A 144,179-nucleotide genomic window follows, 5' to 3' on the forward strand; every position below is an offset into this window, starting at 1 on the left:
AAGCAATTCAACTTCTTCTTGTAATGTCATGACTTTTCTTAGGAGCACTGCCAGCATCCCTGGTGGCACTTTGTATGGGTCCCATGATGTTACTAAAGGTTTAAGATATTGCACAAAACATGATTTAAGAAATGCACAAGGACCATGAAAGACCAGTTTTTATTGTGATATGCTCTTTACTAGCAAGATTAAGTTGCTCAGGTGGAGTTGATTACATCACATGGCATTTTAAGCAGAGATCTGCAACACTTGAGCTCGCCACAATAGCAATAGCAGGTGGCTAGGAAATTATTACAGTATGAACTACAGTTAATTTCATACAGTTATGATTTAATACTGAATCTTTAAATTGTTTACATTTCTTTTGACTGCAAATGGCACCATGTATGGTCTGTGTTTGTGTAAGTTTTGATAAATTTTAACTTTTATTATAGATATGTGTATACTTTGTGGTAGTAAATGATAAAATAGGCTAATATCTACCTATATTTTAGCCACTCATGATGTACCTAACTTTTTCTTTTTTTTTTTTCAGACGGAGTCTCACTCTGTCGCCCAGGCTGGAGTGCAGTGGCGCAATCTCGGCTCACTGCAAGCTCCGCCTCCCGGGTTCACACCATTCTCCTGCCTCAGCCTCTCTGAGTAGCTGGGACTACAGGCGCCCGCCACCACACCCGGCTAATTGTTTCGTATTTTTAGTAGAGATGGGGTTTCACCGTGGTCTCGATCTCCTGACCTCGTGATCTGCCCCCCTCGGCCTCCCAAAGTGCTGGGATTACAAGCGTGAGCCACTGCACCCAGCCGAACTTTTTCTTAATTTTTTTTTTATTAATTTTTTTTGCACACATAAACAATAAACATTTTCTAAAAATACATACAAACAAAAAGATGCGTATCAAACATATTAGGGAGGTTGCACATGGGAAGTCGGGGAATAAAAATGGGGGGTGGGAGTTAAAATAAATGAGAGAGGGACTTTATATGGATCAGTGATAATAACTCAATCCTCTATTTGACAAAGAAGAGGGAGAAGGAAGAGGAAGAAAAAGAAAGTGGGATAAAGGATCAGAAAGGGAGGAAAATAGAAAAAATTAGAGTATGACTCCAGGGTAGACCGGTTTTGTTGTCACTGAGTTGGTTGGTTGGTTTGTCTGCTGTATTTTTCATGCTTCGCCAAGTTGGCCAGACTGGTCTCGAACTCCTAGCCCGAAGTGATCAACCCGCCTCGCCCCCCAGAGTGCCGGGACCACAGGCGTGAGCCACCACGTCCAGCCCCCACATTGCCCCTGCCTCCGTGGTAGACCTCCCAGACGGGGCGGCCAGGCAGAGACGCTCCTCACTTTTTCCCAGACGATAGGTGGCCGGGCAGAGGCGCTCCTCACTTCCCAGACGATGGGTGGCCGGGCAGAGGCGCTCCTCACTTCCCAGACGATGGGTGGCTGGGCAGAGGCGCTCCTCACTTCTTCCCGGACGGGGTGGCCGGGCAGAGGCGCTCCTCACTTCTTCCCGGAAGGGGTGGCCGGGCAGAGGCGCTCCTCACTTCCCAGACGATGGGTGGCCGGGCAGAGGCACTCCTCACTTCCCAGACGATGGGTGGCCGGGCAGAGGCGCTCCTCACTTCTTCCCGGACGGGGTGGCCGGGCAGACGCGCTCCTCACTTCTTCCCAGACGAGGCGGCCGGGCAGAGGCACTCCTCACTTCCCAGATGGGGCGGCCGGGCAGAGGCGCTCCTCACCTCCCAGATGATGGGTGGCCGGGCAGAGGCGCTCCTCACTTCCCAGACGGTGGGTGGTCGGGCAGAGGCGCTCCTCACTTCCCAGACGGGGCGGCCGGGCAGAGGCGCTCCTCACTTCCCAGACGGGGCGGCCGGGCAGAGGCGCTCCTCACTTCTTCCCGGATGGGGCGCCCAGGCAGAGGCGCTCCTCACTTCTTCCCGGACGGGCCGGCCGGGCAGAGGCGCTCCTCACTTCTTCCCAGACGGGGCGGCCGGGCAGAGGCGCTCCTCACTTCCCAGATGGGGCGGCCGGGCAGAGGCGCTCCTCACTTCCCAGACGATAGGTGGCCGGGCAGAGGCGATCCTCACTTCCCAGACGATGGGTGGCCGGGCAGAGGCGCTCCTCACTTCCCAGATGGGGTGGCCGGGCAGAGGCGCTCCTCACTTCCCAGATGGGGTGGCCGGGCAGAGGCACTCCTCACTTCCCAGACGATGGGTGGCCGGGCAGAGGTGCTCCTCACTTCCCAGACGGGGCGGCCGGGCAGAGGCGCTCCTCACTTCCCAGATGGTGGGTGGTTGGGCAGAGGCGCTCCTCACTTCCCAGACGATGGGTGGCCGGGCAGAGGTGCTCCTCACTTCCCAGACGGGGCGGCCGGGCAGAGGCGCTCCTCACTTCCCAGACGGTGGGTGGTCGGGCAGAGGCACTCCTCACTTCCCAGATGGTGGGTGGTCGGGCAGAGGCGCTCCTCACTTCCCAGACGGGGCGGCCGGGCAGAGGCGCTCCCCACTTCTTCCCGGATGGGGCAGCCGGGCAGAGGCGCTCCTCACTTCTTCACGGATGGGGCGGCCGGGCAGAGGCGCTCCTCACTTCCCAGACGGGGCGGCCGGGCAGAGGCGCTCCTCACCTCCCAGACGATGGGTGGCCGGGCAGAGGCGCTCCTCACCTCCCAGACGATGGGTGGCCGGGCAGAGGCGCTCCTCACTTCCCAGACGATGGGTGGCCGGGCAGAGGCGCTCCTCACCTCCCAGACGATGGGTGGCCGGGCAGAGGCGCTCCTCACCTCCCAGACGGGGCGGCCGGGCAGAGGCGCTCCTCACTTCCTCCCGGACGGGGCGGCCGGGCAGAGGTGCTCCTCACTTCCCAGACGATAGGTGGCCGGGCAGAGGCGCTCCTCACTTCCCAGACGATGGGTGGCCGGGCAGAGGCGCTCCTCACTTCCCAGACGATGGGTGGCCGGGCAGAGGTGCTCCTCACTTCCCAGACGGGGTGGCCAGGCAGAGGCGCTCCTCACTTCCCAGATGGGGTGGCCGGGCAGAGGCGCTCCTCACCTCCCAGACGGTGGGTGGCCGGGCAGAGGCGCTCCTCACCTCCCAGACGGTGGGTGGCCGGGCAGAGGCGCTCCTCACCTCCCAGACGGTGGGTGGCCGGGCAGAGGCGCTCCTCACTTCCCAGACGGTGGGTGGCCGCGCAGAGGCGCTCCTCACCTCCGAGACGGGGTGGCCGGGCAGAGGCGCTCCTCACTTCCCAGACGATGGGTGGCCGGGCAGAGGCGCTCCTCACTTCCCAGACGATAGGTGGCCGGGCAGAGGCGCTCCTCACTTCCCAGACGATGGGTGGCCGGGCAGAGGCGCTCCTCACTTCCCAGACGATGGGTGGCCGGGCAGAGGCGCTCCTCACTTCCCAGACGGGGTGGCCGGGCAGAGGCGCTCCTCACCTCCCAGACGGTGGGTGGCCGGGCAGAGGCGCTCCTCACCTCCCAGACGGTGGGTGGCCGGGCAGAGGCGCTCCTCACCTCCCAGACGGTGGGTGGCCGGGCAGAGGCGCTCCTCACTTCCCAGACGGTGGGTGGTCGGGCAGAGGCGCTCCTCACTTCCCAGACGGTGAGTGGCTGCGCAGAGGCGCTCCTCACCTCCGAGACGGGGTGGCCGGGCAGAGGTGCTCCTCATTTCCCAGACGATGGGTGGCCGGGCAGAGGCGCTCCTCACTTCCCAGACAATGGGTGGCCGGGCAGAGGCGCTCCCCACCTCCCAGACGGGGCGGCGGCCGGGCAGGGGCTGCAATCCCAGCACCCTGGTAGGCCAAAGCAGGCGGCTGGGAGGCGGAGGCTGCCGCGAGGCCAGACCACGCCACCGCACTCCAGCCCGGGTAACACTGAGCACCGGGTGAGCGAGACTCCGTCTGCAGTCCCAGTACCTCGGGAGGCTGAGGCGGGCAGAGCACTCGGTGTCAGGAGCTGGCGACCAGCGTGGCCAAGATGGCGAACGCGTGCCTGCAGCCAAAGGAGAAAAAGCAGGCAGCGGTGGAGCGCGCCGGTCTGCAGCGCAGGCAGCAGGGAGCCAAGTAGATTGCAGCCTGGGCCACAGAGGGAAAGAAAGAAAGGAAGAAAGGAAGGAAGGAAGGAAGGAAGGAAGGAAGGAAGGAAGGAAGGAAGGAAGGAAGGAAGGGCCTTTTTCTTAATTTTTAAAATATTTCTAGGCTGTGTTTCACCAGTGACTTTTTTCAAATTGTCACAAATCTCCAAAAAAAATTTCCAATAGATTTATTGAAAAAACTCCATGTATTAGTGCACCTATGTAGTTCAAATCCACATTGTTCAAGGCTCAACTGTATATGCTATCTGCAAGAAATGCACTTTAAAAAACAGTTCAATTTAAAATAATGATAGAAGAATGTTGGGATTCAATCAGTATGGTGGCAGAAATATTAAAGAGAAATATTAGGGAAAGTTATAGGGAATAGTCACAGACCTTTTGGAAGGCCGAAAAGTTACATAGCTTGTAATAATTGAACAGGCTGAAGGCAGCTGGTTCTTACCTTAGAGTATTAGGTCATAGGGTAAATACTAGGGACAACAAAGGCTTCCCCAGTTAAGTCTGTTTACTCGACCTCCATTAACTAACCTTTGACCCAGATGGCCCTCTAGGGAGGAAGTCGACTAGGCATATTGCCCCCTAATGGTATTTACTTTAGACCACGGTACCTGAGCTTTAATCATTGGTAGAACTACTCTCTTAACCATGTTAATTATCCACAAGTGTGTTGACTCAGCCTCTGTTGTTAATTGTATATGAAATTAATGCCTAGAGTGTGAGCTGCTCAGGGACATTCAGCTGGACTGGCAAAACAGAATATCTGTGTGTCAGTGTACGTTTTATTCATCCATTGTTTGGGTCAAGGTCTGCGGGCAGATCCCCGCAGCTAATGCCCTGAAACGTGAGGAGCCTTACCTCAGAAGAATATATACCATGTAGCCGGGCGCGGTGGCTCAAGCCTGTAATCCCAGCACTTTGGGAGGCTGAGGCGGGCGGATCACGAGGTCAGGAGATCGAGACCATCCTGGCTAACACGGTGAAACCCCGTCTCTACTAAAAATACAAAAAATTAGCCGGGCGTGTTGGCGGGCGCCTGTAGTCCCAGCTACTCGGGAGGCTGAGGCAGGAGAATGGCGTGAACCCGGGAGGCAGAGCTTGCAGTGAGCCAAGATCGCGCCACTGCACTCCAGCCTGGGGGACAGAGAAAGACTCCGTCTCAAAAAAAAAAAAAAAAAAAAAAAGAATATATACCATGTAAATATTTATCACAAGGAAACCGGAGGGGTTATATTCCTATTATGCAAAGTGGAACTCAAGACAAGAAATATTATCCATAATAAAGAAGGACATTTTATAATGGTAAAAAGTCAATTCCTTAAGAAGACATAACAATCCTAAATATGTATGCACCTAATTAAAGACCATTAGTATGCGTGGAATAAAAACTGGAAGAACTAAAAAAAAGACAAATTTATGAGTAGATGAAGATTTTGACACTCGTCTGTCCGTCATTGTTAGAATAAGTAGACAAAAAAATGAGGAAATACATAAAATATTTGAACAATAATATTAATGAGCTAGACTTAGTTGACATTTATAGAACGCTCCACCCAATAAGGCAGATAACATCATATTTTTCAGTGCACTTAGACTGTTAACCAAGATAGACCATTTGCTAGACCATAAAACTAACTAAAAAATCTGTGGATTTCAAAAGTGTGGAATCATGCAGAACATGTACTCAGACCACAACAAAATTAAACAAGAAATAAATTTTTAAAAATCTGGAAAATCTCCAAGTATTTTGGAATTAAATGATACTTCTCTCATTAACACATGGGTTAAAAAGTAAACAGAAGGGAAATTGGAAAATATTTTGAACTAAATAAAAAGAAAAAATACACAGAGAAATTTATGTGATAGCATTGAGACAGAAAATTAAAAGTTTTAAATGATTACATTAGAAAACACAAAAGATCTAAAATCAATCACCCAAGAAAGTTAGCAAATGAAGAGCAATATAAATCCTAAAAAAGAAAGCAAGAAATAGGAATACAAAATAAAGAACACTAATGAAACAAGAAGTTAGTTCTTTTAAAAGATCAATAAAACTGATAAATGATAGACTAATAGTGCAAAAAAGAGGAGACATAAATTGGTAATATCGGAAATCTAAAAGGAGATATCACTACAGATCTTGCAAATATTACAAGGTTAATAGAGGCATTATGAGCAATTTTATGCTGTTTCATACGCTCAATCACTTGGATGAAATGAAATTATCTAAAGACATATATTGCCCAAATTCAGAAAAGAAGAAATAAAACATCTGAATAAACTTATAGCCACTACAAAGAACAACACAGGCTGAGATGGCTTCATCTGTAAATGTTACTAATCCTACACAAACAGCTTTAAGTAAAAGAAGAACCCATCCCTACTCATTTAAAAAGGACAGATTTATCATGATAGCAAAATTAGACAAAGACACTACAGCCTAAACATATGAAAATCTTTAAAAAAATGTGAAAATCTTTAACAAAATGAATCCAGCAACATATTAAAAGGTTAAAAAATCATTAAGAAATAGAGTCTATCTCACAAATATAAAGTTGGTTTAACATTTGAAAATTAATCAGTGTAATTCACCATATTAGCAGAATAAAGGGAAAATATATGAATATCTTAATGGATGCAAATTAAAACCACACTGAAATACCAGAATACACCCATTAGGATTGCTAGAATTGAAAAGGCAATATCAAGTGTTGGCAAGAATATAAGGCAACTAGAACTCTCATGTTATTGGAGGGAATGCCTACGTTACAAGCACACTGGAAAATGTTTTGGTCATTTCTTATACAATTAAATATACAGCTGAACAAGTGGTCTCTTAGATATTTATATTTATGCAAAAAAGAAACACATACCCACACAAAATTTGTTTTTAAATATTCATACAAATATTATTTATAATAGCTACAAACTTTCAGTTTTTTACAACTCAAAAATCCATCAAATGGGAATTTATCACAAAAACTATTGGGTATCTTCACAATGGAAGACTATGCAGCAATAAAATGCAATAAACTGCCAATATATGCAAAAGTATAGATAAATTTCAAAAAATTAAGCAAAAAAAGACTTAAAAAAAGTACATACTGTATGAGTCTTTTTACATATTAGGACAGGAAAAATGAATCTATAAGTACTGAAAGCTGATCAGAAAATGATTGGTGGCCATAGTAGAGAAAGGAGTTGAATGGAAAGGGTCATAGGAGGATTTTTGGGGGTGATGTGTCTTAAATCTTGAGTCTGGCTGTGGTTACACAGGTGTACATTATACAGCTGTTAAACTAACTACATTGTACATTTAAAATGAGTGCAATTCATCAATAAAGTTGACTTTTTTTTTTAATTATACTTTAGGTTTTAGGGTACATGTGCACAATGTGCAGGTTTGTTACATATGTATCCATGTGCCACGTTGATTTCCTGCACCCATTAACTCATCATTTAGCATTAGGTATATCTCCGAATGCTGTCCCTCCCCCCTCCCCCAACCCCACAACAGTCCCCGAAGTGTGATGTTCCCCTTCCTGTGTCCATGAGTTCTCATTGTTCAATTCCCACCTATGAGTGAGAACATGCGGTGTTTAGTTTTTTGTCCTTGCGATAGTTTACTGAGAATGATGTTTTCCAGTTTCATCCATATCCCTACAAAGGATATGAACTCATCCTTTTTTATGGCTGCATAGTATTCCATGGTGTATATGTGCCACATTTTCTTAATCCAGTCTATCGTTGTTGGACATTTGGGTTGGTTCCAACTCTTTGCTATTGTGAATAATGCCGCAATAAACATACGTGTGCATGTGTCTTTATAGCAGCATGATTTATAGTTGACTTTAAAGATCAAAACAAAGCAGAGAGAAGGCACTAGTGGACAAATAAAAACAAGAAGATCTTGTCAAAGAGCTTTCTTAGGAAATATAAGCTCAATTTACATTTTTAAAAAATTCACCTCTGCCAACACAAATGTAAAGGCAGAAACTTCCGGGGACTGCCTCAGCAGCAGATTTGCTCTGCATTGTTCTTCTACTTCATCTTTCCTTTGTTGATCTCTTTTATATTTCAGGTGGGAAGTTAAACTCATTTCAATTAGTGACATATATTGTTCTAAATGATGGCAGAAAAAGGAATTATGTGAAATATACAGATGGCAAACCTGCATTGTAGCTTGGTATTTATAAAAGAAACACATACTCATTGTGAAGAATTTTAGAAAAACATAAAAAATAAGAAGAAAATAATCTTATATATCTCATTAATCATAAATCTCAGTAATCTCATTACCAGGGAGGGAAATATACACTATATATAAACAAATATTTACTCATTGACTACGATGTGCCAGGCATTGTACTGGACATAATGAACAAAATGAAGTTTTTTCCCAGGTGGGAGAGACAGCCATTACTCCAACAATACACGAGTGCACATAGTATTTTATATAGTGTTTTGTCACATGCTTGTATACTTAATAATGTATTGCAAATATATTTCCATGTCATTTAAGCTTTTGTTCAATAGTTTTTTCTTTTTTTTTTTTTCTTGAACACGGTCTCACCCTGTCACCCAGGCTGCAGTGCAGTGGCTTGGTTTCCGCTCACAGCAACCTCTGCTTCCCGGGTTCAAGCGATTCTCCTGCCTCAGTCTCCTAAGTAGCTGGGATTACAGGCACCTGCCACCACGCCCGGCTAATTTTTGTATTTTTAGTAGAGACAGGGTTTCGCCATGTTGGCCGGGCTAGTCTTGAGCTCCTGACCTCAAGTGATCCACCTGCCTCGGCCTCCCAAAGTGCTGGGATTACAGGCGTGAGCCACCGTGCCCGGCCTGTTCAGTAAGTTTTAACGTATACATAGTATTCCAATGTACAGTTTTACTACTTTCTTCTTTAGCCAAATTTTCTTTTATTAACACTTTAGATAATTCTCCCTACTTCCTATTTTTATTAATAACAATACTAATGTAGCAAAATATTTGGACCTAGTTCCTGAGGATTATAAATTCTAAGAAATGAAATTCTTTTAAAAATATAGATGCTATATAATTTGAAATGTGTTGATAGATCTGTAAAAAGTTAGACATTTTCTTCACCTAGATGTTTAGGTGATTGGGTTGCCAGTGGTCTTATTGAGATGCAGTAAGAAAAAAATTTAATTTTTTACTGTGATTCTGCCTCCTCTAAATTTTATTCTTATAAAATATTGAAATGTCAGGGAATAAAATACAGAATCACAGGTTGTCCTAGTTTTGAATTTTCTCAATTTAACCTTTAAAACTTTACATTGTGGCAAACTAGCCCAAGTAAACAAATGTATATCCCTGAGAGTATTGTGAAAACACAATTCTGACATGAATTCTTCTTTCAATGATTCGCATTCTCCATAATTTAATCTAGGGGACTACAAATGCAAAAAAATAAGAGGCTGAACTGGCTGTGACTTTTAATTCCAAAACTGATTTCCCAGAGCTTGCTGCAGATTATTCTGGGCAAGTATTTCTATGCTAAATCTGTTCCTTAGAAAACTCATGGAGGTGATCTCATTCTGTCTATGCAATTCTTTTTGGCATTAATGGGACACTACATAAAGATTAAATACATAAAACATCAGCTAAAACACTTGTAGCAATAGAAACAGCAGTTTACACAAATATAATTTATATGAGTTCTTTCTGCCATGTTTCCAACAAATAAAGCTATAAAGCTTTCAATAGCTGAGGCATTCTAACTCATTGAAGAAAAGCAGTTTACCATAAAGGGGATTGTTTTCTTCTCTACCTCCGTAGGTAATTTCTTTTGAGATTGATAGCGGTTCTATAACACCTTAAAGAAAGGAAATGCTCCTTTTTCAAAAGGTGTTTAGCCTTAAATGTAGTTAACAAGTCTTCTTTTACAAGACTGTAAAGGGCATTCTGAAGACTGCAATATGTTCACAATTATAATGCTCTATCCAACATCAGAAACTCAATAGAGCTAGGTGGTAGTAGCCAAGTGTGCTAGGAAACCACACTAGTACAGGGTTTTTTGTAGTTGTTGTTATAAGTTTCTTTATCCCCACTCCCGCAATCCCCACAAGTATTTAATCTAAAATTAAAGGCATGTAGGCTTAGAGAAATACTGATCTTCTGTGAAATCCACAGCGATCCTTATATTTCGATAATGATGATTTACTCACAGCAGAGAAACAGGAAAGGATTGTGGAAAAATACAATTGTTCTTCAACAGCAGCTCAACATCATAGGCTATGTTCCTGCAACTTTAGATCTTAAGCTTAGTGATCTCTGGCAATTATAATTTCAATAATAATGTCTTCCTTAAAACAATTATAAGTAAAAGTATTTCACACGTATATCTCTCCTCTATTCAAATTATTACTTTCAGCTATAGAATGCATGCATATATATATTGAGTGAATTTAGGGTATGTTAATATTAGACCTTGTGTGACATACTATGAAATTTAAAGGTAGAATACTAACAATTCAAGAGTAAATTAGATTTTCTATTTATATAATGTAGAAGAATTCGAAGTATTTAAACCATTTGCCTTACTCTGTCTCAACATTTAAAAGAACAATATAATTGTGATGTTGGTCTATTCTATGTTCCGAATATCACTGGTTGTGGCCTAAGTTCCTAATTTATCTACCTATAGCCACATTTTGTATCTGCTTGGATGCTTTGGTTTCAAGTAAAAGAACACTGAGTTAAAAGTGGTTAAAGGTCAATAAAACTAAAGTAACACAATTCCAGGACAGAGGTGTCAGCAGGTTCACAGTGCAGATCTCTGGATCCACTGAGTCTGCACAGTCTCTGCTTCTACTCACCTTTGTGAGGTGGCTGTCACAGCCACACCCCGCACCCCACGTCACAGAATTCAAAGACCACAAGACAGAAGCAGGCACTTCTCCTAGAGCATCTCCCTCTGATCAATGAAGAAAATAATTCCAAGAAAAGTCCCACCCCCGAGAATGGATTTCTTTTCCGGTCTCCTTGGCCAAAACAGATAATAAGCAAAGACTTAGTTGAAAGAAAGACTAGTAGGAAAGAAAGTTTCTGGAATTTCAGCACCAGTAGTGGCAGGCAAGCTTAGGTCTAAAAACGAAGAAAGACTGGGCCAGAGAAAGGCTGTTGGCCAGGCAGCCATAGCACTTTATGTGTAAAGCGAGAAACGATCATCTCACTTGTGAGTCTTGTTATCCTAGGACTTTGATAGTGGTTGTAGTGATAGAGAACAAAGCATTTCCTTTGCCAATTTGCTTTCCCACTTTCTAAGACAATCATTTTACAATGTTCTCTTTTCCTCAAACTTCTAAAAGCTTCCTTCTTTTCGTCACTCTCAGTTTATGGCCCAGCCCCCTACCTCAGTTAAAAATCTAGAAGCATTCCTGAGAAAATTTCCAGGTGTCTCTGCTATTAACCTACTATCCTACTGGGACCCGAAGCCCTAGACTGCCTTCCTCATGCAGGTGATGGACTGCCAATCTCATGCCGTGTACAGGGACCCTTGCCTACTCAAGGTCTCGAGTCTCCAAATTACCTTAGTCTCTCTCCTGTATCATCATTCTTCTCTCTGTTGGAGTAATCCCATCCACCTGCCCATATGCTGCAATCTCTCCCTACTGTCAAAGATAAACAAGGTCAGTCATTAGTCAAAACAGTGAAAACAGATCTTCTTCAGTAATTGCTGACAATAGGTGAAAGGGCTGAGCTCGATTCCAGTTTGTGCAGAGGTGACTGGGTGTTGTGAAGGGAGTAGGGAGGGGGCGAGAAGATGCTCAGTAGAGTCAGGGAAGTAAAAAATTACAAGAGGTTGATCAGTGGAAGTGAGATTGTGCCAGCTATGCACTCCACCTGGCAATTATCAAAGTTAGGATTCCGTCCTCCCACAAACACTGGGAGACAGAGGCTGCATCCTTCCTGAGGGGCGTTCTTGTCTTTGAGAAAGACACTCCTGAGTTATGGGAGACATATATACATCTTACAGAGAAGAGGAAGGATTCTCAGTTGTAACCCCTTTTAAGAAAAGCAGGCATTTTAATGGGGACGGGGAGGGAGCATCCAGGAGACAGGGCCTTATGCTGCTAGGAGCCGTGCTAGAGTTGGGCTGTCTCTTAGTGCAGACGTTTGGATGGAGTCATTACGTGCTGAGAGTTCTGCAGTCTTCACTTCTTAATAAAGCAAAATAAAAGAAAACTATCCTTAACTCTTAATACCCCTCCAAGAATCACACTTTTTGCAGTCCATTGTTCTAGCCAAACATCTTGGAACAGCTGGTTCTGCTAGCTGCTCCTTCTTCACCTCTTATTTTATCTTCAGCGCATTCCCGTCAGGGTTTCCAACCCACCACTTCACTTCACCATTCTCATTATCACTGTTTACCTTGACAAATTTAGAAACAACATCTATTTTTTTTTCATTTACCCAAAATATAGTTTTTGATGCAGCCGAACAATCTCTTCATCTTGAAACAATTCCTTCCCTTGGTTTCCAGGGCACTGTGCCTAATTTGGCTCCTACGCAGTGGCAGCTCCTGATCCTCTCAATGTAGAAGCATCCTGGGGCCCCAGCTGGTTGTGTTCTCTTTTTTCTCTACCAGAGGCCTGTGTTTCTCTTCAAATTTTATAGATTTAAATACTCTGACCTCCTCACCAGTTTTCAGACTTGTATATCTACCTGCCCACCTGACATATCTTCTGACAGGCAACTTAGAAACCTAAGTACAGTTATTGATTGTCCCCGTGTCTTAGTTCATTTTCTGTCGCTTACAACAGAACTGAAACTGGGTAATTTATAAAGAAAGGACTGGATTTTTTTTTTTCTTTTTACAATTATGGATACTGAGAAGTCTAAGGTTGAGGGGCCACACCTAGTGAGGGACTTGTTGTTGGTGGGAACTCTCTGCAGTGTCCTGAGGTGGGTGCAGGCCATCTCATGCTGAGGGGACTGCATGTGCTCACATGCTAGCTCAGGTCTCTCTTCCTCTTCCTATAAAACAAGCAGTCCCATTCTCATGATAACCATTCACTCATTGATCCATAAATGGGCCCTCATGACTGAATCACCTCCTAAAGGCCCCCCACTCTCAATATTGCCACATTGGGGATTAAATTTCAACATGAGTTTTGGAGGGGACATCTAACCATAGCAACCTTCACAATCAGCTCCTTCCCCAGTCTTTTCTATCTCAGTAAAGGTCATCTCTATTCATCCAGTTGTACAGGTCAGAAACAGTATTCACTCTTTCCTTTCCCTCATTCTCTGCAGCTAATCTATTAGCAAGTTCTGTCATCTCTGTTTTCAAAATATATCCCAACCTTTTTCCTTTTTCTCACTTCCATTGCTGCCTACCACCCCCTTTAGCTTCGATTATGCACTGGCCTCCTAGATGGTTTTGCTTCCACTCTTGCCTACCTATAGTATAGCGTCCACGTGACTTCCTGTTTCACTTATAATAAAATCCCAAATCATGCCTGCCCTGTGTAAGACCTGCATGATGTGGCCCCTGCCTGACTCTGAACGTATCTCCTATGTGCTTCCTTTAAAGCACTTGGTTCCAGACACCAAGTCTCTTGACTGTTCTTGAAATAAAACATATTTGTATTCTCAGCATTTACTCAGTTGCTGTTCATCTTGCCAAGAAAAATGTACTTCCAGCAGACCCTCACATAACTTACCCCACTTAATTCACAACTTTATTCAGATATTGAGTACAGGAGTCTTCAAGGATCATCCTATTTAAAAGAGCATCTCTCGCCGGGTGCAGTGGCTCACACCTGTAATCCCAGCACTTTGGGAGGCCGAGGTGGGTGGCTCCCAAGGTCAGGAGATTGAGACCATCCTGGCCAACATGGTGAAACCCCATCTCTACTAAAAATACAAAAATTAGCCGGGCGTGGTGGTGCACTCCCGTAGTCCCAGCTACTCAGGAGGCTGAGGCACGAGAATCACTTGAACCCAGGAGGCGGAGGCTGCAGTGAGCCGAGATCATGTCACTGCACTCCAGCCTGGGCGACAGCGTGAGACTCTGTCTCAAAAAAAAAAAAAAAAAAAAGCATCTCTCACTGCCACTCCCACATCAATTTGTATTTCCCTATTCCATTGTATTTTTTCATGCCATTAACTATTAATGTCTACCTGACCTATTTAAATGACATTGTATTAAATCTAACATATTAAATTATATTAATATTAAATGACATACTAAATGCTGTATTTTTCATGTCACTCATCTCTACCTTGACAATATAATAAATCACTACCTAATATTATATTAATTTGTTGTGCATATACGATATGTACTTGCTTACTAGGATGTAAGCTCTCTTGCCTATCCCTATCACTAAAACAGTGTTGACACATAGCAACAAGTACTATATCTTTGTTGAATGAATGAAAATAGTGTAATCCCTTTAACACTGTGGAAGAGAAAAGGGTGGCTTTGAGGGTATAAAATCCCTGCATTATATAAACTTTTTAATTTTAAATAATAATTACACTGGGTGATGTAATATGGCCAGAGCTGTGGTGCTGTCAAGAGACTGTTGTATTTGGCAAATCTAGATAATTGACAATAAGTATGTATAGAGTCTAATTATAAACTTCTAGGAGAATAGGGATCACGTCTATTTTACTCAATTTTCCTAGCTTTTGCAGAGCTAGGTCTGAGAGCCTCCCAACGGTGGTAAGGAGGACATCATTGTTATATGGCTGAACAGCAAATACTTCTTCAATACTTTATTGAGTGGTTTGCCCTGAAAATACATACTGAAACTGAATCAGGAAATATACAGATCTGGGTAAAGAAAACATCTAGATGTTCATCCAGTTGAAACTGAATGAAGTTTCCATTGGAAAGCTATTTTATCAGATGAAAACATGTCAAAAAAAAAGAAAGCTATTTTAAATATGTTTTATGTTTATATCATAGAAGCATAGACAAGTAATTTTTGTCTCTATATACTAACAGGCCAGCAAGTTTTGCTCTATATGAAGCACAATACATACTTACAGCATCTCCTGCACTAACTCAAACTGAACACTGTCTTCATCACATTTTCCAAAATTACGTTTCGTGAATAGCAAGGTACAGTATTACGATTTTCTTTCTAAATTCTGACTCAAATGGAAATATTTACATCGTACTTATGGTGCTTATATATCACATCCTTTCATTTTAGCAATTAGTAGCAACATTGCATAAAAAAACAGAACCAAAACTCTGGCTTAGATCTTTGCGATTTTACTAGGAGCATTTTCACTGAAAAAAAACAACCTCACAGCCATTAAAACAGCATTAGAATTCTTTCAAGTTCAGGCATTGACCTCAGAAATAGTAATGGGAGAGTGGGATAAATTAACTGAGCTGTAGATCATTGGACTTCAAATTCTCTTCCGCGGAACTTTACAAGATGTCCCTGGGTTGCTGGAGTGGAGCCTCACCCTTTCACTCCATTTCAGCCAGGACAACTCCACTTTCTTCCATTTCAAACTTTGGCATGTCATGTATGATTTGGTGCTGAATTTTTTAAAAATTGAAAATCTCTGTTATCACTGTTAAATGCCTATGATAAGGTTAAGTGAAAGCCACAAATAGAATGAAGTGGAGGAGATAAAGAATGTTTTCTGATATGCTCTTTTCCTTATGGATTTCAGAATAAAGATATTTATTCCAGCATTAATTCTTTCATTCATAAATATTTGTTGAGCATAAACTATAAACTTGGCACTCTGAGCATCCTTAGTATTAACAAAAATAGAAAAGAAAATCTGAATGTTCATCAACATGGAGATGGTTGAATATGTTGTGGTACAACAAATCTCTGGAAAACTATGCAACTTTAAAAAATTGTAAGTTGAAACTGTTGGTATTAACTTAAACACATGTTCAAAATATGTTCAATGAAAAACAAGTTATGGAGACTATGTATATATTCATATGCTCATATGTATATATTATATATGTATATGATATAGAGAATATGACTTCATTTTTATAAACAAAAGGAAAAAATAGGAAAGAAAATCTGGATGTTCATCGACATGGAGATGGTTGAATACGTTGTGGTACAACCAGTCTCTGGAAAACTATGCAACTTTAAAAAATTGTAAGTTGAATCTGTTAATATTAACTTAAACTTTTTTATTTTAAATAATAATTACATTGCATTGCTCACATGCTAGCTCAGGTCTCTCTTCCTTTCTTAATATAAATGGGTGTTCATATGTGTTGACATAACAGAGAGAGGGTATGGCAGAATACATAGAAAATTGCTTCTGTTGTTTTTCTAAAAGTTTGGGAATGGGGAGGGAGGGTTGGACACACATACAGGAGAGTTAGGGACTATTTATATATGTATACATTTCTGTATTGTTTGGCTTGTCATGATGAGCACACATTATTATATTAAATCCACAATGCAGATGCCAAATTTTAAGCTAGTTTATTGTTTAGTGTTGTCATGTGAAGCTTTAAAAATTAACTGTGTGACCTTAAATAATAGATAAGAATTACTAAATAAACTTACAGTCTTTATGCTGAGGACATTAATGCATCAAATATAAAGAAAAAGTGTGATCATGTTCTCTCCACTTACTGGGCTCTAATCAGATTTGTTTGCTTGTCTTGATTAAATATTTTTCAACATTGAAAACAGCATCTATTTTTGTTTTAAATAAAATATGAGATATAGTTTACATACAATAAAATGTGATTTAGGTTTACAGTTCAATGATTTTCTAAAATAAAATATATATACTCATAGAACCTTAATCAACATGTAGTACATTTCTATAACTCCAAAAGTTCCTTTTATGCCCCTTTGCAGACAATAACCCTCTACTCTCAGATCTAAGCAATCACTGATCTGATTCCTCCCATCACGGATTACTATTGCCTGTTCCATAATGCCATATAAATGAAATTATACACTATACGATCTATTGTTTCTGGCTTTTTGCTCAGTATGTTTTTGAGACTCATTCGTATTGTGATGTCATTTCTTTTTATTTCTAAGTAGTGGTCCATTGTGTAAATATATCATAATTTTTATCCATTCACCAGTTAATGGATATTTGTATTATTTTCAGTTACTAGTTATGAATAAAATGGCTATAAATGTTTGTGTCCATGTCTTTTGATGTCAACATAAGTTTTTACTTATTTGGGGCAAATATCTAGGAGTGAAATTACTGGTAAGTATGTATTTAACTTTGTAAGAATCTGCCAAACTCTTGTCCAAGGTGGTTATAACATTTTACACTTCTACCAGCAGTGTATGAGTCCTAATTGCTCCACGTCTTTTCCAACACTTAGTATTATCATTTTCTATTTCTTTTTAATGTTTCCCAGTCTAGAGAGCCTGTAGCGAGTCTAGAGAGTGTCTCATGGTAGTCTGAATTTGCATTTCTCTAATGACTAATGCTATTAAACATCTTTTCATGAGCTTATTGGGCATTCTCTTCTTTTGTAAAATTGCTACTCAAATATTTTATATATTTTTTAAAAAATTAGTTTGTGATCTGGATTGAATTATTGGAGTTTTTTATATATTCTGAATATAAGAACTTTGTCAGATATATGTATTTCAAATATTAATAGTTGTTTCTCTAGGTGCGTGGCTTGCTTTTCTGTTTTTTTAACATTCTGTTTTGCAGAGCAGGTTTTAGTTTTGATAAAATTTATCAATTTATTTGTTTTATGGTTTGTGTTTATTGTGTCATAAGAAATCATTGCCTGTCATAAGAAATCATTGCCTTTCATAAGATTGTGAAAATTTATTCCAGGAATTTTCTAGTTTTAGTTTTTGTGTGTAAGACTATGATTTAAGTCAAATTTATTTCTTTGTACGGCATTCCATACAATTCAGTTGTTTTAGCACAATTTGTTGAAAGACTATTTTGCCCCACTAAATTCTATTTTGGCAATTTTGTAAAAATTTGATTGACAAAATAGTGTAGAGCAACTTAAAGATTCTTTATTTGGATTCATTGGCTTATATGTTTACTATAATGACCATATCACAGTGACCTGATTAGTGTAGCCATATAAGAAGTCTTGAAGTCAGGCAGTCACAGTCCTCAAATTTTGTTATTAAGTTCTTTCTGCTTTTTTCAAAATTCTTTTAGCTTTATTAGGTTCTTTGCATTTTCTACATAAATTTTAAAATCAGCTTGTCAATTTCTATGAAAATATTCCATTGAGAGTTTGATTGAGATTGCACTGAATCTATAGATCAATTTAGAAAACACTGACGTTAGAACAATGCCAAGACTTCCGATCAATGAGCATGGTATATCTCTCCATTTATTTAGATCTTTCATAATTTTTCTCAGGAATATTTTGGCTGGGTGCAGTGGCTCACGCCTGTAATCCCAGCATTTTGGGAGGCCGAGGTGGGCAGACTACCTGAGGTCAGGAGTTCAAGACCAGCTTGGCCAACATGGTGAAACCCCGCCTCTACTAAAAATACAAAAATTAGCCAGGCATAGTGGCACGTGCCTGTAGTCTCAGCTACTCAGGAGGCTGAGGCAAGAGAATCGCTTGAACCGGGGAGGTGGAGGTTGCAGTGAGCTGAGATGCGCCACTGCACTTCAGCCTAGGCAACAAGAGCAAGACTGTCTCAAAAAAAAAAAAGAAAAAAGAAATATTTTGTAGATTTTAGCATACAGATCTTGACCGTATTTTGTTAAGTTTATGTAAATTTATATAGATTTTTTGAAGTTATTGAGAATGTTATTTCTTAAATTTTTTTCCCAATCATTTCCAGCATATAGGCATACAATTAATTCTTCTGCATATTGATGTTTCTGTAAAGTTGCTAAATTCATTAATTAGATATAGTTGTTGTTTTGTAAATTCTTTAGAATTTTCTAATATATAATTATATCAACTGCCAATAGCGTTTTTTCTTTCTTTTTAATCTGTAAGTCCTTTATTTATTCTCTTTGCCATATTTAACTGGCCAAGAACCCTAGGACAATATTTATTAGAAGTGTTAGTAGACATTCTTGTTTTGTTCCCAATTTTAAAGGAAAAAATATTATATTTTACCAAGAAGTGTTTTTTTAAAAATTTTAATTTAGAGATGATGTTTTGCTATTTTGGCCAGGCTGGTCTCAAACTCCTGTCCTCAAGTGATCTGCCTGCCTCAGCCTACCAAGAAGTATTATATCAGCTGTAGATTTTTCATATATGGCCTTTATCAATTTGAAGTTGCTTGGGTTTTTGACAGTTTGTGACAAAGTAGGAAATTAATTTTGCCAAATGCATTTTCTTCCTATATTGAAAAAATCATATGATTTTCTTTATATTTCATTAATATATAAATTATATTGCTTGATTTTCCAATGTTGTAACAACCTCTCACTTCTTTCACAAATTCTACTTAGTTATAATATATAATCATCTATACGTATCACTGGATTCTCCATGACAACTTTGTTAAGGACTATTTTGTCCATGTTCACCAGTGGTATTGTTCATAATTTTCCTTTCTTGCAATGCCTTTGTCTGATTTTGCTATCAGAGTCATGATGGATTCATAAAATGAGTCTGAAAGTGTCGTTATATTTTCCGAAGGAGTTTATAGAATTATATCATTTCAATTTTAAAATTGTATTGATTTTAGCTTCTACATTTATTAGTTCCTTCTTTTACTTATTTTTAAATTCAAATTGTTGTTTCTTCTAGTTCATGAAGTCAGAAGCTTAGATTATTGTTAGTCTTTTTTCTAACAGTAATTTAAAGCTATAAATTTTGCTTTATGCTCTGCTCTACCTATCTCTCACATGTTTTGATATATTGTGCTTTCTTATCATTCAGTTTGAAATATTTTTTAATGTTTCTTGTGATTATTTGACCCATGTGTTATTAAGAAGTGTGTGTGTATGTTTGTGTGTGTGTAACATGCTAGTGTTTGGATATATTCCATGGATCTTTTGGTTACTGATTTTTAATTTGAATCTGGTATAATCCGAAAACATTGCCTGTTTAATTTCAATCTTCTTAAATTTAGTGAAAATTTTATTTCTTTCTTCATTATTTTAATGTTTCCTTTAGACTGCTAATTCCATCACCTGTCATTCTTGGTCTGACTCTATTAACTGATTTTTCTCTTCTGTATGTGACATTTTTCTGCTTCTTCACCTCTCTACTAATTTTAATTGGGTGCTTATTATTGTTAATATAATGTTGTTTGTCTAGTTTTGGTAACTTTCTTTAAAAATTGTCACATTTTCTTCCAGTAGGCAGTTAATTTAGTTGCAGAACAACTTGACTCTTTTGAAACTTGTTTTTAAGGTTTGTTAGGATGAGTTTGGATTAGCCTTTACTCTAAAACTACTCTGGTTCTCCTCTTCAGTAATGACAGTTCTTGGGTCTCTACTGAATGTTCTGGTTGTTCAGCATGGTTGCTTTAGCTGGTTGGCTAGAACTCAATATCCACAACCAGCCCTATGTTATCTACAGTAACGTTCTGCCCTATAGAATGTCTCCTTTCTCATTCACTTGGGGTCACTCTATACCTGCAGAACTTAGTAATCAGTCAGAAAAGGAGACTCAGTGCAGATATCTGTAACTGTTTTTCTTCGTCGTCCCTTTTACTTTGGACTCTTTCTTATGAATTCCTGCCACCTAACCTTCCCCAGCTCAAGGAGGACTCCACATTCTTCTTCCTCTGGGCTAACTCTGTGCCTGCATGACCCCGGCAGCAAGCATCTCTCTAAATTTTGCATCTTCTGGACCTCACTCGACTTTCCCTCATATGGCCCTATTCCTGCTTCACTCCTTCCTATGCCAAAATTCACTAAATGCCTGCAGCAGAAAACAGAGATGACCGCAAGCCTTACCTTGCTTACTTCCCTTCTTTTGGGAGTCAGGGTCATGAGCTTCTTGTTGCTGAATGTCTGAAAAGTATTATAATTGTATATTTTGTCCAGCTTTTTTTGTTGTTTAGGCAGGAGTGTGAATTAGTCCCTGTTATTCAATCTTGGCCAGAATAAATGTCTCCTAAACCCTATCTTAAAAATCTAAATCAATGATCTAAAGATTTTTCAAATGATGTTAATGAAATCTAGAAAAGCAAAATACAAAAGCATCAATAGAAACTCAAGCAATCATGAAACAAGATAAATTCTTCAAACTTATCCCCAGTCAGTAATATATAAATTTTTGTTTTAAATCCTTAATGTATTTAAACATATGTTTAATAGCAAAATTATGCAGGCATAGTTTTATCTATTTTATAACATTATTTTATGTAGCCATTATGATACTCATATAGTCTAATTTCAGTGCACTTTAACATATGTTACTTCTTGTGATCCTAATATAAAACCCATGAGATAGGCAGAGTATCGCTAAACCTGGAAAATAGGTATCTTAATTCCAAATCATTATCAGACTAAACAGATACAATAGATTTAAATGGCTCTAAAGTCTTTCTGGTTCATATAAATTACCATACTTTGCAGAAACTGCAAATAATAGGGAAAACCAGTAAAACTGAAAGAGGCAGCTGAGGGTTTACATTGAAATAATACTTGAATATCTGCCAGTTTAGGGGGTTTGTCACTTTTCAAATATAAATATAAATGCAGGACATGAGAGTAGATGCGCCTTTACAGGGAAAAACAAAAAGGGGAGCTGTCTAACACCTTAATTCATCTTTTGCAATATTCCTAAGTCAGAAAACATAATAAATATAATAAAAATAATGCTAGCTTTTAATTAGGTACCTGCTGTATGATCAGCTCTGTATTAAGCGCTCGTTATAGAATTTAATTCTCACATCAATGCACGTGGTAGCTATTATTATTAGCCACTTTTACAGATGCACAAACTAAAGCTTAGAGGGATTAAGAACCCAACTGAAGTTTATGTAGTTTAAAACTGAGTGAGCCTTCACGTGATCCAACTTGAATTTCTGACTTTAAAGCCCACACTCTTAACCATAATTATATCACTACCTCATTAGAAACAAAACAAAACAAAACCCTGCCTTATGGCTTCATGTTGAGACAGAGGTTCTTAATTTTTTGTTTGCCACATTCCTGTTTATTTTAAAGATCATAGGGTTTATCATGAAGCTCATATGACCCAAGCAATATTAAGTTGATTTTAAAAACTATCTCATGGAAAACTTGGCAAAGGGTGAAAGAAAAGTAGCCAATTCAAATGCATAAGGATATGTGTTTCACAGATTTGAAAAGATCAAAGTGATTTCTGGTTTCAATAATTTCTGAGCATGCCAATTCCCAAACCCTTATATTGTAAAGCCCCCCAGAGTTGAATAAAATATAACAATGACCTTTAATGCATATCTGAGAGATAGCAGGAGTTAAAGGAAATACCCAGAAAGGAAGATCAATATGCCAGATTATATATGTCTATCAAGATATTAAAATCAGTATGAACTGTTGGTTCTCTATTTGAAAATCAGACCTAAAGAAACAATAGAAAGGAAAAAGAAGAGGATTTGAGAAATTAAAAAATAAAAAGGCTGAGATCAGTCTGGACTTGTGAGTGGATGGGCAGCTACATCTTGGTTGAAGGATGGCCTCAGTCTCACAGTCTGTACCTTGGTGACAGCAGTGAGAGGAAAGCTTAGAGAAAGGCTTTAAGCTATAGTCGGGTCTCTTCCTGAGCTGTCTAGGGGCAAGCATTACTTTCTGCACTCAGAACAGAAATTAAAGACAAAAGCCCCAGATTACTGGTGTTCATAGAGTAATACCAGGGCAGTGCAAAGCCTGAGATCAGAGGTGAGCCACATCAGGCATTCTCTCCTCTAAGTGCTCTTTTCAAATCCCCAGGGAGGGTGAATCAAAACCCAGGAGATTGTCTTCTCTCCATCCATCTTCCTTATGTGTTGTCAGTGGAGTGATTGCTAATCAGATTTGCCAAGAGTGGTTCTGCGGTGCTTGGGGCTCTTTGCCCTGGCACTGATCCCCTCCTCTCTCCTTAATCTCAATGGAAGGGATCCAGACTGGGGTTTGGTCTCCTGTCCTCCCTCAAGAAACTTTGCCAGACATAGTAGCTGATACATCATATTCTGATGTATCAGAATATGACTTTTTGAGCTAAAATATCTAAATACCAGATGGATACAAATACTATAAAAGAAAGACAACAAGTTGAACTACATATAATACACAAAGCAGAATTCTGATCAATCCTAATAAATAATTATCAATATGCTTAAGGCAATAAAGAAAGAAGTTAGTACAATGAAGAAAGAATATGAGCAGTTAGTACAGAAGCTAATTAAGCAGAGACTGGTGGAGGATTATTAGACTAGAAAATGGCTGGGCATTGATATTTACATACACACAAGCGCCCTCTCATCAAGGGCTGCACTTTGGTGGCTGAGAAAAACAGTGTACTAAACTCAGGGAAATGTTTTCTTTCTGAGTCAGGGTAGAAAAAAGTTACCTTTTAAAAATTCCAGAAATGAGTATCCATACCCTCTGCATGATGTGAGAAATTCCAAGCTGAGAAATCAACGAAAAAAATGTTCCTTTATTAGTGATACTGATGGCAGCAGGGGCCATCTGGAGCGGCCACTGCCATTATGCCAGCTGCAGCAAGGAGGCGCAGCTGGGGCTGCACACTCCGTGGAGCTGGCAACAAGTGGGACCCCCACCCCTTCCAAGATGGTGGAGCAGGAGCTCCCAAGGTGCAGCCGCAGCCACCCCAAACACAGCTGCCGACCCAGGCCTCCCACTCCATAGAGCTGGCAGGACTGCTGCAGCTGCCCAAAGCTCAGCTGCAGACCCAGGCCTCCTGCTCCACTGAGCAGGCAGGATCCCCATCCCCCCCAGGCATAGCGGCAGCTGCCCAAATTGTGGCTGCAGACCCAGGCATCCCTGCACTCTTGGGAGCTCGGGAAGGACCCCTGCCCTCGCAGGCTCAGAAATGCCTGTTCCCACTGCCTGGCTTCTACCTGCTGTCAGCACCTGTTCTGATGTCAGAGCAAAGTCAGGGCTGATCTTGGGCACTGTGACAGCCCCATGGGGTGTGCACATGCTCAGGGCAGAGCTGACATGCCAGTCCCTGCCGCCTTGTCCCCCTCCAGATTTTGGGCGCCAATGAGCAGAGGAGGGAAGCCGAGGAGGGTCTGAGGGCAGCTCACACTGGCCTGCAGGCACCCCTTGGCACCTACAGCCTCAGCACCATGAACAGCAGCAGGAGACAGACAGGTTCCTGGGTAGAAGGGGGCAGGTCCCCAGTGAGGCTCCACCTTCAGGCCAGGGAGGGCCTGAAAGCTGGGGCCTGGGCTGCCAGTGTGGAGATATGTGGTGCCTTTTCCAGGCCTGCCCATGACCACCCATGGGCCAATCAGTGTGCGCTTCCTCCCCTCTGAGGCCGAGAGAAGCCCCAGCTCAGCCAGAGCTGGGCAGACATCAGGATAACCAGCTGCAGAGAGGAGCTACCAACTCCAGGACCTCCTCTCTGCGGAGAGCTGCAGAGATGACTGGATGACCTGCCTGCAGAGAGATCTTCCCACTCCAAGTCTCCTTTCTGCTAGGAGCTGAACACTCATCAAGACATCCTGTCTGCGGAAAGAAGCTGCCCCCTGTGGGAGGCTGAGCTGTTCCATTGCTCAATAAAGCTCTTTTTTGTCTTGCTCACCTTCCACTTGGCTGCATACCTCATTCTTCTTGGGTGCAAAACAAGAACTTGGGAACTGTCAAATGGCAAGACTAAAAGAGCTGTAACACAAACAGGGCTGAAACATGCTCCTTGCTCACCATGTTGCAGGTGAAGAGGAGAGAAGAGCTGTGGTCCTTCAGGGACCCTAGACCTGGGGGTTCCCCAAGCCAGGGCTGTGATTCCCTCTTTGGGGCCCTATGGTTCCTGGCATCTCCAAGCTTCCGGGTGCCACTGTGTTTCCAGTGCCAGTCGTGGAAGCTGCTTCCAGTGCACCTAGTCCAGCTGCATCCTTGCAGAGAGCCTGAGCCCATGCTAGCACCTGGAGTTGCCTGCCCCACTGCAGCAGCTGGCATGTCTGACTGCACAGTGGCCAGACCCCATGCTTGCTCACACACCCATCACAACTCCATGCCTGACTCACCCTTGGCAGGTGTGGGACCCAGGCCAGTAGTATAAGCCAAGCACAGCCTGACAGGCCAAGTGGGCAAAAAAAGCCCAGGGGGCTTGAGCAAAACTTGGGCAAAGGCACCACTGGTCACAAAGGTTTCTCGCCAGAAAAATGACACCTCGAAGATCCTGTAACAACACCCCTGAAGAATCTGGAAGAAGTGAATGCAAAACTCCTATAGTCCAGAGTACATGAGAATCTAATAGCCAAACCTCTACTGAAGATACACTTGAGATAAAATATTATTATTTTTTTTTTTATTAATTTTTTTTGCATACAAAAACAATAATCACTTTCTAAAAATACATACAAACAAAAAGATGCGTATCAAACATATTAGGAAGGTTGCACATGGGAAGTCGGGGAATAGAAATGGGGGTGGGAGTTAAAATAAATGAGAGAGGAACTTTATATGGATCAGTGATAATAACTCAATCCTCTATTTGACAAAGAAGAGGGAGAAGGAAGAGGAAGAAAAAGAAAGTGGGATAAAGGATCAGAAAGGGAGGAAAATAGAAAAAATTAGAGTATGACTCCAGGGTAGACCGGTTTTGTTGTCACTGAGTTGGTTGGTTGGTTTGTCTGCTGTATTTTTCATGCTTCGCCAAGTTGGCCAGACTGGTCTCGAACTCCTAGCCCGAAGTGATCAACCCGCCTCGCCCCCCAGAGTGCCGGGACCACAGGCGTGAGCCACCACGTCCAGCCCCCACATTGCCCCTGCCTCCGTGGTAGACCTCCCAGACGGGGCGGCCAGGCAGAGACGCTCCTCACTTTTTCCCAGACGATAGGTGGCCGGGCAGAGGCGCTCCTCACTTCCCAGACGATGGGTGGCCAGGCAGAGGCGCTCCTCACTTCCCAGACGATGGGTGGCTGGGCAGTGGCGCTCCTCACTTCTTCCGGGACGGGGTGGCCGGGCAGAGGCGCTCCTCACTTCTTCCCGGACGGGGTGGCCGGGCAGAGGCGCTCCTCACTTCTTCCCGGATGGGGTGGCCAGGCAGAGGCGCTCCTCACTTCCCAGACGATGGGTGGCCGGGCAGAGGCGCTCCTCACTTCTTCCCGGACGGGGTGGCCGGGCAGAGGCGCTCCTCACTTCTTCCCAGACGAGGCGGCCGGGCAGAGGCGCTCCTCACTTCCCAGATGGGGCGGCCGGGCAGAGGCGCTCCTCACCTCCCAGACGATGGGTGGCCGGGCAGAGGCGCTCCTCACTTCCCAGACGGTGGGTGGTCGGGCAGAGGCGCTCCTCACTTCCCAGACGGGGCGGCCGGGCAGAGGCACTCCTCACTTCCCAGACGGGGCGGCCGGGCAGAGGCGCTCCTCACTTCTTCCCGGACGGGGCGCCCAGGCAGAGGCGCTCCTCACTTCTTCCCGGACGGGCCGGCCGGGCAGAGGCGCTCCTCACTTCTTCCCAGACGGGGCGGCTGGGCAGAGGCGCTCCTCACTTCCCAGATGGGGCGGCCGGGCAGAGGTGCTCCTCACTTCCCAGACGGGGCGGCCGGGCAGAGGCGCTCCTCACTTCTTCCCAGACGATAGGTGGCCGGGCAGAGGCGCTCCTCACTTCCCAGACGATGGGTGGTCGGGCAGAGGCGCTCCCCACTTCCCAGACGATGGGTGGCCGGGCAGAGGCGCTCCTCACTTCCCAGACGATGGGCGGCCGGGCAGAGGCGCTCCTCACCTCCCAGACGATGGGTGGCCGGGCAGAGGCACTCCTCACTTCCCAGATGGGGCAGCCGGGCAGAGGCGCTCCTCACTTTCCAGACGATGGGTGGCCGGGCAGAGGCGCTCCTCACCTCCCAGACGGTGGGTGGCCGGGCAGAGGCGCTCCTCACTTCCCAGACGATGGGCGGCCGGGCAGAGGCGCTACTTATCTCCCAGACGATGGGTGTCCGGGCAGAGGCACTCCTCACTTCCCAGATGGGGCAGCCGGGCAGAGGCGCTCCTCACTTTCCAGACGATGGGTGGCCGGGCAGAGGCGCTCCTCACCTCCCAGACGATGGGTGGCCGGGAAGAGGCGCTCCTCACCTCCCAGACGATGGGTGGCCGGGCAGAGGCGCTCCTCACCTCCCAGACGGGGCGGCCAGGCAGAGGCGCTCCTCACTTCTTCCCAGACGGGGCGGCCGGGCAGAGGCGCTCCTCACTTCTTCCCGGACGGGGCGGCCGGGCAGAGGCGCTCCTCACTTCTTCCCGGACGGGGCGGCCGGGCAGAGGCGCTGCTCACTTCCCAGACGGGGCGTCCGGGCAGAGGCCCTCCTCACTTCCCAGACGGGGCGGCCGGGCAGAGGCGCTCCTCACTTCCCAGACGATGGGTGGCCGGGCAGAGGCGCTCCTCACTTCTTCCCGGATGGGGCGGCCGGGCAGAGGCGCTCCTCACTTCTTCCCGGACGGGGCGCCCAGGCAGAGGCGCTCCTCAGTTCTTCCCGGACGGGGCGGCCGGGCAGAGGCGCTCCTCACTTCCCAGACGGGGCAGCCGGGCAGAGGCGCTCCTCACTTCTTCCCGGACGGGGGCGGCCGGGCAGAGGCGCTCCTCACTTCTTCCCGGATGGGGCGGCCGGGCAGAGGCGCTCCTCACTTCTTCCCGGACGGGGCGGCCGGGCAGAGGCGCTCCTCACTTCCTCCCGGACGGGGCGGCCGGGCAGAGGCGCTCCTCACCTCCCAGACGATGGGAGGCCGGGCAGAGGCGCTCCTCACTTCCCAGACGGGGTGGCCGGGCAGAGGCGCTCCTCACTTCTTCCCGGACTGGGCGGCCGGGCAGAGGCGCTCCTCACTTCTTCCCGGACTGGGCGGCCGGGCAGAGGCGCTCCTCACTTCTTCCCGGACGGGGCGGCCGGGCAGAGGCCCTCCTCACTTCTTCCCGGACGGGGCGGCCGGGCAGAGGCGCTCCTCACTTCTTCCCGGACGGGGCGGCCGGGCAGAGGCGCTCCTCACTTCTTCCCGGACGGGGCGCCCGGGCAGAGGCGCTCCTCACTTCTTCCCGGACGGGGCGGCCGGGCAGAGGCGCTCCTCACTTCTTCCCGGACGGGGTGGCCGGGCAGAGGCGCTGCTCACTTCCCAGACGAGGCGGCCGGGCAGAGGCGCTCCCCACCTTCCAGATGGGGCGGCGGCCGGGCAGCGGCTGCAATCCCAGCACCCTGGCAGGCCAAGGCAGGCGGCCGGGGGGTAGAGGCTGCCGCGAGGCCAGACCACGCCACCGCACTCCAGCCCGGGCAACACCGAGCACTGGGTGAGCGAGACTCCGTCTGTAGTCCCAGTACCTCGGGAGGCTGAGGCGGGCAGAGCACTCGGCGTCAGGAGCTGGCGAGCAGCGTGGCCAAGATGGCGAACGCGTGCCTGCATCCAAAGGAGAAAAGGCAGGCAGCGGTGGCGCGCGCCGGCAGACCCAGGCAGTCCGCGGCGCGGGCAGCAGCAAGCCGAGTAGATTGTAGCCTGGGCCAGAGAGGGAAAGAAAGAAAGAAAGAAAGAAAGAAAGAAAGAAAGAAAGAAAGAAAGAAAGAAAGGAGGGAGGGAGGGAGGGAGGGAGGGAGGGAGGGAGGGAGGGAGGGAGGGAGGGAAGGAAGGAAGGAAGGAAGGAAGGAAGGAAGGAAGGAAGGAAGGAAGGAAGGAAGGAAGGCAGGCAGGCAGGCGAGATAAAATATTATTAAAAACTTGAGGAAACAGTCACCATGAGCAAGAGTCAGCAGACTTACCACCCCAAGGGCGTGTAACTATAGAAACAAACTAAAAAGATGATTTTAAAAGCCTATGTTGAAAATAATTTAAAATGGCCGGGCGCGGTGGCTCACGCCTGTAATCCCAGCACTTTGGGAGGCCGAGGTGGGCAGATCACGAGGTCAGGAGATCGAGACCACGGTGAAACCCCGTCTCTACTAAAAATACAAAAAATTAGCCGGGCGTGGTGGCGGGCGCCTGTAGTCCCAGCTACTTGGAGAGGCTGAGGCAGGAGAATGGCGTGAACCCGGGAGGTGGAGCTTGCAGTGAGCCGAGATCGCGCCACTGCACTCCAGCCTGGGTGACAGAGCGAGACTCCGTCTCAAAAAAAAAAAAAAAAAAAAAGAAAATAATTTAAAATAACAGAAATATTCGAGACCTAAGAAATATTTTATTCTTTCTTATGAGATAGTTTTTAAAGTCAACTTACTGAAGTATAAAAAAGGGAAAAAAGAATAGAATGCTAGTAATAAAACACGTAGCTAGTAAAATAAAAAAATAAATGGATTTATTAATAGCAGATTGGGCTATAAATTGATGGAATTATCCAAAATCTAATCCAAGACTTATTAGAATGAAACTATTACAGAAAGGTAGAGACTGGGTAGAGATAAGATCTATCATATATATGTATAACTAGAATCCCAGAAGAAGAGGCTGTAAATCATTGAGAAAACAGATGTATTTGAAGATAGAATGTCAAATAAGTAATTTTCAAAAGTTACTGGAAGATAATCCTTAGATTCAAGAAACACAGTTTTTTTTTTCTAAAATCTTTTTATTATTATTATTATTTTTGTTTTTATTATTATACTTAAAGTTCTAGGGTACATGTGCACAACGTGCAGGTGTGTTACACATGTATACATGTGCCATGTTGGTGTGCTGCACCCATTGACTCATCATTTACATTAGGTATATCTCCTAATGCTATCCCTCCTCCCTCCCTCAACCCCATGACAGGCCCCAGCGTGTGATGTTCCCGATCCTGTGTCCAGGTGTTCTCATTGTTCAATTCCCACCTATGAGTGAGAGCATGTGGAAGAAACATGCAGTTTTAAATAAGATGAAAATAATCCACATTTGGTGGTACTTATACACCATGGAATACTAGGCAGTCATAAAAAGAACGAGATCATGTCTTTTGTGGGAACATGGATGGAGCTGGAGGCCATTATCTTTAGCAAACTAACGCAGGAACAGAAAACCAAATACCACATGTTCTCTCTTATCAGTGGGAGCTACATAATGAGAAACTCACGGGCACAAAGGAGAGAACAGACACTGGGCCCACCTTAAGGGTGGTGGGTGGGAGGAGGGAGAGGAGCAGAAAAAATAACTATTGGGTACTAGGCTTAGTACCTGGATGATAAAATAATCTGTAAAACAAACCCCTGTCACATGAGTTTACCTATATAACAAACCTGCACCTATACCTCCTAACCTAAAATAAAAATAAAATAAAAAAGAAAGCAAGATTAAAGAAAAAAAAGAAAAAAATCCACATTTAGAATATGATGAAACTACAGGACAACAAAGAAGAAAAATATTAAAGAAACCAGAGTGAAAAAATAGCTTACTTATAAAGGACAAAACATTACACTTTACATAGGGCTGACTTCACAGTTTTGAGCAAGGTCTTCAAACTACTGAGGAAAAATGTCTTCCACATAGAATTATATACCTATATTCATTTGCTAGAGCTGCCATTAAAAAATACCAGCCTGGTGAATTAACCTTTCTATCGGCATCTCTCTAAGCTTGCCTGTGCTAAAGAGAGTTTAAAAAATGGATTATTAGCAAATTCAGCTATTTAACAAATATTTGATTGCCTGTTACAGACCAGATACTACTAGTTATAGGTATCACAAAGATAAATAAGAAACGTTCCTATTCTGAAGAGATTACCGGTTTAAAAGGAGAAAAATGTTGTCAGAAAAGGGCTTCTTTTTCCCTTCGTACCTTTCACTCACTGGTAGTAGACTAAGTATTCTAAGCTAGTGCCCCTCAAACTCTAGCAGGGATAAGAATCACCTAAAGTTCAAATTCTAAATTAGAACGTCTGCATTTCTAACCAGCTACCAAGTGATGCTGATGCTGTTGGGTCTGTGGGCCATGCTGGAATAAAAAGTTCTAGGCCAGGCACAGTGGCTCACGCCTGTAATCCCAGCACTTTGGGAGGCCGAGGCAGGCGGATCATGAGGTCAGAAGACAGAGACCATCCTGGTTAACATGGTGAAACACCGTCTCTACTAAAAATACAAAAAGAATTAGCCAGGCGTAGTGGTGGGCGCCTGTAGTTCCAGCTACTTGGGAGGCTGAGGCAGGAGAATGGCGTGAACCCAGGAGGCAGAGCTTGCAGTGAGCCAAGATTGTGTCACTGCACTCCAGTCTGGGCGACAGAGCGAGACTCTGTCTCAAAAAAAAAAAAAAAAAAAAAATGTCTAGCAGGTCCTCTTTCAAATTGCGGAGAATTTCTTTGGTATTGTGGTATTCTGATTCAAACATTTTAAAATGCTCTACTTTAGGAATCTAGTTACATATGCTGTATTTTTTAAATTGACAGTTCTGTTTGTTTTACGAAAGTATGTCTGTTAACTTTAACAGTTCACATATCCAGTCGAATCGACACAATCCACGATTGGATTAACACAATGTGGATTGTGTCAGTTTGACTGGAAAGGTTAAGACATTTTCTGGAAACTATACTGTTGGCTAACAAAGAGCAAGTGATCATCTTGGCCTCAGAGTATAGGGTGTTTTCCTAATTACAATGCAGGCCCAAGCTACAGCAAGTGTCGTTTCAATAGCAAGGTTAAATCGGAAGGATGTCAGGCATATGCCAAACACATTGCAATGAAAAAACCTGTTTTGTAAAAATTGCTCTATCCATCTTCCTCTCAACTTTTCTGTCTTTCCTTTTTTTTCTTTTTTGGCAAACCCTTAGAGCCAGAGTGTCTTTTCTTAATAGCCTCTGTTTTATTTTTATTTATTTATTTATTTTTTTGAGACGGAGTCTCGCTCTGTCGCTCAGGCTGGAGTGCAGTGGTGCGATCTCGGCTCACTGCAAGCTCCGCCTCCCGGGTTCACGCCATTCTCCTGCCTCAGCCTCTCCAAGTAGCTGGGACAACAGGCGCCCGCCACCACGCCCGGCTAATTTTTTGTATTTTTAGTAGAGACGGGGTTTCACCGTGGTCTCAATCTCCTGACCTCGTGATCTGCCCGCCTCGGCCTCCCAAAGTGCTGGGATTCCAAGCGTGAGCCACCGCGCCCGGCCCAATAGCCTCTGTTTTAGACTCTTAATCATCTTCCCCCATTTAGAGCTTACTGGGAAGGAAATGCAGGCACTTTAAATCTTATTTGAATTGTTATTCACCTATTTTTTAAAATCTTGTTATAAAACAAAAGCCACATTCAATGTTATTCACTTATGACCATGTTATAGTACCAAACCAGAATGTTTATTTCCTGCTTGCCTCCATGCTCAGAATATCCTGGAATTACCTTTTTCCTACCATTTCCTATTGTTTTCCTCTAGGCTAAACCAGCTATTTAGCAGTGAATTTTAGTGACAAATTTGGCTTATGACTCATATTGTTTGGTTAAAATGTAATCTGTATATTCCATTGTATGGAAGGTTAAATTGTATGTTAATATGCTTTCAAATGTAAGCTAAGCTGTAACAATCACATTGCCTAGTAGGAACTTTCCCAAAGGATGAGTACATCTTCAACAAAAGAGTACTAAATTTGTTTCTATCTAGATTTCTGTATTTTGACTCTGTCCTATATCCATGCCGCATCTATATAAGCATTATCGGTGAACCTGCCCTGATAATCATGTAGGTTCTTTTCTATCTTCCTAAGCGTCGGCTGGCTTGAGAAATAAAAGGACAGAGTACAAAAGGGAGAAATTTTAAAGCTGGGCGTCCGGGGGAGACATCACACATTGGTAGGATCTTTGATGCCCCACAAGCCACAAAACCCAGCAAGTTTTTATTAGAGATTTTCAAAAGGGGAGGGAGTGTGCGAATAGGTGTGGGTGACAGACATCAAGTACTTAATAGGGTAATAGAATATCACAAGGCAAGTGGAGGCAGCGCGAGATCACAGGACCACAGGACTGAGGCGAAATTAAAATTGCTAATGAAGTTTCAGGCACCACTGTCATTGATAACATCTTATCAGGAGACAGGGTTTTGAGATCAACCGGTCTGATGAAAGTTTATTAGATGGGAATTTCCTCTTCCTAATAAGCCTGGGAGCACTGTGGGAGACTGGAGTTTATTTCACCTCTATAGTCTCGACCATAAGAGACAGGTATGCCCCGGGGGGGGGGCCAGTTTAGAGACCTACCCCTAGGTGCGCATTCTCTTTCTCAGGGACATTCCATGCTGAGAAAAGGAATTCAGCGATATTTCTCCCATTTGCTTTTGAAAGAAGAGAAATATGGCTCTGTTCTGCCTGGCTCACTGGCGGTCAGAGTTTAAGGTTATCTCTCTTATTCCCTGAACAATTGCTGTCATCCCGTTCTTTTTTCAGGGTGCCCACATTTCATATTGCTCAAACACACATGCTGTACAATTTTGTAGTTAACACAATTATTACAGGGTCCTGGAACGATATACATCCTTCTCGGCTGACAGGATTAAGAGATTAAAGTAAAGACAGGCATAGGAAGTCACAAGGGTATTGATTGGGGAAGTGGTAAGTGTCCATGAAATCTTTACAATTTATGTTTAGAGACTGCAGTAAAGACAGGCGTGAGAAATTACAAAAGTATTAATTTGGGGAACTAATAAATGTCCATAAAATCTTCACAATCCACGTTCTTCTGCCACGGCTTCAGCCAGTCCCTCCATTTGGGGTCCCTGACTTCCTGCAACAAGCATTGTAATAACAAATATATTGAATAAAAGGCAGTGTTGCTCCACAAATAGAGCAGGACTGGGGTCTGGCTTACCCAGGGAAGAGCTCAGATTGATGCAGATTAGAGGAGATGCAGATCAGAGGATACAAAGGAACAGATATGGAGGATAAACAAGTCTAGAGATCTAATGTATGACTTAAAGCCTTTAGGTAATAAAACTACACAGTTTTAGGTTTCATACTAAATGAGTAGATTTTAGCTATTCTTGCCACACAAATGAAGGGTGACTATGTGAGATGATAATCTGCTCCACTATAATAATGGTTTTACCATCTACATGTAGTCCACAGCATCATGTTGTATACCTTAAATATGTACAATAAAATGTATTATAAATAATTAATGCAAATTAATGGAAGCCACCTGAGTATTGTATAGTGACTCTAGTTTGTAACAACTCATAAATAATTAAGAATTTAGGCTGGATGTGGTAGCTCACACCTGTAATGCCAGCACTTGGAGAGGCTGAGGTAGGAAGATTGAGTCCAGGAGTTCAAGACCAGCCTGGGCAACATGGCAAGACCCCCATCTGTACAAAAAATTTAAAAATTAGCCAGGTATGATGGCTTGTGTTTATAGTCCCAGCTACTTGGGAGGCTGAGGTGGGAGGATCACTGGAGCCCAGGAGGTTGAGGCTATAGTGAGCTATGATCATGCCACTGTACTCCAGCCTGAGTGACAAAGTGAGACTCTGTCTCAAAAAATAATAATAAATTAGAAAGAATTTTAAGGGAAAATAATTTTCAACCCAATCAAGTTGTTATGTATAAGAGTTCAAAGCTGAAAAATGCAAGATTAAATACTTCAATAATTCAGAAATCTTAGAAGTTACCCTTTTATTAAAAGCTACAAAGCTTTTATTAAATGAGATAATTTTTCTTAAGTTCTTATCCAAGGTCTAGGTATGAATTAAATGCTCAATAAATGATAGCATTATTTATAACTAGCTAAATGCTGTTCTTCCTTTTTCTATTTACTATCTGATGTTTTAAGAAAATGTATTTTTTCATCATATATTTTTTATTATATATGAAATTATATTTAATAAGCATCAATGGAATTAGACCATATAATTCCCATGATTCTTAGATTTCTATGCATAAGCCTCTTACCGGGCTTTCTTTTTTAAGAAAAAGAAACTCATTAATAACCTAAGAGCCTGGTAACAAGAAGTAAAAGTAAAGATATAGTCTATAGCAAGAACTAACCTCATGAAGCTATAACCCAAATCTTTGAGCCATGGCTGTCATGATGCACATGTAATTAAAAAGTGATGAGTGGTAGTGGCTTGAGTGATTTTTTACATTTTGAAGAAACAGCTTCAAAATGGACTATCTATCAAGATATATTCTAGATCCATAACCCATGACCTTATCCCTTCTGTGTACACACACACACAGGCGCACACACACACACACACACAAACACATATATATAGATAGATAGATATATGTAGATATCTGTATCCCAGTTCCATCTGAGATTTCATTAGAATGGGCTTTACTGACCATATTTCTATCTGCATTTTGGTATGACCACTTAACCAGTCTCTAAGGAATTCCAAACTTTCCCTAGTCGTCTTGCCTTCTAAGGATCTCTCCAGAACCATCTTTAATGTTCCATTTACAGAAATATAGGGTTTTTCTAGCCTGCTTTCCCAAATTTTTCCAGCCTCACCCCATTACCTGGTTCCAAAGCTGCTTCCATGTTTTCAGGTATTCATTTTCATCGATACCACATTTCTCGGTACCAATTTTCTTAGTTTTCTGTTGCTTCTAACAGAACACTGAAACAGAATAATTTATAAGAGACAAAATGTATCTATTACAGTTCTGCCAGCTGGGAAATCCAAGGTTGAGGGGCTGCATCTGGTGACAGCCTTCTTGCTGGTGGGGACACTCTGCAGAGTCTTGAGAGGGAGCAGAGCATCACACGGTAAGGAGGATGAGCATGCTAATACGCTAGCTCAGGTCTCTCTTCCTCTTCTTACAAAGCCACCAGCTCCACTCTCATGATAGCCCATTAATCTATTAATTTATTAATTCATAAGTGGATTAATTCATTCTCCCCTTAAAGGCTTCACCACTCAAAACTATGACTATGGGGATTAAACTTCAACATGAGTTTTGAAGAAGACAAACATGTGAACCATAGCATTCTGCTTCTTGACTTGATCCCCTTTTTTCCTTCCCTCTTTCTTTTTTCTTTTTTACTTTTTCTTTCTTTCTTCTAAAAAATCAGGTTTCTCAAGGTTTCATTTATATGCAAAAATTTACCGATTTTAAGTGCTCAATCTGATAATTTTTGGTAAGTGTATAGAGTCACACAGCTACCCCACAATCATGATGTAGAACACTCCTGCCACTCCAGATGTCCCTTCAGAGGCCCTTGCAGTCAATCCCCTTCTCCTAGCCTTGTCCCTGGGAAACTTGTTTCCTATCTTAAATATGAAGAGGAATGTTGACAGTCTAAAAAACAGCTTGGTAATGTAAATGTTCCCTATGGCATCTTGTTCTTAATCTACAGTGATTGCACGTTGTTGGTCATTTCCTAATTGGCATCCGGAAGAATTGGAAATCATTAAAATCTGCCTACCTTCTGTCCACTTCCATAGCCACCAGCTGGACTCGTTATCTTTGTTGATTTGCTCCACGTATATCAAAGATATACTAGCTTCATGTTTCCAAAGATATGTCATGCTAATTGGCATCTCCTCAGAGGCTGAAAACACACTCTGTGCTTAAAGAGAAAGAGACGCACAGATGCAATTAAATGTAGTAAACTCCATCTCCTACTTATTTTTCTATTACCCTTTGGCTAGATTTTGATAAAGTTTTGTTTCTGAAAGATTGTTATGTTATTAACCTGTGGAAATAGGAAAAGATAAGGAATAATGAGTGGATGAGGTTCGAGCAATGCATCTAGAGGATGGACAATTGCAGTATAAATATGGTGAGATGAATAACAATGCATTATAAACCATTTGTTGAGCATGCATCAAGCACAATTCTGAGATATTAAACCAGAATATGCTGTGATTCTCACCCACAGGCATACATCCAAGTAGAGGAGACAGCCAGGTAATCAGGCAAAGATGATAAGTGATGCATGCAATGAGAGCAGCAACACTATTTACTATGGGAGCACACACAAAAAGCAGGCTGAGATATTCTGAGAGAATGCGCTGAAAGTGGATGGGAAGGTGACAGAGACACTGGGGCTGCAGGAGAAGGAAGCTCGGAACCCTGCACAGGGTTGCCCAAGCACTAGGACTCATTCCTGGCCCTAAACACCTTCTTTTCTTTCTTTTTTTTTTTTTTTCTTTTTGAGATGGAGTTTCGCTCTTGCCACCCAGGCTGGAGTGCAATTGTGTGATCTTGGCTCACTGCAACCTCTGCCTCCTGGGTTCAAGCAATTCTCTTGCCTCAGCCTCCTGAGTAGCTGGGATTACAGGTGTGTGCCACCATGCTTGGCTAATTTTGTATTTTAGTAGAGACAGGGTTTCACCATGTTGGTCAGGCCAGTCTAGAACTCCTGACCTCAAGTGATACACCCACCTCAGCCTCCCAAAATGCTGGGATTACAGGTGTGAGCCACCGCACCCAGCCCCCTAAACAGCTTCTAAGGAAAGGGTAAGTGAAATAACTGCAGTGTGGCTCACTCTCACCATGGACCTCTGGGATCCTAGCTGCAGGAAATCTCACAATACCCATGGACATTTGACTTGGCAGGGGGACCTGCCCAGAAAGTCAACAGAGACAGAGCTTGAGTCTGCACAAAACCTAGGAAGTTTGGTGCAGAGACAGCTGCAAAGGAACACAGCCATAGACACCCATTCCCCAAGGCTCTCCATACTCCTCTAGGTGGCTCAGGCCTCTGCTAACTGCCAGACCTAGAAACATCTGGGCTGTCTTCCTCCTGGAACTAGGGCAAATTGGAGCTACATGTCTCCTGTCTACTGACCCCTCCTAGGGTCCCTGCCTGGCTGCTTGCAATGGAGTGAGCACATAGCACAGCCTCCACTGCTCTGCTGGTGTTCTGCTGAAGACCACTGCTGTAGTGCTTTTACTGATGGCCCCCACCACTCTACTGGAGCACTTTTGCCAACAGCCTCCTGACAGAGTGCCCTCGCTAGCAGTCCTTACCACCCCAGGGAGTGCACCACCAGCAGCCTCTGCTGTCCCCAAAGGAGTGCTTTAGCTGGTGGCCCCCCAGTGGAGTGCTCTTGCTAGCAGCCAGAGAGCACCTCAGCACCCCTAGCACAGCTGGTACTTGACTTTGAGGGGCCAGCGAATAAAACCACACGACTGGTGCCAGCCCTCAGGGTTAGAGAGCACAGCCTAGGAGTGTCAAGCTGAGCCAGACACAAAGTCAGTAAACTATACCCAATTTACACCAGTCAAACCCTCGAGAGAAATAAAGAGCAGTTTTATTAAAATTGTTGCAAAAATCAAGGAGGAAGGACTCCTCTCTAATGCATTTTATGAAACCAGCATCATTCTGATACCAAAGTTGTGCAGAGACACAATGAAAAGAGAAAATTTCCAGTCAATATCCCTGATGAACACAGACACAAAATTCCTTAACAAAATACTAGCAAACTGAATCCAGTAGCACATCAAAAAGCTAATTCAACATGATCAAGCAGGGTTTATTCCTAAAAATGGAAGGTTGGTTCAACATACACAAATCAATAAATGTGATCACCACATAAACTGAATTAAAACAAAAACCACGACCATTTCCATAGAAGAAGAAAAGGCTTTTGATAAAATTCAACATCATTTCATCTTAAAACTTTTCAACAAATTAGGCATCAAAGGAATATACCTCAAAATAATAAGATCCAAACCCACCACCAAGATTATAACTGATGAGCAAAAACTGGAAGTATTATCCCTGAGAACTGGGACAAGACAAGGATGCCCACTCTCACCGCTCTTATTCAGCATAGCACTGGAAGTCCTAGCCAGAGCGATCTGGTAAGAGAAAGAAATAAAAGGGATCTAAATAGAAAGAGAGGAAGTCAAATCATCTTTCTTCACAGACAATATAAGTCTATACTTAGAAATCCCTAAGCACTCCACCAAAAAGCTCCTTGAACTGATAACTTCAGTAAAGATTTAGGATACAAAATCAACATACACAAGTCAGCGGCATTTCTATACACCAGTAATGAGCAAGCTGACAGCCAAATTAAGAACACCACTTACAATAGCCACAAAAAGAACAAAATACCTAGGAATACAGCTAACCAAAGAGGTGAAAGAACTCTACAATGAGAATTACAAGGCACTGCTGAAAGAAATCAGAGATGACGAAGACAAATAGAAAAACATCCCACCATTCCACGCTCATGGATAGAAGAATCAATATTGTTAAAATGGCCGTACTGTCCAAAGCAATCTATAGATTCAATGCACTTCCTATTAAACCATAAACATAATTTATCACAGAACTAGAAAAAAACTACTGTAAAATTCACATGGAACCAGAAAAGAGCCTGAATAGACAAAGAGATCCTAAGCGAAAAGAACAAACCTGGAGACATCATGCTGCCTGACTTCAAACTATACTGCAAGGCTACAGTAACCAAAACAGCTTGGTACTGGTACAAAAACAGATATGTAGACAAATGGAAGAGGATAGAGAACCCAGAAATAAAGCTACATACCTGCAACTATCTGATCTTCAACAAAGCTGATAATGACAAGCAATGGAGGAAAGGAATCCCCATTCAATAAATGGTGCCGAGGCCAGCTCGGTCAGGGAGACCCTAACCCAGTAGTGCTAGAGAAATTAAGACACACACACACACACACACACACACACACACACGGAAATATAGCATGTGGAGTGGGAAATCAGAGGACTCATAGCCTTCAGAGCTGAGAGCGCCAAACAGAGATTTACCCACATATTTATTGACAACAAGCCAGTGATAAGCATTATTTCTATAGATTATAGATTAACTAAAAGTATTCCTTACAGGAAACAAAGGGATGGGTTGAAACAAAGGGATGGCCTCTGGCTAGTTATCTGCAGCAGAAACATGTCTTTAAGGCATAGATTGCTCATGCTATTATTTGTGGCTGAGGAATGCCTTTAAGCAGTTTTCTGCCCTGGGTGGGCCAGGTGTTCTTTGCAATCATTCCGACGCCTTTCAGCGTGGGCATCATGGCCATCACGACCATGTCACAGTGCTGCAGAGATTTTGTTTATGGTCAGTTTGGGGCCAGTTTATGGCCAGATTTGGGGGCCTGTTCCCAGCAATGGTGTTGGGATAACTGGCTAGCAGATTGAATCTGAACCCCTACGTTTTACTATATATAAAACTCAACTCAGCTGAGTGCCATGGCTCACGCCTATAATCCCAGCACTTTGGGAGGCTGAGGTGGGTGGATCACCTGAGATCAAGAGTTCGAGACCAGCCTGGCCAACAGGGTGAAACCCCGTTGCTACTGAAAAATATAAAAGTTAGCCAGGCATGGTGGCAGGTGCCTATAATCCCAGCTACTTGGGAGGCTGAGGCAGGAGAATTGCTTGAACCTGGGAAAAGGAGGTTGCAGTGAGCTGAGATTGTGCCATTGCACTCCAGCCTCGGCAACAAGAGTGAAACTCTGTCTCAAAAACAAAACAAAACAAAACACTCAACTCAAGATGGATTAAAGACTTAAATGAAGTCCTTAAACTATAAAAATCCTAGAAGAATACCTAGGAAATACCATTCTGGACATTGGCCTTGGCAAAGAATTAATGAGCAGTCACCAAAAGCAGTTTCAACAAAAACGAAAATTGACAAGAGGAATCTAATTAAACTAAAGAGCTTCTGCACAGCAGAAGAAACTATCAACAGAGTATACAGACAACCTACAGAATGGAAGAAAATATTATCAAACTTTGCAGCCAACAAAGGTCTAATATCTAGAATCTATAAGGAATTTAAACAATTCAATAAGCAAAAAACAAGCAGCCCCATTAAAAAATGAGCAAAGGACGTGAATAGATACTTTTCAAAAGAAGACATACATGTGGCCAACAAAGGTATGAAAAAGTGCTCAACATCACTAATCATTAGAGAAATGCAAATCAAAATGAGATACCATCTTACACCAGTCAGAATGGCTATTATTAAAAAGTCAAAAAATAACACATGCTGGCAAGGTTGCAGAGAAAATGGAATGCTTGGCTGGGTGCAGTGGCTTACGCTTGTAATCCCAGCACTTTGGGAGGCCGAGGCGGGCGGATCACGAGGTCAGGAGATCGAGACCACGGTGAAACCCTGTCTCTACTAAAAATACAAAAAATTAGCCGGGCGCGGTGTCGGGCGCCCATAAGCCTAGCTACTCGGGAGGCTGAGGCAGGAAAATGGCGTGAACCCGGGAGGCGGAGCTTGCAGTGAGCCGAGATTGCGCCACTGTACTCCAGCCTGGGCAACAGAGTGAGACTCCGTCTCAAAAAAAAAAAGAAAATGGAATGCTTACACACTGTTGGCAGGAAAGTAAATTAGTCACTTTGATTTTGAGATTGCTCAAAGAACTTAAAACAGAACTACCGTTTGACCCTGCAACCCCATTACTGGGTATGTACCCAAAACAAAATAAATTGTGCCACCAAAAATACACACACACTCATTTGTTCATTGTAGCACTATTCACAATTACAAAAACACAAATCAACCTAGATGCCCATCAATGGTGGAATGGATCAAGAAAATGTGGTACATATGCACTGTGGAATACTACACAGCCATAAAAAGGAATGAGCCATATAAAAGAATGAGATAACACTCCTTTGTAGAAACATGAATGGGGCTGGAGGCCATTACCCTAAATGGATTAATGCAGGAACAAAAAACCAAACACTGCATGTTCTCACTTGTTAGTTTTGAGCTAACCATTGAATATACATGGATACAAAGATGGGAACAATAGACACAGGGGACGATTAAAGGGGGTGGGAGGTGGGGGTTGAAAAACTACCTATCAGGTACTATGCTTACTACCTAGGTGACAGTGTCATTCATACACCAAATCTCAGCAATACACAATATTCCTATGTAACAAACCTGTACATGTGCCCCTAAAACTAAAAAGTTAAAAGAAACAGAATATGTACTATATTTTAATTTGAAATAAGTATTTTGTTTATTTAAATACCAAAAATGTTACACTGATTGGAGTTTTAAGACCTTTAGAATGCAGGAATGTTTTTATTATATTTTATACAGAATAAAATTTGTATCTACCACACACAAAAACAACAGCAAAACACGAAATGGTCTTGTGGTCAAGCAGGCTTCTTAAAGATTGTGATATCTAAAACCAGCCTTGAAAAATATGAGGCGTATAAAACTTGAGAATTTGTCAGGGTTGTTCATAGTAATAAGTGATTCATAAAAGAGAAATAGGAGAATATTTAAAATTAAGTTGTATCAATCAAAAGCACTCAAGAAGTGAAGAAAAATAAAAATGCAATCTGAATCATATGGAAATCAAAAGTGGTTCAAAGAAATTTTAAAAAATGAAAAAAGAAAGAATGAGAAAGAACACTCTGCACCCCACTACAGAGCTGGCATGATAGCAGGGGCTGAAAACTCAAGCTCTGCGTTTGAGGGGTTAACACACTTACTCTGTTCCCAAGGATATTTGCATCATCCATATCTGGGCATTTGGTGGAAATCATGCTAAATGGGAACTGGGAGACCATGTTTCTCAATTTGGCCTAGCCTTCAAAAAACTCAGTTTACTCACCTATACAATCAAGAGATTGAGCTAAATTATGGCTCTAGCGCTCTAACCTCTAAAATTTTCTGATTTTTTGTGCACTCAGCAGATGTTTATAACTTTGTCATGAGGTATAATCATGTTATTTCTTGAGGAACTTTATTAGAAGCATAACAATGGCCATATCTGCCACAGCCCTCTGCAAAGGAAAGTACCATCAGGCTACTACACTTCTTCAAGTTGCTATGGCTTTTCCCATGTGTGTGGAAGTCAAATACAAATAACCTTGCTACTCTGGCTGAAATGATTTGGCCAGATGCAAGACAGCTATGTGAATGTATGGGAGAACTACAAAGTGATAAGGAGCTTGGGGTGAAACATGACCAGCATGAATGACCCAATGGGAGCTCTTCATGCCGGTGTGAACATTGATACGTGGAAGAAAAAGGTTGAGCGCAGCGGCTCACACCTGTAATCCCAGCACTTTGGGAGGCTGAGGCGGGTGGATCACTTGAGGTCAGGAGTTCGAGGCCAGCCTGACCAACATGGTGAAACCCCATCTCTACAAAAAATACAAAAATTAGCTGGGCTGGTGGCGCATGCTTGTAATTCCAGCTACTCAGGAGCCTGAGGCATGAGGATTGCTTGAACCTGGGAGGCGGAGGTTGTAGTGAGCCGAGATGGTGCCACTGCACTCCAGCCTGGGTGACAGAGGGAGATTCCATCTCAAAAAAAAAAAAAAGAAAAAGTGGGTCAGTAGAGTTGCTTTTGTATTCTACATGACTATGAGTCATTCTTGAAGAGCTTTAGGATCTGCTGAACATGACAGTTTTAGAAGCGCTGAGAGACAGAATGACTCTACAGTTGCTTGCCTTCCTGGGCTCCTCTTTACTACAGATATTTGTTCACAAATTCCCATCACCCAGAGAAATATGGGTGAGTCTCATCTTTTACAACTGTGAAAACCTCAGGGGCAGGCAGGAGGATGTCTCCATCTGAATGGGGCTTATACATGAAGACAGATGAGTAAGCAGCTAGTTCTTCTCAAAGAATGGGTTATTCAGGAAGACCTTACAGCACAATACAGTTTTAGCAAGTTGATGTGGCAAAACTATATATTTTCTATTTGGTTTAGGACTAAGATAAAGAAATAAATTGGGGAAGTTGGTTTTACCACTTAATTAATTTGGGTTGTGTTTTATTTATTGAATTATGATTAGAATTTTCTTCAAACTCATAAAAGCAAAAAAGAGGTTTTTTTGCTATTAGAAAGACTGGCTTTATTATTAATCCTTTTTAGGTCAATTTCTGAGCATGCTAACATGAAGTATTTGAAATAACATGACAAGGAAAAAGTTCAACTTTGCTTAAAAGTTACAGGAAGTTATAAAAAATCTCTAAGTCATCTCTGAAAAAGTCTGAATTTTAAAAAAATGTCCTTTTTCATATGATTGTCCTTTAATTTTCAAGTTTTTTTTTAACTTGAGGATGTAGTGAAATCTCAATGTGGACAAAATTATAGTTCCGTATATAAACCACAGAAGTTTTTTCCAAAATGTGGGGATTGTGACTGTCAAAAGTGTGAAGCTTCTGAGACTTTACTCTGCTTGCAGCTAACAAGTGAGTCTGCTAGCCACATGGATGCTGGCAGAAGTCACTAGACTCCAGGCTGAAGACAAAGCAATTGTGGCATTTAGAGTGTCAGCATTTGCACTTGTTCCTCAAGCCCCAGTTTCCACAGGGTGACACCAAGAGGGTCTCAACTTGTGCACACACAATTGGATGCATTCCAGGAAAGGAACTCTGAGTTGAGGAATCCTAAATCTTTTATAACTAGCAATAAACCCGCCCTACCTTTGCCCCAGAGCGAGCCGTCATTTACATTATAATGTAAATAAAACCAACTTGTCCTTTGCTCTAGAGGAAAACACCATCTGTGTCTTCCAAGGCTGTATAAACATCCTTGAAAAGATAACATTCTTGGCCGGGCGCGGTGGCTCACGCTTGTAATCCCAGCACTTTGGGAGGCCGAGGCGGGCGGATCACGAGGTCAGGAGACGGTGAAACCCCGTCTCTACTAAAAATACAAAAAATTAGCCGGGCGTGGTGGCGGGAGCCTGTAGTCTCAGCTACTCGGAGGGGCTGAGGCAGGAGAATGGCGTGAACCCGGCAGGTGGAGCTTGCAGTGAGCCGAGATTGTGCCACTGCACTCCAGCCTGGGCCACAGAGCAAGACTCCATCTCAAAAACATTCTTGAAAAGGGAGTCAGTCCCTCTGCAGGAAAGACATTGAGAAACACAAGAAATCACAGAGATTTGTCTCTCAACAGTGACTCATTAATGGAACCATCAAATCAGCTTGAAGTGTATAAAAATATACAAGAATATGTCATGTATCAAGGTAAGTATTGTTTAACGAAGCCTTTGTTTGCTATATCTAAATGTAAAACTTATTTTAATTCTCAAAAAGTTTGAGAAACGCTCCCTCCCTCCCTCTCTCTCTCTCTCTCTCTCTTTCTTTCTTTCTTTCTTTCTTTCTTTCTTTCTTTCTTTCTTTCCCTCTCTGGCCCAGGCTACAATCTACTCGGCTTGCTGCTGCCCGCGCCACGGACTGCCTGGGACTACCGGCGCCCGCCACCGCTGCCTGCCTTTTCTCCTTTGGATGCAGGCACGCGTTCGCCATCTTGGCCACGCTGGTCGCCAGCTCCTGACGCCGAGTGCTCTGCCCGCCTCAGCCTCCCGAGGTACTGGGACTACAGACGGAGTCTCGCTCACCCAGTGCTCGGTGTTGCCCGGGCTGGAGGGCGGTGGCGTGGTCTGGCCTCGCGGCAGCCTCTACCCCCCGGCCGCCTGCCTTGGCCTGCCAGGGTGCTGGGATTGCAGCCCCTGCCCGGCCGCCGCCCCATCTGGAAGGTGGGGAGCGCCTCTGCCCGGCCGCCCCGTCTGGGAGGTGAGGAGCACCTCTGCCCGGCCGCCCCGTCTGGGAGGTGAGGAGCGCCTCTGCCCGGCCGCCCCGTCTGGGAGGTGAGGAGCGCCTCTGCCCGGCCACCCACCGTCTGGGAAGTGAGGAGCGCCTCTGCCCGGCCACCCACCGTCTGGGAAGTGAGGAGCGCCTCTGCCCGGCCACCCACCGTCTGGGAAGTGAGGAGCGCCTCTGCCCGGCCACCCACCGTCTGGAAAGTGAGGAGCGCCTCTGCCCGGCCGCCCCGCCCGGGAAGAAGTGAGGAGCGCCTCTGCCCGGCCGCCCCGCCCGGGAAGAAGTGAGGAGCGCCTCTGCCCGGCCGCCCCGTCCGGGAAGAAGTGAGGAGCGCCTCTGCCCGGCCGCCCCGTCCGGGAAGAAGTGAGGAGCGCCTCTGCCCGGCCGTCCCCGTCCGGGAAGAAGTGAGGAGCGCCTCTGCCCGGCCACCCATCGTCTGGGAAGTGAGGAGCGCCTCTGCCCGGCCACCCACCGTCTGGGAAGTGAGGAGCGCCTCTGACCGGCCGCCCCGTCTGGGAAGTGAGGAGCGCCTCTACCCGGCCGCCCCGTCTGGGAAGTGAGCAGTGCCTCTGCCCGGCCGCCCCGTCTGGGAAGTGAGGAGCGCCTCTGCCCGGCCACTCACCGTCTGGGAAGTGAGGAGCGCCTCTGCCCGGCCACCCACCGTCTGGGAAGTGAGGAGCGCCTCTGCCCGGCCACCCACCGTCTGGGAAGTGAGGAGCGCCTCTGCCCGGCCACCCACCGTCTGGGAAGTGAGGAGCCCCTCTGCCCGGCCACCCACCGTCTGGGAAGTGAGGAGCGCCTCTGCCCGGCCACCCACCGTCTGGGAAGTGAGGAGCCCCTCTGCCCGGCCACCCACCGTCTGGGAAGTGAGGAGCGCCTCTGCCCGGCCACCCACCGTCTGGGAAGTGAGGAGCACCTCTGCCCGGCCACCCACCGTCTGGGAAGTGAGGAGCGCCTCTGCCCGGCCACCCATCGTCTGGGAAGTGAGGAGCGCCTCCGCCCGGCCGCCCCGTCCGGGAAGAAGTGAGGAGCGCCTCTGCCCGGCTGCCCCGCCCGGGAAGAAGTGAGGAGCGCCTCTGCCCGGCCGCCCCGCCCGGGAAGAAGTGAGGAGCGCCTCTGCCCGGCCGCCCCGTCCGGGAAGAAGTGAGGAGCGCCTCTGCCCGGCCGCCCCGTCTGGGAAGTGAGCAGCGCCTCTGCCCGGCCGCCCCGTCCGGGAAGAAGTGAGGAGCGCCTCTGCCCGGCCGCCCCGTCCGGGAAGAAGTGAGGAGCGCCTCTGCCCGGCCGCCCCGTCCGGGAAGAAGTGAGGAGCGCCTCTGCCCGGCCGCCCCGTCCGGGAAGAAGTGAGGAGCGCCTCTGCCCGGCCGCCCCGTCCGGGAAGAAGTGAGGAGCGCCTCTGCCCGGCCGCCCCGTCCGGGAAGAAGTGAGGAGCGCCTCTGCCCGGCCGCCCCGTCTGGGAAGTGAGGAGCGCCTCTGCCCGGCTGCCCCGTCCGGGAAGAAGTGAGGAGCGCCTCTGCCCGGCTGCCCCGTCTGGGAAGTGAGGAGCGCCTCTGCCCGGCCGCCCCGTCCGGGAAGAAATGAGGAGCGCCTCTGCCCGGGCGCCCCATCCGGGAAGAAGTGAGGAGCGCCTCTGCCCGGCCGCCCCGTCCGGGAAGAAGTGAGGAGCGCCTCTGCCCGGCCGCCCCGTCTGGGAGGTGAGGAGCGCCTCTGCCCGGCCACCCATCGTCTGGGAGGTGAGGAGCGCCTCTGCCAGGCCACCCATCGTCTGGGAGGTGAGGAGCGCCTCTGCCCGGCCACCCATCGTCTGGAAAGTGAGGAGCGCCTCTGCCCGGCTGCCCCATCTGGGAAGTGAGGAGTGCCTCTGCCCGGACACCCATCGTCTGGGAGATGAGGAGCGCCTCTGCCCGGCCACCCATCGTCTGGGAAGTGAGGAGCGCCTCTGCCCGGCCACCTATCGTCTGGGAAGAAGTGAGGAGCGTCTCTGCCTGGCCGCCCCGTCTGGGAAGTGAGGAGCCCCTCTGCCCGGCCGCCCCGTGTCTGGGTAGAAGTGAGGAGCTCCTCTGCCTGGCCGCTCCGTCTGGGAGGTCTACCACGGAGGCCAGAAGCAATGTGGGGGCTGGACGTGGTGGCTCACGCCTGTGGTCCCGGCACTCTAGGGGGCGAGGCGGGTTGATCACTTCGGACTAGGAGTTCGAGACCAGTCTGGCCAACTTGGCGAAACATGAAGAATACAACAGACAAACCAACCAACCAACTCAATGACAACAAAACAGGTCTACCCTGGAGTCATACTCTAATTTTTTCTATTTTCCTCCCTTTCTGATCCTTTATCCCACTTTCTTTTTCTTCCTCTTCCTTCTCCCTCTTCTTTGTCAAATAGAGGATTGAGTTATTATCACTGATCCATATAAAGTCCCTCTCTCATTTATTTTAACTCCCACCCCCATTTCTATTCCCCGACTTCCCATGTGCAACCTTCCTAATATGTTTGATACGCATCTTTTTGTTTGTATGTATTTTTAGAAAATGTTTATTGTTTTTGTATGCAAAAAAAATTAATTAAAAAAAAAAAAAAAAAAAAAAAAAAAAAAGTTTGAGAAACACTTGCTAGGACATGATGGCTATATTGAGTTCTTACATTCTAGGTGACACAATTTGTCTTGTTTTGTGTCTAAATCTGTGTAATAGCAATACGTATTATGTTGAGATTTTTACATAATATAAATTATGAACAAAATTTCATAGACTACATATTCTAATTATGATTGATGAATAGCATTCAAATGCTATTTTCTGCAGATGAGAAAATTTTAGATATTATATGTATACATTTTTTAGAGACAGGGTCTTGCTCTGTCACTCAGACTGGAGTACAGTGGTGGGATCTGGGCTCACTGCAGCCTCAACCTCTTGGAGTCAAGTGATCCTCCTGCCTCAGCCTCCCAAGTAGCTGGGACTATAGGCATGCACCACCACGCCCAGCTAACTTTTGTATTTTTTGTAGAGACAGGGTTTTGCCATGTTGCCTAGCCTGGTCTCAAACGCCTGAGCTCAGGCAATCTACTCACCTTGACCTCCAAAAGTGTTGGGATTACAGGTGTGAGCCATTGTGCCAGGACTATATTTTTTTTAATAAATGAAATTTTAAGGTGATAATTTTACCTCAGGTTTTAGATAGGTAGTGAGCAAAATGTATATGTCCAGATCACCTAGAGAATAAAATATAATGTGGGAAATTTTACATTACTCACTGAATTGATGCTTTACAAGCAATAAGATTTAATGAAGAGTACAAACAAAAAAGTTAACAAATATTTGATATCTTAATGATTCCAAACCAAATATATATATATATATTTTTTTAGGCTGATTTGTATGCTGGTGAAACAAGTGTTTTGAATAAGCAAAATGAATGTTGGGTCCTTAATGTGTTTGTTAAAATCATGTTTTTTGAGAAACACTTTATAAAATATACAACATTTCATTAAAAAGTAGCTTTTAAAAGTCCAGTTTCATAAATACTTATTGAGTTCTTGCTATATGCATAGGATCTGAGTTAAGTCAGGAGATACAAAGATATGCAAATTACTTACCTGGCTTTATTTTGTGCCTATGGATCAGAGTGATTATAATTTCAAAGGGTTGCAACTATTTCCAGTTTTCTATTGTATATATAGTTGTCCCTCTCTATCTGTGGGTTCCACATCCATGCATTCAATCAACAAGATCAAAAATATCTGAAAAACAAAATACCAGTAAAAATAACAATGCCATGGTAAAAATAATACAAATAAGCAATACAGTATAACAACTATTTACATGCCATTTACATTGCATTAGGTATTATAAATAATCTAGAGTTGATTTAAAGTAAATGGAAGGATGTGTGTAGGCTACATGCAAACACTTATATATTTTTTATAAGGAACTTGAGCATCTCAAATGTTGGTATCTGTGGGGGTCTTGGAACCAAACCCTGCGGATACCAAAGTATGATTATACCTACAGAACTGTCTCCAATAAGAATTCAATATTACTACTGCTAGGATTGGGACCATAGTACAATGTTATAATGCTAACATAATTATTTTACATTAATTTTTTTTTTTTTTTTTTTTTTTTTGAGATGGAGTCTCGCTCTGTCGCCCAGGCTGGAGTGCAGTGGTGCAATCTCGGCTCACTGCAAGCTCCGCCTCCCGGGTTCACGCCATTCTCCTGCCTCAGCCTCTCGGAGTAGCTGGGACTACAGGCGCCCGCCACCACGCCCGGCTAATTTTTTGTATTTTTTCAGTAGAGACGGGGTTTCACCGTGGTCTCGATCTCCTGACCTCGTGATCAGCCCGACTCTGCCTCCCCAAGTGCTGGGATTACAAGCATGAGCCACCGCGCCCGGCCTATTTTACATTAATTTTAAAAGTTACACATTTAATCGTTTATTTCTAAATCTGGGGGAAACAATTTTAAGAATAGATGTAGATCCTGTTTTAGAAAAAGACCATCCACAATCTTGATATATGAAAGCCACTATTTCTGAACTTCAATTATCTGCCAAAGAGAGAACTTTAATGGCAGAAGCAAACACCATATCACTGGATCTATTAAAAAACAGAATTATTGTTTCTATAGGATATAATCACTTAAGGAAAGAATATGCAAATAATAATCTTCTTGGAAGTTTTATATTTTAAACATGTAAAATGCCATCAGTTCATTGTTTTCTTTCTCAGAAAGGTAGTAAAAACACTTTTTTTTTTTTTTTTTGAGACGAAGTCTGGCTCTGTCACCCAGGCTGGAAGGCACTCACCACCACGCCCAGCTAATTTTTTGTATTTTTTTTTTTTTTTTTTTTTTTAGTAGAGACAGGGTTTCACCGTGTTAGCCAGGATGTTCTCGATCTCTTGACCTCGTGATCCACCCGCCTCGGCCTCCAAAAGTGCTGGGATTACAGGTGTGAGCCACCCGTAAAAACACTTTTAATGAGGGTTCAACTAAGCTGAATCTTTCATTAATTATATTGTACACCTCCAACGCATATTTAAAGGAAAAAATACAAGGAAACTAACTGGCAGAGATTTTTTCTTTTTTTTTTTTGAGATGGAGTCTCGGTCTGTCACCCAGGCTGCAACCTCCGCCTCCTGGGTTCAAACGATTCTCCTGCCTCAGCCTCGCAAGTATCTGGGATTACAGGTGTCTGCCACCGTGCCCGGCTAATTTTTGTATATTTAGTAGACATGGGGTTTCACCATGTTGGCTAGGCTGGTCTTGAACTCCTGATCTTGTGATCTGCCTGCCTTGGCCTCCCAAAGTGCTGGAGCGTGAGCCACCATATCCGGCCAAGATTAATTTTTATAAAAAACATTTTCCAGGGTAAATTTGAAGGTCAGGAGTCATTGAAAGGAACCAAAATGTCCTTAACATCTAAGATGCTATGTTAATATCAATATTAACATATTATTATTATTTATTCCATGTGTACAGAATAAATAATATCAATGTTTGATAAATTGATATTATTTATTCTGTACACATGGAGACTATAAGGAAAACCGGTATTTGTAGGAAAGATAGCAATATCCAGACATTTAGAAGAGGTCCTGTGTCTGATGTAATCAGAACTAGTGTGGGCCAGTTAACTGAGAAAACTGAATTAAAGTGGAGAATTACAGAAAAAAACTAGACATCTTAACAATTGAACCTAAAACAAGTAAAAATATATCCATTTGTCTATCTTTTAAGGCAGGGTTTTTCATTGGGTATAGTTTCTAGTTGCAGTTTCAAGTTGTCTTACTTGCATCAGCCTACATAATTATTTTGCTTTAATTTAAAAAGTTAATACATTTCTTTTTTTTTTTTTGAGACGGAGTCTCACTCTGTCGCCCAGGCTGGAGTGCAATGGTGCGATCTCAGCTCACTGCAAGCTCCGCCTCTCGGGTTCATGCCATTTCTCGCCTCAGCCTCCCAAGTAGATGGGACTACACATGCCCGCCACCACACCCGGCTAACTTTTTTGTATTTTTAGTAGGGACGGGGTTTCACCATGTTAGCCAGGATGGTCTTGATCTCCTGACCTCGTGATCCACCCGCCTCGGCCTCCCAAAGTGCTGGGATTACAGGCATGAGCCACCGCGCCTGGCCTAAAAGTTAACACATTTAATTGTTTATTTCAAAATCTTGGGGAAAACAATTTTAAGAATAGATGTAGATTATGTTTTAGGAACAGACTGTCCACAATCTTAATATGAAAGCCATATAATTTTCATTTGTATATATGCATTGTTTGAAGCTTCTGACAACTTGATACTAAAAAACAAGTTTCTTTCAATCAAATTCCTGTAAAGGTTTTCTGACATCACTGTACCACATGTAATTAATCAAATGTTTTCTTATTGTCATAACTTCTCTTGTTGATTAAATGTTATCTGTTAATACCCATTCTCTATGATCAATTATCACTTGAGTGCTAGACTGCCTCATGGAGCTACAATCTTTAAAGTGACTCCTTCTTTCCACATACCTTGGCATTTTCTCCCTCAAGTCTTAAATCTCTTTGTTGCGGTAGAAATGCTCCAGAGCTTTTAGTATTTGCCTCAGTGGTATACTGTGTATACTGCCACACTGAATGTGACCCTATATTATTCTCCAATATCCTTGGAAAATATTATTCCGTTTATTTTGGGAAACCTCAGACTTCCCAATGATGCTTTTAATATTGACATGACTACTATCCAACTCATCTTTTTGCTGCTCTCATAGTGTAGGTTGGGGTGGTTCTGTTTAACTTAAACCTTTGTATTTCAACCCTCATCTTCATCTTTATCCCTGGGATGGGTTTTGAGAATTACTCTGTGACATTCACTTTTACATATTTGAAAGCAGCTTTGCTTCATTGCAAAGTTACTCTCAAAAGCTGACAAGAAAGGCAATGCTAGTTCTTTAAGTTCTGGTGCTGTCAATACTCTAGGGATTGTTCTTTCATTGATTTGTATTTGTACTTGATTTTGTGCTGTGATTATTTTCAAGCTACTTAGATTGCTGGCAGGGAAATCAAACAATCAATAGTCAGTGCTTTCGTTGTATCTGTATAATCACATGCAAATTCTAGAGATGCCCTGAACTCTAAGTAAGCGGTAAAGTTCAGGCTCTACATGACTTGCTTAGCAATGGATGTTTAGAAGTTTTGTATACTTGCAGTTTTTCAGGTGGTTAATTCTAAAGTCCACTTAAAACCAATGCTGTTTCGCTATGAACAGTAAAACAGGCTACATTTTAAGTTGATTTTATATAGATATTTTAACATTTAAGAACAATACTATACATCTTAATATTCACTTTTAAGATTAAAGATAAACTCATGAATACTTATAAAGTATTCGATATCATTCTAAGATCGGTGTTATAGTAGAAGGTAGTTATTTCTGTCAAATACTTCGAGAGCCTACACTGACTCAAAGATTACATGTTCTAGATTGACCATCTCCGGATAACCTCTATTTTAAGTGGACTCTATCAAGCAATTCCTCTTCTCCTTAAGCTCTGGTAGGAGAGCCAGGCTCCAGTACCCTTGGAAATGAGAGAAGCCTGGTTTGTTTTCTTTCATTATGAAAACCCAGATCAAGGCATGTTTTTCAGCTGCTTCGAGGATGGTTTATTCTGGCAGGTGGAGGAGGGAAACTCTATACACACATAAGCATTTAGGGCACGACAAAGATGTCAACAGAATAAAGAGCCAAGTACAATTCTTCCCCTCACCGCCCAGTTCCCCGTCCTGCCGGGAAGAGCGCGGAGAAGCGACTTAAAGGTACAGTGTCTACACCCCCGCTGGCTAAAAAAGCTTGCAAATCAATCTTTTAAAATGGTTTATTGTGTTTTCCTCGATTCCTCAATAATCTGAGAGTGATGAGAAGACTAGACTGTTACTGTGGCTTTATTACAGCCATCCATAGTAGTACAATGGGATATTTAATTTAAACATCCACAAGGCACTCAGCATAGCACACTTTCCTGCGCGGATTGCTGCTCGCCACTTCCAGGAATACCCTCCCACCCAGACCAAGGAAGGCAGCTCAGTCCAGCGCCTCCCGTCCCGCCCCGCCCCAAGGGGAGGTGCCCAGCTCTCCCCGCCCCTCGCCCTCGCCCTCGCCCCGCCCCGTCGCGTAACCCGGATACACACCCACGCTCCCCTTTCACCTCGCGGCCGTAGGCTAACGTGGAAGTCGGACCAGCCGGCCGGCGGAAGAGCCTAGACCGCGCTGCCTGGCGAGTCAGGCGCGCAGGGCGGCGTTGGTAGTCTTCGCGGCGCAACTCGGCCTTTCCTGGGAGGGAGTGATGGGGCGCACCGGGGCCGGGGAGCGGGCGCCGGTGTAGCCCGTGCGGCGCCTGGCCCGGAGCGCGGCGGCGGGCGCTGGGAGGCCTGTGAGAGCCGCAGCCCGGAGCGCCCGGCTTCCCGCGCCATGGCCCCCATGGGCATCCGCCTTTCCCCACTGGGGGTGGCCGTGTTTTGCCTGCTGGGGCTCGGCGTCCTCTACCACCTCTACTCTGGCTTCTTGGCCGGCCGCTTCAGCCTCTTCGGCCTGGGCGGCGAGCCTGGCGGAGGCGCGGCGGGGCCCGCGGCCGCGGCCGACGGGGGCACCGTGGACTTGCGCGAGATGCTGGCTGTGTCAGTGCTGGCAGCAGTCCGCGGCGGCGACGAGGTGAGGCGCGTCCGCGAGAGCAACGTCCTCCACGAGAAGTCCAAGGGGAAGACGCGCGAGGGAGCCGAGGACAAGATGACCAGCGGCGACGTGCTGTCCAACCGCAAGATGTTCTACCTGCTCAAGACCGCCTTCCCCAGCGTCCAGGTGGGAGCCCACGGGCGGAGCGCCCACTGGAGCCGGGTAGCGCGTCTCGGCCCGTCGACTCAACAGTATGGGGTGTGGAGCTTCTGTTTCCATTTTGTAGATGTGGAAATTGAGACGCAGAAGTTAACGTGCACAAGGTCAGACAGACAGCAGAGGAGCTGGGTGAGGTTGCACGTAGTCTGACTCAGGGCCCGTGCCCTTTTGGCTTGTCCTGGGTCGGGTGTGCGCCGTGTGTACCTGGGATCAGAAGGCCTTGAAACAAAAAGGCTGACAAAGTTAATTGCACGCGCAGCTTCAGGCTCCTCTGTAGAATTAAGGGGTTGGCTAAAATCCACCAAGACCCTCTATCCTTCCTTGATTTCATCCCTAGAAGGGTCGAAACTGGAGTACATATTTTCTGGCTGGCCTGCCAGTAGCCAGCTGAAAGACCGAGTCTTGTTGCAGAGCTGTTAGTGTGCGGGGCATTTGTGTGTGCCTGTGTGCGCGCGCGGGGGTGGGGGTGGGGGTGGGGGTGGGTGGGTGAGGGGTGAGTATGCTCATTTCGCTGTCGTTTTGTCAGGACGCTCTTCAGTTTATTGTTTGCGGGCCCTTTAAGGAGGTACTTAGCAATATACCAGCTGTTGATCCTACCTGGCCCTTGATTAAAGATCCATATTTACTCCATAGAATAAGAATTAAATAACGTTTGCCTTTTCTTTGGGTAGGTTTCTAGGAAGGGAGTTGACATTTTCTTAAGGAAATCCAGACATTTTGGATTTGTTATTAATACTTTTTGAATTCATCATTTCACTGGAGCTGCTATTGAGTTGAATAAAGCGTATTTAAAATTTGCAGTTCCGGGAACTGCAAATTTTGTTGAGGAAGAGCTCAACATAGCGTAGCAGCACCTTATTAACGTATATCTTAACTCACCTAACTGTAGTTTTGGCCACTGGGAAGAAAAATTGTCTTCACTGGAATTTTATTAGATAAACAGTGATGTGCAAACCCAGGCTTCTTTGGAAGGTGACTGACCTTTACTGCTGATCTTGAAAGAGTTAGGAGAATATTGTCATTGTTTAGTTATGTATTTTGTGTAAGGCTTCTTCCAGTCTATCATAATATTGCTTTGGTTTTGTTTTTTATTCTCCTCTCTTCCTCTCTTTTCTTTTGTCTTTTTCTTTTTTCCAATGGAAAGGAACATTGGATTTCCTATCATGAGCTACTGGATACCGGATGTAATTAACGTTAGAACTTTTTTTTCAAATTTCTGCTTAAAACACAGAATATTTCCACTTTTTCTTCTTCCTTGCTCTGTTTTTATCATCACAAATAATACTTATCTTTTTTTGCATCCAGATGTAAGATGTGTTTATGAAATATTTTACCCCCTTTTCAAAACATATGTTTCCTTTCCCAAAAATTTATAGAGGAAACAGGAGATTCAGAGAAGTTGCTATTTAATGGTTATAATAGTACTAATAATAACCATATATTGAATATATTCTGCATGCCGAAATACTGGCTACACAGGACTTCATTTGATCCTTACAGTAACTTTAAGAAGTAAATTTTATTTCTGCCTACTTTACAAACGAGAAGTCTGAGGCTCGTGACACTCCAGCTTATATGAACTATCCCACATTTTAGCTAGATCTTTAGAAGGCTATTTAAAACTTATAATTGTAGAAGCTTAAAAGCAGTAATAGTGAAATACAGCAAACAGAGTTGATTTTTCTTCTTTTAAGTAAAAACAAAAGTATCTTAAATGTTGAAAACACATCTGTATGTGTGTGCATTCTCATTTATTAGCAAACAATAAGGGAATGGCTGCCAAGGGTAGTGAGCTGCATTTTATTAACACAAAAGCTAAGCTTTTGGAATTGCAGATGTTGAAGTCTCTGGCTTAATATAAAAACTTTTTGTTTTCTTGTGACTATTTGAATGTTTGCATGTGCTTCTGTAGTATTCATGTTGGGTCGTGACTGAAGGAATAGAGGAGGTTTGTGCTCATTTATACAGTGTCAAAGTAGGGATGGTGTCATGTTGAGCGATCTCCTTATACCCCTGTTTTTTTTTTTTTTTTTTTTTTTTTTTTTTTGAGACGGAGTCTCACTCTTTCGTCCAGGCCGGACTGCAGTGGCACTATCTCGGCTCACTGCAAGCTCCGCCTCCCGGGTTCACGCCATTCTCCTGCCTCAGCCTCCCGAGTAGCTGGGACTACAGGCACCCGCCACTGCGCGCGGCTAATTTTTTTTTTTGTATTTTTAGTAGAGACGGGGTTTCACCGTGTTAGCCAGGATGGTCTCGATTTCCTGACTTAGTGATCCACCCGCCTCGGCCTCCCAAAGTGCTGGGATTACAGGCGTGAGCCACCGCGCCCGGCCTACCCCTGTGTTATAGGCTAGAGGCCAAATATTGTAGCCAACTAAGTGGAGAATCACCTAAAAGAGTCTTTCTCCTTTTTTGCCTTCCCCTCTCCTAATGCCCAGAAGTACAGTCTTAAATGCCTGCTTGATTTTGAAGCCTCACCCCAAATTTCTTGGTAAGAGACTTAAATTATATCCCACTTAGTTTACTTCCTAGTGGAAAAAGACCATTGAGAAGCAACAGATACTTCTTTCTTTTATCCTAGTGCCCTATGTAAATGTAGAAAGATCTGTTTTCTCCCACTACTTTCCTATGTAGAGTCTGAAGTCTGAGCTTTCATATCTAATGTTCACTCCTCAGTGAAAGGATATACCAGGGGTTATCCTGGAACACTAAGCTGGAGACAGTTTTGTCCCCTGACATTTGACAACGTCAGAAGACATTTTTGGTTGTCACAACCAGGGGTGGGATGCTATTGGCATCTAGTAGGTAGAGGGTAAACATCCTATAATGCACAGGACAGCCCCCTATAACGAAGAATTATCTGCCTCATTTGTCAATTGATGCCCCAGTTGAGGAGTCATACTCCAGATAAGTGAGTGCTGTCTTAGCAAAACTCAGATGTCACCTAGGCTCCCTGGATTTCCTTTTGTCTTCAGTTTTCTTCAGGTTAGAGATCCCACAGAGTCCTCCGGGCAGCTAGTCTCCTCTTCCTAAACACTTTGGCAATGCTTGACTTCATTGTGTCAAAGTAATAGTAACTCCAGCCATTCGTAATGGCACTGTCTCTTTATCCTTGCAGGTAACAATGAAAATGAAGGCTAAAGATACTTTTGTGGAGTGAGTTTGCAGCCACAGAACAGACAAACTGAGATTTATAGTTTTGATTTAATGTACAGGGGACTATCTGTTTGAGGGGCTCCTGTCCTCAACTTAATTTGTTCAAAGTTCTGACAATGACTTATTTGAAGGTAAAGCATGGTACTCCAAGCTGGTAGCAGCCACTTGGGTCTGTGCCTTCCTTGACCTGTAAGATGGAAGTTAAGCTGCTCTTTTTCAACAGAAGTATGTCCCAGAAAAATTTGAGAAGCACTAATATGGTGCACAGAACACTTGCATTGACATCTTGTGCACTCACCAGCCTAGGTGGTACTGGCCAGTCATTTAACTTTTTTGAGCCATAGTTTCCTCTTCTGTAAAATCAGAGTAACTAGTAATTGGTGTAGACATAAGCACTGAAAACAGAGGGAAAGAATCTAGTTCAAAGGAACAGGCCCCAAGAGAGATAGTAGGAGAGCTAATTCTTGTAATCTGATGAGTTTGAGTAAAATGCACTTGGGAGAATTATTGTGGAAGAGATTGGAAAGGTAGGTAGGGGCTAGGTCATATTCCAAGCTCAAAGGAATTTGGATCTACTCCATAGTTTACTACTAGAATACTAAAAGAAGGCCAGATTTAGCTGACTTTTCTTGAGGCCTGCAATAAGCCATACTTTGGGCTTTCGGCATTTGGAGGTAGATAGGAACTAGTTAGAGACTGTTAGAACAGGCCATGTGAGAGATGAGGACCAGGACTCAAGCAGTGGGGAAGTTATGCTGAGCTTGTTTTACTAGCTAACATTTGCATAGCCTTTTGCAAGTCACAAAAATTGAATTAAACTTCTTGACATTATTAATTTATCTTCATAGCAACAAAGGAGGTTAAGTACTACAGCCTCTATTTTTCAGATAAAGGCTTGGAGAGGCTAAATAATTTGCCAAAGATTGCCCAGCTAGAAAATATATATATATATATATTTTTTTTTTTTTGAGATGGAGTCTCGCTCTGTTGCCCAGGCTGGAGTGTAGTGGCGCAGTCTTGGCTCACTGCAAGCTCTGTCTCTCAGGTTCACGCCATTCTCCTGCCTCAGCCTCCCGGGTAGCTGGGACTACAGGCGCCACCACCACGCCCGGCTAATTTTTTGTATTTTTAGTAGAGACGGGGTTTCACCGTGAGAATAATCTTAGAGTCACTGAGATTCACTTAATGGTCAGAGAATCATCTCAGGTCTGTCTAATTCTCTATATAAGGCAGTATAGCAGATGTAACAGAAGTATACTCTTAACTGCAGTGTTAAAAATGAATGGAAGGACTCAGAGTAGTTGCTTGGAGGATGGTTTGGAGGGGAGCAAAGTAAATACTAGGAGACCAGTTAGGACGCCCTTTTTCAGGTCAGAGCTAATATCTTTTGAATTAGGGTTATGGTTGTAGAGAAGATAGATGTAGAAGGAAATGAAAGAATTTTTAGGGATATGTCAAAAATAACTCCTCTATAGCTTTCACAATTGGGGTTTTGTTCCTGGTTAAGGGGAGTGGTGGTTAAGTTGGGGGGCAGATTATGAATGCCATTTTAGACTTGCTATGTTAGTGATGCCTTTGATATGTCCAAGGGGAGCTGTCAGAGAGGCAGTTGAATGTATGAGTCTGAAGCTCTGAAGAAACATCTGAACTGAAAATACAAATCTGTGAGTCATCGGTGTTGTGATGTTAATTGAAACTAGTTGTGAACAGAATTGGTTAGGGAGAGAATATAACATGAAAGGGAATATCAGGGCCTAGAACCAAGGATAATGAAGACTGAAAACAATCATTTAACAAGAATAGTAGCAACCAACCTTTATTAAATGCTTACTCTGTGTTAAGCACTTTACTAAGTTTGTTTTACCTTTTCTCTTTCAGTCTTCTTAAGAACCTTACAGCGAGATAGATCATTGTCCCTTTTTACCAATGAGGTAATTGTAGCTCAGAAAGGTTAGGTGACTAGCCTAAATTATTCATATACCCAATAAATTGAGGAGTTGGCATTTGAACTCAGGCACCCTATGATTAGGAGGTGAGGAAATGGAGACAGTGAGTAAAGGCAAGTCTTGTGAGAAATTGGGCTTTTAAGGAAATTGGCTGGGGTGTTAGGTGTATTATGTTTCCTAAGAGAAGGTTCTGTGCTTTCTTTTTGGTATATTTCTTTTTAAGATATGAGACACTACAGCATGTTTAATTGTTTATAGAGATATATTTGAGAGATAATAGTTGATAGTAAAAGGTTTCTATAAAGGTGGGAAGAGAATAGGACAGGTAGAGGGACGTTTATTTGTATGTTTAGAAAATAGTTATTGAGGCCAGGCGTGGTGGCTCACGCCTGTAATCCCAGCACTTTGGGAGGCCGATGCGGGCGGATCATGAGGTCAGGAGATCGAGACCATTCTGGCTAACACAGTGAAACCCCGTCTTTACTGAAAATACAAAAAATTAGCCGGGCGTGGTGGCGGGCGCCTGTAGTCCCAGCTACTTGGGAGGCTGAGGCAGGAGAATGGCGTGAACCTGGGAGGTGGAGCTTGCAGTGAGCCGAGATCACACCACTGCACTCCAACCTGGGTGACAGAGCAAGACTCCATCTCAAAAAAGAAAGAAAATAGTTATTGAATGCCTACTGTATTGGTCAGGGTTCTCCAGAGAAAGAGAACCAGTAGAGATTCCTTATTATAATAATTCCTTATATTATATTATAATAATAAGGATATTATCCATATTATATTATAATAATAAGGATATTATCCATATTATATTATAATAATAAGGATATTATCCATATTATATTATAATAATAAGGATATTATATTATCCTTATTATATTATAAGGATATATATTAAGGATATAAGGATCATTTTAAGGATATATTATACGGATATATATTAAATTATAAGGATATATTATAATAATAAGGAATTGGCTCCTGTGATTATGGAGGCTGAGAAGTCCCTTGATCTGTCAGCTGGAAACCTGCAAGCTGGAAACCCAGGAAAGCAAGTGATGTGATTCAGTCCAAGTCCAAAGGCCTGAGAACCAGAGAGCTGGTGGTGTTAGTCTCAGTTGGAGGGCAGGAGAAGACTGATGTTTCAGCTCAGCAGTAAGGCAGAAGAAGGGGCAGAGTCTTCTCCCTCCTTTTGTTCTATTCACACTCTGAACTCTGGAAACATTGAATGCTGCCCACCCACATTAGAGGGGGCAATCTATTTTATTGAGTTCACTGATTCAAATGCTAATCTTATCCAGAAACACCCTCACAAATACAACCAGAAATAATGTTAGCCAAATCTCTGGGCATTCCATAATCCAGTCAAGTTGCCATATAAAATTAACTATCACACCTATGGTATGATAGGTACTGTGTGAGGTTAGGATATAATGATTTATGGAGAAATGAAGTAAATGATCGATTCCTTCTTAAGGCATTAACCAGAAGTCCCTTCAAACCCCAAAGTAACTGAACTAGCATACTAATGGCATTGATTGTGTTTCGGGGCCTTGAACTTTGACAATACTGATGCAGAATAGTTTCCTTCCCCTTTCTGGAATTTAAAAGACTAGCCTAAATACACATATGTGTGTATATGTATTATATGTATATGTATATGTGTGTGTATATGTCCATATAATTAAATAAAATCTTTAAATAGACAAATGTGTCTTAAGAACCTTTGTACAGATGGTTCCCAACTTAAGATGGTTCAGCTTAGGATTTCTTTACAATGGTGCAAAAATGATAGCACCATTCATTGTAAAGAAGCTATACTTGTAGTACCCATACAACCATTCTGTTTTCCAGTTTTAATAGAGTGGTCAATAAATTACATGAGATATTTAATACTTTATTATGAGTTAGGCTTTGTGTTAGATGATTGTGCCCAACTGTAGGCTAATGTTAGTGTTCTGACTACAATTAAGGTTGGCTAGGCTAAGCTGTGATGTTTGGTAGGTTAGATGTATCAAATGCATTTTTGACTTCAGATATTTTCAACTTACGCAGTACAAATGCTTCTCAATTCACAATGGGTTTATCAGGACGTAACCCCATCATAAGTTGAGGACCTTTTGTATTACATAGCATTTGATTCCTGACCCCTGACTTGGTTGTACTAATTTTAAGGTATTGTTTAGCGTATAGATTTAACATTTTCTGTCCTCACAATTATGGAACACTCCTACTATTCTGTACCTATTCTCATATCTAATGCTGCCTCGTTTAAGCTGTGCTTTCCCTTCAGATCTGCACCTAGCTATTACTGTTTTATCCCCTAAATTATTTTTCCTATTTCCCCTACCTCCCATCCAGTAACAAGAATGTTTTTTTTTTGTTTTGTTTTGTTTATTCTCAGAGTTCCTGATGCAAGGTTGAGGTTTAAAGGAAGAGACTCAAATTAAATTGATTCACACGTGTGAATTTCTTCTGGCTCTTAAACTACTTAGGAGTATTTACTTTTATAAAAGGGAAAATGCATTAGTCAGGAAAGACTGAGTAGGCAATGCTGTAGTAATGACATCCTCCAATTCTCAGAAGCCTGACACTCTCCAAAGCAATTGTCCTCCATGAAGTGACTGTGACCTAGTTGATGTTGATATGTGATTCTGCCATGTCAACATAGCAGGGAAAGAGAAGAGATTGAAGAATTGGGCAGGAGCTTTCTTTTTATTGCCTAAGCCAGAAAGTGATGCGCATTCACATTTTTGTCCAAATTTTGTACATCTACATTTTTGTCCATATTCTACTGGCCAGAATTGCTCTCATTTGCCTATAACTACAAGGCATATGGGAAGTATAGTCTCCCAGATCTTCAGGAAGGAAAAGAAAAGTGGACATTGTGAGTACTAGAAATGCCTACACAGGAGGCAAATTAACCTAAAGAAATCCAAACTTGCTATACATAGAGGCTAACAAAAGGATCTGAGAATGTTTTGATAGTTGCCAGGTGTAGGTGGAGACTGTAAGATGAGCTATTATGTATCAGCATAGACCAAGATCAGTTTAGTGTTTTCTGATTTCTAGAACCTTTTTATGCTTACCCTTCTAAAATTATAGGTTCTCTAAAAGCTGCATTGTTCATTCCCACCATAATGGGCTTCTTTGGGAGTGATTGGCTTGGTGTCGGGAGGGGGCAGGGATTGGCCAGGGCTGTTTGTAGGTATGGGTTTTTGGAGCTTGGGTTGATTTCTTATGCTTCAATTCCCTGTTGAGGTCTTCAACAGGCAGTAAGGATGAGGAAGGAAGAGTAGGTTGAGTGGAAGAGGATTATGGGGAAGAAATGAAAAACTACAGTGGCTAAGAATAATATTGTCAGTTAAGATGTATTTATTGAGTACCTACTTTGGTTTAGACAATGGGGATGGAGCTACAGTAATGAAGAAAATTTGTGTCCTTGCACTCACAGAATTTACATTCTAGCTGATCAAGATAGTAAATGTAAACAAGTAACATGGTTTCTGATAAGGGCTTTGAAGAAGAAAAAGTCTGATGGTCCTTCTTTATCAATGGTAGTCAGGAAAGGCCACTTTGAGGCAGTCTCATTTGAGCTGAGACCTGAATAAGAACCAGGATGTCATGCAGAGATCTGGCAAAGTGTGTACAAGCAGAAGAATACAGTAAGTACAAAGGCCCTGAGGCCGAGTGACCATGAGAAGACTAGTAAGTCTGGGGTACAGTAAATAAGGGTGCAAACGAGAGAGATTACGGGATAGCACTTACTGCTGTCATTATCCAGATCATCGAGAACTTAATGTTGTATATTGTGATAAGGAGTCTGGATTTTATCTCTGCATAATGAGAAACCATTGGAAGGTTTTAAACTAGAGTGCCATGGTCTGATTTAGGAAGATGGCAGGTTGCTGGGTTGAGAAGGGAAGCCCTGTAAAAGCAGTGATTTTATCTGTTTTGTTCATTACTGTATCCCAATGTCCAAAACAGTTTAGAGTATACAGCCATTAGATGTTGAATGAATGGGTGAATGAATATACTGTAGGAGGCAAGAACAATTGAGGACTATTGTAGAAATCCAGGTGAGAGATGGTGGCCTAAACTAAGATTTTCTTGGTAGACATGATGACATATTTAGAATTGGGAGGTAGAATTTCCAGGGCTTACTGACTGATTGGATGTGGCATGTGAAAAAGGATTGAGGAAGACTTTCTGGTGTTGACCATAGCAACTATTGATAAGGTTTTTTACATTGGTGGGTAGTATATTTTTCAAATTTGTAGATGTGTAGTGTTTGTGGCAGGTTATAAATAGCAGTTATGCAAAAGCAGATTAGGTATTTGTGCTAATGTTCTTGTACTCCTGCTCTGTTTTTCCCTAACCCGATTCTCAGTGAAGATCTTTTCAAATACTGTTCTGTAATGTGTTCGCTTATACTCAGTTGCAAGTATATGGAGAAGCTGACTTGAATTGTGCAAAAAATCAGTGAAGCTCAGTAGTTGCCAGACTTAGCACTGCCGTTTTTGTAAGCTATAGTGTGGTTAAGGCCCATAAACTACTTCGTCTTTTCTAGGAGTCACATTTCTTTTTTTTTAAAGTTTATTCCTTTTCGCATGGTGTTACTGTTACCTTCATTCATCTGAGGTAGTCTGGCATTGTTGTTAAGCGTGGTTTCTGAACCAAAATGCCTCACCAGTGCCACACTGTCTTAATTATTCTGGTCTTGATATCTGGTAAGGTAAGTCACCACACCATGATGGTATTTTTTTTCCCCTCTTCCCAAAATGTGTTGCTTCTTGACTTTTTGTTCTACCATGTAATTTTCAGAAATGGCTTGTCCAGTTTCCAAGGAGAAGGTTAAAAAAAACCAACAACAACAAAAAACACCTGTGGGGATTTTGATTGGAGTTGCATTTATCTGCAAGCTCTTTTAGATTTTCTCGGTGCTCAATAATCAACTTCATATTATGGATTGGTTTCTTTCTAAACTTTGTACCTCCCCACTTGCTCCTCTCCGCCTCCCTTTAGCTTACTGCAATGACTAGGACCCTCTGCACATTGTTTTTTTTTTTTTTTTTTTTTTCTTTTTTTTTTTTTTTTTGAGACGGAGTCTCGCTCTGTCGCCCAGGCTAGAGTGCAGTGGCGCAATCTCGGCTCACTGCAAGCTCCGCCTCCTGGGTTCACGCCATTCTCCTGCCTCAGCCTCTCCGAGTAGCTGGGACTACAGGCGCCCGCCACCGCGCCCGGCTAATTTTTTGTATTTTTAGTAGAGACGGGGTTTCACCGTGGTCTCGATCTCCTGACCTCGTGATCCGCCCGCCTCGGCCTCCCAAAGTGCTGGGATTACAAGCGTGAGCCACCGCGCCCGGCCTTGCACATTGTTAATAGCTGTTATGATGGAGGGCAACTGGCTCTGTGTTGCACCCTGCAAGGTCTTTCACCATCTGGCTTCTGTTACTCTCTGACCTCAACTCCTTAGCCTTTCTCCTTGGCTCACTCTGCTGTAGCCTTGCTGGCCTCCTTGCTGCCCTCTGAACACACCAGGCACATTCCCACCTTAGGATCTTTTCATTTGTTATTTATTGGGCTACAGTGCACTTCTAGATAAGCCTGCCAGGCTTATTTTCTTTAGATCTCTTCACTCAGATACCACCTTTTCAGTGAGGGGATTCTCTAGCTACGTTACCTTTTTTTCAAAACAACTTCATTGCAGCATAGTTTTTATATCTTACAATTTGCCTATTTCAAGTATACAATTCAGTAATTTTCAGAACTGCCAAATTGTACAACTATCATCATTAATCAGTTTTAGAACATTTTTACCACCCTAATAATACCCCTGTCCCCATTAACTGTTTATTCTTGTTTTTATCCCTTATCCCAGGCAACCACTAATTGGTCTTTCTCTATAGATTTGCCTTTCTGGACATTTTACATAATGGAATCAAACAGTATATGATCTCTTGTGTGTTGATGCTTTCACAAAGCATGATCAATACTTATTGATTTAGCATGATCAATACTTTATTCCTATATATGGCTGAGTAACTTTCCATTGTATGGATATACCAAATATATTTATCCATTCATCAGGATAATGGATAAACTACTAATTGATGGAATTACTAGTTTTCTGGTTTTAGCCATTATGAATAATTGCCTAGCCACCCTTTCTTAATCCTATCTACCCCTTTTTCTTAAAGAATAACCCTTCCTCTAACAGTCCTTTCTCTACTCTCCAACAACACTCTTTCTGTCCTTTTGGTCTTTATTTTCTCCTCCTTATCACTGTCCAGCATACTACATGTTTTTGCATGTGTCTTGTTTATCTATACTAGAATCCGAGTTCCACAGGGCAGAAATTTTTGTCTCACATTGATCACTGTGGTATCTTTAGGACCTGTAACTGTGTCAGTCATATAGTAGGCAATCAGTAAACATTTGCTGAATCAATAAAGACATAAGTGAATAAATTGAATGTTTACTTTGCTCTGTACTGTAAAATATTTAATGATTTGCCAGGCGCGGTGGCTCATGCCTGTAATCCCAGCACTTTGGGAGGCCAAGACGGGCAGATCATGAAGTCAGGAGATCGAGACCATCCTGGCCAACACGGTGAAATCTCATCTCTACTAAAAATACAAAAATTAGCTGGGTGTGATGGCAGGTGCCTGTAGTGCCAGCTACTCGGAGGCTGAGGCAGGAGAATCGCTTGAACCCGGAAAGTGGAGGTTGCAGTGAGCTGAGATCACACCACTGCACTCCAACCTGGTGACAGAGCAAGACTCTGTCTCAAAAAAAAAAAAAAAAAGATATTTAATGATTTAAGTGGTTTGATGTTTCTAGACTATTACTATTTTTAACTTCTCCTGTGATAATTTGGGGTGTTTCAGGGTACCTTCTGGAGATTGCTGATAGTTGTGGTATTTTTTAAAAACCTGTCTGTGTGTCTGACTTTCTGAAGACTACAGGTGAGAGATGGTGTATTGACAATACTCATGTATTGTCAGTGCTGTAATCACTCTGGCACTGTAGCATGGGGTCTAGGCATGGCATCACATGTGGCATAAACATGACCTACTCTGGAAAGGGAGCTTGTCAAAAAGCACAGGACCCAACAGCCTGTCTGCTGAGAGTTTAAGTCCCTAACTAAAATCCAAATTTTGGGGACATTTTTTCTTGTGTGTGTGTATTATGATGTGATAGAAGTCTCGTGGTGAGGCAGTATTCAAATAAGATTGATGATCTGTTCTTAACTTAATTCTTTTTTTTTTTTTTCCTTTTTTTTTTTCTTTTTTTTGAGACGGAGTCTCGCTCTGTCGCCCAGGCTGGAGTGCAGTGGCGCAATCTCGGCTCACTGCAAGCTCCACCTCCCGGGTTCACGCCATTCTCCTGCCTCAGCCTCTCCGAGTAGCTGGGACTACAGGCGCCCGCCACCACGCCCGGCTAATTTTTTGTATTTTTAGTAGAGACGGGGTTTCACCGTGGTCTCGATCTCCTGACCTCATGATCCGCCCGCCTCGGCCTCCCAAAGTGCTGGGATTACAAGCGTGAGCCACCGCGCCTGGCCAACTTAATTCTTAAAGAACACTCAATTCTTAGATTTAGTCAGTTGTTATATGCCAGTTTACAAAAGTAAATGCAGTTCTAAAACTTTTTTTATTATGATTATATTTTTTATTTTTTTGAGATGGAGTCTTGCTCTGTCACCAGGCTGGAGTGCAGTGGCGTGATCTCGGCTCACTGCAGCATCCACCTCCGGGGTTCAAATGATTCTCCTGCCTCAGCCTCCCGAGTGGTTGGGACTACAGGCACGCACCACCACGCCTGGCTAATTTTTGTATTTTTAGTAGAGACGGGGTTTTACCAAGTTGGCCAGGATGGCCTCGATCTCTTGACCTTGTGATCCACCCGCCTCGGCCTCCCGAAGTGCTGGGATTACAGGCGTGAGCCACCACACTTGGCCAAAACATTATTTTTAAAACACTATTTTACAAATTAGACTATATTTTAGGATGCATTAAGAAGCACACTGTTGAAAACAGTGTTTTTTACATAGGATGGGACAGGGGCATACTTGACAATGTCCGGAGACATTTTTGTTTGTCACACCTGAGGGTGTTGCTGCTGGCATCTAGTGCGTTCTAGTGGCATTTAGCCAGGGATGCTGTTAGACATCCTACAATGCACAGGACAGCCCCACAACAAAGAATTATACAGTCCAAATTGTCAGTCATGCCAAAGTTGAGCAATCTCAATTTAAAGGAATCTGTAATGTATTTGTAAATGAATACTTACATAAAGTGTTATACAAACACATGTATATATATGTTATATATAGAAATAATATATTATATATAGAGAATATATATATGTAAGGGGGGTTGTGTGTGTGTGTGTGTGTGTGTATATATATATGTAGGTATGTAAGGGTGTGGGGTAAGGAGAGAATATATTCCTCTATTCTCCTAACAACGCTTCCTCTACTTACGTTTCTCTCCTTACCCTACATCCTTACATATCTGTATGGTAAGTTAAATTTATTTTACGTTTTAATTTTGTTCCTTAGTTAAAAAAAAAAAAAGGTAGAAAATTTGACTGTACCTCCCTATTCTGTGATATGTCTTTCTTCTAACTCTAGTTGCCTTGTGTTGTGTTCCAGAATATTGTCTATTTTCACACTTTAGAGCTATTATCTTTCATAAAGCATTGTTAAGGTTTAAGTAGCTTGTTTCTTCAATGCTCAGTTTCTCTATATTTTTCTATATCTGAATTATCTGTCTTGATTAGTCAACAAACCAGGCTTGAATATTAGATTGGGAAGCATTTAAAGACCTGATGTCATGGATTTTTTTTTCATTTTCATTTTGCAATATGGAGCATCAAAATAAATAAAAATAGGGATTTACTTATTTATAATTTGTGATTTTTGTCTGAAATGCTTTTTCTTTTGTAGTTTATCAAATAGTGATTTTTTTCTTACTTTTTTAAACTGTCACCTGTTTTTGATGCAGATTAATACTGAGGAACACGTGGATGCAGCTGATCAGGAGGTTATCTTGTGGGATCATAAGATTCCTGAGGATATCCTAAAGGAAGTAACTACTCCTAAAGAGGTACCAGCAGAAAGTGTTACTGTCTGGATTGACCCACTTGATGCTACACAGGAATATACAGGTAATTTTTAAACTGAACTCAAAACATTTGATTGACATTTAGTAGTAGAGAACCAGAACCAAGGTATACTTCCCATAGGTGATAGTGGCTCACTGATTATTCAGTAAGGAAGCATTTTTAACAGTAGTAGCAAAATGTTTTATATTGGACACCTATAATTGAAGAAAATTCTTTAGCCAGAATTTAATGTTTACTCGGGATATTAGGAATTTAAGTTTTAATGCATGTACATCTGACTTTGGAATTCAAAATAGTAAATTTCTAGGTATCCAGAAGGCAAGTAAGTAACAAAACAAAACTACTGTCCCTCCAGTCACCTTTTTTACCTAGTCCTAGTCAGATTTTATTTTTGTAGATTCCCCTCTCAGGCCTTGTTTCTTACCCAGAGGTAGCTAGTTTCTGCCTTTTCACTCTTCATTTGGTTTATATGTTAAAGTTTATCTATTTGTCCTGCTAGATGGTAAGTTCCCTAAATGTGGAGTCTTCTACCTTTTTACCTTTGTATTTCAGTGCTTTTGCACTGAACTTGAACCATAACAATCAATACATAACTTTGGAGAACAGGGAGAAGACAGTGGATGTATATATCTAATAGTAACTAAAATTACAACACAGAACTTTTCAGGAGTAGATAATAGAAATATGGAATATCGAGAAATTTGTTCATAAAAAGTTCTTCCTAAACTGAGATTGTCCTGTTCATATAATAATAACATTTAGTGAGCATGTCCCTTGTGCAGGGACTATCTTAAGTGTCTAATTTGATTTTTTAAATTAAAAGTTATTTTAATTTATACCTAGAGATGAGTGCTTAGTTATTGTTTATATTATACAGATAAGGAAGCTGAATTTAAGTAATTTACTCAAGGACATTCAGTTAACAAAATGGTGGGCTAGGAGAATAACCCAGGTAATGCCTGTAGAACCAGAACTCTTTTGTTTGTGTGATTTTTATAATATAAAAGGGTCTTCACTCTAAATGCAATTTGTTTTAAAACTTTTAAGTTCAGGAGTACAAGTGCAGGTTTGTTACATAGGGTAAACTTGTGTCATGAGGGTTTGTTGTACAGTTTATTTCAACACCCAAGTATTAAGCCTAGTATCCATTAGTTATTTTTCCTGATTCTCTTCCTCCTCCCACTCTCTATCTGAAAGGCCCCAGTGTGTATTGTTCCCCTCTATGTGTCAATGTGTTCTCATCATTTAGCTCCCCACTTAGAGAACACGTCTTATTTGGTTTTCTGTTCCTGTATTAGTTTGCTAAGGATAATGGCCTCCAGCTCCATCCATGCCCCTGCAAAGGACCTGATCTTGTCTTTTTTATGGCTGCATAGTATTGCACGGTGTATATGTTGCACATTTTTTTTTTTTACCTGGTCTATCATTGATGGGCATTTAAGATGATTCTATGTCTTTGCTATTGTGAATAGTGCTGCAATGAACATACACATGCATGTGTCTTTATAATAGAATGATTTATATTCTTTTGCACCAGTAATGGGAATGCTGAGTTGAATAGTATTTCTTTCTTTAGGCCTTTGAGGAATTGCCACACTGTCTTCCACAGTGGCTTAACTAATTTACACTCCCACCAACAGTGTATAAACATTCCTTTTTTTCCACAACCTCACTTGCATCTGTTGTGTTTTGACTTTTTAATAATAGCCATTCTGACTGGTGTGAGATGGTATCTCATCGTGAACCAGAACTGTTAGCCACTCCTTTAAACTGGCTCTTGCCGCGGACTCTGTTTGCTTGAAGGGATTGTTGTTTTGGAAAGACATTTCATATATATAAATTTTTTAATGAACTAAAGTGTAATACTGTATCCTGAATTTATGCACATTACTTTGACATTTGTGTGTGTTGTTTTTTTTTCTCATAGAGGATCTTCGAAAGTACGTCACTACTATGGTGTGTGTGGCTGTAAATGGTAAACCCATGCTAGGAGTTATACATAAGCCATTTTCCGAATATACAGGTATGAAATTTGCTAGAGCTTTCAAGAATTCTTGTTATTGAACCGTTTGTCTGTAGCATTTACTGTCATGTACCTAAATTTGTGTCCACTCCTGTATTAGTTTCCTAGGGCTGCTGTAACAAAAAAACACAAATTGTGTGTCTTAAACAACAAAAATGTAGTGTCTGACAGTTCTGGAGCCTAGAAATCTAAAATCATGGTGCTGGCAGAGCCATGCTCTCCCTGAAACCTGTAGGGGACTGTCTTTTTGTGTTTCTCTTAGCTTCTGGCAATTTGCCAGCATTCTGTGGTATTCATTGGCTTATAAGTGCTTATTCCAATGTCTGCCTCCATCATCATATGGCATTCTCTCTGTGTGTCTGTGTCTCTTCTCCTCTTACAAGCACACCAGTCATATTGGATTCAGCGCCCACCCTACTCTAGTGTGACGTCATCTCAATCTAGTACATCCACCATGACTCTATTTCCAAATAAAGTCAGATTTCGAGGTGCTGGGAGTGAGGATGTCAACATATCTTTTTGGGGGACACAGTTTAACCATAACAACCCAGAAAGTTAAGGTAAGCATTGAGATAAGATTATACTGGATTAGAGAAGGTTCTTAAGCCAATTAGAGTGTTTTTGTAAGAAACAGAAAGGACACAGACACATGTGGGATAAGATGATGTGAAGGTGGAGGCAGAGATTGGAGTGATGTCTTCAATAGGCTAAGGACTGCAGTCACCAGAAGCTAGGAGAAAGCCATGGAAGTTATTTTTCCTCAGAGCCTCCAGAAGAAACTAACCCTGCTGACCCCTTGATTTTAGACTTCTGGCCTTTAGAACTATAAGAAAATATATATATTTTTATAAGCCACCAAGTTTGTGGTACAGATTGAGTATCCATTATCTGAAATGTTTGGGGACCAGAAGTGTTTCACATTGCAGATTTAATGTATTTGCATATATATAATGAGATATCTTGGAGATGGGACCCAAGTGTAAACATGAAATTTATTTATATTTCATATATAGCTTGTTTACATAGCTTGAAGGTAATGTTATATAACATTTTAAATAATTTTGTGGTTGAAGCAAAGTTCTATCTGTGAGCTATTATGAGGTCCAGTATGGAATTTTCCACTTGTGACATCATGTCAGTGCTTGTCCTGGATTTTTGGAGCATTTCAGATTTTGGAATTTTGGATTAGGGATTCTCAACCTGTAGTTTTTTATGGCAGCTTTAGGACATTGATACAATGAGCATCCCATACTACCGTCATTTATGCAGTCATCTCCATTGTGTCTTAAGGGCGTGACTGATAATTGCATGAAAAGGCTGTCTGTGAAGTGGTGAGAAACGGAAAGACAAAGTTAATTTTTGATTACTCTAAAATTATGTATTTGTTTTGCTGAATAAATGTGAATCCCAAATTCGGGCTGCTCTGAGATTGGCTAAACATCTATTTGAGTGGTGGCTCTGTGTTTCAAAATCAAGTCCACTTTGTACTATCTGACCTTTTTTCTTCTTTTCATTTCAAATAATTTTTAAAGTTGATGGTTTGATAAGCTACAAAAGATTTATGCCATTGCTATGACAGTATACTGTAAGATTAATTATATAATTGCTTTATGGCTTATGGATTACCTTCACATATTTTCCTTAATCCTTACTGAATTAGTTTAGGATACACACTAGGCCGTTAATTTAGACTGCTGTAATGTACACCAAAATATATGAGGTTGAATACAAAGTAGTTAATTTTTCTCTAACAGACAGTATATAAGCAGCCCATGACCGCCAAGGTAGTTCCGTAGTACCAGGCATGCAATTCTATCTCTATTGTTGCTTTGCTGTTGTCTTCCTCTGTGTGACTGAGGATGGCTCACCACTTCAGCTGTATTTCACCCGTGGAAAGGGTAAAAGGGGAGACATGGAGGACATTTCCCACTAAGGGTTTGACTTGTGAAGTCAAACATGCATCTCTTCACCTCACATCCCATTGCTCAAAACCTATCTAGAACCCAGTCACAAAGGAGGCAAAAAAATATAGTCCTTATTTTCAATGGCCATCCAAACTAAAATTTAGGGATTCTGTCATTCAAGGAAAACAGGGAAAGTGGATGTTGGAGTACAGCATAGTACTGCTACACAGAGAGACACAGTTACTAAAATCAGTACTCTCACTTACAAATGAGGAAATGAGACTCAAAAATTTAATACCTTCCTCAAGATCACTCATGTAAATTAGTGGTAGAATCAACCATAGAAATTTTATTCAAATCAGTGTCACACCACTTTCAAAATAATAACTCCATAATTTCTAACATTTATATCATGTTTAACAATTTGCAGTATACTTAATGTTATCTCATTTGAACCTTTCAGTAACTGTGACAAGGAAAGACGTTATCTTTTTTCATAGATGAAAAAATGGACTTAGGAGCTCCTGTCATGAAACCATAAGTTCAAAATGTTACTCTAAGAAGTAACCACTCTTTAATAGTATCTTACAATTATTTTGTATTTTCACAGTTTATGAAGTGCATTGACATAAGTTTTTTCAGTCTTCAGTAATTCTGGAAGGAATATAAAATGGAAATTATGACTTTTTTAAATTAAAAAAACAGGCATATAAAAGTTAAATACAGAGCTTAAGTCTTTGAATCCCTCTTGTTCTTTTGACACTGTCCCTTATTATCTCACTATATCAGTTAGGATGGCATTTAGCTACACACAGTGTAAATCTGATTACAGTGGTTCAACAAGGGTTTCTTTTTCTCAACTAACGAGAAGGCCAAAGCATAGGTGTGCTTTAGTGGCTCCATAATACGTTTAAGGATCTGACTCCTCTCTTTTTGCTTTTTTTTCTTAGAAGATAGCTTTTTGTTTGCATGTTCACAAAGGTGGCTCTTCTCATTTACCATGGTTCTCTGTTCTAAGCAGGAAGAAAGGAGAAAGAAGAGAGACAAAAGGTCTACCCTAGATATTCTTTGTATGAGGAAAAAAATATCTTGAAGTCCTATCCATTAAACCTCTGCTTCATTTTATTGGCTGAATGTCACATGACACCCTTAGCTGCAAACAGAGCCTGCTATTCCGAAGAGAATTGGAAGCTCAATAAAGGAAGTGAAGAGGAAATTGATATTAGATAGGCAAATAGATTTACGTTCTCTGGGCATTGATTTCCACATCTGTACATATTAGGGGGAAGAATAGGGATAATAAAATGCCCCTTTTTAGAAACCTTTATTTAATAAGAATCTATATTCCTCTCTCGTCTGTAGGCTTACCCACCTTAAAGAAGTCAAACGTCCCTAACTTAGCAAAAAGTGGTTTCTAAAAATGTCTTTTTAAGTTAGTAATATAATACCCCATTCTTCTGTAATGCGGCTAACTTGCCCAATGTACTGGAACTCAAAGGTGCTTGCTAGTCTGCAAACTCTCTAAAATAATCAATAAGTTTAGAATTACGTTGGGTTGACCTTCCATTCCCACACTGAATGTTTGCTTGCCTTGTGCCCTCGTCCTGGAATGTTATTTTCAGATCCAGACAGTATGTTGATGTTGGAGGAATACCAGTTAAGTATTGGTATGTTTACCAGAATTTAGCTACACTTGACTATAGTGGGAACTAGATATTGTTGTTGGCAGTAGTTGGAGCAAAGCTTATAAAAATTTTTATCAAATTTAATTAGAATTAATTCCTTGAGTTTGAAATTCTTAGAATCAAGAGATACTTGAATAGTATTTTACTGAAGTAATATATAAATGTATAAGTAAGTGTAGTACAGTAGACCCATGAACAGTACAGGGGTTGGGGCACTGATTGTTGAAAATCTGTGTATAACTTTTGACTCCTTAAAAACTTAACTGCGAATAGCCTCATTTTGACCAGAAATCTTAGCAACATAAATAGCTGATTAACACATATTTTGCATATTTATTATGTACTGTTTTCTTACAATAAAGTGAGCTAGAGGAAAGAAAATGTTACTGAGAAAATCATAAGAGCAAATATATGATTGAATAAGAGGGAAACGGCTTATCCTAAAGGTCTAAACTCTTTGTCTTCACATTGAATAAGCAGAGGAGGAGGAGAAAGAGAAAGGATTATTAGTCTTGTTGTCTCGGGTGGAGGAGGTGGAAGGAGAGGCAGGATATACTTGATGTAACTTTGTGAAAATATGTTGTAATGTCTGTTTGACTTTTTTACTTTTCATTTCTCTAAAAATTTTACTATATGGTACCAATCCTTATTTGCTTTAGTTTCAGTGACTGTATTGTAAAATGGTCCATGTCATAAAAGAAGTCAAAAGCAGTCTTGAATAATGAGAACCTTTCTTCCAGATTGTCTAATATCAATTTGTTTTCTGGCACTGCTTCTTCTATATCTTCTTTCTCATTGTCTAGCCCTGGTTTGAAGCACTCATCTCCATCAAGTCGTCTTCTGTTCATTCCTCTGGTGTGGTGTCTGTTCACTCTTGAATGTCTCCAAGATCCCTATCTTGAAACCCTGTACCCCCCACCTTTTAAAAATAATATCTGCACTCTCATGATTTTCTTGATTGCCTCTGTTGTAAATCTTGTGGAGACATGCACAACATCTGGACAGTTTTTTCCAGCAGGAACTTATTATTTTGGGCTTGATGAATTCATGGGTTTTCTATAACAGTGGCATCTTTAGTGGTGTAATCCTTCCAGACTTTGAATGATTTTCTCTGTCAGGGTTCTCTACTGTTAGTATTGACAATCCTTTCCATAGAGTACTTTGTATAACAAGCCTTAAAAGTCCTTATGACCTCCTGCTCTAGAGGCTGGATTAGAGACATAGTGTTTGGGGGCAGGTAGATCGCTTGATGCCTTTAGTGTTGAACTCGTGGGGTTCTGGGTAGCCAGGGGCATTGTCCAGTACTCAAAGAACTTTAAAAGGCAGTCCCTTACTGGCAAGGTACTTTCAGACTTCAGGGTCAACGCATCAGTGGACTCAATCCAGAAAAAGGATTCGTATTGACCAGGCCTTCTTGTTGTAGTCAGAAGACTAGCAAGCAGCTGGTGTTTTATCTTTTTCTTTCAAGACTCGGGGGTTAGCGGTTTTGTAGATAAGGGCTATCCTGGTCATAAACCTGACTACATTATACAAAACAGTAGAGTTAGCCCATCCCTTCCTGTCTTAAATCCTAGTGCTCATTTCTCTTCCTTACTAATAAATGTCTTTTGTGGCCCTTTTATTATTATTATTATTTTTTTTCCAGAATAGGACACTTGTCTGCATTGAAAACCTGTTCAAGCAGACAGAACTCAGTGACTTTCTTAATGGCATCTGGGGACTTGTCTACTGCCTCTTGGTTGGTAGAAGCTGCTACTCCTGTTATCTTGGCATTTTTTAAAACCAGACCTCTTTCTAAAATTATCAAACCATCCTTTACTGGCATTAAATAATCCAGCTTTAGATTCTTCCCCTTCCTTTTATTTAAAGTTGTCATATGACTTCATTTTTTTTTAATCATACTACAGTCTTTAGGCATATAGCAGTTTTGTACCCACATAATAGCTGCATTTTCAATATGAGATAAAAAGGTATTTCGTTAAAAAGTGTTAAGGTTTTTGCACCTGTTGGTGTAGCTTCAGCAATGGCTTCATGAGTTTTCTTGTTTTTTTTTTCCACAATTATTCTTACGCTGTATTCATTTATCTTGAGATAGCAGGCAGCCACAGTTACAGACCTCGATCTGTGGTGTATATTAAGCAATTCAACTTTTTCTTGTAATGTCATGATTTTTCTCTAGGTGGGAGCACTTCTGGCATCACTAGTGGCTGTTCAAATGAGTCTCATGGTGTTACTCAAAGTTCGTATTAAACACTATAAAATTGTACTAAACGCTATGAAAAATACTCAAAACCCACAAAAGATCACTTTTGCCATGATAAGCAATTTGCCGGAGAGACAAACTTCTCACACAGAGATGATTACATCACATAGGGTTTCTTTTTTTTTTTCTTTTCTTTTTTTTGAGACAGAGTCTCGCTCTGTTGCCCAGGCTGGAGTGCAGTGGCGCAATCTCGGCTCACAGCAGGCTCCACCTCCCAGGTTCACGCCATTCTCCTGCCTCAGCCTCCCGAGTAGCTGGGACTACAGGTGCCCGCCACCATGCCCAGCTAATTTTTTGTATTTTTAGTAGAGATGGGGTTTCACCATGTTAGCCAGGATGGTCTCGATCTTCTGACCTCGTGATCCGCCCGCCTCAGCCTCCCAAAGTGACATAGGGTTTTAAGTGGGTGCTCATGACATTTGGGCTCACACAATAGCATTGGGGTGGGGGTGGTACAAGATTATTTCAGTAATACATACTATAATTTTGTGCAGTTTATGATTTTACATTTGTTTTCTTTTAACTGTGAATGGCGCTACGTATGTATGGTCTGTAAGTGCTTGTGTGCTTAAGTTTTGGCAAGTTTTAACTTTTTATACTTTGTGTATATTTTATGGTAGTAAATGATATAGTAAGTTAGTACCAACATATATTTTATGCATTCGTGACATACCTAGCTTTTTCTTAAATTTTTAATATTTCTAGGCTACATAATTTGTCTGTGAATTTTTTTCAAATCGTCACAAATCTCCAAAAATCTTACCAAAATATTTATTGAAAAATATCTGGGTATAAGGGGAGCTACACAGTTCAAACCCGTGTTGTTCAAGGGTCAAGTGTATATTCACTCAGTGGAAATTTTGTAGCTATTAATAATAAATTGTTAGTCTGAAGTAGGTGTAGGAACGTACCAACCACTTTTTATTTCCTACTGGGCTTTTTTTCTTTTCTTTTCTTTTTTTTTTTTTTTTAGCATATCTTACAGGTAAAATAAACACATTTTGTAGCTGCTCTTCTACCTTACCACTATACCTCATTATCATCCATCATTTATATTTAAGTACATACTGTACTAGACACTTGAAATAATTATGTCATGTAAGTGTTACTAATGTATTGAGTTTATGTAACATGAAGAACATTTTCAAAAATACTAAGTCAGCAATTCTTACATCATTCTGGTAGTATATACTGAGATATACTATAATATTTTTATTCTCTTACACAATACTGACCTCTAGAGATAAAGCACTGTAAATTCACTTCTTAGTAAAACTGGTTTTGGAATATTTATAAAAAGAATTAAGAGGATTTTTTGTTTTTTTTCTCTTCATTTTCTTTTTACTTTTATGAATAATTTCAAATAAACATAAAATTATAATGAATACTTATATACCCCTTCATCCTGATTTAACAGTTGATAACAGTTTTACATATTTGCTTTCCTGTTTTTTGGCCTATGTACCTTAAAGAAAATTATAAGGATCATAATAAACATTTTACCCTTATACTTCAGTATGCATCTCTAAAAAGTAAGGAGATTTTCTACAAAAGGACAGTATATTAATATAATAAAGTTAACAATTATTTCCTAATGTCATCAAATATTTACATTTCCCCAATTGCTGCTAAAGTGGATTTTACAGCTGTTTACTTCAAACCAAGATCCAGTCAACCAACAAACATTTATTTTGGTTGATAGGTTGTTAAGTTAAGGTTTCTTAATCTAGAACAACCCCTAGGCCCCTTGTGCCCCCCATGACGTTGATGTTGGGAAGCTTAAGTCATTTCTCCTTTAGAGTAGTCCATCTTTTGGACTTGTCTGATTGTTTCCAAAGGGTGTCATTTAACTTCTTTATTTTTATATCCTCTTATGAAGTGCAGGTTAGATCTGAATCCTTGATTGGATTGAGGTTAAGCATTTTTGTCATGAATACATCGTAGGTATTTTTCACGTACTTCCTACTGCATCGTATTACATAATACTTGTCTCGCCATTCATGATGCTCAGCTGATTAAAGTGTTCATGACCTGATCTCTTAGTTACAAAATTTTTATTTTTTTGCTACTAGCAGGTAATCTGGAGAGATTTTGACGTCATTTGAGATCCAGTTTTATTAAACCTTTCGCATAATAGTTTTAAGATCTATTAAAGATGTTATAAAATGAGATTTTCTATTTCTGTTGTTTCCACATATATTAGCATGAATTCTTCTATAGAGAACTTTCTCTATTAACTGGAATTAATTTGTTTATCCTGAATGTTTCTTCTAGAAAAGCAGGATAAATGTTTAATTCTTTTACTTTATTTACCAATTTTCAGATAAGGAGTTAGAGTATAGAACCCTTCCAGCGGGAACATGTTTTTCCAGGAAGGAACAGGCTTTCTCTCTCTTCTCTGTAAAATATTCTTATGATCTTAATGAATTTTATATGTTCAGTGTGGTTCAAACAACTACTGTTATTATTTTTAAGTTAAATTTGTTCTTTTTGTTGCTTTTACTAATGCCTTTATTTATCCTTTTTTCTTTACATACTCATGCAGTCCTTTTCTTTAGACATTGGCTCATTGTCTCTTGGTTCACTACTATAAGCGTCAATGAAATTAGCATATTTCAGCCTTGATCATCATTGCATTTTAGACAGTTATATTTTTTTGATGTTTACTTTTCAACTCTGCTGTTCAGCTTGTCAGAGTTAAATGGTGTCCTTTAACTTTTATCAGCCAACTATGAGATAACCATTTATACACCTTTATTCTTTTACCTTATTCCCATCTTTGGTTTCCCGTTAAATCTACAGTTAAATTTGTTCAATGGTAACTGACAATGCATTTGCTAAGAGTTTCTCAGTCACCCCTTGGTTGGATAAAGCTTGTCCTCTAATAGATTACCTCAGAAGAGCTAACTCATGGTATGATCTTCCCTCAGTACATGCTAACAACTTTGTCAATAGTCTTGATACTTAAAAGACTACTTGGCTAGTTATACAGTCTTTGGTTCACCCCGTATTAGTTTCCTCGGGCTGTCGTAACAAGTTACCACAAACTTGAAACAGAAAACTATTCTTTCAAAGTTTTGGAGGCCAGAAGTCTGGCATCATGGAGTCAGTAGGGCCATGCTTTCTCTGCAGGCTTGGAGGAAGTTTTCTCTTGTAGCTTCTGGTGGCTCCAGACGTTATTGGCATTCCTTAGTCAGTAGATGCATCACTCTAGCCAGTCTCTGCCTATCTTCACATGACAGTCTCCTTTCTGTCTCCTCTGCTTATAAGGACACCAGTCATTAGATTTAGGGCTCACCTTACTCCGCTATGACCTCAGCTGAGCTAATTGCATTTGCAAAGATCCTACTTCCAAATGAGTTCACAATCTGAAGGTTCCAAGTGGACATGAAGTTTGGTAGGACACTGTTCAACCCGCTGAACTTCAATGATATAACTATGATGTCTTTTAGAATTGGCATTCTGGGCAAATTTCCCAGGTACTCGGTATGTCTCTCAGTGTAGATATTTAGGTCCTCTCCTAAATTCTTTATTTTTTAGAGACAAGATCTCACTCTGTTGCCCAGACTGGAGTGCAGTGGCATGATCATAGCTCACTGCAGCCTTGAACTCTTGTGCTCAACAAGTGATCCTCCGACCTTGGCCTCCCAGAGTGCTAGGATTATAGGCACAAGCCACTGAGCCCAGACTAAGGTTCTCTTTTGTTTTTTAGGGACATTTTCTTGAATTGTAATTTTAAAGATTAGCTCTATCTCATTAATTTTTCTTTTTCAGGGACTCCTTATATATGTATGTTGACTCTTTTTTTTTTTTTTTTTTAATGTGTCACTTTCTCCGTGGTCCCTTTTATCTGTTTACTTGTTTCACTTTCCTTTTTGCTTTTCTCATTGCTTGCCATACTTTTGGAGAAGTCTGTTGCCCTTTGTGTGTCCTGTGATTTAGTGCTAAGCCTGCAGTGATTTTGTTCTTTTCTTTTTTTTCAGTTTCTTTTCTGTGTTATATGAGCTCCCACTTTACATCTCATTATTGTTTGCCCATCTTTTCTGAGTTGTTGGTCTTGTATTTCATGGCATTTATTCAATATATTGTTGCTTATTATTTTTAATCATGTTAGAATATTGGTTTATGGTTTTTCTCTGCATTGTGGAAATTTGAGTATCCTGAAATGTTTTAATCTGTGTTCTTTATGTTTTCTTTTTATATTTTTCAGTGGACATTGCAGTTTTATACTTCTTATCCCTGTTTGGGCCAGCTATTGTGGGATTGATGGAAGGTTGGTGGCAGGAAGGGAGTTTGGATGATTCTCAGTTCAGGAGATTTCATTTCTGTTAGTGTGGGAAAGGCTTTATCTTCATTATCAGTATGGTTTTTGGTTTTCAGAGCTCTTCTTTCTTGTTTGATCTGACCTTGATTCAATAAAGCCCCTATCTTAATCTCTTCCTTCTCTTCAGCTCTAGTTGCTACCTTCCAAATCCCAAAAGATGTCTTACATCATCATCCCCTCCCTTGCCGCCACCAGGGTGTTCTCAAGACTACGATTCTGGTCCTGTATCTCCTCCCAGCTGCTTCTTGATGGTTTGTTGCCAAGTTTCAGGCCTGTTTCAGTACTTCCCATTTTAGATGGAACCTCTTCCTTCTAGGGAGAAATCCTGGCTGCTATTATCTGAGTCCTATAGCTACTGAGAGTTCTCTGACCTCTTAGCACCTCTGTGAAGCTCTTGCTATAATCCCCACACTAGGGTCAGCTCCAGCGCTTATCCTGCTGATCTTCGGTGTTTACCTCCCTACTTTCTCATACGTTTGTGTTGATAGCTCTCTTCTGTCTCTTACTCTGTAGGTACAGAGCATGGGTATTTCTATTTGTTCTTCTTCTTGCTGTATATAGTTTTTAGAAGGAGGTATGGGAAGAGTCCAGGAGACTGCCATCATTCTTGGGGAACTCAGAAACCCAAACTCAGCTAATGTTTTTGATTTTTTTCTCTGCAGCCAGAAATAAGCTGGTGATGCAGCTGGTTTCATTACTAGCCATGGTGGACTATATCTTGCCCTGTAGTGAGTGACTGCTAAAACAACAATCTAATTGGGATAATTCTGAGTAAGTTTGTTCTCTTGTATAGTTTTATAGTCAGTGAAGAAAACTTCCAAACCAAGAAAATCAGCTGAACCCATCTCTGACATCCCCTTTCCTTTTAAAAATTCTATTCTATTTTGAAATCTAAGGCTTTTTCTTTAATACTCTGATAAAGCGGATATGTAAACCGAACTCACCTCTTTTAACTGTTTTCTGTTTATAAAGTCACTTAGGAGATTGAGCTAATATGCGAATAATTGAAACCATGAGTATATAGAAGTGGAGGCAGTATAAGAGAAAATGCGTTTTAAAATTGGAGTTAGGGAAGTTACTTGTGCTTATGTTGCAGGTTGGGTTCTCCAGGAATCAGACTTGGAGCTGGAGATTAGCTTCAGGATGTTTATTAGGGAGTGCTCTTGGGATCACAACTGTGAAAGAGAGGGAAGGAAGTGGGATAGATGCAGGGAAAAGTGGAGTTGCAGTGTCATCCCAGTGGAGCATGGGAATCCTTAAGCCAAATATTTAATAGTCGTTGTCTTTGGCTATGCAAGATAACCTGACCTTTTTTAGTTTTGTCTTAATACATGTCTATTTTACAAATACGTATATACTACTTTAGTACTCTGAAAAAAAATAAAGCTTTCTGTTTTGGGGGAAAATACAAATAGTTTTTTAGAAGAGAGTTATTTTGTCAGTCATACATGGCATTTGGGTTCTGAAGAATATAACCTTTAGTTTTAAAGCTTCAGTGCCATTAATGGATATTATATTTGCTTTTCAGCTTGGGCAATGGTAGATGGTGGTTCAAATGTGAAAGCCCGCTCTTCCTACAATGAGAAGACCCCAAGGATCGTTGTGTCTCGTTCCCATTCAGGGATGGTCAAACAGGTCGCTCTTCAGACTTTTGGAAACCAGACTACAATTATCCCAGCTGGTGGGGCTGGTATGTTCCTCTTCCTGTGTGATCCCTGGAGAATGTTCCTGGCATGGTCAAGGCTATGTTAGGAGACTAATTTGCTTGTCCATGCTTGGGAAGAAAGTGAGGAGGAGTGGTGTACTTTCAAGGCAGGCTTGGTCTCCTGTTTGGTAACCTCGAGGGTGGGATTTTAGTCACTCTGCCCTTCTTATTAGAAAGAAGCAGTCTCACAGCAGTGATTTCTCTTTCTTGAATACACAAAAGCATATTCCCATTAGATCTACCACTAATTGCTTTTTATGCAATCTGATTTCAAAATAATTGTCTTACTTAACTGTGGGAATATCAGGGAGAGGAAGAAAGATCAAGCACTTAAGATGCTTCATATGGCAGAAAGACCGGCCAGGCGCGGTGGCTCACGCCTGTAATCCCAGCACTTTGGGAGGCCGAGGTGGGTGGATCACCTGAGGTCGGGAGTTCAAGACCAACCTGACCAACATGAAGAAACCCCATCGTTACTAAAAATACAAAATTAGCCAGGCATGGTGGCGCATGCCTGTAATCCCAGCTACTTGGGAGGCTGAGGCAGGAAACTTGCTTGAATTGGGAGGCAGAGGTTTCGGTGAGGCGAGATTATGCCATTGCACTCCAGCCTGGGCAACAAGAGCGAAACTCTGTCTCAAAAAACAAACATATGGCAGAAAGACGCCAGGAGTCATCATTAAGTATTATTAGAAAGGCTAATCCCTGAGTCACTTCTAACACCCCTAAACTCTTTAACCTGTGTGCCTGGGATGAGCAAGAGAGGCTAGTGCACACCCACCTTACTGTGTATTCTGTACTATTGTATTATAGTCAGCCTAGTTTTTCGGAAAATAAACCGATAATACAATTTCAAGCTTCGTGAGCCATATACAGTCTCTGTTGCATACTATTCTTTGATTTTCTTTAATGAACTTTTGAACATATTTTTTAAAAATTCTCATCTTAAGAGCCCTGCAAGAACAGGCCATGAGCTGGATTTAGCTTGAGGGGCTGTTTGTCAACTCCTGTTATGAGTACTGTCTAACATGTCAGAAATGTTTTAATTCAGGTTAATAGCAAATTATGGTCAGAAAACAAATGTGTTGGAAAACCTTCTCAGCACACATAAAGGGAGAAGTAATACTTCTTAACTTTTTTTTTTTTTTCTTTTTTTGAGATAGGGTCTCATTCTGTCTCCCAGGCTGGAGTGCAGTGGTGTGATCTAGGCTCACTGCAACCTCCGCCTCCTGGGCTCAGGTGATTCTCGTGCCTCAGCCTCCCGAGTAGCTGGGACTACAGGCATGCACCACCATGCCTGCCTAATTTTTTATTTTTAGTAGAGACGGGATTTTGCCACAGGCTGGTCTTGAGCTCCTGAGCTCAGGCAGTCTGCCTGCTGTGGCCTCCCAAAGTGCTAGGATTACAGGCGTGAGCCAGCACACCTGGCCGATACTTTTTAACTTTTATGCCTAATAATTTTAATTTTCTGTTCTATATATCTGCTTTCTTTCATATGGCTTCATTATTTTCTTAGAGGCTGTCTGTTAGGTTGGTTAGGAAAAGTAATGTCCAGAATACCCAGCAGGGATGAGATGACTAGGTTCTAGACCCAGTTTCTTCTGCATTTGTTTTATTACTTTAATTTTTAAATTCTGCCTCATTACAAAAAGGCTTTAGAGTGGTAGTGTTACTGTTAGTTCTCTTTCACATCAGGCCTACTTAGATGTTTAGGTAAAACTTGTGTGTGTAATATGTCATTCCACAGAAAATGGCACATACTGAATGTGTCATTCCATAGAAAATAACCACATTGTAGATTTAAAATTTTTAAATTGTAGATATATATTTGGTTACATTTGAGACTAGCTTAATAGGTTACTTTGCAGGCCGGGTGTGGTGGCTCATGCCTGTAATCCCAACACTTTGGGAGGCCAAGGCAGGTGGATCACGAGGCCAGGAGTTCAAGACCTACATGACCAACATGGAGAAACCCCATCTCTACTAAAAAATACAAAAAAATTTAGCAGGGCATGGTGGCACGCACCTGTAATCCCAGCTACTCAGGAGGCTGAGGCAGGAGAATCACTTGAACCCGAGAGGTGGAGGTTGCAGTGAGCCGAGATTGCGCTGTTGCACTCCAGCCTGGGCGACAGAGTGAGACTCTGTCTCAATAAAAAAATAAAAAATAAGTTACTTTGCAATGTGTTTTTGTTCTGAGTTTAATGTTTATACTGTTACTTTAAATTTTTTTTAAATTTGAAATAATTTTAAACTTAAGCAGTTGCAGAGACTGCAGCAAGCTCCTGCACACCCCGTCCTGTTATTTTAACAGTATGTTTAATCAGAAAAGTATGCTACTTTCTTAAAATTTTTTGAATAATAACCTAAATTCTTTGTTTATCTTTTAGGTTATAAAGTTTTAGCACTTTTGGATGTGCCTGATAAGAGTCAAGAAAAAGCTGATTTATATATCCATGTGACATACATCAAAAAGTGGGATATATGTGCTGGTAATGCCATCTTAAAAGCCCTAGGGGGGCATATGACTACCCTGAGTGGTGAAGAAATCAGTTACACTGGTTCAGACGGCATTGAAGGGGGACTCCTTGCTAGCATCAGAATGAACCACCAGGCCCTGGTCAGAAAACTCCCAGATCTAGAAAAGACAGGACATAAATAAGCATAACTGATTACAGGGTACAGTTCTTCACAGCTGAAATGGTTAGCCTGAGATGCTGGAAGCTTCAAAGGATTGGTGGAGACTATGCATGGTTAAGGCCATCCCAAACTTTTTAAAGTATTTATGAAGCATCAGAGACTTATTTTCCCTGTAATAGGATGCAAGATCAGGGAAAATGGGTTGCTTTGTGTCTCAAGTATTGTCTTTATTTTTGAGACTATTTTCATACAGTTGTCATACACAAGGCACATATATATATTTGTGAATTAAAATCTGTAGCTGAGTCTACATTGTTATGAGTCACCATTTTCACACAACATCATGAATCTTCACTGTTTGTTAGTACTTTCATATAGAATTCGGTTGAAGGAAAGATTGATTTTTGTGTAGATGTTTAATATAACTTTACAGCTATATCTCATTGAAAATAAAGTCATTGGGGATTTTTACCTCTAATTTAGACGGAAAGCACAAGAAGAAATGTATTTATGTTACTGGATATTTCTATGGATTAAAATAGAAAAAGTTTAATTGATTTTTCCTTTGAAATTTTAATAACAGGTTCACCAGCTGGTAGAAAATAGAGATACATGATGGTTTGCATTGTAATAATTTCTGTATGTGTGTATGTTGTTTTGTTTTTATAAAGAAAAGTGTATTTGTACCCATGAGTTCAGCATTTCTGCCATCTTGCTATTTTCATTTTCCCTATGGAAGATGCATGGTTGCATCCTTTTCCTTCTGACCAACGCTTAGTCTTTGTAAGGTTCGGTTTAAGGTTTCAGGGTTAGCACTATAGTTTTGGTTCATTTTCTCATTAAAGATAAAATATGCTATAAGGCACTATAAGAATATAAATGATTCTATTACAGTTGAAAGTTACTTGACATTACATGAATTGAACTAGCTTTCATTATTTTCAGACACTTTGTTTTAGTATTTTTTTTTTTAATTTGCCAGGTTTGTATATAGAAGATTCTCTCATTATCGAGAATGAGTATGGTTGCTTTTGCCATGGTTGTTTTTACTATTAATAAATGTATCTAGCCTAACCAAACTCTGAAAGTTTAGTAACTTTTGAGATTCTCTTAATTTCTCTTCAGATTAAAATAGAGAAGGTTGAAGGTACTTTTTGATGAAATTTTTTTCTAGTCTGGTTAGAAAAAAACAGTTGTGACGTATTCATTGTGTTACCGTAACTAGAACCTTGCTTTCTGAACTGTCTTTCATTGGGATGTATGGTTTCTCTCAATGTGAAATCTGGAAACTTCATGTAAACTATCCATGCCATTATTTCATGTGACTCCAGTGCCCTTGTATTCCATAACATACTGATAAAGGAGAGGGGTTTCTCATGGTTTCTTTCTCTGCTAAATTTTTTAACCATAAAGCAGCTTTCCCTTTATTTTCCTATCTTGGAAGTAAAATTGACCAAAGAATGTACGTTCTAGCCTGGTGGAATGTGCATACTTTAGGTTTGTATGTTACGTTGTCCAAAGCCCTTTACTTTCTTATTAGTAAACTGAATCTAACATAACACAAATGTTTTCACCCAGTCTCTTGCAACTGGTCAAATTCGAGAAGATGGTGGGCCTCATTAGTAGGCCTTTTCAGTGAAAATTCATTCAAAGTTTTGGTAGTTGGAACACTTGATATTTAAATAAGACTTGAAAATTTTGAAAAGAGTATCAGAGACCTCATCTTTTTTACTTTGCAATAAGCTGAAGAAACTTTCTTTTTCAGGAGAGATGGCAAAGGTATATGCTGTTGCCAGAGTCCTGTGGTATAAGCATCTGTTTTTATTATAGCATGTCAAAGTTAGGGAAATTATTATAGTATGTCAAAGTTAGGGAAATGGGACTGGCGAGTAAAAAATGAAATTTAATTTCAATGTTATATGGGAACTCTGATTTAACGGAAAGCAAACTAGTTCATGTTAGCAGGAATTATTTTATTTTATTTTATTTTTTCGAGACAGAGTTTCACTCTTGTTGGCCAGGCTGGAGTGCAGTGGCATGATCGCGGCTCACCGCAACCTCTGCCTCCCAGGTTCAAGCGATTCTCCTGCCTCAGCCTCCCTAGTAGCTGGGATTACAGGTGCTCGCCACCACTCCTGGCTAATTTTTTTGTATTTTTATTAGAGGCAGGGTTTCTCCATGTTGGTCAGGCTGGTCTCGAACTCCCGACCTCAGGTGATCTGCCCTCCTCAGCCTCCCAAAGTGATGATTTTATTTTTATTTTTAATTGTATTAATCTGCATGTAGATAATGACTTTGTGAAGGTTGTGTGTTGTGTGCAAAACTTAAGATATTGGTTGAGAGTTAAATACATTATTTTTATAATATGTTGGGTATAGTCTAGTTACTAATGATTTTTAAGTACTTTTATAAAAAGTTCATTTTTAAAATTGTTTTTAAAAGCCAATATACATTGCAGAATTAGGAACAGTATTTATATTTATTTATACAAGACATTGTGCCAGAGCATACTAGTAAAACCTTCATGAATGAGTAATGTAATCTCCCAGAATTACATTAAAATTATTTCTAAAAAGTAGCAAAGTCATTACCTTTTACTTTTAATGATCCACACCGCACCAGCTCCTGGTCTTCTTCACTGTTGCCCTTATTTTGAGGCAATTTTTCCTTAAAATATGACTTTTGTGCACCACATTTAGTAGAGGCAGTGACATCAGTGATCTCAGTACCCATCAGCTCTCCCCCTCCTCTGCCCCTCTTCATCTCTTCTACCTTGTGACCATTTCCCTTACTGGTTCATGTTCTCCTGTGTCTCTGCTTTTCTTTCTTAGCCAGGATACTTCCCTCACAACTCTCACTCTCAAATTCTTTTAGATACACATTTTTCTGGATATTGGCTGCTGAAATCTGAAGCTCTGGTAAAGTTCCTAGTACCGGAGATCAATCCTGGAGGAGGCCTAGTTAACTATTGCATTACAAAGACTCCTCAGAAAGTAAAGGAAAATCACCTTCAAAACCACAAACCTTTACGTTGTCAAGTCTAATATGAGTGTTTTTACGAAGTATTTCTTTCTACCCATTGTTCAACAATGTAAATGTAAAAAAAAAATACAAGAGAGTTGGGTAGATGCGCATGCTTGACGAAACTTCCTTTACTGTTTTCCTACTTGTATCCCCAGTTCAGTTGAATTTACAAGGACCTACAAGATGGTCATGTTTGTCTTGGTATGTGCTACCCAATTTTAGTGTTTCTTTTTTTATTTTAAATCAGTAATTATTCAGTTGATTGTTTATACTATATAATGAAGTAACAAAAACATTTTGGTTTGTGTGTTTTAAGTAACAGTTGTGCAAATTCCTCCTGTTTGTTAGGTGCTCCCTTTGAATATTTTGTGAACTGTGTCAGAGGGAGAGGGGTGGTGGCTAGGAAGAGGGTCAGAAAGAAGCTAGAGGGAAGTCAGGAAGGGTAACGGGGAGGATGCAAAGCAGACATCTGCCCTGGTCACCCCAGGGTCAGGATATCTGTCCTTGTCTCATGTTGAATTAAAAAATTGGATCGCACTTAGGCTTTGAAGGTGGCAGCTATCTCTGATAGCTGAGCAGAAGTAAAGAAAGGTGGAGTGCCAATGCAGAAAGGAAAATATTCAGCTTTCCTCTCTTAGATCACACTTTGAAGATGGCCTTCTGGAGACAATCTGATGGGTTAAAACAGGAACTGTTGGAATTATTCTGGCTGTAACTACCTATCGGCTATGTGTTGATTGATCCTAGAAAGAAAAAATAATTTTTCATTTTAGATATTGATTGAATTTAAGATGTATTTATATGCCTACAAAAAGTCTGTCTTGTAACTGTTGTATAAAATAAACCTAATCTATGGTTTCATTTTTAATCTAAAAAAAGTTGTGCCTTAACAATAGGGCATTGTATGTTAATAAGGGAAAACAATCTTTTTAGTAGATGGGGAAAATAGGAACTTTTTGCCATTAAAACTTAAGTTCTTTTGATGTTTTTAATATTATAGTTGGGGGAGATTCATTAAAATTAAATTGAAATAAAATTATTTTTGCATAACCTAGCATTTACAACTAAAGTATGTTTTTTATAAGAACTGGCATCTTGATGTATATAGGTCTGAAATAATATTTCACCTTTTGATTTTTAATTTTAATAATATTAGGCCAGGATAGATCACATTTTTACAAATCTTAGTTTTAAATAAATTATTTCAGTGTGCTGTTAGTCCTCTACAGTCATTTTGGTTTAAAAAATGACTATTTATTTATGGTAGCATATCAATAATTTATTAATGTTAAAAAATACTGTGTATGACATTACAAACCAGAACAGTTCCTGGGGGAGAGGATTCTAATTGATTGGCAGTTCTGAGAGGGCAAGAAGAATGGAACTTTATACTTCAAAAGGAGGTTTTGGTTTTACCAGGTACTGCTTATGTAAATTGTTTATTTTTATTTTATCAAAGCCTGGCAGGTATATGCATTCCAATTTATCATTGGCAAAGCTTTATTTATTTTTAAGGTTGGATGGTGAATTAATTTTGTGGGAAAATGAGATTTGTAAGTAGTTTTCTTTCTAGATAAGATAACCTAAACTTTCAGAAGTTAAGGATGATGAACAATATTGAAATGACTTGTTATATATTGTGTTTGTAAGGGTTCCCTTAACTATCATAATTAACAATTTGTGGAAACTGAAAAAGCATAAACTGTGTTATTTGATTAGTAATATGTTCCCTTAAAATTCATTTTGAGGTGTATGTTATACACATAGTAAATTTTTGTTCAGGAATGACTTGCTCATTCTGTGTTTTTAAAAATAGGAGATAAGGCATAGTGAGTCATCATTACATCAATTAACCAAAAAATATTTCATCCCCTCCGTCCCTGAAATTATCTCCTTTAGCCACCTTTCTTATTCTCGTGTTAGGAGGACACATTTATGGACTTTTAATTTCCATGTGCCATATTGTCCACTACCGGCAGTAGCCAAAGCTAGCTGTTTCAGTCCCACAGAAGAGACAGTGCTCTGCCATGATGACAGGGCACTGCTAGGGCTGGTTTTTCTTGTTTTTCCCTTTTGGCAGTGTGGACTTCAGAAACTAGGTGTATATGCACAGTGGCTTGAGTTTACACTAAAACTAGGAAATTGAGTTTTCAATCTATGTTCTTGCCCCTTCATACCTTTATTTATTTTTTGTCATCTGCCTTATACTGGGCTAACAATGAGATAAAATAAAAATACCTTTGAATACTCTTTTCCCTTTCATGTATTTAAAGCCACAGAGGAACTAGACCATTAGCTGTTGCTGTCTCGTGCTTAGACACCAGTTTACTTAGCATGTTATGACCTTCCTCACCCATACTACCAAATTTAAATGGGTTCCGAGTTCACCCTCTGAAAGGAAGTAAACTCTTCTCTCCCCATGGTTTTAGAGCAGTTTTTACCTGCAAGCACCATCTCTATATGGGCTTTTACTGGATTATACAGTTCTTGAGAGGGATTGCATCTTGGTGTTTTCGTATTTCCACCTCAACTCCAGCACCTAGCCCAGTCTCTTGCACAAATGTGTGTTGAACTAAATTGAATAAAGGATTATTAGCATTAGCATGTTTCGTGCCTTGGTTGTATAAGCTGGTTGTTTGTTTCGTTACCTTTGCAAATATTTATGATTATCACCCCCCCACATACTAAATTGTTTTTAAAAGTTTTGCCTTTCCTTCAGATAGTACCCCAGGCAATTTGCTGTAGATAATGTGATTGCTTCCAATGACGTAATTATCCCAGACTCTCTGCCCCGGATATACTTTGCCAAACGAAATTTGAATTCTCTGAATAAATTGGTCACGTCTAAAAGAGATGGTGTGCTGCATCTCCTTTTTTGCGCGCCCCCCCCACCTTTTTTTTTTCATTGTGGTAAAACGCACATAAAAGTTTACCATTTTAACCATTTTTAAGTATACAGTTCAGTGGCATTCAGTACATTTACAGTGTTATGCAACCACCTGGAACCATTTCCAGAACCTATTCATCATTTCTAAACAAACTATACTCATTAAATAGTAACTCTTCATTCTCCACCATCCTTACCAGCCACTGCCAAAATCCCTGCGCCCACCCCTGAGCCAACTCCTAGTAACTCTTCAGCTTTCTGTCTCTATGAGTTCATCTGATTTTGAACTCTTAAGTCATCTGTTTGAGAATGGATGTACATGACATACATATTATAAAACTTAACTTGAATCCTTTCTTAGATTTTTAAAAAGTAAGATGGAGGATAAAAAGAACAAAAGAAGAAAGGAAAAAATTGTAGAAAGGCGGTAATGTTACTGAACATAAAGGTTTTGGTCTAGGTCTGGTTGTTTGCTTCACAGAAAGCCAATCACTGAGACAATGAGTATTGCCAAGGAAGAAAGGCTTTATTTATTTGCGTGATGTTAAGTCAGGGAATTGGGAGATAAGTCTTAAATCTCTCAAATCTGTCTCTCACTGAACCCCCCAAATTCCTGACTAAAGTTACAGGTTTATGTAGCAGAGAAGGAAAACAGGAGGGGTGAGGAAATGGAGTGGGTCAACAGGCAGCAAGGGGTTGAATGAATGGTCTGGCATCTCATTAGATGGATGGGATGATTGGGTAAGATTCAGTTCCTTGCTGTTAATACTGTCTGGGAGGCCTGAAGGAACTCAGATAAGACAAATGTAAGTTTCAAGCTTTAAGCCCAGGAGGGTCAATTGCTATGTTGACTGAAAAAAATCCCATAAACATCAGTTCTGTTGTTAGTTGGGCCAGTTTCACTAATAAAGCATGATGAAAAGGCTACACAGGCTTTTGTTCTTAAGTTTTGTAGGTGTTAGGCATCATCTAGCCTCTTTAAAATTTTTCAAGTTTCTTCTGAGGATCAATAAAGCAAGCTTCAAAATAGGAAGACCTCTCATTCCATCACTGGCAAACTGTTTATCTCTTTAAGTCCATTGAGAGCAACTTTTTATTACCCACAACATTAATTTCTTCAGCTATAGTTCTTAAGTATAAATTGACATTCTTTCCAATGTTGCATGACTGAAATTTTGCACATTAAATTTCCTAAGGACTTCTTGGAAAAAGTATTTATTGACTGCGGGTTAGTACTTCCCCATTGACAAAGCTGCATGTAAAGATGGCTGGGTTGGGGAGACTGTGGGCTTGCTCTGAACGCTGGTGAATTCTGCCCCAGCCTCTGTTGTCTAGGTGGCTGGTGTTCTGGAATTCACTACCACTCCTTCCATATACTTCCAAGAACACTCTCCAGGCTACAATTGCATATAGAGGCAGAAAATACCTGAATATTACAAGAAGTTCATGACTTCTTGATGCTTTTTAGAGACCTAAGTAATATTTTACTGTCTATGAGTCCATTGGAGTATTGGGTTTATATTTTTAAAATATTGTAATTGCCTCACGCCTATAATCCCAGCACTTTGGGAGGCTGAGGCTGGTGGATCGCCTGAGGTCAGAAATTTGAGACCAGCATGGCCAACGTGCTGAAACCCCGTCTCTACTAAAACTGCAAAAATTAGCTGGGCATGGTGGCAGGCACGTGTAATCCCAGCTACTCAGGAGGCTAAGGTAGGAAAATTGCTTGAACCTGGGAGGCAGAGGTTGCAGTGAGCTGAGATCGTGCCACTGCACTCCAGCCTGGGTGACAGAGCAAGACTCCATCTCAATATGTATATATATATATTTTTTTTTCTTTTTTTTTTAAGAGTCTAGCTTCGGCCGGGCGCGGTGGCTCACGCTTGTAATCCCAGCACTTTGGGAGGCCGAGGCGGGCGGATCACGAGGTCAGGAGATCGAGACCACGGTGAAACCCCGTCTTTACTAAAAATACAAAAAATTAGCCGGGCGTGGTGGCGGGCGCCTGTAGTCCCAGCTACTCAGAGAGGCTGAGGCAGGAGAATGGCGTGAACCCAGGAGGCGGAGCTTGCAGTGAGCCGAGATCGCGCCACTGCACTCCAGCCTGGGCGACAGAGCGAGACTCTGTCTCAAAAAAAAAAAAAAAAAGAGTCTAGCTTCTTGTGTTGGAACATCTTTGTTCATGGATTACATAAAAAGTAGTACCTAGAAGAGTGGTAAAAAGCAGAAAAGAGTACAGTGGATATTTGATAATTACTTGAGGAAGATTAATGTGTCCACATAAAAGGGTGGGGAATTGGATTATGTGCATCTGAGGATGGTTAGATAATTTGTATAATATTTTTACATTTCTTATGTCAACCTTACTTACAGCCCATGGAGGGGAAGGCGAATATTCCCATATTAGAGATGGTCTTCAACTGGCCAATAGTGACTTCCCGAACTGCCTAGTGGGTTTCCTGTCTGGCTGTCTGGCTTGAACTTTGCTGTGGCTAATTAATGCTTTATGGGAACTATTTTTCCCCCTTTGATTTCAGTGACCTTGTTTTCTTCTGGTTATCCTCCTACCTCTTCAACTATTCTTTTCAGTTTCTTTACTGTGTCCTCTGCTACAATTCACACTTCAGTGTTTGTGTTTTCAAAGTTTCCATTTTTGGGTCTCCATTCATCATATTCTCCCAGAGCAATTTTCAAATACCACCTATGTACTGATGACCACAGATTTATACATCCCTGCTTTAAATTTATCCTACACTTCAGACTGATATTTTCAAATGCATATCTTTAATTGACTATACTGCATGCTTCTCAAATTCAGTATGTTCAAATCTAAAGTAATTATGTTGCAGTACACAACCTCTGGTAGTCTCCTTAGCTAAAGACAATAGTGTCCAAAAACTCTTCCAAACCAGGAAATTTAGAGATATGTTCATCACCTTTCTCTAATGGTCTGTGTCTATTTTCACCCCATCTTTAAGAACTTATACTCACTAATGTCTCTTGAAACTTTCTTTTTCCATTTGCCATTGAACAATTTTAGATTCTATCATTAAATTGGTTTAGAAGATTTAAAAATAATTGAGGGGGTAGAACTGAAAGTAATTTTTTTTTCCAAGTAAGTTTTCTTCCTGTTTTTTTGTTTTTGTTGAGACAAGGTCTCACTTTGTCACGTAGGCTGGAATGGAGTGGCGTGATCTCGGCTCACTGCAACCTCTGCCTCCCAGGTTGAAGCAATTCTGACTCAGCCTCTCGAGTGCACACAGGCATGCACCACCATGCCTGGTTAATTTTTGTATTTTTAGTAGACGCAGGGCTTCGCCATGTTGGCCAGGGTGGTCTCGAACTCCTGGGCTCAGGTGATCTACCTGCCTCCCAAAGTGCTGGGATTACAGGCATGAGCCACTGTACCTGGCCATCTTCCTAATTTAAAACAATGCATGTTCAAAAAGAAAATGAGTAAAATACAGATAAGTGCAATGCAAAAAATAAAAACCACCCTAATCCCCCTATCCAAAGAAAACTGATACACATTTTTATTGTGTTTTTGTCTATGTTTTCCTATGGAAATATAAATTGTATTGTGTATTTCAATAATAATAGAAATATGTTTTTTCTCTGCTTTTTAAACTTAGCAATATAACTTTGATTTCTTATGTCAGTAGATATTCATTATAGCATAAATTATAAAACATATTCAACTATACAGATGTGTATGATTTACTTAATGTATCCTCTTTTGTACAATTAGGTTATTTCCCATTTTAGCTATTACAAATAACATTACAATGATCACCCCTGGGATTACTTCCTTAAACTACTTCTATATAAAATAATACACACATTTAAAGGATTGAAGCAGTGGAAACATTCTGATAAAATCAGTAATATATGTTTATCATAGAATTATACATCAGCCAAAATTGCAGAACCCCACCCAGACAAACACTACATAATGGCTGCAAGTTCTAGAGATCCCCAAGACCACTCTTAGCTTCAACTTATTAGAAGGATTTATAGAACTCAGTAAAACTATTATATGGTAATTATTTACTAAAGCAAAAGGATAAAGATTAAGATCAACAATGGGAAAAGGGTCATAGGGCAGAGTCCATAAGAGTTCTAGATATAAGCTTCTAATTGTCCTCTCCCAGTGGAGTCATGCAGACAACACTTACTTCTGTCATCAACTCTATGTAGCAACATGCATGGAGTATTGCCACCTTGGGAGTGTAACTACCAGACAGGTTTATTTTGCCCACTCCCCAGATAAAGCCAATTTATCTAGACTGGGGCATTGCAATAGAGAAAGAGTTTAATACATGTAGAGCCTGTGTAAGGCTAAGTGGAAGATCAACGCTTTATTATGACTCAAATTAGCCTCCCTGAAAATTCAGAGACTAGGGTTTTTCAAGAATAGTTTCATGGGCGAGGGTCTAAGGAATGAGTGCTGCTGATTGGTTGGGGATGCAACCAATAGGGATGTGAAAATCAATCCTTGTGCATTGAGTCCACTTCTGGACAGGGGCCACCAGAGGAGTTGTTGGTCTGGGTGGGGCCATCTGGTCATCAGAAATGCAAAAGCCTGAAAAGACATCTCAAAAGGCCAGTAATCTTCAGTCCTACAATAGTGATGTTATTTATAGGAGAAATTAGGGAGTTGGAAATCTTGTGACCTCCAGAATAACAGATGGTAATCATGTAACTACTATCTGTTGCAGAATTCAAGCCTCCCTCCCCCTCCTAACCTGGTGGCCTTTTATTAGTTTTACGAAGGCAGTTAATTTTTGGAAAGGGCTATTATTTAAACTATGAACTAAATTTATCCAAAAGTTAGCTTGGCCCATGCCCAGGAATGGCCAAGGATAGTTTGGAGGTTAAAGGCAAGATGGAGTTGGTTAAAGCAGATCTCTTTCACTGTTACAATTTTTTCACTGTTATAATTTTTGCAAAGTTTGTTTCAGGAGGCTCACTCATGCCCTGGTGTCCAGGGTTTTTACTGGGATGGATTACTTAAGGATGATCGATAGGCCACATTACTGACTTTAGTCTCCAGCTCTTTAAGAAGTCAGGTTGATACCATGTGAACCAAAGTCCCTGCCATAAATCATGTTGTTAGCCTAGACTATCTAGTGTGGCTCACAGCCCCCATGTAAACACATGCTGTCCTATCAGGGAGGGTATTTCAAGGATTAGAGGTTACTTCCTAGAAGTTAGTCAAGAGCCAAATATTCCTGGTCAAGGTTAATCCTTTACTGCATACCGGTGTATGTCCTTCTAACCTAGATTTCTTTGTATGTCTATATACATATCGATGCAGGATTTTTGCTCCTTAGTTCAGCTAAATCCAGGTTCTTGTCTCACGATGAGGAAAAATTAGGCACATGGACCCAATGAAGGGTGAGGAGGGTGGAATTTATTAAGCAAAAAAAAAGCTCTCAGCAAAGAGAGGGGTTCTTCAAGCAGGTTTCCCTGTCACAATTCAATACCAGGGCTACCATAGACAAGCTTAAGAGGCCAGCCCCGTTCCCTGCATATGGCATGAATTCCTGGTTGCTCCACCCCATTCCCCTAGTGCCTGTGGGCCTCCAGTCTGCTGTGGGCCTGCCCAGGCAAGCCCCCTGTGCAGGTAAACACTTGTGGGGAGGGTCGGAGATTCTCCAGGAACCCTTCCCTATCTGCCTAGGCCTTTGTCTGCCTGCTGCCTCTTATCAATATGTTTCCCATTCCATTTATATTGTATTCTATTTGCTTAGTCTCTGTTTCTAGAAATGCTCAACTGAATTTTTAAAAATAATTGTTGAATAGGATTCTATCATATAAGTGTGATATGGTTTGGCTCTGTCCCCACCCAAATCTCATCTTTAGTTGTAGTTCCCATAATTCCCACATGTTGTGGGAGGGGCCCAGTGGGAGATACTTGAATCATGGGAGCAGTTTCCCCCATACTGTTTTTGTGGTAGTGCATGAGATCTGATGGTTTTATAAGGGGAAACTCCTTTGGCTTGATTCTCATTTTCTTGTCTGCCACCATGGAAGATGTGCCTTTTGCCTTTGCTATAATTGTAAGGCATCCCCAGCCACATGGAACTGTAAGTCCATTAAACCTTTTTTTTTTTTTTTTTTATAAATTACTTAGTCTTGGGTATGTCTTTAGATCAGCAGTGTGAGAACAGACTAATACAGTAAATTGAGACCAGTAGAATGGGGTGCTGCTGTAAAGATACCTGAAAATGTGGAAGCGACTTTGGAACTGGGTAACAGTCAGAGGTTGGGACAGTTTGGAGGGCTCAGAATTAAAAAAGGAAAATGTGGGAAAGTTTGGAACTTCCTAGAGACTTGTTGAATGGCTTTGACCAAAATGCTGATAATGATATGGACAATAAGGTCCAGGATGAGGTCATCTCAGATGGTGATGAGGAACTTTTTGGGAACTGGAGTAAAGGTGACTCTTGCTATGTTTTAGCAAAGAGACTGGTGGCATTTTGCCCCTGCCATAGAGATTTGTGGAACTTTGAACTTGAGAAAGGTGGTTTAAGGTAGCTGGTGAAAGAAATTTCTAAGCAGCAAAGCATTCAAGAAGTGATTTGGGTGGTGTTAAAAGCATTCAGTTTTAAAAGGAAAACAGCATAAAAGTTCAGAAAACTTATAGCCTGATGGGATAGAAAAAAATTTTTTTTATGAGGAGAAATTCAAGACAGCTGCAGAAATTTGCGTAAGTAAGAGCCAACTGTTAATCACCAAGACAATAGGGAAAATGTCTTCAGGGTATGTTAGAGATCTTTGCAGCAGCTCCTCTCATCACAGGTCCAGAGGCCTAGGAGGAAAAAATGGTTTATGGCTCAGGGTCCCTGTGCTCTGTGCAATCTAGGGAGTTGGTGCCCTGCCTCCCAGCTGCTCTAGCCATGGCAAAAAGGGGCCAAGGTACAGCTCAGTTTATGGCTTCAGAGGGTGCAAGACTCAAGCCTTGGCAACTTCCACGTGGTGTTGAGCCTGCCGGTGCTCAACAAGAATTGAGGTTTGGGAACCTGTACCTAGATTTCAGAGGATGTATGGAAACGCCTGGATGTCCAGGCAGAAGTTTGCTGCAGGGGCAGGGCCCTCATGGAGAACCTCTGCTAGGGCAGTGCAGAAGGGAAATGTGAGGTTGAAGCCCCGATACAAAGTCCTCACTGGGGCACTGCCTAGTGGAGCTGTGAGAAGAGGGCAACTGTCCTCCAGACCCCAGAATGGTAGATCCACCGACAGCTTGCACTGTGCACCTGGAAAAGTCGCAGACACTCAGTGACAGCTTGTGAAATCAGCTGAAAGGGAGGCTGTATCCTGCAAAGCCACAGGGACAGAGCTGCCCAAGACCATGGGAACCCACCTCTTGCATCAGCATGAACTGAATGTGAGACACGGAGTCAAAGGAGATCATATTGGAGTTTAAAATTTGACTGCCCTGCTGGATTTCAGACTGACATGGGGCCTGTAGCCCCTTTGTGTTGGTCAATTTCTCCCATTTGGAACAGCTGTATTTACCCAATACCTGTACTCCCATTGTATCTAGGAAGTAACTAACTTGCTTTTGATTTTACAGGCTCATAGGCAGAAGGGACTTGCCTTGTTTCAGATGAGACTTTGGATTGTGGACTTTGAGTTAACGCTGAAATGAGTTAAGACTTTGGGGGACTGTTGGGAAGGCATGATTGAATTTGAAATATGAGGACATGAGGCTGGGTGCGGTGGCTCATGCCTGTAATCCCAACATTTTGGGAGGCAGAGGTGGGTGGATCAGCGGAGGTCAGGAGTTCAAGGCCAGCCTGGTCAATATGGTGAAACCCCATCTCTACTAAAAATACAAAAAATTAGCTGGGCGTGGTGGCGCACACCTGTAATCCAAGCTACTTGGGAGGCTGAGGCAGGAGAATCACTTGGATCCAGGAGGCAGAGGTTGCAGTGAGCCAAGATTGTACCAATGCACTCCAGTGGCAGTCCAGTGGCACTCCAGTGAACTCCAGTGGCTCTGGGTGACAAAGCAAGACCCTGTCTCAAACATTTTTTTTTCTTATTATGAACTTTATTTTCCTGACTTTTTGCATGTGTAGTTCCTTTCGATTTCAAGAAGTCAGCATCTTGAGCAATGAAAAATTATTTCAACAAAATTTTAAATTTGTTTAAGAGGTGCATATTCTCCAGAGCAGTGGTCCTCAACCTTTTTGGCATGAGGGACCAGTGTCATGAAAAACAATTTTTCCACAGACTAAGGCAGGAAGGGGATGGTTTCGGGATGATTCAAGCACATTACATTTATTGTGCACTTTATTTCTATTATTATTACATTGTAATATATAATGAAATAATTATATAACTAACCATAATGTAGAATCAGTGGGAGCCCTGAGCTTGTTTTACTGCAACTAGATGGTTCCATCTGGGAGGTGACGGGAGACAATGATAGATCATCAGGCATTAGATTCTCATGAGGAGTATGAAACCTAGATCCCTCGCATATGCAGTTCACAGTAGGGTTTGCACTCCTATGAGAATCTAATGCTGCTACTGATCTTACAGAAGGTGGAGCTCAGGCAGTAATGCAAGCAATGGGGAGTGGCTGTAGATAACAGATGAAGCTTTGCTTCACCCGTGGCTCACCTCCTGCTGTGCAGCCCAGTGCCTAATGGGCCATGGATTGATGTTGGTCCATGGCCTAGGGGTTTGGGACACCTGCTCCAGAGGACATAATATTTACTAACTTATTTTTAAGCATTTTGTTGAATATCCATCTTTTATCACTTGGTTATTAAAAAACATCAGAAAATGAAGAGAAAGTAAAGCATGATCTACAAATATAGTTTATTTACTATTTTTTCCTTTAAAACCAAGAATAATTTATAATGAATGAAATTTGATGGTCAATGTCTTGAGAATTCATATGCACTTTAAGATTAAACATAGGTAGTCTAATCAAAATGTCAGGATTCCTGTAATAATCATAATTTAAACTGCTTAGTTATTGGAGTATAAAAAAATTTAAACTCTAGACTTTAGTTTTCTGAAAATGAACATTTTCTATTTATATAATTTGCATGAACTTGAGTCATATATTGAATTTAAAAGCAATTTATATGGTAATAAAAGCAGAATAACAGTCAAGTTACAGCATGAGCTCTTTCATTTGTGAAGGCAATTAAAAATGTTTCCAACCAGAAAATAATAAATTTATTTTTGCACAGAAAAGGTTTTTATCTTTAGTTCATTCAGAGACAATGTTTACTGACTCCAACAATTTCTTAGTTATTGAAGTCGGGGGGGACATTCTTCTCTGGGTATGTGAAGAGCACTCCAGGTCTACCTCTTGGGAAAAAAATTCTGGTTTAAACGGAGAAAGAGATGAACAAAGCCTGGGATGCACTAGATGCACAAAAAAAGTGTTTAGGGCAAATATTAACACAAATATTATGGTAAAATTTGGCAAAAAATAACAAGACATACTGTTTTGAAAAAATCTTCAAGCTGTTCTCCACTGCTCTTACACCACAGCAATCAACACAGAAGACTTATATGACCTTGTGTAGAAAAAAACTCTATGTTTTTTCTCTACTCTCACAGCATAACAATCATCAACATAGAAGACTTCTGTAACCAAATGTGTGGGGTTCTTTTTTTCCCCAGACACCAAGTAGTGGACACAGACTGGGTGTCCTCTAATTCAGTTCTGACAGTATTTGCCAAGAGACAGTGTCAGAACTCACAGATTGAGGGCTCAGTCCCTAACTGCTCCTCCCCACACACCAGTCTTAATTCTGAGCCTCCAGAACTTCTGACTGACGAGCTTCAAGTTGGGGTCCCCATGTTACTGGTGGTGGAGCCATACAGGTCTGCAGCAACCTCAGTTCTTGCCTCCTCAGGAGAAAGAATTTGACCAAGGGGCATAAGGCAGAGAATGAGAGACTGAGGCAAGTTTTAGAGCAGGAGTGAAAGTTTATTAAAAAGCTTTAGAGTAGGAACAAAAGGCAGTAAAGAACACTTGGAAAAGGACCAAGTGGGTGACTTGAGAGATCAAGTGCATTGTTTGACCTTTGGTCTTATATGTTGGCAGGCTTCCAGGGTGTTGCATCCCTTTCCCATGATTCTTCCCTGGGTGTGAGCTTTCCACACGCACAATGGCCTGCCAGCACCTGGGAGGGGCTGCAGGCGCAGTGTGTTTACTGGAGTTGTGTGCCTGCTCACTTGAGGTGTTTCTCCTTACCAATCTAGCATTCGTAGAGGAAAGTCATAGAGCAGCGAAACTCCACCATTTTGCCTCTTGGTGCACATGCTTGAGCCCACTTGCCCAACTCCTGAGATTTTATCAGGAAGCTGATCACGTTTCAGATGTTTCTGTCTATTGGGAGACTGTCTTTCCTTGACACTGTCTGCAACTTATTTTATTATTTATTTTATTTATTATTTTAGAGAGACAGCTTAACAATTGCCTGGCCCTCATCAGATGGGTGCCTGACACCCCTGGTGTGTGTGTCGCAGGGAGAGGGAGCCCTCTCCTGCCCTGCTGATGCCTGTCTAGCTACCCAGTAACAACCCCTTTTTGGGTTTGATTAACTTGTTGAAGCAGCTCACAGAACTCAGGGAAACACTTATGTTTACTGGTTTATTATAAAGGATATTGAAAAGGATACAGATGAAGAGATCCAGAGGGCAAGGTATGGGGGAAGGAATGCAAAGCTTCCATGTCCTCCCCAGGGCACCACCCTCCAGGAACTTCCACGTGTTCAGCTATGGAAGCTCACTAAACCCTGTCCTCTTGGGTTTTTATGGAAGCTTCATGATGTCAGCATTCCTTTCCCAAGAGTATAGGATAGGGCTGGGCATGGTGGCTCATGCCTATAATCCCAGCACTTTGGGAGGCAGAGGTGGCCAGATCACCTGAGGTCAAGAGATCAAGACGAGCCTGGCCAACATGGCAAAACCCTGTCTCTACTAAAAAATACAAAAATTAGCTGGGCATGATGGCAACACCTGTAATCCCAGCTACTCAGGGGGCTGAGGCAGGGAGAATTGCTTGAACCCAGGAGCCAGAGGTTGCAGTGAGCCGAGATTGTGCCACCACACTGCAGCCTGAGCGACAGAGCAAGTCTTCCATGGGACAATCTCAGGAGCCACAATCAGAAGGGCGGGGAATGTTAGAGTGAAAAAAGGCAGAAGAGGGTCAGAGGGCTGACTCTGAGGCCTAACACACCCAACTTGATAACAAAAGACTGCAACAAGGGCTATGGGAGCTATGAGCCAGGAACTGTGGGTGAAAACCAATATATATCATAACCCCACAGACCCCAAAATATGTGGGGATTTCTCCCGCATCAGAAAGCAAGCACTCAGTTCTACAGTGGACACCAGCTAGTGTTCTCCAATCTAATCCCAACACTATCTGCCAGGAGATAGCAGCAGATCTCACAGGTTGAGGGCTCAATCTCCAAGACTTCCTCACTCCCCACAGATACCAATCTTAGGTCTCTGGAATTTCTGGCTAACCAGCTTCAAATTGGGGTTCCCATGCCCCCAGGACTCTTTGGGTTCAGGAGCAATTCATAGAATTTGGGAAACACTTAGACATTTATTATAAAGGATACAGATGAAGACATGCATGGGGTGAGGTATGCAGGAAGGGGCACGGAGTTTTCGTGTCCTCCCTGGGCAGGGCACCCTGCAGGAAACTATTCTACAAGTTCAGCTATTTGGAAGCTATCCAAACCAGTTCTCTTGGGTTTTATGGAAACTTCATGATGCAGGCATGATTGATTAAACTATTGGCCATTGGTAATCAATTTGACCTTCAGCACCAGCCCCCTCACCCTCCCTGGTGGTTGGGGGTGGGGCTGAAAGTCCCAACCCTTGAATCAAGCTCTTTCTTTTCCAGTGACCAGCCCCACATTGAAGCTATCTATCAACATTAGCATACAGAAAGCATTTGGAGATTCCAAGGATTTTAAGATTGTAAGACAGGAAATGCGGATAAAGACTAAATATATATTTCACAGTATCTCACATAGCGACTTCTGGATAACAAGAAAAACAGCACATGTCAATCACTCACTGTACCAGCCAAGGGTGCCATGTCCTTTTCCTCCTATAAGGGAAGCTGCTTGCGGTGCCTCCCCCTCTGATGTGGGTCGGCTGTGTCCCCACCCAAAACCTCATCTTGAATTGTAGTCCCCTTAATCTCCATAATTCCCACATGTCAAGGGTGAGACCAAGTGTGGAGGGGGCAAATTCCCCCATGCTGTTCTTGTGATAATAAGTGGGTTTCATGAGATCTGATGGTTTTATAAGCATCTGGTATTTCCCCTGCTTGCGCTCACTCCGTCCTGCCTCCCTGTGAAGAAGATGCCAACTTCTCCTTTGCCTTCTGCCATGATTGTAAGTTTCCTGAGGCCTCCCCAGCCATGCTGAACTGTGAGTCAATTAAACCTCTTTCCTTTATAAATTACTAAGTCTCAGGTGTTTCCTTCATAGCAGTATGAGAACAAACTAATACACCTCCTGAGCACTTGAAATTTTCCAAAATATTCACGTGATGTGTGCACCATAGAGATATTGATCAGTAGCATTAATTTGAAGCTATACAGTTTGGGACTTTATGAAAACAACAATGACTTGTCAAGAGTATCCTTCCACCTAATGAAACAAGAACTTCACAAGCTTTAGGTAGTGTAAGTTAACCAGGTACAGCAACCATAAATGCTATTTGGTGGGTTTCTAATTATAATTTACTATTCTATCTCTCAAGGAACTATTAAAAAAACAACAAGCCTTTGTGGCAGTTGCAGCAGCCCAGAGAGATGTCTCTTCTCAGCTGGGGGAATGTAGGGTAGTGGTGAACACAGGCACAGAAGTCGGATGGGATAGCTTCTCACCTAGTTGAGTGACCTTGGACAAATGATTTATCCTCTGTGTGACTCAGTTTTCTTATCTGAAAAAGTAGGATAATTTGTTTTCCCCTAAGGCCTAATCACAAGGCATCACACTGAGGTAGGAGAGCAGCAGGATTGTTTTCAGGGCCCTGCTGTAGGATGAAGCAGAGAAACCAGCTAAAAACAGCTAGGACTAGAAATTATAATACATTTATATGCTATAAGACACTCCTATCAGTGCCGTGACAATTCACAAATGCCATGGCAATGCCCAGAATTTACCTTATATGGTTCAGGGAACATTCTGCCCTCTTTCCAGAAAGTTCATGAATAACTCACCCCTTATTTAGCATATAGTTAGGAGTAGGTATAAATATAGCTAGCCAGCAATTCACGAGTGCTACTCTGCCTATGTGGTAGCCTCTATCTATGGAGCAGCCATTCTGCTGTACGCTGTTGCCCTAATAAACCTGCTTTCTTTCACTATCAAGAAAACTCCTAAGCTGAGCTCCAATTTAGGGGTTTGCCTGCATCAGTGTCACCTATAAAGGTTAGCTATTCTTACTATTTTTGAGTTTTCTCATTCCACAGAGCTTCATCTGTGGGCCCTACATGGTCCACGTCTCACAGGGGCCAGAATTGCTGCACTTATTTCCCTGAATTTGTGCCTCATATTTAACTGGAGAACATTCACAGTTTCTCAGGCTGTAAATAGTCAAATTCCAGACCTTACATTCAGAGCTTGCATTGACTATTTAAAGAAGGTTGCTTTCCTCCAGCCGCATGCCCACTGCCTGCTCCTCATTGCCATTGGAATGGTTTCCTTTCATTTTCTCAGCCCTGAAGGTGTTTGTTTCTCTTTGAGGGTTCTCTTTCTGACTGTCCATTTTTAAGATCCATTTTCAGCTTTATGTTGTCACAAAAAAGGGTTTTATTTCCTTGTTTCCTGGGGGACAAAACTCCTTTCACATTGGATACCATGTTAGCTGGCCACTTGGAAGGATATAGATGCTTTTATATTTTCTGTAGCCTGGGATTAAATGTCCTTATCTACGGCAGCTCAGCTCCAGGTCTGGTATTTAATTATTTTACAGACATCATCATAGAGGCCACACAAGTTTGTTTCATCTAAATTTGTAAGAAAAGCACTGAGTGATAAGTAATTGTACAAAGTCATAACTCATATAAATAATTGGGCATAAAAATTAAAAAGTATGACAGGAATTTGCTTATAGGTAAAATTACTTATGTTTCCACTTGCTAAGAACAATCCTCATTAATGCAAGAAGTTTAGCACCCCATTTAGTCATGTTTTCCCTAGATTTCTAAAAATTTTTAATGAAGCATTTAATAGTTGCATTAAGATGAGTGTGGAAGGTTTTGGTAGGCCTCCACCTTTTATTTTCAGCTTCTGCTTGTCTTTTCTGATAGTATGTGACATGAATGTGCAATGAATAAAATACTCACTTTAGCATATGGCTAAATCTGAAAAACAAGTGATAACCTATCTTAGTCAGCTCAGGCTGTTACAACAAAATACCATAGACTGTGTGGCTTTAACAACAAACATTTATTTCTCACAGATCTGGAGGTTGGATGTCCAAGATTAGGGTGCCAACAGGATCAGGTTCTTGGTAAGGGGCCTCTTCCTGGTTTATAGGTAACTGTCTTCTTGCTGTTCCTCGCCTGGCCTAAAGAGAGCTAGCTCAGCCTCTGGCCTCTTTTTATAATGGCACTAACCCCACTCATGAGGGCTCTACCCTCATGAACCAATTACCTCCCAAAGGCCCCACCTCCAAATGCCATCCCACTGGGATTTAAGTTTCAACACATGAATTTGGGAGTTATACATTCAGTTCATTGCATAACTCATTCTAATTTCCAGATTCTTTCCAGACACACATAATGAATGCCTTCTGATATGGTTTGGCTATGTCCCCACCCAAATCTCATCTTGAATAGTAGCTCCCATAATTCCCATATGTGGTGGGAGGGACCTGGTGGGAGATAATTGAATCATGGAGGTGGTTTCTCCCATACTGTTCTCATGGTAGTGTCTCACGAGTCTGATTGTCATGAATCAGTCTCATGAGATCTGATTGTTTTATAAGGCGTTTCCTCTTTCTCTTTGCTCTCATTCTTTTTTGCTTGCCACCATGTAAGATGTTCCTTTGCTCTTCCTTCATCTACTGGCATGATTATGATGTCTCCCCAGCCATGTGGAACTGTAGGTCAATTAAACTTCTTTCCTTTATAAATTAGCCAGTCTTGGGTGTGTCTTTATTTATTGATCCAACATTGTATTTTCTCTACTCTGATTCCACACCCTGAGGATCAGTTCTCACATATATTCCTCAGGTTTATGTCAATATAAGTTGGAAAATCATGCAGTTATTTTGGTGTTCATTGCGTCTCATTATAGGCCTCATTTTGAGTCTCACCCTCTGAGGCCCTCAGGGACCTGTGATGGGAGTAGGTCTTGGAGAGCACCAGCAGCCCTTTGTAAAGCAGCCAAGTGAAAGTTATTAGAGGTTCTTCAGGCAGCAGCAGTAGAAGTGCAAAGAAGGCTTGGTGGAATTTGGGGGTACAAGGTCTCCAGATTTATCAGAATCTGTCCATATGACCTAATCCCAATTTTTAGAATCTCATTCCTTCCCAGTCATTGCCCTAATTTTGACAAAATAGACCATGCAAGTTTGAGTATTCAGTTTGCCTTGTAATTCACCCACCAGGAAGATAAAACTTTGAATTTGTTTTTCAGAATCTCAGTTCTGTAGTCACAGGATATAAGAATTTTTTTTAAGTTTTTAATTTATTTTAGAGACAAGACCTTGCCCTGTCACCCAAGCTGGAGAACAGTGGCATAATCATAGCTCACTTTAACTTCAAACTCTTGGTTTCAAGTGATCCTCCCACCTCAGCCTCCCAAGTAGCTAGGACTACAAGTATGTGCCACCACACTTGGATAATTTTAAAAAAAATTTTGTAGAGACAGATTCTCACTATGTTGCCCAGGCTGGTCTTGAACACTTGGCCTCAAGCGATTCTCCCACCTCAGCCTCCCAAAGTGCTGGCATTACAGGCGTGAGTCACTGCCCCTGGCCTGTATTGTTTTTAAGGCAGTCATAGGAGCTTTTCAGGTCCTTATGCAGATATTAACTTGGGAATTTAAAGCCCTGAACTCATTTTTTTTCCCTTAAGTTCTACAGCACATTTAGAAGAAACCAACCTACTCGATTTTACTCTTCATTTTGCTAAAATGTTCTAAATGTTCTAGCGTGGTAACTACTTTGTCCCCAAGAGGCTTCTCTTATGGGTAAATGTAGTTAAAAATTTGCATGACTTTTGCAACTGATTGCCATGTTCTGCCCCTTTGCCGCTGGAAACAGGGTCATTAATGCTTTGAAATCTAATCAAATTGAAAACCAACTCCATATTCAATTCAAAGAACTTGTCCTTAAGATGTTGTCCCTCTGAAACTCTTTCTTGGTTCCAAATTCTGTATCAATTCAAATTCAATCAGAAAAGCAAAACCGCTAGGAATATATATTATGTACATGTATATAAAAGTATATATGAAAGGACAGGCAAGGTGGCTCATGCCTGTAATCCCAGCACTTTGGGAGGCTGAGGTGGGCAGATTGCCTGAGGTCAGGAGTTCGAGACCAGCCTGGCCAACATGGTGAAACCCTGTCTCTACTAAAAATATAAAAATTAGCCGGGTGTGGTGGCAGTCACCTGTAATCCCAGGTACTTGGGAGGCTGAGGCAGGAGAATCGCTAACCTGGGAGGTGGAGAGTCGCAGTGAGCCAAGATAGCGCCATTGCACTCCAGCCTGGGCGACAGGAACGATATACTTCATCTCAAAAAAAAAAAAAAAATGTATATATAAAATAAGGAACTTGTTAAAAGGATTTGACTTCATGTAATTGTGGTTGTTCTTTAAACAGTCTCTCTAAAGTTGCTGTCTTGTGCTGATGCTGAGTAGCAGGGTCAAGCCCTATCTAAGTCACAGCATCAAAAATTGTGAAAATCAACACTGCCATTAGCATAGGACTTTCTTCAAAAATCCCAGGGACTAGAAGGCCCTGAGGGAGCAGTCTAACTAAGGGAACAAGAGTGAAATGTTTTACAAGGCTTGGGCAGGAGACATTCTGTGAAAGTTTAACTAGTTTAACTTGGATGATTCTCTGAGAAGGAAGGGATTGTTCTGTGGATGTGCAGCCATTGTTTGGGCAATTTGGATTTTATTGGTCAGTGTAAATCAAAGACAGTAGTGAGTCTCAATCATTTTAAAAGGCTTATTCACCAAGGTTAAGGATGCACCTGGGAAAAAGACATGGAACCACAGGAAAAACTGTGGTTCATGCTTTTTCCAAAGAGGGTCTGGGACCTCAATATTTTAAGAGAAAAGGGCATATATTGGGAAAAGAGTAAAAAAAGTGTATAAGGGTGTGGGTAGCTAAGAGGCAAGCAGTTGCATTCTTTTGAGTCTTTGATCAGCATTTATTGAATACACATTTTACATGTGAGAAAGAAGTACAGGAATAGTCACTTATGCATTTTTCTCGCTCAGTGAAATTGCATTTTTATGTAAGATAAAATAAACATAGGGCAGAGGAAGCAATCAGATATACATTTGTCTCAGGTGAGCAGAGGGATGACTTTAAGTTCTGTCCTTTGTTCCATGCTCGTGAAGATAAATGAGCTATCAACTTACATTGTCAGGATGAAATTCAACAAAACTGTTTTAGGGTAAAGATCTTGGAGCTCATTGTGGACACATGGTGAGGGAGGTATGTAGCTCTTTTATCTCTGTACCTATCTTATTTAGGAAAAAAAAGAGGGGCAGCTTTGTGTGACTCCGTTCCCAGCTTGACTTTTCACTTTGGCTTAGTGAGCCTGGGGCCCCAAGATTTGTTTTCCTTTCACACCAGCTACGGGAACAAGGACACGCAAGGGCCACAGTGAAAAACTCTGTCTCTCCACCATGTTCTCAGGCAGTGGGAAGCCCTTTTCTCCTCCTCTAGAAACGGCAGGGATGCATGTTACTCTTCTTTATATTCTCAGTGACCAGCATGATACCTGGCACAGAGGGGTGCTCCATAAATATTTATTGACTTAAAATAACGTGAAGAGAGAAGATGAAGGTGCTGGAGAAAAAGAGAAACAATTGTAGAGTAAGATGATAAAGAAGGGGAAGTAGTTTTAAAAGCACAGATGGGCCGGGCGCTGTGGCTCACGCTTGTAATCCCAGCACTTTGGGAGGCCGAGGCGGGTGGATCACGAGGTCAGGAGATCGAGACCACGGTGAAACCCCGTCTCTACTAAAAATACAAAAAAATTAGCCGGGCGTGTTGGCGGGCGCCTGTAGTCCCAGCTACTCGGAGAGGCTGAGGCAGGAGAATGGCGTGAACCCGGGAGGCGGAGCTTGCAGTGAGCCGAGATTGCGCCACTGCACTCCAGCCTGGGTGACAGAGCGAGACTCCGTCTCAAAAAAAAAAAAAAAATAAAAGCACAGATGGGCTGACTCAGGAAAGGAGAAGAAATCTTATTCTCTGAGACAAGGAAGGAAGAATTTGTGTAAGAATAAAAGTATTTAATAAAAGTATTTATAAGGAAAGCTCTCATACCTGTAATCCCAGCACTTTGGGAGGCCAAGGCGGGCGAATCACCTGAGGTTGGGAGTTCGAGACCAGCCTGACCAACATGGAGAAACCCCGTCTCTACTAAAACTACAAAAAATTAGCTAGGTGTAATCCCCTCTACTCAGGAGGCTGAGGTAGGAGAATCGCTTGAACCCAGGAAGCAGAGGTTGCGGTGACCCGAGATCGTGCCATTGCACTCCAGTCTGGGTGACAGGGCAAGACTCTGTCTTAAAAAAAAAAAAAAAAAAAAAAAAAGGAAAGCTAAATGGGAGTTATTTAACAGCCTTGGCATTTGTATTTCTTGGAGAATTGGGAGTAAGACAAAAAATTTTAGGGACAATGGTAACAATGCTATTTTCTTTTTGTTTTTTAATTATACTTTAAGTTCTAGGGTACATGTGCACAATGTGCAGGTTTGATACATAGGTATACATGTGCCATGTTGGTTTGCTGCATCCATCAACTCATCATTTACATTAGGTATTTCTCCTAATGCTATCCCTCCCCGAAGTCCCCACCTACTCACAGGCCCCGGTGTGTGATGTTCCCCACCCTGTGTCCATGTGTTCTCGTTGTTCAACTCCCACCTATGAGTGAGAATATGCAGTGTTTGGTTTTCTGTCCTTGTGATAGTTTGCTCAGAATGATGGTTTCCAGCTTCATCCATGTCCCTGCAAAGGACATGAACTCATCATTTTTTATGGCTGCATAGTATTCCATGGTGTATATGTGCCACATTTTCTTAATCCAGTCTATCATTGACGGACATTTGGGTTGGTTCCAAGTCTTTGCTATTGTGAATAGTGCTGCAATAAACATATGTGTGCATGTGTCTTTATAGTAGCATAGATTTATAATCCTTTGGGTATATACCCAGTAATGAGATTGCTGGGTCAAACGGTATTTCTAGTTCTAGATTTTTGAGGAATCGCCACACTGTCTTCCACAATGGTTGAACTAATTTACACTCCCGCCAACAGTGTAAAAGCATTCCTGTTTCTCCACATCCTCTCCAGCATCTGTTGTTTCCAGATTTTTTAATGGTTGCCATTCTAACTGGTGTGAGATGGTATCTCATTGTGGTTTTGATTTGCATTTCTTTGATGACCAGTGATGATGGGCATTTTTTCATATGTCTGTTGACTACATAAATGTCTTCTTTTGAGAAGTGTATTTCTTGGAGGCTTTGTTCATTTCTTTTCACTCTTTTTTCTCTAATCTGGTCTCCTCGCTTTATTTCATTAATTTGATCTTCAGTCAGTGATATCCTTTCTTCCACTTGATCGAATTGTCTATTGAAGCTTGTGCATGCATCAAAAAGTTCTCGTGCTGTGATTTTCAGCTCCATCAGGTCATTTAAGGTCTTCTCTACACTGTTTATTCTAGTTGGCCATCTGTCTTACCTTTTTTAAAGATTGCAATGGGTTAGAACATACTCCTTTACCTCAGAGAAGTTTGTCATTACCAACCTTCTGAAGCCTACTTCTGTCAACTCATCAAACTCATTCTCCATCCACTTTTGTTCCCTTGCTGGCGAGGAGCTATGATCCTTTGGAGGAGAAGAAGTGCTCTGTTTTTTGGAATTTTCAGCTTTTCTGCTCTGATTTCTCTCCATCTTTGTGATTTTATCTGACTTTGGTCTTTGATGTTGGTGACCTACAGATGGGGTTTTGGTGTGGATGTCCTTTTTATTGATGTTGATGCTATTCCTTTCTGTTTGTTAGTTTTCCTTCTAATAGTTAGACCTTTCAGTTGCAGGTCTGTTGGAGTTTGCTGGAGGTCCACTCCAGATCCTGCTTGCCTGGGTATCACCAGCAGAGGCTGCAGAACAGCAAATATTGCTGCCTGATCGTTCCTCTGGAAGCTTCATCCAAGAGGGGCACCTGCCTGTTGAGGCGTCTGTCGGCCCCTACTGGGAGGTATTTCACAGTCAGGCTACACAGGGGTCAGGGACCTGCTTGAGGAGGCAGTCTGTCCATTCTCAGAGCTCGAATGCCATGTTGAGAGAAACACTGCTCTCTTCAGAGCTGTAAGACAGGGACGTTTAAGTCTGCAGAAGCTGTCTGCTGCCTTTTGTTCTACTATGCCCTGCCCCCAGAGGTGGAATCTATAGGGGCAGTAGGCCTTGCTGAGCTGTGGTGGGATCTGCCCAGTTCATGCTTCCCAGGCTTTTTGTTTACACTGTGAGCTACTCAAGCCTCAGCAATGGTGGACGCCCTTACCCCCATCAAGCTGCAGTGTCACAGGTCAATCTCAGACTGCTGTGCTAGCAGTGAGCAAGGGACCCAGTGGGCATGGGACCCACTGAGCCAGGCATGGTAGGGTATCTCCTGGTCTGCTAGTTGCTAAAACTGTGGGAAAAGTGCAGTATTTGGTCAGGAGTGTACTGTTTCTCCAGGTACAGTCTGCCACAGCCTCCCTTGGCTAGGAAAGGAAAATCACCTGACCCCTTGCACTTCCCGGGTGAGATGATGCCCTACTCTGCTTCAGCTTGCCCTCTGTGGGCTGCACCCACTGTCCAACCAGTCCCAATGGGATGAACTAGGTACCGCAGTTGGAAATGCAGAAATCACCCATCTTCTGTGTTGATCTTGCTGGGAGCTGCAGACTGGAGCTGTTCTTATTCAGCCATCTTGGAAGCGACCCCAACAATGCTATTTTCAAAGGTGGTGTGGGGAAAATGTGTTTGCAGGAGGAGTGTCCTTAGGGAGAAGATAGCAAAGTTACCTATAGGAAATCCTGCTCTTTTGTTTGGAAACGCCATTCTCTTCCATATGCAGATTTTATCCTATAGAAGCTGTTATCATGTGGAGGAGTCTAATTATGGTCTCTGTCATAATATATGAGGTGGTCTTCACTGAGGCCAGAGAATATCAATAATATGAACACGTAGGTTTAGAATTTGTGATCATGAACCTGATTTGAAAGAATGTAAATTTTTGTGTTTCTGAGCTCAATTTTAGGACATCTTTTCTAGTTAATGAAGAAAAAAACTTGACCTTGTGAGAGACAAAAACTGACAATGACAGACAATATGAAAATAGAGCTTCAACACACAATCTGAAGCGTTCTTCCCAGGAAACTACCGTCCAGTCTATAATAAACAGCCCAGAAAACCAGCTTGTTGTAAGTCACACTTGCAAGTGGCCAGATTACTATGTCTAGTAACAATCCAAGAAGCTAAACAATCACTTCAGTAATAATCTGCCCAAAATAGCCAGGACTTGATCAATAACTGGCAGCTTCCTTAGCTTTTGTCTCTGCTTCCAATTTAGGACTAACCAGAGGAAGCTGGATGCACCCCCCTTCCAATTACATAGGACACTCCTTCTAGTCAGTCACCTCCAGCTTCCCCGGACCAGCAGCCTCCACTCAGAGCACATTCGAAGTCTTGGCTTTTTCCTCGATTAAGTTTTCCCACTCATCTGCCTGCCTTTCAGTCTCTGCCAAAACACAGTGATGGTGGTTGACTCCTTGCTATAGCAAGCTCTGTATAAATAGCCTTTGTTTTTTCTATTTGGTTGGTCTTTGCTCATTTTCACACTTGCACACTCAATATAACACTGATTTATGATATAACACTGGGCTTTCTACCTGTAACCAAGTACCCCTACTTTTCTAAGAGAAAGAGAATAAGTTATTTTGTATATTTTTTTCTTCTTTTATCTTTCCTCCTTTTTCCCTATACCCCACTTCCTACTTAGCTCTTTAGAGATGCAATTATAACCTTTTACCTTTCCTTCACCAGGGATACAGGGCAAGCTTATCTAACTATGTGCTTAGGAGCTCCAGAGCAGAAACCTCTTCTGCCAGGAGATTGCCTTGAAAGACAACAGTCAATTTACAACCCAAAGTATGCCCGCTACAAAACTCTCTCCCACCTGCAGAGCACCTTGGGACAGCAACCACTTTACAACCTAGTTCTGCTGGTAAAGGTGCCAGCTCGACCACCCAGTAGATAAGGCACCGAAACGAGTCACATAGACCCCTTCCTGCTTGCCCCCTATCCTGCATGTCATTCATGCCAAGTCCCCCCTTAAAAACTCCTGCTTTCTGCCCCAGCAGGGAAGCAGTACCCTTAAGGTAGGAAGCCTGTACTTCTTCATCTAAGTGAGCTATGGCATAAAAAGTCGCTTTCTTTATATCAGACCCCGCTCTTGTTAATTGGACTCTGCAAGTGGTGAGTTACTGACCCTGCAATTTGGCTACATATACGGTGTCACACACAGAGCTCTCTCCTTCCCTTGTGCATTCATCTTTCCCCTGGGGTGGCAGAGTTCACAGAGGCTTCCATTACTATCTTGGTTTCCAGGATAGGTGTCTGGTCCAAGTACCATTCTCTTTCTCAAAATATGGCCTCTGCTCAAGGTATTCATGCTGTAGCCTTTGGGTATTGGCCTTTTATTCTTTTTGCATCTATGCCTGAAGTGTCCCAATATCCCACAGTGGACTTCAGTTATCAGCATCTGTGTTCTGTACTCCCCTTGCTCCAACCAGGCCCTTTGGATCCACCAGCCCTCTAAGTACTCCTGTGCCCCATAGAGGCTTGTGGGACTCCTAACATCTTTCTGCTCACCTTACTGGTGTGCAAGGGACTCTGGAAGGCTGTCCTGAGGCCCATGTATCTGTATGGATATTTGTTTTGATTCCTTGCTTCACAGAACTTTGAATCACACCTCTCTGTTCACAGCTTCATCTCCACATGGTAGAACCAGAAACTCTTGTTCCCAGTCTTCTTTGCCACGAGGACACTGAGACGTGGCTCGGACTCTGCAAATCTCACATGTGGCTTTAAACTTGGAGAGCACTGACGTGAAGAAGGCAGTACGGTGTGAAGTAATGAAAGTGAGGGTGATGGTGAAAGATCAGCTTGCAGAGGAACCCGTTGAAAGGCAAACTGTTTGAAAGACAAATCTTTGAAAGGTAGTGTCTGGCAGAGGGTGTGCACAATGAGCTCAGGTGTCTGTGCCCAGAGGCAGTGGCTACAGGGTCTCTCTTGAACACAGCTATGAGAAGTAGCAAGTGACCCAAACACAAGGCTACAGGGCTGGAGCAAGAGATAACAAATAGCAACCAGAACTGATTTGGAGAATGGCTGTGCTTTCCCCAGATTCCCAGAAATCCCCACTGGTCATCTTTTACAGGCACACAGGGTGGGGCAGAGGGGACTCTGCTATTTGAGATTATAGCACAGGATGGCAACTCCTGGATCTGAAGAACTTGAAGACAGTCAGGTTCCAGAACCCACTAACATGAAGGGCTTGCTGCACAGTAGGCCTCGTTCTAAGTTTGGAATGTTCTTTAGCTCATTTAATCTTCTTGACAGCCCTCAGAAGTAGTATCATACTCTCATTGTACAGATTTAAAAATTGAGGCTTGGGCCACACCGTTGGTAAGCTGTGGAATCATGACACAGAAAGGGAGGAAAGGTGAGGGGAGAGAGCTATCTAAAGTGCCTGCCATTTGTTTAAATTAATAATATAGTTTTTCGGTTAAGAATCTCTCACTTTGTTACAAAACAATTACAAAAAAGAGAAATATGTTAATGAATGATATGGTTTGGCTGTATCACCACCCAAATCTTATCTTGTAGTTCCCATAATCCCCACATGTTGTGAGTGGGACCAGGTGAAGATAATTGAATCATGGGGGTGGTTTTCCCATCCTGTTCTTGTGATAGTGAGTTCTCGTGTGATCTGATGGTTTTAGAAGGGGCTTCCTCCTTTACTGGGCACTCATTTCTCTTTCCTGCTGCCATTTGAAGAAGGACGAGTTTGCTTCCTTTTCCACCATGATTATAAGTTTCCTGAGGCCTCCCCAGCTCTGCGGAACTGTGAGTCAATTAAACCTCTTTCCTTTATAAATCACCCAGTCTTGGGTATGTCCTTACAGCAATGTGAGAATGGACTAATACAATTAAATAAAGACTCTAATATGATTGCAAGGTTGATATGCCCTTACCTGAAAAAAAAAGGGATAAGTGAGAATGGGGGCTTCCTTCCATTAGTCTGTGGCCACAGAAGAACACATGGTTCCCCCAAAAGCTATTTGTTTTTCCAGTTCTAAGGACTAGTGATTATAAAGGTATGTTCACAGCTGCTCATAAGCAACTCTCAGAGCTACACCTTGTCCTTGCTATTGTCAGCACTGTTTCAGTCGGGAGGCAGGATGGCTTTTAGTTCTGCTGACAGGGCCATTTGACTTGGCTGACTCTCGCTGCTCTTCAGGTTTCTTTATCCTCTCAGGCATCAGCCTGTGCCAACTACAGACCACACAGAAGTAGGAGGCAGGCTTTGGTTTGTAGCAAGCGCTTTTCTTGATTCAAAAAGTTGCTGTTTTAGAGCAGTGGTTCGCAAAGTGCAACCCGCAGAGCAGCAGCATCAAAATCACCCAGAAACATATTGGATATGCAAAGTTTCAGGACCACCCCAGAATTACTGACTCAGAAACAGTGAGGCTGAGGCCCAGCAATCTGTGTTTGAACACAGTTCCAGGTGATGCTGATGCTTGTCTGAGTTTGAGGATCACTGATTTAGAGTCAACATTAAATATAAATCCCTAGATGTTTTTTGGAAAAAAAAACAACAGTTTTATTGAGATATAATTCCCATACCATAGAAATCACTCATTTCTAAGTTCTCCACCGTGGCCATTAGCAGAAGCGGCCCCATGGGTGCGGAAGGCTGGCATCCAGCTGCTCCACAGCTCTGAGGGCTGGTTCCAGTGCTCAGGTATGGATAGCATGCTTGTGACCTGTGTGGGCACAGTGATTCCAGCAGTTCCCGATAAGTTGTAGCACCAAATGTTTGATTCAAATAGTTCAATAAGGTTGCCCCTAAGCCCCCTTTACTGTAGGAGGTCAACAAGGGGATTTGAAGCTTATGGGATGGGGACATGCACAGGTAGACAGGGAATTCTGAACTAAGACACATACATATGAGAGGGATGTCAGGTATCAGGAAAAAAACACTCAGATAACTTTCCTCCCAACACTGCACGGCTGCCACAGGATCAGGTGAATAGTTTCTCTCCACAGGTTGAGATGATCTCACTGAGGGGGCCACAGAGTACCTCTTTCTCTAAGTGGATAAAATATTTATTTGTAAGCAACAGATGATAAGGGGTGCCTCCTGGAATTTATTGTTTATGAACATGAAACTCAGTTCAATGTCTCTGCATTTTGGAGATTTATGGTCTTAGAAGCACTAATGCAGAAGTGAAAAACATTAAATGAACAAATTTATAATTGTATTTTTAAAAATGCTTTTTATTTGCTCATAAATAGATAGTAAAGAATTCTATATCCTTATGAGGTATGAGCATATAGACCATTATTTTAAAAATTACTTAGTATCTTGAAAGTGCAGACATGTTTTCAAATGGCTTGGCTCTTTAATAATTTCAAAGACTATTTTCTTACTCCTTTGAACTTTGTTGGGTGGCTTTAATCAGGACTATCATTTCAGAGTTTCCAAAGAGCTTGAATAGGGATTCAAGTTTTACTAAAAGAGTATCAGGTACCACCTAATATTTTGGAGATGATATCTGATTTTTTATTTTTTCTAATTTCCCCAAATTTTAATTTGTCTTGCTCAAACAGTTTGGAGTTTGGAACAAATGGAGAAAAAACATGACTCACAGTGAATTCACGGACAGGGGCCAGCACCTAACACTGTCTCCATTTCCTCTCTAGAACTTTCATCCCTCATCTCAGCAGTGCTGTTTGCCAGCCAGTCTTGCTTAGGGGATTAACATGAGAACATCAGGAAACGAAGGATTCCATCTTGTCAGACAGAGAAACAGAGTGGTTTCTTTCTCAAACCAGATTTCCTATTGGGAAGCAAGATTCCCACAGCTCTGGCAGGAGTCCTTCCCAGATAATGCGTGGTGTTAGATCTTATTTCTCAGTAGGAATGCAAACAGCACAATCACCCCAGTTTGCTTTCTGTTTTCAGTGAATTTCTTTCTCTAGCTGGATTAAGATCTTCGGTTACATCAGATCTCCAGCTGGCAGAGGCCCAGACCTAATTTTTCAAAGAGAACATTGTCATGGAAGATATTTTAAAAAGTGGATGTAATTTTGCATGTAGCAGCTGTGGGAGGTGAGCCACCAAGTGACGCTGAGCCGCAGGGAAATAATCTTTATCGAAACCACTTTTTCTTCTCTGGAGAAGCATTCTTCAGCATGTCAAACAGTTGTTTTGGACTACAAGCCAAATACATCCTGGAAACCTCAGTGGGTTACATAGCTCAGGAAAAGGAAACATTTAAAACTGCAAGATCTGTCAGACAACAAAATGATCCTGCCTCTAACAGTAAGGGCTAGATTTCCGGTAGCAATAGGGCACCCTCTACCTGGACCCCTGTGAGCAGTGGGATGGACTGGCAAAAGCAGTGGTCTTATGCACCAGCAGTTCCCGATAAGTTGTAGCACCAAGTGTTTGACTCAAATAGTTCAATAAGGTTGCCCCTAAGATCCCTTTACTGTAGGAGGCCAATAAGGGGATTAGAAGCTTATGGGATGGGGGCATGCATGTACCTTACAGGTAGAAATTAAGCAGTGTTTAATTCAACTGTCCAAGGAATAGTTCATTCCTGAGCCTTGTCAGAGGCAGGAATTAGGAGCTTCTGGAGACAGAGCAGGGCAATGAGCATGCAAGCTCACTGCAGGACACTGGTGAGGTGGGAGGGCCCTGCGAACTCCTCTGCCTACTATTAGCTGCATGGTCTTGGGCAAGATACTCAGCTGGTAACAAGCCTAAAAGCAGTGAAAATCACTCGGTTATGTGAGAAGAAAATGAGATAAAATATAGAACCACCTTGGAACAGACATGCAGCCTTGAAAGATAGGTACTCTCTCCCCTCCCAGCCCTTGTTAATGCTTGTCTGATCCAAAGACCTTCACCCCATGCTGGACTTACTAAGCAGGACTCTCTTGCCTTCTAGAGACATAAATTAAATTAACTTGAGCAAAAAATGATTACTTGAAATGTCTGAGAAAGAGGAGATTGGGAATGAGAAGATCGACTATTAGAGTGAGGTTGTCTTCTCTCCCTCCTTCTCTCTCTCCCTTGGCTTTCTCTGTCTGCTGATGTGTTATTTTTGTTCTCTCCTTCCATAGATTTTCATTCTCCATAAATGGGGAACATGTTTCTCAGAGTCCAGACCCACATTCTCCAAAGATGCCACATGCATGGAACAGTGTTCACATGAACTTTACATAAAAGTCCCATGGATTGCACACTCTGGTGACTTTCATTCAAAATTAAGATAAATAAAAATAAAAGTAAATTTAACAAAAGTCCTGCAGAACATTGTGGTTGATCTGATTGGGATATATGCTCTCTCCTATCCAAGGGGGCAGGGCAAGGTCTTTTAGAAAAAGAAGGAAGTTAGTTCCAAGTTTTTGCTATTGTGAGTAGTGAGTGCTGCAATGCACATGTACCCTAGAACTTAAAGTAAAATTAAAAAATATACATATGTTAAAAAAAAAAGAAAAAGAAGGAAGATGGTTGGGCAGTGGAAATGGTCGCTATTAAACCCAAACAACAGGATTTACCTGTGGGGATGAGGTGCGAGGAGTCTCCCATCACCAGTCAGCACCCACCTGTGACAGTGAACTGAGGGACCGCCATCACCAGTGCCCACCTGTGACAGTGAACTGAAGGGACCGCCATCACCAGTGCCCACCTGTGAGAGTGAACTGGGGGACCCCCATCACCAGTACTCACCTGTGAGGATGAATTGAGGGACCCCCATCACCAGTACCCACTTGAGAGGAAGCTGAGGACCCCCCATCACTAGTCAACGCCCACCTGTGAGGATGAGCTGAGGACCCCCCTATCACCAGCCAGCGCCCATCTGTGAGGATGAATTGAGGGACCCTCCATCACCAGTCAGCACCCACCTGTGAGGGTGAACTGAGGGTCCCCCAGCACCAGTCAATGTTTGTGATGAAGAGGTCAGTCAGTGCCTGCCTGTGAAGACAACCTGACAACCACCAGCTGCTCGGGTTTCTCACAGGGTCTTCCTGACTGGAGGCCCAGGTGTCAACAACATCCCAGCTCCACAGCCACAGACAGCCTCCTCCATCGCCTGAGGCCTGTCAGGCCACTGACCTGCACCTTGCTCTTCTGTGGGATCTTAGGCTGGGGAGGGGGAGAGATTACCTCTCCACATTGGAGAGCACCCTCGTTTTTGTGCTCAGAAGTTACATCCCTACCACGTTTACTGACCCTCCCGTGGACTTCTAGAATCAAGCTAAAAGCCATGATTGCTGTTAGGGCAGTAGATGCAGTGCCTTTGACTGGCATGTAGGTGGCAGCAAGGGCACAGGCTGAGGCAGTGGAAACAGCGAATGCTGCAGGTTAGAGTGGGATGAGTACGGGGGTTCAGGGGAGTGGGTCCAAGGCTTTTGTTACTTTTCCCTAAGTGGTAGGGTGAGCAGGTTGGCCCCACCCTGGCAAGAGTAGAACGTGAGGTCCCGAGCTCATGCAGAGGCTGGCAGTACGGTGGCCTTGGTGGGGAGTGAGGAGAAATGATGTCATTTCAATAGACCAAATAAACCAAAGCTTTAGGTTTGCTGACCCCGACCTGGCCTCTCTCGGAGTAAGCCCCTGGCTCCTATTTGGCTGTTTTAGGAAGATGGGACGTTTGGGAACAGCTGTAACTATTGGGAGAAGATAGGGGTTGTAAAAGAATCCAAAGCATTCCTGATTTGTCAGGCCTGATAATTTAGGCCATTTTTAATCCAGAGGCAAAGTGTAACCACAAAAGGGCCCTGTGAGAATGAGTGAGAGATTTGGGCAGAAATGTCCCAGGGGCAGCCCAGTCCTTCTCTGGGAGAACTTGAATCCAGGGTCAAGCACTTTGGGAATTCCATGATGATACTCCTGGGAAGAGCCACCCACAAAAGTTAAAAGGGAGGAAGTAAATAGTCCTTGAAGTTATTAAGGAGTTAAGACATCTTAAAGGTTTTTGGTGCTTTCAAAATACTATAATTTTAGGAGTGATTAAAAAATGGTCCATATTCTAAGTATCCTCTATTATAATGAGCAAATAAAAAAGCATTAAAAACCCAGTTATTAATCTGTTTATTTAATATCCTTGACTTGCACAATGTTCTCTAAGATCATAAATCTCTAAAATACAGAGACACGTTAAGTTTCACACCCATAATCAGAATTCCAGGGAGGCACCCCTTATCCTCTGTTGCTTAGAAAGAAATCTTCTGTTCAGTTCCATGGTGTCAATCCTCACACTGTCAACCTGCACCTAATCCCTTGGTTTGTGGTCTTTGCCCTGCCTCTCTGGATGAAGTGGGGAAAGTTTTACTTGCATCAGTTTTCTAGGGCTGCTGTTACAAAGGACCACAAACTGGGTGGCTTAAACAACAGGCATGTGTTGTCTCACAGTTGGAGGCTAGAAATCCAAAATTGATGTGTTGGCGGGGTTTGTTCTTCTAGTGCTGTGAGGGAGAATCTTCTCCACACCTCTCTCCTAACTTCTGAGAGTTTGCTAACCATCTTGTGACATTCCTTGGTTTGTGAAACCATCAACAGGATCTCTGCCTTTATCTTCACATGGATTCTCCTTGTGTGTCTGTACCCAAACTCTCCTCTTTTATAAGAACACTGGTCATATTGGATAAGGGGCCCAACCTATTCCAGTATGATCTCATCTTAACTAATTACAATTGCAATGACCTTATTTCCAAATAAGGTACCCATAGAAAGAAATAAGAATAAGAATGGAATGGAGATTATGAAGAAGCACTTTGAAATCTATAATAATGGCACTTAAGAATCACAGTACAACTAAAGTGACTCATTACTATAATACCTTATGATAATTTTGTTTGCTTTTAAGAAATTTTAAGTATTTAAGAGAATCTGACATACCTGACTTTCAAAGAGTTTAAGTTTTCAAAAAGTTTTTAGATGCTGTGAGATACCTTATTTATTACAGTCATATGCTTTGATGTAGTTTTGATATAAACAGTATGAGCATATTTAGAAGAATGTCAATTTTAAAATGAGAAATTGAATATTAGAAAAATGGTAGTAAGTGTTTTTCATCATAAAGCCCTGCAGATATTGATAAATGCTAAGAGGAAGCCACAGCAAAAATCCTGATGGGAACTATCCCTAAATCCTTAAATTTCCTGCCATTTTCCCAAGTATCTCAGTAAAAACAAGAGCCTCCATGTGGAATTCTGTGTTCTAGGCTAAGCACGACAGGAGATGGGCCCCGGAGGGTAGGTAGTGAACTCTCAATGTTAAGCTAAGGTCAATTTTCAACCATCTTTAAAGTGCAGAATTTTTGTGCAGCTAATATCTCACATATGAATTCAATCTATAAATCAGATGAAATCTGTTATTCTCCACTGTTATTGGGGCAGTGTTTCTTTGCATCATTCTTGCACCACTCATCTCAGAATCACCTGGAAGTAATGGTTGAAAAAGTAGATTCAGGCCGGGTGTGGTGGCTCACGCCTGTAATCCCAGCACTTTGGGAGGCCAAGGCAGGTGGATTGCTTGAGGCCAGGAGTGTGAGACCAGCCTGGCCAACAAGGCGAAACCCAGTCTCTACTAAAAATACAAAAATTAGCTCGGTATGGTGGTGCATATCTGTAATCTCAGCTTCTTGGGAAGCTGAGGCATGAGAATTGCTTGAACCTGGGAGGTGCAGGTTGCAGTGAGTCAAGATTGCACCACTGCACTCCAGCCTGGGAAACAGAACAAGACTCTGTCTCAAAAAAAAAAAAAAAAAAGAAAAAAAAAATTCACAGACCTACATTTAGGCTCCCTGATTGAAAAGTTTGGCACTGGGGCCCAGGGATCTGCATTTTAACAAACTTCTCAGGCTATATCATATATACACTTAAGTTTGAGAAATGCCCCGCTAGTTTTCTATATGTCTGGCACAAATTTGCTGTAGCCCATGTTAGACTAAGAACTTGGGGTTCAAATCCTGCTTTCTCCACCTACTAGCCCCTTGCCTGGGGCACAGGACTAATCTCACTGCACTACAGTTTCACTACCTCAATATTGTTAGCAGAGTTCAATTAAACAATGCACATAAAACCCTGAGCACAGATCCCAGCAATGCTGAGTGCCTACCAGGTGTTTATCAATGTTAGTGTTGCCGCTATTATCCCACTGCTATTCCTATAATGACTTCTTCCAGGTTGACTTACCGAAGATTGCTCAGGAGAATTAAAAATCATTGCTAAGTAAATGAACCCCTGCTTCTATTACCCCTGGAAGTCACTCCTTGTCCTTGGGAAACTGATCGCAAATCAGTTTGGATACTTACCTTTGTCTCTTTTATTCTGAGACTTACATTTTAACCACAGATGTTTTCTTTGACCACGACACCTCTTTCCTAATTGGGTTTTGGTTGTTCCAGTTGTTCCATCCCAGCATTTCTCAAACACTAAAGTGCACAGGTATCACCTAGGATCATATTGAAATGCAGAGGTGGGGTTGAGACGCTGTATTTCCAAGAAGCTCACAGGGGATGCCTTTGTTGCTAGTCCAGGGAGCATACTCAGAGAAACAAGGCTCAAGACAATTGTGTGTCTCTGTGTGGATCTCCCTGGATCTCCCACGATAAGTGCTGCTCCTGTCACGTGGCCTGTGTCTTCGTTTAGGTTACCCACGAGGCCTTCCAGCCTGCCCTCTGTCTCAGGGGCTCTGAAGAGTGACATCCTAGGCAGGTGATGCTGACTCTCCTCCTGGGACTCTTCAGCTTCAATTTTTTGCATGCCTTCTACACCATTTTCTGGAGAATGGGGATTTTACTTTGTTTGCATAGATATTATCATTTTAATTTTATTTTTATAATTATCGCATAATAATTATGAATAATTATATCTTCTCCAGAAGATCTGGAGAGATATATGAACTTATCACTGCCTTCCCCTTGAGCACTACATAAACTTAAATAATGTTCTTTATTTTTACAGTGACTGAAGGCTACTTACTAACTTCTGAAACTTAGAAGAAAAGCAAATGAAAATTTTTCTGAGTATATTATAAAATTGCTATTGGCTTTTTGGTCTAGGCTTTTTGTCCAAAAAGAAAATTACAATATGAGTTGTTTAAAATAAAAATAGAAATCTCTTAACAGCGCTTGCTTCTCCCTTTTGTTTTGTCTGTAAATCTGGTTTCCACAGGGTGAAATATCAAACTCTGCCACACAGGGGAAGCATCGCTCCTTCTACACTCAACTAGAAAGGCCACATTTTGAGGTTTTGGTTGAATTTCAAAACCTTGAAGTTAGAATTGAAAACAATAGAAATTATCTCGCTAGTGGGAAACCTCTCCTGCTGGCTGAAATGTCACAGGTGTGATATTCTAACTTAAGGTTTAATTTAAAGAATTGTATCTTAAATCAACTCTCTTAAGAGAAGCAGCTCATCTCTGTCTGTATTTGGGTCTAGACCTAATGAGCCTTAAAGGGGGCTGTTAAGAGGATGAAGATGGTGTAGGTGAGCAGGGCATTGTTTAACTTAATTCCAATACAAGATGTTATGAAGACGATGGTTTCCAGCAAAAACAGGCAGGAAAAGAAGTCTGGGGGAACAAGAAGCCTTTGAGGAAAGAAAACTGATTTGGAGGAATGATGTGTCCAGAGAGCTCCAGCAGAAGGCTATCTTGAAGGATCACGTCTTTCAAAATATTCACGTTGAAGAATCATTTTGGAAACTATTTGGATAAGGTTTGAGCTGATACCTAAAATACCAGCTGCTCCAGAATGTGATAAGATTTTTATTTTTAAACTTTTACTTGGTTACTTTGAGGTTAGCCTGCAAAGGCAGGCAGTTTTGAACAGGCTTCTATAAACTGCAGTTTGTTTCTCTGCAAACTGAAAAAAATTCTTACTAATCTGTGTTCGCTGGTGGAAAGTTAGGCAAAAGGGTGATGACTTGAGATTCCATAAAACACATGTGCAGTTCCTGTCATCTAGCTGTGACCTCAAGTCACAAGGAATGGCTAATTTCTGAAGAAGAAACAAGCTCTTGTTGCATTCCATCCCCTTCCTTCTTTAAGGTGAGCAGGTTGAACACGAAGGAAGGCTTTTTAGAGCAGATCCTGGGTACTGAATGGCAAAGGAGGTCCCTTCTCTGTGGGTTTATGTAGACCCCCAAGAAATAGTCAAGGAAACGGATGCTCCTCTAGAGCTGCCAGAAACACAACCCTGATGACACACCTTGGTTGTAGCCCAGCGATACTTATCAGACTATGGAACTATGGAATATGAGATAATAAATATGTGTTGTTTAAGCCACAAAGTGTGTAGTGATTTACTACAGCAGCAATAGGAATGAACACAAGGGGTTTATCTGAGAGACATACAAAAGGTGGAGGTGGGAGAAAAACCACTTAGAGGCTCTTGCAATTTCCTGCATCAGAATTAATGAGCTTTTACATTAGGAGAGCGGCTGGTGGGCAGAGGGAAGAGACATTTGGGAGGCAGTTTCTAGAAGCTAAGGAGCCATGATTGTAAAATTCCCAGGATGGGTGCAGGTAACTGAAGCAGGGAAGGAAGGAGCAAGAGCAGGTTTGAGGGAGAAGGGGAGCTGAGCTTCTGGCACGTTACGATGGAGACACCCTGGGATGTCCAAGCAGAGCGAGCCACCAAGTCAGTTGTGAAAGGGGTTAAGAGCTCCAAAGAGAACTGAAGGCTGAAACAACACAACTGGAGTTCCAGGGAGCCTTTGTGACTGGAATCAAAGAGGTCCCTCAGAGAAATGCTAAGGTCAGGAAGAGGACAGCACAGTGCTTGGGCTGAACCATACAAAGCGGCCATGGAAACAAAGACCAAAGCAAAATAAAACAAATAGAAAAAGAGAGTGGAGATAAGAGGGGACTCTGAAGAGCTTGGTGTCATGGGATCCAAGAAAGGAGGGAAAGATCAATCGTGTCAAACGTGGTAGAAAGGACAAGTAGAATGGCGGCCAGAGAGAGGGTGCGGGAGCGGCCTCTGGTGCTGACCTGGAGTCCAGGTAAGAGGAAGCCTGCCCTGCACCTCAGTCTCTGTTATCAGTGGTTGTCCGAGTTGAGGCAGCGGCGCTCAGCCCTTTCTTTCCTGTGAAATGAGACACGGTCTTAGCCTCCTATTGCTACTCTAACAAATTACCGTAAACTGCGTGGTTGAAAACAACCCAAATGTATTCTCTCACAGTTCTAGAGGCCAGAAGCCTGAAATCAAGGTATGTGCAGGGCCATGCCCATCTGGAGGCTGGCGGGGAGGATTCCTTGCGGTTTGCTTGTATCAGCATCTGTAGGCCGCACCTCCCCGGGCTTGTGTCTGTATCACTCCAGTCCCTGACTCCACGGGCACATTGCCTCCTGTTCTTTTCTCTGTGTCATCTTCCTCTGCCTCCTCTTATAAGGACACCTATGATTGGATTCAGGGTCCACCCTGATCACCCAGGATAAACTCCTCCTTGAAAAAGCCTTAGCTTAATCACAATTTTTTTGCCATGTAAGGTTAATATTCACTCTTTTACCATATACAGTAAATATTCACAGGTTGTGGGGATCAGAACATGGACATGCATTTTTGGGGACCACCATTTAACCCACTAGCATGGGTTGGCAGACACTCAGACCAAATTGTATCACCACCATCCCTTTCAGCATGGACATTTTATGATTCACCAACAGATTGACAACATGGGAAACGAGTATTTAGGATAAATCCAAAATAATTGAGAGAATAAATGAGTTGTTATTTTCAACACGAAGAATAGCTTACATCTGTGTTGCATTTACTTTTATTTTTATTTTACCCACAGAGATGGAGTCTCAATATGTTTCTAAGGCTGGACTGAAACTCCTGGATCAAGCAGTCCTTCCTCCTCGGTCTCCTGCATGGCTGGGTCTACAAGTGCTGTGCCATAGCATCCAGCTGTGTTGAATTTGTTTTTCTAAAGACTGTCCCATGCCTTATTGTAGTTGTATGTCCCTGACCCCATGCTTTGAGGCATACAGTGACGTCCTTTGGTGAACTATAATGCTTTTTTTTTTTTTTTTTAACTTACTCACCTGAATTGTCTTACCTTTCTAACACTAGGTTTGCAATTGTGACAAATTCTTTGCAGAGTGAAATTTGAAGACCATCAATGTGATAAAGGAAAATTTTTGATTTTAGAATATTAAGATATTTCAGCTAATTACTTTAAAGTCCATTAAGCACAGTCTGGGAAGATGCTGATGGGTAGGAAGGGGAAGGTCTTATATGAAGAAAATATTTTAATAAATGGATAATTTATGAGTATATTCAGTGTTCAGGAACAAAATTTACATATAAAGTGGTTTTCTAAGTTGCCCTAAAATAGTTTCAAGACTTAAGCATTTTCCTTGCTTACAGTTTTAGATTGCTGTGTAAGCTGTTCATTTCTCAGGCAGCACAAAGGTATACTTTAGCCCCGTTAGCCAGAGTTATTTTAAATTCTGATTTAGAGGCATCTTAAAAACAAATAAGATTCTCTGCCATATTTAAAAGAAACCAAGTTGAATTTTATGTGGATTTTGTGCCAAATAAGACAGGACAACCCCTTCCTCACTGTAACCACCCTTCCCTACTTTGGCTGCATGGGGAGAAACATTTTCTATTTTCCTCTCATCTGTTTTAGTCTCTCCACCTTTCTTGTTGCTCAGATTATGTATTTCTCAAAGACTAGGGATATGAAAAAAAAATCCAAACCTTGAAAGTCTCCAATCACCTTGTAGCACACCATGGTTAATAAGTGTTTGTTTATGAAATGCAGGAACAGCATAAACTTTCCACTAGCATTTCTGACAATTTTCCAATAGTCTCTATTTTAGAAACCAGATATTCCTATCCATTGTGTTCCCAATATTTGGGATCTCTTCCCTACTCTGTAGGAAATGGGAAGGCAAAACCTGAGAGTCTCTAGTCCAAAGAGCTAAGAAGGAGACTGAAGTCCCTTAATAAAAGTGGAATATTGGAAAACCAAAACAAAGCAAAAACCCTGCTTAATTTTGTCAATATAAATTGAAATTAACTAAACATTCCTTTTTAAAAAAAAGGCCATTTTCAGGAAAACTTAGAAACAAGGTCTATCTGCAAAAGATTTCTGCCAAAATAAAGGAAGGGGCCAGTGAACTGAGAAAGCGCATTGAGAGCAGTCAATGCTTGTTGCAGAGGTGATGCTTTCTGCCCCCATAACAAGAATATAATATTGAGCATAAATATACCAACAAAGAGTCCTTGATCAAGCGCAAGTCAGACTCTTCTGAGCTCTCTTTCTGATTAGGCCAAACCTTGGGCTCCTGTGTACTTCCTTGAAGGGTTTAGTTCTAGCAAGAATACTGTTAGTGTAGCCAGAATTCTCTACCTGGATCATCTGATCACCCTTGATATCTGATGGGGTTTCTCACCCTCCACCATCCCCCAGGTGATGTTGGTACACCCTGGCCTCCCTTCAGCAAGAATCCAGTTAGGTCAGTTTAGCCAGAATCCCATCTTATCCCTGATGTTTCCTCTTAGTAATTTTCCATTCACCGACCCTCATCTGTGCCTTGTCTGTAAATTCCCACTTTTCCTTACTGAGAATTGGGCCCAATCTCTCCCCTAATAGCAACTCTGCTGTAATAGCCCCACTTTTAACAACTTCCTTATCATCTCTAACAGGTTTCTTTAACAGTACCTACCAATTCATTCTCCACATTGCCCAACATCTATTCATAGCAATACCCTATTTAAAAGTTCCAAACTCTTAGGTCTAGTTCACAAGGATGACCTGGGCCTGCTTACCTAGCCAGTGTCTTACAGCTCTCTCCCTAGCCCTCTCACACTCCACAACCCTGTCTCCTCCAAGTGCATCACAAGCCCTATTTCTGTTTTCTGGGCTCTGTCCTGTGTGTCTGTCACACCCTTACCTCCCACCTTCAATCCTCCACCTTTCTCTGCTTCTCTTTTGCCCACCTCTCAGTGGTCACTAAGACGATTTCCACTTTTGGGAATGCATTCCCGCTGCCTTTCAGCTGGCTGGCTAACTACTAGTTGTTCCTTCTCCTTCTCCTTCTTCTCCCTCCTTTTCATCCTCCTCCTCCTTCTCCTCCTCCCTCCCTCTTCCTCCTCCTCTTCTTCTCCTTCTTCTTCCTCTATCTCTTCTTCTTCTTTCCCTCCTCCTTCTCTGTCTTCTCTCAGCATAAGTGATGTTGCATCGTTTCTGGTAACTTCTCTGAATAGCACCTCCTCCTCAGTGTTTAATTGCCCCTTCCTTTGTGTGCAGTAGCACCTTCTTATGTAAGACCTATCACCACCCATTATTTCTTTTTCTGCCTAAAGTGCATTTCATTTATTTAATTTTTCTGCCAATCTCATTTTACTAATCTTCTTGAGGACACAAGCTATTATACTTAATATTGCTCAATAAATATTTGTTGAATAAGAGAATGAAGGATATTTTGAGGCTTGACAATGTGGTTTTGATGAGTTAGAAAGTGCATAATACTTGTTTCTACTAAAGAAATAACTTTCTTAATGAATGTCATCAGTATGATTTCATGGCATCCTTTGGTGAACTGCATGCTTTTTTCTTACTCACCTGACAGAAATAACAGGTATTAACAGTTGAGTAGATAAGATTTATTTTCTCAAAGCTGGAGAGCTGTCCTCAACCTTCTGAAAATACATTATATAGGCTAAGTCTATTCTTCTGTGTTTTTTAAAGTGTTTCAAAATTTCATTAATAATATCTTTAGATTTGGATTTAAACCCCCCCACCCCGACTCAATTTCTTCTATGTTCATGAATTTATGTCATTTTAGCTTTTCTTTTTAAAAAATTTTTTAAAATTATACTTTAAGTTCTGGGCTATGTGTGCAGAACATGCACGGTTGTAGCATAGGTATACATGTGCCATGGTGCTTTGCTGCACCCACCAACCCCTCATCTACATTAGGTATTTCTCCAAATGCTATCCCTCCCCTAGCCCCCCACTCCCTAACAGGCCCCAGTATGTGATATTCCTCTCCCTGTGTCCATGTGTTCTCATTGTTCCACTCCCACTTGAAAGTGAGAACACGTGGTGTTAGGTTTTCTGTTCCTGTGTTAGTTTGCTGAGAATGATGCTTTCCAGCTTCATCCATGTTCCTGCAAAGGACATTAACTCATCATTTTTTATGGCTGCATGGTATTCCATGGTATATATGTGCCACATTTTCTTTATCCAGTCCATCACTGATGGGCATTTGAGTTGGTTCCAAGTCTTTGCTATTGTGAACAGTGCTGCAATAAACATACATGTGCATGTGTCTTTATAGTAGCATGATTTACAATCCTTTGGGTATATACCCAGTAATGAGATTGCTGGGTCAAATGGTATTTCTGGTTCTAGATGATTGAGGAATTGCCACACTGTCTTCCACAATGGATGAACTAATTTACACGCCCACCAACAATGTAAAAGTGTTCCTATTTCTCCACATCCTCTCCAACATCTGTTGTTTCCTGACTTTTTAATGATTGCCATTCTAACTGGCATGAGATTGTAGCTCATTGTGGTTTTGATTTGCATTTCTCTAATGACCAGTGATGATGAGCTTGTTTTCATATGTTCTTGGCTGCATAAATGTCTTCTTTTGAGAAATGTCTGTTCATACCCTTCGCCATTTTAGCTTTTCTATTTCTAAACTAATGATTAGTTTTTCAAGCCCTTAAATCTCAGGGCCTGGTGATTCTTATTAAAATATTATACATAAAAGCAATGTTCTAAAAAAACGACCTAAATCACATTTACTCAGCAATTAGCTTCAGAGAAAAAAGAGAATACACAAGTATAATTTGCCACTTATGAATATAACAATGGTTCTTATTGAAGACAACAGACTTTAATGCCTATTTATTCAATAAGCAAATAGTATAATTGAGAACAGAATGTCAATTGTTCAAGTTGACTGAGAGATCTCCTTATAATGAACTTGAACCAGATGCCATTGTTTAGTGGCAATATTTATAATGCATATTTTCTGCAGGAACACATGCTAAATTTAACTTCCCATTCCCAAGTTTCTCATGGTAGTAATAAGCCACATAAAGCAAAGCTTAACCCCATGAAAAACTTAGGATACTCTTTATGCTTTCTTTCTATTCTTTGAAGCAATCGATGAAATTCCAAATTATGTTATGTGACAGAAAGAGCACCCTGACCCATGTTCAGAAGATATATCACCTTCTCAACTAAACGACGCTCTCCTCAGAATGACAAAAGTAATTCCAACCTCAGGGCCATTAGGATAAGATGAGGGCACGTGGGGCCATTTGACCCAGAACTGGGAACGCACTTGAATTGAACATGGCCCTGCAGCTGAACTGAGTAGCTGCAGCAGATGGGAACCCCTCCTCACCAAGAGCCAAGCTCCTCAGGGTTCCCAAGAGCCAGCTGTGTGGGATCTTTATTAAAATCACAAAACTATCTGAAAATGAAAGCATCGCCATGGCTAAATTTTGGCAATGTGTGCCAAAAGCTCACATCACATAATTAATCAGGCTGGAGAATGAATATCAACAATTATTTGCGGTTGTTTCAAATTTTCCTGAAAGAGAACAAGAACCCGGAACGCACATACAAATTAATGAAAGCAAACGAACAGAAACAATTCCATTCCCAGCATGTGGAAAACTATAAAATATATATGAATAAATTTAACAGAAAACTTAAACGATATTTATGAAGAAAACAACAAAACTTCACTAAACAAATACAAAAGAGAAAAATTGAATGAAAGAAAATGACATATTGCTTTCTTGAATGTGGAAACTTAATACTATAAAAATATTACTCCATATCTATTTTAAACAATGTATTTAATGTAAATTGGATTAAGTTCTAAAACAAAATTTGGTGAGAATATAGAAATAATTACAAGGTGAGTCTGAAAGGAAAGACCAATTTTAAAGAAAGAAAAAAATAAAGCAGTGCATATTTTTACTTCCATTTGAAAAAGATATTATAAAATGTAATAATAAGCTGTGGGAGAGATCCATGAATTCAAATACATATGGGGAAAATGTTCATAAAATTTGGGAAATAATAATCTGGATTTTCAAACTAATGAAGTAAAAACTTCATAATTGATGTTGGAACAACTGGCAAAACATTTGAAAAAAAATTCATTGAGATTCCCAGTTTCCAATGTAAACGAAAAATTTTGAAAATATCTAAATATACAAAATAGCTAAATTAAAAAATAAAAACAAATGATACCACAGGATATATAACACTTAAAAATAAACAAATAGAAGTAAAGATATAAATATAAAAACTATTCTATATGAAAAGGAACGTAAACAAAACTGATGCTTGAATGGCAAATTAGAAAAAATGCTTGTAACATACAGGATAGATAAAAACATAATACCAAAGAAACTGGGTAAAATCCTAACAAATATTATCAAGGAAAAGAGAGAAAAAGAGTAAATAAACAATATTTTGAACGATGGAAGCATATAGTTTTAGATGCAATAGAGACTCAATTTTATAGCTAATTTTTTGCCAACACTTCAAAGAGCAGAGAATCCATTTTTTGAACAAAATATTTTAGAGCTAAAAGGGGAGGAAATACAGCCAACTTATTTGTGAGATTAGTATAAGCTTAATATCCAAATAGGAAAACCAAAGCACATGAAAAGATTTGTATAAACCAACTTCATTTACAGATACAGATGTAAAATCTTCAATTACATACAAGAAGTCAAATCTACTAGTGATTACATATGTATAACTTGATATTTTAGCAGTATCCACATATACACTATATTTTATACAGAGATTTATTATACATATATTCTTAGACTTTAGTCTCTCACTCTAAATACATATAAACATATGTATTATACATTATCAATCTAAATTTTATAATTTACAGGTATATAAATACCTACAATTTTAGTAATATTATATATAAAAAGTACTAGGGCCAAAGGAAGTAGGAGGATTCCCTTCAGGTGGAAATAAGTAATTATGTCAAGGTAGAGACAAACAAGGCCAGGCATGGTGGCTCATGCCTGGAATCCCAGCACTTTCGGAGGCCGAGGCAGGCAGATCACGAGGTCAGGAGTTTGAGACCAGCCTGGCCAACATGGTGAAACCGTGTCTCTACTAAAAAATACAAAAATTAGCCGAGCATGGTGGCATGCGCCTATAGTCCCAGCTAGTCAGGAGGCTGAGGCAGAGGAATCTTTTGAACCCAGGAGGTGGAGGTTGCAGTGAGCCGAGATCTCACCACTGCACTCCAGCCTGGGTGACAGAGTGAAACTCCATCTCAAGAAAAAAAAAAAAGAGAGAGAGAGAGAGAGACAAACAAGAGCTCCTTCTTTATGGGTAATGTAGTAGAGCTTAAGAAAAAAAAAAAAAACAGACCAGAATAAGTAGAGCAAATTGTTAAGATTCAATAAAGCTAAATGGTAGATTCAAATGTATTTTATATTACCCTTTATACCTTATTCTCTCTTTTTTTTTTTTCTTTTTCGGGAGAATGGGGTCTCGCTATATTGCCCAGGCAGGTCTCGAACTCCTGGGCTCAAGCTATCCTCCCTCCTCTTGCCTCCCTGAGAGCTGAGATTACAGGCGTGAGCCACCACGCCTGGCCTATACCTTATTCTCTATTGAAATATTTCACAAAGAAAAGACTATGAAGAACTCTTTGAAATGAAATAGGGAAAGTAAAATGTTTCCATTTGCAAAATGTTCAAAGAGTATGCAAAATAAGTTCACAAAATAAGAAATGCAAATGATGGAACAAGTATATTAAATAACTCAGTCTTATAAAATATGTTACCATCCATTATCAATAAGATTGAGAGCATGTGGACATACCCCTAGAATGCCAATGTCAGTTTAATTTGATATATTGTGTAAGAGTATGGCCACACTGAGTAAAAGTCTTAATGTTTTATATATCTTTCGGCCCAGCAATTCCACACATAGGAATTCATCTTAAGGAAATAAAAAACAGCGCATATATAAAATAAAGCACAAGGCTCTCTTCAGAGTACTGTTTATGAACTAGCAAACTACTGACAATATTCTGGATATAACACAATAATGAATTGGATTACTATTTAGTTGTTTAAATTATGTCATAAAACAATATTTATGACATAGGGAGATGGTGTGACATATTATTCAAAAAATAGACCAGTTAAAAATATGTACAGTATGATCTAAATTCTATAATATGCATATGCAAAGAATATATGACCTTATACATGCATACACACATAACACACACTCACAAACAAAGGACAAAACAAAACAATGACAAAATTTCTACAACAAATGCCAAGAGTGATTTTCTCTGGGTAGTGGGATTATTATTATTACCATGGTCTCAGTTTGGCTTGCTGTGCTATGCAAACTTTTCACAAGAAACATATTTTGTTTGTTTGTTTATAAAATAAGAAAACTTGAGGTTAATGAAAAGAGGGATATGTCATGGCTTTAATATAAATGCCATCTCCAGTTTCTTAGATGGTTGAATTAACACTGCACACTAGCTCTGTTTTCTTACACTGAAGCACATTATTCCTTTTTGTAGCCTAACCTGTCCTTGTCCTGTATTAGAGGAATAATAAAATTAGTTGCTTATCTCATTAAAGCTAGTTCAGTGATCAAGACATTTCTTGAGACAAGGCAGATGTTACTGATTAATTTACTTTATTGGATTAATCTCTGAAATGGAAATATTCATCCAGGTTGAAATTAGCTTTGCCTGAGTTTGTCATACTAAATGGTTATAAAGCTTAACACTGTACTGATGTAAGTAGATTTGATTTACCTAAATGGACGGCTGCTGTTTAGTTATTGATTGTACTCTTCTTAAAAAGTTAAAATTGTCATTTCTTGATATAAAATACGATACCATGGTAGATGTTTTTGCTCTTTATGTTTACATTCCTTTTGTTCATTTTTTAGAGTTCAACTTAATAAACATTTACTGATTTGCTTCTGTATATATAGCACTGCATTGGTATCAGGGAGGGGCAGAGTTGTGTAAGGTCTAATTGCTACCTGCCAGGGTTTTGTGCTCCACTGGAGCATTCAGATGCATGTATATTGGGGGTAGGGGGTAGCCTTCTAGACAGAAAGAGTAATTTGAACAAAGAATGCAGAAAATATATAGAGTATGTTTTTTAGGAACTATTAAGCATAGAGGCATGGCAGGACCGTAGAGTCTGTTGGAGTGGTAGAAATAAAGCTAGGCATTTAAGTTGGAGCCAAGGTGTTAAATATCAAATTGAGCAGTTTAAATTTACTTTGTTTGCAATGGGCATCAACCAAATATTTTAACTAAGGAAATTTGCTAGAAAGAAGTGTGACTTCTTCAATAAGAAAGGGAAAGACAAGAGACCTGGAGACCGGTTGAGAAGCCAGTATGCTTGTACAAACAAAACTTACTGAAGGTGTGGGCAACGTGGAGAGGATGCAGCTACACCTCAAATGGTCAGGGAAGGCCCAGCAAATCTGGGCACAGACTGGATCCCATACAACGTGGAAGGGGAATGCTAAGATGGCTTCTTGTATCAGGCATGAACAACTGGAAACATGAGAATGGCATTACTAGTATGGAAATATTATAATAATAGCAACAATGCTGATAATAACACCAAGGAGAGAGAGAGAAGGTAGTGAGTTTGTTTTATATGTGTTGAGAAGATGGCACTGAGGAGAGGAATGTGTGAAACACGCAGCAAATGTGGACCTACACACTTGCTGGAGAAATCGAGGCTACATTTGAAGGGAGGATGGAAGAAGAGGGAACAAAAAATGGAGAAAAACAAAAAAAAATACAGAGGCCAAGAGAAGAAACTCAAAAAGAAAGTCATTCATTATCAACTCATCCAGTAAATGTTTACTAAAACCTCACAACATACCAGGCATTCTTCTAAGTGCTGGGACAGAGTTGTGAATAAGGCAGCAGATCCTCTGACCTCATGGGACTCACCCCTTCATGAGGGGAAGGGAGGTAGCAAACAAGTGGAGAGCACTGTGTCCAGCTTATGAGGGATCTGAAGAAAATGAAGCAGGCAGGGGTGGCTCTCCCTCAGGCTCTGAGACACAATGCCTAGGGCTCAGGATACTACAGGACCATGAAGAGGCTTTAATGTATTCTAAAATCTGAAGAAAAGCGATAACTCTTAGGTTGAAACAAATAGCTGAATATATAATAATTGTCTTTATACCCACGCAGTTGTAAAACATAATTTTAAAATATTTTTGTGAAAGAAGGGGCCAGAGAAAGTAGAAGTGCCCAGGGCCCACAAAAACCTGGGGCTGCCTTCTAGAGAAGGGCACGGCTCGTCTTCTGAGGAGACGATTGAATTTGAGGAGACACGGAACTGGTGAGGAGCAGGTAGGATGTGTCAAACCAAATAAGCACCTCAAAGAGAGGTCATTTCATCTGGAACTTTGCAGATCCCTGGTGGTCTTCAATAGCAGAACCACAAAGCATTAAGAACTAGACTGCAATGAATGGGTTTAGAGGCAATGGGCGGAAAGAACAGCAGAGTCCATAAAACCACAGTAAGGAGAAGAGGATGATGGAACAGTCAATGGAGGTGGAAGCCAGGTTGAATAAGACTTTCATCTTAGTTTTCTTTCTTTCTGTGCACCTTGATTTTACACCACTGCTGTTAATATTGTCAGGGGAGAAATTTGTGAAATTTGATAAATAATTGAATCCTGTCCAAATGGCACCACAGTGTCCGTTGGGTTCTACAGAGCCAAAGCTAACGCCTGCTAATGTTCAGGAAATAGTAAACTAATACGGTCTAATAAAATGAATATGCAAACCGTTCACTAGTCTTGTACTTTTCCAGTCCTTAGAACAGCACACTAACTAACATGACCTAATGTGACAGCTACTGTCTCATCAGTCACATTTACCTAAATGATTTTCCTCTTCTCATCTTTGCTCTGGTATTATTTAAGCAATAATGAAGGAGATGACTTAGACATTGAGCTCCTGGCTAACTTTTACTGTAGTCAGCCTCATTAATCTTCAAGCACTTTCATTACCACAGATCTGTGACTCATCCCAACATACACAGCCATCAGAGGTAAATTGAATTGGGAATCTCTGTCTCCTACCACTGTATCTTTTATTTGTCCCAGTTGTACAGCTCAAAAACTGTTGCTTAGACCAATAGTTCTGCGAACTGAAATGGTGATTTCTTTGGCTTGGACGTCACTGTTCTAGCCTGCGGAACCAGGGTGGACTCAGGGGCTCCTTATCCTATGAAGGTTTCCTAGCTGCCACTCAAACTCCGACTCCAGCTGCAACAACTTCTCTCCAATTTTATACCATGCCAACCTAAACATACTGCCATCATAATGGTTAAACAGTGTGAACTACGGAGTGAGACCTGCCCAGGTTACCTTACTTCCTTCTCTCTCAGTTTCCTCATTTGTAAGATGAGTATTAACCTAGAATCAACTTTCTAGAGCCGTTTTAAGGATCAAATGAGTTAATAAATGGAAAGCTTTTAGAATTTCAGTGGTCAATAAAAGTAAGCAATTGGTTGTTTTAAAATCTATTTATTTATTTATTTATTACTTATTTTGAGACCAGGTTATGAGACTGACTAATTTTTGTATTTTCGGTAGAGACAGCTTCTCACTATGTTGCCAAAGCTGGTCTCAAACTCCTGGGCTCAAGCAATCCACTGGTCTCAGCCTCCCAAAGTGCTGGGATTACAGGTGTGAGCCACCGCACCTAGCCAGCAGTTGGTTTTGATATGTATAATATATTTCCTTCCTAGACTGTAAGTCACTGACTTCCTGTGCTTGTTTGTTTGATTATATGCAGCCCAGGGCATGATTTATAGAAAAGAAACACATGTAACAAAGGAGTGATTCCCAAAGAGACTCCTCTTCCTCCCTCATCCATCTTCTCTGTATCTATCACGCATTAAATTCCTATTTGATCTCCTAGATATCTTTCCACTATCTCTTCTCCTTATCAGAACACCATCACTTCTTGCTTAGATGATTGTAATGACCTCTGGACTCTTCTTCATCATTCTTTAAGCACTTGTTCTCCAATCTGTTTTCTGCATGCAGCCAGAGTGAGGTTTTAGAAATTGAAACCAGAACTTTCAGAGGCTTTCATTACCCTTAGGGTTGAGACTGGAACCCGCCCTTAGTTTACCCCATATGCCCCTACTCCTATCACACTTGTGCTGAGCCCCCTTGTCCTCACTCTATACTCTCACGATGACACTGACCTCCCTCCCTGTGCTCTTGCTCACCCGTGAGTGTGGAGAAGGCAGCCTTCCTCTTCCTTATCTGTCTCATTTACATCCACGTGCTGAGAACTAAGTATATATTATGCCTTGCACACAACAGGCACGAAATGAACATGAGTTGAATAAAAATGATTGAAAAGAGGCATTTGGCACTTAGAAATAGCTAGTTTTTAAAACTGTAAGTTTGGATCTTGAGCACTTTTGATAAAGGAAGAAAGACGAAGTAGATGGGGTAACACCTACTCCATGACAATCAAAGAAGATAACATTTAATGAAGCTGCTAATCCCAGAGCCTGACACACGGTAGATAAAGAGAGAATTCCTTCTCCTTTGTGCCCCTTCCCTCTGGTTGCCTGCTTCACTGCACATTTTTGTCTATGAGGATTGAGGCGATGCATAGCCATCAAGCCAACGCTGCTTTCATCACTTTTCTTGGTCAGGGATATCCAGGGCTGCCTACTCTGGTTCTGCTTGTGGTCCTCCAGCCCAAGAGCAGGTGAAGTGTGAACAAAGATTATTTTGAAAACATTCATCTATCCCCCAACCCCTCAACCCCTCTCACCATTTTCCACTTGCTCTTTTCTCCTAAACACGCAATTAGACCATTTTCAGTTTATTACCTTAGGAGATACATGTAAGAGCAGAAAGCAGAGAAAAAGAAGTGTTTCCCTGGATTTTGAGTTTCAAAAACCCAAGCTCTTAGGGTAATGGAGAGGATACAAAAATTGAGTGGAGAGGTTTACACATAAGAGCAAATTTCCATCCACTTCCCTAAAGCCCCCCACCCCAAGAGCCTTAGGATCAAAAAATTATTCCTCAGGCTGGTGGGAGAAGCTGGCAAGGGTTAAAGACAACCAAGACATGGTGGTTTCCTAAGGCAGAATGTCTCCAGGCTAAGCCTGACAGAAACACTCAACCCAGGCCGGGCGCGGTGGCTCACGCTTGTAATCTCAGCACTTTGGGAGGCCGAGGCGGGCGGATCACGAGGTCAAGAGATCGAGACCACGGTGAAACCCCGGCTCTACTAAAAATACAAAAAAACTAGCTGGGCGTGGTGGCGGGGGCCTGTAGTCCCAGCTACTCGGAGAAGCTGAGGCAGGAGAATGGCGTGAACCCGGGAGGCGGAGCTTGCAGTGAGCTGAGATTGCGCCATTGCACTCCAGCCTGGGCGACAGAGCGAGACTCTGTCTCAAAAAAAAAAAAAAAAAGAAAAGAAACACTCAACCCAGTATATTTTTGGTATCCGAGAGCACAAGGGTTTTGTAACTGTCTCAGGTATAGCCTGGGGAAATAACAAGATCTCAGAGAAGAAATGTTGGCATCATGTTTCCAGGAAGTCTCACAGAATTTTCTGAAGAGTCTGTGCAAGCAGCGGAATGAATCCCAAGTGCCCAACAGTAGCAAAAGGTGGCCACAGAGACTGCCATACCTGATGGATTCCAGGGGACATCTGTGCTGCCACTCATGTGGACTGATGATAGAGGACCAGGTGGGCAATAGATGTGGCACCAGGCGCTGGTGCGGCCAACAAGCAGGGAAGAAGAGATAGACCATAATGCTGTCCAACCCGCTGTTGGCACTATTGATGTCCTAGAAACTTAGACACAACCGCAAGTGGTGGAAGGGAGATGACGATTCTGTACAACTAAGTTTTTGTCATATTAGTAGATTAGAAAGAAGGTAAAAATAATTATTAGGTTGAACTATATCAAAATAAAAATTGTCCTTCTAGAATGCTTGAGTAGTAATCTGACACTATTCATGGTGCTAAGAGCCCTGCAATAGCGGGGCAAAGTCAAAGTCAGAATAGTAAACAGTGAATTATTCTTGCCTATCTTCTTGCTGGGGTGCAGGGGAGAATGAGGTGAGCTGCTTTCTGCTAATTTATTCCATCCCTTTGTCTCTGATGACAAGGATAAAGTGTGTAGCTCTTTATAGAGTATGCTCTTTTTTTTTTTTTTTTTTTTTTTTTTTTTTTTTTTGAGACGGAGTCTTTGCTCTTTCACCCAGGCTGGAGTGCAGTGGCGCAATCTCGGCTCACTGCAAGCTCCGCCTCCCGGGTTCACGCCATTCTCCTGCCTCAGCCTCTCCGAGTAGCTGGGACTACAGGCGCCCGCCACCACGCCCGGCTAATTTTTTGTATTTTTTAGTAGAGACAGGGTTTCACCGTGGTCTCGATCTCCTGACCTTGTGATCCGCCCGCCTCGGCCTCCCAAAGTGCTGGGATTACAAGCGTGAGCCACCGCGCCCGGCCTAGAGTATGCTCTTAAAGCCACCATAGAGCCACTGCTGCAGCCATGGTTGTTCCCAAAATAGTATAATATTTTGAGTCACCATAGCTTTTGTCACAGTAGCAATATGCCCTTTCAGAGCCAAGATCTGTCATTCATTCTAGTTAATAAGAAACTCATGACATCTGAATGTATTCTAAAATAATGGTAGGTGTCTGTTTGACCTGTCAGCCTGGTGGCAGTGGACAGTAGTAGACGAAGAAATACATAAGCTCTGGAAGCAGTCAGGCCTAACACCAACACATTCTTTTACTTATTAACTATGTTGGCTGGAGTAAGCCATTTTACCTTTACTAGTCTTAATATTCTAATATATATAGTTAACTTAATATCTATATGGAAAGATGGATGTAAGGATTAAAAATAAGATGTATAAAATACTTAATGTTGTTCTAGGCTAGTTGATGCTTCTCAATAATAATGACCTATTAGTAGTTGATCAAGAGCTTTTAAAATTAAAATACGAAGCTAGGGAGACAATATCCAACAAAATTCTACATCATGTACCATGAGAAACAAAACAGAGCGAGAACTTGTGAAAGAAATATTAGCTCATTTTCAAGAGAGATGAAGATATTTGAAATTCACTTAAGGCCTCAAGTGTTTGCATATATATGCACAATGCATTGGTGAGAGTCAATTAAACTTGTAATTTTAAAATAAGTATCAGTTCAGTTTAATGGATTCACATTAAGTATGTTTCAGGACTGTTCTTGACTCTGAAAATACAATAATGAATATACCATGGCTGCTGACCTAAAGTAGTTCATAATCCAGAAGTTGAATATCTCCAGTTATTGATGGTATGAAATTCATGACTGAAATAAGACACCAAAAGATAGATTTCTTTCAAAGGAAACAGCTCTAATAAAATATAGTAACTTTGTTTTTGAAAAAATATATACAGTTTATACAAAGCCATGATCTTAAGGTAGATAGCACTAAGGTGCTGAAGAAAGGGAGCAGAAACAAGTGATCATATTGTGATTACGTAAAACAGACTTTCTGACCAAGTAGAAGTTATAGAGGAAGGATCTTATTCCAGAATGTAAAGTGGCCCAGAGGCAAGAAGTAACAGTGAGGAAGGTTTTCAACTCTTAGGACATTTTGTGGAAAGTAGAACTCTGGCATTCTTTATTGAAAATTTGATCTTTTAGTGTGAAGGGGAAGCAACAAGGAATGTTGCTATTCTGTTTTTAATTCTAACCAACAAGAAAGAGCTTACTGTTGGAGTAAAGGTTATACTAAACTTGTGAGAAATCAAGTCATGTTGGAATCCATAACAGTGAAGAAAGGAAACAGTAGGCACAGCCAGACATGCACTCTAGACTTTAGGAAAACAGATTGTTCAAGAGTTCATAAAAAGGCTGGCATGATTTCTTGGCTAGAGACTCTGGAAGGAAACACAAGAGCAAAGAGAGTTAGGAAAATATTATTTGAAGAATCCTAGAAATAAAAGTATGGATATTAAACAGTTGAAAGTGAGAAGGATGGAAACAGTGACAGAGATGCAGAGGGAGGCAGTCTAGGGTAGACAGAAGAGAGATACGACAGAGAGACCTACACACAGACACATAGACAGAGAGAGAGCAAAGATACTGTCAGGGAGACTTAGACAGAGTCGGCGGGAGGGAGAGGGATGTGCTAGAGGAGCAGGCAATGAGTTCAGGCCAGCACAAGGCTCATGGAGGGTGGTTCCAGCTTCCTGTGGTGTGGACCTCTCCCTTAGGCAGAAAGCCAGGAGCCTAGAGCAGATGATAACTGTAGCCTTCCAGGCTCACATTATGCCCAGGGGGCTGCTTCCCTCAGGAAGACTTCACCGCCCTGGAGAGCATTATGTAGTCACCGTGACCCCTAAGTGCTAACAGCTGGGGTTTCTCCAACAGCACAAACAACAGCCCATCCCAGATGCGTTCCAGGCACAGATTCAACAGAACATACTATCTGAGAGGAATGGAAAGTTCTAAAGGTGGACCTCTACAATCACAAGTGATTCCAGCTGAAAAGAAAAGACATGGACAACCAAGGAAATTCACATCTAGCTGCACAGGAAGCTCTCAGATGACCTTAGATTTAAAATATACATACAAAAGTAGGAAGAAAAATCATATAACCAAAAGAGAAGGGAAAAATGAATAAAAATATGATACAAACTATATTTAAAAGATAGACTACAGATGGGAATCCAGAATGAGTTGAAACTTTTGAAAAATGCTAAGGACAAGATGTTAGAAATGTAACATTGGTTATATTGATTTAGATAACCCAACAAAATTCTAGAACACTCATTCATTCACGTATTCATTTGGTTGATAAATTTATTCCGTATCCTATGATAGGCAAGGTAGAATTGAGGTATTTAAAGAATGACATTGTTTCTATGAGCTTAAATTCTAATTCAGAGACTGTCAAGAGACACCTACCCAAATTAGTACAACACACAGCAGTGGGAGGTGTTGAGAGTGTGTAGATGCAGTCAAGTGCTCTGAAGCACAGTCAATAAAATAGGGCACTGCGTGATCAGGAAAGAATTGTCAGCTGGACTTCAACACCTGTAGAGTTATAACAGGAGGACAAGAGGGACTCGGAGGAGATTATTAAACCAATTTGTGGTTATATTCATTAAGGGTAGGCTAGGGCTGGGCTTGGTGGCTCAAGCCTGTAATTCCAGCAGTTTGGGAGGCCAAGGCAAGAGGGTTGCTTGAGCTCAGGAGTTCAAAACCAACCTGGGCAACATGGCGAAACCCCATCTCTACAAAAAATACAAAAAATTAGCTGTGCATGGTGAGGTGCTCCCAGCTACCAAAGAGGCTGAGGTGGGAGGAGGTCAAGGCTGCGGTGAGCCATGATTGCACCACTGCACTCCAGCCTGGGCTAAAAAAAAAAAAAAAGAAAGAAAAGGTAGGCTAGGCTGCAGTAACCAACATGCCCAAACATGTCACGGGGTCATGACCATTTTGGAAAGAACATGACCATTAGGAGCCAGCATACATGCCAAATTAACTATAGATATGCAACACGATGTAGACAAATTATTTCTTAAGATTGAAAGGTAGTTATGAATACTGTCTAATACATATCGAACACTTAGTAGGTCCCAGGTTGTTACCAGTGGTATGACTATCTTTTACATGAGAAACTTGAGGATTGGATCAGGTGAGCACCATCCACTGTCCTGTAGCTGGGATCTGAACCTGATGTGTTTGACTCCAGAGTTTAAACTCTGTTTTGTTATGAATTATGTCACCTATATGGTTAAGGTGGATGATAATAAAGTCAGGTTGGAATATTAATAATTGAACAGCCTTTTGATGTTATCTGAAAGGGAATATCAAGTGGCATTGTTGTTGGTCTTACCGCATTGAGTAAATAAGTTAGCAACTTTAATAAAAACATAGGTAACATAATATGAAATTTACGATTTACAAAAAGCTTGGATAGACAATGTAGCCATATATTATGTAATTTTTATAATAATATTGTGTAGTCAGTGTTATTGTGTATTTTTTTTAACAGATAAAGGAACTGAGACTTAGAGATTGTGAGGAATATGACCAAAGTCACTTATCTACTAAACAGAGGAGCCTAAATTAGATCTAAATCCTGACTCCAGTGATTGCTGCTCTATATACTGGAGAGACCATGTCTGGAGTACTCTGTTCAGTTATGGCCTCTATATTTTAAGATAGTCATTAGTAAATGATTGTGCATAAACAGGGAACAAGAAGAGTTTATAAAATTGTAAATTTAGAATTCTATCACTGTCCCTCAAGTGCCCTGCTTGACACTGCCCCTACGTGGCAGTGCTGTTTGGCCCTAGCTCTGGATTATTCTATAATGTTTTGAAGCAACTGCACAGTCAGAATATAGAACTTGACTTTCTTTAGTTACTCTGCTTTCCACACTTGGTCATGCCATCCACAATGGCACACACACAGATGCAGAGCTCTGAAATGCAGTGAGAGGCCAGGCCTAG

General features: G+C 41.6%; 1 protein-coding gene and 1 pseudogene across 1 annotated transcript; both read left to right on the forward strand.

Moving 5' to 3' along the window:
* Positions 1-53,716: 53,716 nt before the first annotated feature.
* BPNT2 (3'(2'), 5'-bisphosphate nucleotidase 2) lies at positions 53,717-91,048 on the forward strand. Its single transcript, XM_055286361.2, has 5 exons — positions 53,717-54,358; positions 68,508-68,670; positions 70,556-70,651; positions 82,356-82,517; positions 84,923-91,048. The coding sequence occupies exons 1-5, from the start codon at positions 53,972-53,974 to the stop codon at positions 85,192-85,194; spliced, it is 1,080 nt and encodes a 359-aa protein (XP_055142336.1). The 5' UTR covers positions 53,717-53,971; the 3' UTR covers positions 85,195-91,048.
* Positions 87,085-91,048, forward strand: LOC129486437 (UPF0764 protein C16orf89-like; annotated as a pseudogene).
* Positions 91,049-144,179: the final 53,131 nt, after the last annotated feature.

This window comes from Symphalangus syndactylus, chromosome 7, assembly GCF_028878055.3.
Source record: "Symphalangus syndactylus isolate Jambi chromosome 7, NHGRI_mSymSyn1-v2.1_pri, whole genome shotgun sequence".
Taxonomy (NCBI): Eukaryota; Metazoa; Chordata; class Mammalia; order Primates; family Hylobatidae; genus Symphalangus; species Symphalangus syndactylus.

Coding starts and splice junctions, on each gene's coding strand:
- BPNT2 (XM_055286361.2), top strand. CDS start 53,972: ATGGCCCCCATGGGCATCCGCCTTTCCCCACTGGGGGTGGCCGTGTTT. Junction 68,671..70,555: donor TGCTACACAGGAATATACAG/GTAATTTTTAAA, acceptor TTTTTCTCATAG/AGGATCTTCGAAAGTACGTC. Junction 82,518..84,922: donor TATCCCAGCTGGTGGGGCTG/GTATGTTCCTCT, acceptor TTTATCTTTTAG/GTTATAAAGTTTTAGCACTT.